The sequence below is a fragment of the Onychostoma macrolepis genome, chromosome 20 (genome assembly GCF_012432095.1).
Source record: "Onychostoma macrolepis isolate SWU-2019 chromosome 20, ASM1243209v1, whole genome shotgun sequence".
Taxonomy (NCBI): Eukaryota; Metazoa; Chordata; class Actinopteri; order Cypriniformes; family Cyprinidae; genus Onychostoma; species Onychostoma macrolepis.
The window spans coordinates 943,713-1,065,608 of record NC_081174.1 but is presented as its reverse complement, the minus strand read 5'-3'; the positions used below and the strand labels follow the sequence as shown (position 1 = coordinate 1,065,608).

At 39.0% G+C, this 121,896-nt stretch overlaps 4 protein-coding genes across 9 annotated transcripts; 1 reads left to right on the top strand and 3 right to left on the bottom strand.

Moving 5' to 3' along the window:
* Positions 1–377: 377 nt before the first annotated feature.
* Positions 378–19,861, top strand: prkg3 (protein kinase cGMP-dependent 3). 3 transcript variants are annotated; one of them, XM_058756188.1, is made up of 23 exons: positions 378–424; positions 2,581–2,707; positions 2,816–2,869; positions 3,855–3,981; positions 4,546–4,712; positions 10,148–10,261; positions 10,349–10,454; positions 10,615–10,678; positions 12,668–12,745; positions 12,919–13,007; positions 13,255–13,320; positions 13,437–13,484; positions 13,681–13,737; positions 13,906–13,947; positions 14,898–15,009; positions 15,105–15,241; positions 15,336–15,425; positions 15,734–15,875; positions 17,212–17,375; positions 18,606–18,722; positions 18,865–18,927; positions 19,109–19,184; positions 19,356–19,861. In XM_058756188.1, the coding sequence occupies exons 2-23, from the start codon at positions 2,620–2,622 to the stop codon at positions 19,440–19,442; spliced, it is 2,088 nt and encodes a 695-aa protein (XP_058612171.1). In that variant the 5' UTR covers positions 378–424; positions 2,581–2,619; the 3' UTR covers positions 19,443–19,861. The 3 variants fall into 3 exon arrangements, with proteins under 3 accessions (XP_058612171.1, XP_058612170.1, XP_058612172.1); XM_058756187.1 differs by having other exon boundaries at positions 403–424; positions 2,616–2,707; XM_058756189.1 differs by lacking the exon at positions 13,681–13,737 and having other exon boundaries at positions 403–424; positions 2,616–2,707; positions 19,356–19,860.
* A 197-nt stretch (positions 19,862–20,058) lies between these two features.
* On the bottom strand, positions 20,059–76,189 carry kcnk2b (potassium channel, subfamily K, member 2b). 3 transcript variants are annotated; one of them, XR_009267615.1, is made up of 8 exons: positions 75,956–76,189; positions 64,970–65,280; positions 60,225–60,342; positions 45,330–45,490; positions 32,674–32,896; positions 32,461–32,600; positions 30,725–31,533; positions 20,059–21,406 (listed from the first exon to the last, which is right to left on the bottom strand). XR_009267615.1 is itself a non-coding variant. In XM_058756191.1 (7 exons), coding segments are annotated over exons 1-7 (1,278 nt in total). In that variant the 5' UTR covers positions 75,957–76,189; the 3' UTR covers positions 29,112–31,209. The 3 variants fall into 3 exon arrangements, 1 of the variants encoding a protein (XP_058612174.1); XR_009267616.1 differs by lacking the exon at positions 20,059–21,406 and adding an exon at positions 24,309–25,931; XM_058756191.1 differs by lacking the exon at positions 20,059–21,406 and having other exon boundaries at positions 29,112–31,533.
* Positions 76,190–84,416: 8,227 nt separating this feature from the next.
* Positions 84,417–102,885, bottom strand: smyd2b (SET and MYND domain containing 2b). Of its 2 annotated transcripts, XM_058756870.1 has the most exons (13): positions 102,578–102,885; positions 101,645–101,708; positions 96,685–96,795; positions 96,545–96,605; positions 95,436–95,560; positions 93,874–93,941; positions 92,069–92,171; positions 89,685–89,795; positions 89,309–89,429; positions 88,741–88,915; positions 88,548–88,656; positions 86,937–87,025; positions 84,417–85,998 (listed from the first exon to the last, which is right to left on the bottom strand). In XM_058756870.1, the coding sequence occupies exons 1-12, from the start codon at positions 102,751–102,753 to the stop codon at positions 86,945–86,947; spliced, it is 1,305 nt and encodes a 434-aa protein (XP_058612853.1). In that variant the 5' UTR covers positions 102,754–102,885; the 3' UTR covers positions 84,417–85,998; positions 86,937–86,944. The 2 variants fall into 2 exon arrangements, with proteins under 2 accessions (XP_058612853.1, XP_058612852.1); XM_058756869.1 differs by lacking the exon at positions 84,417–85,998 and having other exon boundaries at positions 86,016–87,025.
* A 2,289-nt stretch (positions 102,886–105,174) lies between these two features.
* On the bottom strand, positions 105,175–111,182 carry si:dkey-121j17.6 (uncharacterized). The gene is made up of 4 exons (XM_058754818.1): positions 110,818–111,182; positions 109,924–110,089; positions 109,710–109,825; positions 105,175–106,858 (listed from the first exon to the last, which is right to left on the bottom strand). The coding sequence occupies exons 1-4, from the start codon at positions 110,989–110,991 to the stop codon at positions 106,046–106,048; spliced, it is 1,269 nt and encodes a 422-aa protein (XP_058610801.1). The 5' UTR covers positions 110,992–111,182; the 3' UTR covers positions 105,175–106,045.
* Between the last annotated feature and the right edge of the window lie 10,714 nt (positions 111,183–121,896).

Here is a 121,896-nt window from a genome sequence, read left to right as displayed (position 1 = left end):
TTAGTGTAAGCCAGCCTGCATTGCTGTGTACAAATGGGCACATTATAATAACTCTGATGGATTGGCACAGGATTGTTCAATATAGGCTACTAAAGATTTGGAATGGATAACAAATTAAGAGCTTTTCTCACTGGCCTCCATTACTGTCCTTCAAGTCCTTTGTGTATGTGCATTTTTTTCTCTTACAATGAATGGCGGGAGACACGTCTGAAGTTGATAAATAAAACATAACTGAAAGCTACAGTAAATCTGTTGATGTCTAAGCATGTAAAAACTTTCTTATGGTTCTGTTCTAGCATAACCACTTTTTCATTTTTACCTGTGATGCAGGGTGGAGCATCAGGTTAATGATTTATATCCATCAAGCTGATCTTTCTGCCAGAACACACACTGATCTGGAGGGAGTGAGAGCGTGAATGCTCAGGTAGGTTTCATTAAGAAATAAAACAGAGATTTGATTGTAGTCAGTAGAGATGACAAACTGGTATTATTTGCACGGATTAGCAGTGTGTATATGTGTAGCTGTGCTCTGTCAAGTGCCTTCCATTTATCTACTATACCTTAAAATTGACAATATTCTAGACACGTGACAGGGCAGAGAGCTTTAATCCAAAGATCATTTTATATCTCTGCACCTGTATAAACGATAGTGTTATCCATTATGTTGTGCAGCAACCCTATCTAAACCCCCCAATTTCCTTTAACAAGTAATGATGGCTGGGCACCAGCAGGATTTCAGTAGACCCTGACCGCCTCTTCAGTCATAAAGTGTACAGCATAGAGGGTAATAAGGCTAGCTAATCATTCCCTCAAAGGTTAACAATGGTTTTGAAATGCTGCTATTCAACACACTGCTTTATAAAATGGATGCCATTTGAATGGGGGTCATTCCTAGTTAGCCTGACTTTTGACTAACAGCATAATACCTGGCCCATTTTGTAGCTTATTCTGGCCAAGAACCGTCCGCGTCAACAGGAAGACACTGTCCAAAAGTGTCCATTTACAGTTTGTTTTGATGACATTGACATGATTGACTACAATAACAGACCTGCACGGGGATGAAAATGAAACTCGCAAACGGTTGTAAAACAATGTCTGGTTGTTACTGGCTGTGGAAAAATCATTGGAGAAATGATAGGAAGATGTACTTTGTAATTATAATTTCTGTCCTTCTGGTGATGGCAGATGACACATTGGCTGATGTAATGAAGGGAAATAAACACAAACATTCACTGATTTAGTTGTTATAGCACAAAATGTAAACTTATTTGAAGAAACCCCACAAGACGCTCCCCATAGGTAAAGTTTTACGGAATGCATGCAAAATGACTTTATTAAAATAATACTAATTGTATCTTTTTTTTTTTTAAGAGATGGGATTTTTAATTTTATCGATTACAAGGGCCCGACGTGGGAGGGGGGCCCCGGAACACGATTACTACCGAGGGGGAGCCTGAGTGAACATGCTGTTCAGGGGGCTGTCAGAAACTGTCCTAAAAGTCTTAGTTAGTCTAACGCAGTACACATAGCAAAGGTTGTTGTTGTTGTTGTTTTTCAGAAACAGAATAGAGAGAGGGTCGAGTGTAGATGGAAGAGATGTATCTTTAGCCATTTCTTGAATATGGCTGAAAGACTCAGCTTCTCAGATTGAGTTGGACAGGTCATTCCACCATCAAGTTAATGTGAAAGTGATTTTGTGCCTCTTTGGGATGGCACAATAATGCACGGTTCACTTGCAGAATGCAAGCTTCTGAAGGGCATATTCGTCTATAGTGAATTTAGGTAAAGAGGTGCAGAGCCAGTGGTAGTTTTGTAGGCAAACATCAATGGCTTGAATTTTATGTGACTCTACCAACTCTATTGGTAGCCAGTGCGAACTGATGAACAGAGGTGTGACGTGCTCTTTTCAGCTCATTAAAGACTACTTTTGCTGCTGCATTCTGGATTAGTTGCAGAGGTTTTTATAGAACTGGCTAGAACACCTACAGTATATGTTGTTGAAAAGGTGGATTTTATCATGTGAGAATCAATGGTATCAGATCGTTCTAAATGACTCACAAAACTGTGTGTGGCAATAATTTAACAGTATTCCTGCTTTTTAACTTTTTATTTTATTTTTTAATTTTTAATCCACTAACCTGTAAACCTTGTAAATGCAGTGATTGTATGTTTCTCAGAAGTGCTCGTTTATATCAACTCGGTACTTTGTAAACATTATTTTCAGACGGACTGTACTACAACATGAATCCTAAATGCTTCTGAATCTGGTTTCATATTGAGCATGATTACTTTGCAAAGACAAACTGATACAAATTCTATACCTTTTATATGTCAATCCCATTCATTTTAACACATCTGGATAAAAAGATTTTTTTTTCTCCAATTATAAGATCTGTGTTTTAATTTAGTCTTCCTAAAATGTTTTTGTTGTGTGTGTTTTGTCACTGTAACTGATGGTCATTCATCATTTTGAAGACTGGTTCAGTAAATCTGCATTTTTACATTTTATTTTATTTTTTAAATGTTGCAGTTATTAATTGTTGTCAGTGTGACGTGTGAGTTTTTACTGCTCTTTGTCAGTGTCATGCTGCTCTAGTAAAGGTGAATCTCACCAGGCCAATGGAAGCCCAACTCAAGAAATTACGACAAATGCTGGAGAAAGAATGCCAGCTCAACCAGGAACTCCAGAACAAGAACAAAGTGCTGGGTAAGACCAGATCTGAGCCGTGACTTCTGTCACTGTTTATCTGATGTTTTGAGTGCACATTTGTATGCGATTTTTAATGCACACTAGAATATTGTTTTCTTATTACAGAGAGACAGCTTGAACAGAAAGAGAGACTGTTGCAGGTGCTGCAAGGACAACTGGGTGAGCTTGGTAAAACAGAGCAGACTAATGAATATTATCTGCATCCTCTTTCATCTGCTTCCTTCATATGTTATTAATAACAGACTTTTGGTTGCCGAACAGTGTTCGGAAGGTTACTTTGGAAATTCAATAGGTTAAAGATTACAAATGAACCAATCTAAAATGTAATAAGTAGTGAAACAATTTCAATTACTTTATTAAAGTAATGTAAATGATTACATTTGATTACTTTTTTAAATTTCCATGGGTTTCAACTGTTAATCATTTTCAAACATGCAAAGCAGGCAGGGTTAACCTTACAGCAGTACTGAACACTGATTACCGTCACTTTCAAAATCCTTCATCACTTGAATTAAGATTATAATAACTTAACTTTAAAGCACAGCCACCACAAAATCTGACTTAGTTTGAGATAATTCTGGGGTTAAATACAGATTTAAAACCATAGCAAGATATAATTTAATAGCTATGATACTGTTTTTGAAATGAAATCTTTGCATAGCCATGACAGGAAATACTGGCATCTAACAATGGCTTGGAAAAAATGGTTAATCTAAAAAAATCTAACATACGTACACCCAAATAGGAAGTAAAGCAGTTATTGAAAAAAACATGTGTCCTATCCTGTATGTCATATTTTAGAGCAGTCAATGCAATTTATGAAAGAAATCAATTAAATCTGTATGTGGGTGTGTATGAAAAAAAATTCAGATGTTACCCCCTTTGTAATTGTTAACATTTTCATAAGTAATTGTAATTTAATTATACATTCATTTTTTCCTCAGTAACTGTAACTGATTACAATTTCATTCATTTTGTAATTAAATTACATAATTTAGTTACATGTAACTAGTTACTTCTGTGTATCATCTGCCATTCTGTATAATAAAAAAATCTCTGTAATATCCCTGATCATTTCAGTCTGGTCGTTAGTGTGTATAAAGTTGTATAAGTTTATTGACTCGCTTCTAATGTTGTCTGTCAGATTGTGCACCTCAACAAAACAGTAATGAAATGCCTGAGGTTCGACAGAGTCGGGCAGCTGTCATGGCTCCGGAGCGAATACCAGAAGTCCTGGAAATCACTGCCAACAGAGTCATTAAAACTGCCAGGTTACTGTAAACACATCCTAATCAAGAACCCTGGGAATCTAAGGCTGTGTTCAGACTGCAGCCAAATTGGATTTTTTTCTCAAATCGGCTCTTTTCATACAGACTGTCCTGCATGTAATTGTACATGATCAAATCAGATTTTTGTGTGTTTTTGTGATGTTACATGCTGTAGTCACAGCCGGCTTCAGATTTGTTTGGATACTGTATGAATACCTCTGCCATTTCCATCACTGACGTTATCGCTGTGTGTTGAAAAACACTATTTAAAATCCGATTTGAGAAACCACAGCATCCAGACTCAGACGCATTGTAAAAATCTGACTTGAATCGCATCTCAAGCCACCTCCATATGTGTTTGAGTCATATTTGAACAACAATTTTGTTTTTGTTTTTTGCTGTCCAGACTTTCAAAATCTGGATAATATCTAGATACGCAAAAAATCAGATTTTTACTGACAGTCTGAACAAGACCTAATTAAACAGCAGTCTCAAAATAACTTAATAAATGCTTTTGTTTTACAAATCCCAAAAGTTGTGCTTTGTTTACATGTGTCTGGCCATCAGTGAGAAGGCTCGGATCGTGAAGGCCATTCATAAGAATGACTTCCTCCGTCGTCTGGATGAGGAGCAGATCAGTATGATGGTCGATCTGATGAAGGTTCTGGACTGTCGGTCTGGTGAGGACATCATCCGAGAGGGCACAGAGGGAGACAGCCTGTACATTGTCGCTGGTGTGTATGTATAAGAAGAGATAACAGAGTTAACATTATAACATAATATTATATGACTTGTTTTGATGATGTTTTTGAAACAAGCCTCTTATGCTTACAAGGCTTGATTTATTTGATCAAAAATACAGCAAAAATAATATTATTGTGAAATATTATGAAGTTTTAAAATGTACTTTATTCTTGTGATGGTAAATCTGAATTCTTCAGCAGCTATTTTTCCAGTCTTCAGTGCCATATACAGTGGTGGGCAAAATAATTACAACACTAATATTTTCACCAGCTAAAAAACAAAAAAAAACGGTTCTAATCCAGAAGAACTGTGGCAATGTCTCCAAGATGCTTCAAGAAACCTACCTGCAAAGCTACAGTACTGTTAAAAGTTTTAGGCACTGGTGTAAAAATGTTGTCAAAATAATGTCATAAATAGATTTGATTTATCAATTAACTTCTGTTAACTAAATTAAGTCAACATTTGGTTTGTGTTTAAAGCAGCTTTTGCCCTCGGTGCACTTGAGCAGAATTTCTCAGGTAGCTTTGCAGGAAGGTTTCTTGAAGCATCTTGGAGACATTGCCACAGTTCTTCTGGATTTTGTCTCGTTAAATCATTTCCCCTTTCTCAAATTGAGCCGATCTCAGATGCCTGTCTGTGTGACGTAACACAGACCCAGGCCCCTCCCACGATCGTTCATTGACACTAGCGTTTTGCCTTAGACCTGCCCTGAGTGAGCTGTTATCAGTCTGCCATTGTTTCGACGCCGAAGCAGGAGTAGAGCAGGGGTGTATCTGCTAAACCCTGAACTCTGTTGATTAACCCAAACCTTGCTTACTCGAGGTATGTTGGTTCCAAAAACGCATCCAGGAGTAAGTTAAGTTCATTCAACTCAGAGTATGTTCCTGGTTAAGACTCAAGACAATCTCAACAGAGCAACGAATCGACGAGTCGCTATGGAAACGGACGCTAAGAAAAAGCGCACCATGCTGCTTCTTTCTTCATATGTTCAAAGGCCATTTGTATACTTGGTTCATATCGCCACCTAACTGGTGGTTGTGCAATCATTTTTCTTTTTTTTCTGTTTAATCTTTAATCCTTGGGAATAAGAATTATATTGTTTGTTTGATGCTAATAATATAATAAGTCATATCAGATATGTATTTTTATTATAGAAATAAATTATAGAAAATGCTGATCCATGATGTGTGAGATGATAATATAAAATGTAATAAATATATAATATAATAAATGAAACATTACATTGTCATAATATTGTTTATAATTTATACAGATAACTATTATGTATGGCAATAAAATAAATGTATGTCAGATTAGCTGATGGACACCAGCATAAAAAAATATACATTTTATATTTTAAAAAGTTGTATACATATTAGTTTTTATATATTATATAGCAAAAAACTTTAAAAAGTTTTAAAATATAAAATGTATGTTCATTTGCAACAGTTATGCTAACAACAATAAAAAGACATTTATGATATTAAAACAGCGACATCTGCTGACGCACACCGGAACATCCCAGCTGCAGATAATGAGGAAATTACGTCTCTCCCTTTGCCAAGTGCATTGATTCCAAACGACTAAATAATGCCCTGCTCACTCAAAAGTCCCCACTCCAAGGGGATAGGGATGATCACTTCCATTTGGAATTTGCCTGTGAACCGTACGGTTCGATATGCGTACCGTTACACCCCTAATATATTACATAACTATATTGTAATAATATATAATATTGTGCGCAATCTGTCACGTCCACTGGAGTCTTGTCAGTAGTCCACACAAGCGCTGATAGCTCTGAAGTGAAACAGAACCTACTCCGGAGCAGGTTATGTTTAGAGAATAAGTTGCTATGGTTACTTACATACACGGAAAGTTACCTCCGTTTTTGGAACCGAAAGCTGAGTTTATCTGCTTGCTTACCCTTAAACATACCCGGGTATGTCACATAACCTACTTTCTGGAATACCCCCCAGAATGTCTCCTAAATGATTGAGGTGTTTTGTTGTTGGATGTAATTATGAATATAGCAGTCGTCATTTACTCCCGACATCTGAGCCGCTGAAGACGCAGTGGAGTACGTTTGTTCATGAAAGGAATGCACCCCCGATCTACCTAAATATGTTTATGATCATTCATGATCCAGCCTCACCTACAGAAGAAGTGAGTGCAAGGTTCTTTTATGAATCTTTGCAAATCGCCTTTCCTAATAATGTACTAGTTAGCAAGTTCCGTGGCTAAAGTTTACAGTCTCTCAGAGAATGAATCGTCACCTCACGGAAGAGAGGGGCGGGGTGAGCAGAGCTCATTAGCATTTAAAGGAACATGGACTAAAACGGCTTGCTGAGAACAGCTGATTTTGACAGGGTAAAAAGAGTGTTGTTTTACACTACCATTGAGAAATTTTAACCAAAGTATGTTATAGACTTTTCATTAAGACCTTAAAGGATCATATCAACTTGTGGAAAATGGGCATCTGATGACCCCTTCAAAACCATTTTTAGCTGCTGAAAATACTAGTGCTCTAATAATTTTGGCCACCACTGTAATTCCTCAGAAATCACTCTAATATACTATCGTATTGTTCCGAATATGAGACTGTTTTTTTCATGGAAATAAAGCTGAAAAAATGGGGTCGTATATTCAGGGTCCAGACTTTTACATGTCAATAATACACCCGCAACAATAGGTGGCGCCAAATGTGTGTAAAATGAGCATTCCCCACAGCACCGAAGCAAGCTGGCCCTGTAAACTAATTTACAGTGCCAGGGGACTGCATAATGGTGAGTGACCGTCCTGAACAGAGCGGTTCAAAAGTCAAACAAGTGAGCCAGCAACTGAGGACTGGTTATGATGCAAACTTTAAGCTCGTGATGATAAACACAAACAACTCTCAAGCAGCCAGGAAATATGGTGTGTCAGAGTGTAACATTTAGAAGATGGCTGGATCAGATAGCCAATGTGGATCAAACACATGTTTTTTGACATGCCAACATCTGCCATCTGTCATACTTTCTGCGGACATGTGACTGCACCTGTCAAAACTCAACTGCAGGCAATGAACGTTGGCCTCGTGATCATACCAGGGGGATAACAATCAGCTACAGGTGTTGGATGTAGTGGTAAACAAGTGATTCAAAGATAATCTATGCAAGAGATACACAGAGTGGCTGCTCTCACATACTCACACCATCTGGAAAAATACAGAAGCCTGCGGTGAAGCTGCTCTGTGATCAGATCCTCCAGGCCTGGGCTGCAGTGCCCCCGGAGAGCATCATCAACCGCTTCAAAAGATGCTGCATCTCAGATGCTTTGGACGGGAGCGAGGATGACCTTCTGTGAGAGGAGCCGGTGAAGCCAGAGTATGAGAGTGAACCCAGTGAGGCAGAGGAATAGACTAGTGACTGACATGAATGACATGATGATCTGAGGAGCCAAGTGAGCTCAGTTTAAACTGTTTATTGCACTACTGTTTTTTTTTTTTTTTTTTTTCTCTTAGGCTGATTTCAAGACTACAATATGATTTAACTTGTTAATTAAATTTTGATAGGCTACACACAGTGTTTCGAAGTCCACAGGTTTCTATTCATAATATGGACTAGTTTTGAATAGCAATTGACCTTATGCACGGAGCGCTTTTTAGAACTTCCAGATAAAGATAAGCCAGCTCGTAATCTTCTGGTGAAGCTCATTTTATATGTGCTATATATAGGCAGAGACTCTCACAGAAACCTCTCGTGCCACATTCTTATCAGAATCTGAGAAAAAAATAATTGCAAGACCGCAAATAATGACAGCGGCATTAACATACAGTTTCATGTTATTAAAGAACATATAATTTTATATGCAGAGTCTTGTAATCCCAGGAAAGTACCCAGATGCGTAACTGTACATTTAAATGCTGACAAATAAACACTATCGTAACTGTTTAGGCAGTTAGGCAGAATATCTTAAACGACGTCTTAATGGTATTCTTGATAATCAATATCTTACCTTCATAGCCATGAACACATTTTTAAAATCTTATAAAATTTTAAAGCCTTTATTATTTCTCAACTCTGTGTGGTAAAATTCCCATTATTAAAGGTTCACTTTTCATTCATGAAGACAACATGAAGAAATGTGCCAATAACGTGTCTCGGCGAAAAATAAAGACTTTTTAAGAAGAAAATGAAATTACCATTATAACCAGGAGATGGCAGTATAGGATCAATCATTGGCTGCAGCTGCCTGCCTAGTTTTTTCACATCTTCTGATTTATAATAAAATAAATATTACAACAAATTTAGTACTTTATCGCACTGAAGTATAAAGTATAGCAAGTGCAGGAAGTCACAAAGTCACTTGTCATTTAAAGAAATAAATAAATAAGGCCAGAGGACAGCCTATAATGCCGAATTATTTAAATACAAAATAAATAAGTTGGTATAATGTTCAATAATGCATTCAATATTTTGAAATGATTAGATTTAATTTAATAACTACATTTAAGTTTTATCCAACACAGACTTGCTGCTGTAGTTTTGTTAGTCTGAATTTAGTCTGAATAACTTAATGCACAGCTCTATTTTGACATCGGCTCGTCAGATGATTCGTTCCGTTGCTGCTGTCAATCATAGCAGTGACTCGCCGCATGATTTAACGGATTCACTCGCGTAAATTTAACATTCGCTTTTGTCATTCCTGAAACAGTATACGTGGATATTTGGTCCTCTTAGACAAATAAAAATGTTCTCCAAATTGTTAATGGATTATGTAGAGAAACCGAGCAAAGGACGTTCCCCTTTCGGCACAGTACAGTTGACCGGAAATGACTGAGCTGGCTTATCTAAAAGCAGGAAGTAATCGTGCATATGGTCAATTGGGATGGTTTTGTTTCACAGACCTGGCAACCCTGGCTTCATGGTTTTCAATATGAGATCGACAGCCTAAATGTTATTAAATTCAGATGGACTACAGGTTATTTTTATGGTATGCCATGAAGTGTTTATTGTTAAATGTGATTGTTGGTATATACTACTTTCATAATACATAATACATAATACTTTCAATACAAAACAATAAAATTAAATTGTTAAAATTAAAAATATGCACTATGAAAATTGTTGTAAAATAAAAGCATTTTCTTTATAAAAGACCAAATTTGGTCTTCAAAAAGCCTACATATTCTGAACAATACTGTAATTTGGTGCTTAGTTATTATCAACTATTATTGGTGCTCAGTTGTTAATAATGAATGTTAAAACAGTTTAGAAAAGAAACGAAACATTCATTAATGTGAACATACAGCAGAACGTCCCCCAAAGTTAATACATACTGTAGTGAATTTCATGACATTTCAACAGTCTTCTATTTCAGCATAGCTCAATCTGAAATAAAATGTGAAATAATGAATTGATGAGTCTGAATTCCATTTTTATTCTAGAGGGGGAGCTGAAGGTTACTCAGGCTGGACGTGATCTGCGAACTGTGAGCTCCGGCGATGTGTTTGGGGAACTGGCCATTCTATACAACTGCAAACGCACAGCATCTGTTAAAGGTCACTTGTTATTTTGGAGTGATGGCTGATTTGGGTTGCCCTCTGCTGGTGTGGTAAATAAGCATTTTGATGCTCTCTTTCCCACAGCCATCACTACGGTGAAGTTATGGTGTATTGAGAGACAAACGTATCGAAGCATCATGACCAACAAATCCAAGAAGAAAAGAGAGCAAATCATGGGCTTCCTGAAAACGTAAGACATTCTGGCACCACTTTACATCAATCCTGTATTTAGCCTTATTAGTAAAATATCAGATGCTTTACATGTTGTGTGCTTTGGATTCTCACTGTTTGTAGTGTATTATTGCTGAGTGAGTTCTGTGTTTTTGTGAGTTTTTAATTGTGTCCATCAGGGCTCGCACTTTGAAAGCCCTGAAAGATGTGCAGCTGTCAAAGATCATTGATTCCATGGAGGAAGTCAGTGTGATTTTTCTCTTATAAATAGTAAATAGCTTGTTTGCTAAATGATTAAATGTCTGAGCTCAGACTCATGAATCTTGCAAATGAAGGATGTCTGAAGTATTCTTGATGAACTTAAAAATATAGAAGAGAAGAAAATATATCAGACTTTGTGTCAAATTAAGACATATGTTGATTTAGTTGTAGTCGTGTCTTTGACTTAAAAAGGCCATTTGGTTAAAATTAGCATTTGTATAATGCGATTTTGCCAACCCACAGAGATTTAGTGAATCACCTTCACACTACCCAAAGTGTCATACATCTTTCTGAGACAAATCTTTGCATCATAAAAGTATCTAATCTCAAAAGAGATCCTATAGTCACTCACTGACCAGCTATAGGAAAAGATTTCAGTCTTTTTAGGGTGCGCACGTCATCAGAGAGGAGATTTCAGTATTTATAAGGCGAGATAAATTATTTTTTAATTATTATTAAATATTACGAGGGCACATGAATTCTAAAAAAATAATGATGTGCACAGATAAATAATGAACTGCAGTATTCCATAAAAAAATAGAACTGAAAGAATTTAAACTTACATACGCTTTTATCCAAAGCAACTTACAAATGAGGACAATGGAAGCAATCAAAATCAACAAAAGAGCAATGATATGCAAGTGCTATAACAATTCTGTTATCTTAACGCAGTACACGAAGCAAGGATTTTTTTTAAATTATATAATAAATAAAAAGAAAACACATAGAATGGAAAAAGGATAGAGTAAGCTAGTGTTAGAGGCCTTCTTTGCTTTTTATTTATTATACAATTAACAAAAGAAAACAAATAGAATACAAAAAGATTAGAAAAGCTAGTGTTTGTATTTTTTTTTTAAGAATAGAATTAGAATAGAGAGCGCTAGAGTTTCACTTCAGGTAAAGCCTGCTATGCACTGTATAGTTCATTGAAACCTTGACAGATTGTACGAGACATAGACAAGGCAGAGTTTGCGATGTGTGCATCTTTGATTTCAGGCTGTACAATAAAAGGTCATCAAGACATCAAGCCACGATTCAGCGGTGACAGCCGGCCGCACACCATACACTTCATTCTGTACTCGCCTTCTCGATTTCAAGCGACAGTCCAAAACAGTGAATGTAGTCACTATACTTGAACAGCCTCTGGAGTCAGATGTGGCGTGGCGCTTCTCAATAACTGTGTAATCATTTCAGCTACAAGCAGCCCTACAGAAGACAGTAGTGTAGTTATTCAGCTCGAGTCAGTTATATAATGCTATCGATGTTGCAAAATTCATCAATTATGAAATGCAGTCAATTCAGTTGTAAAGCAGCTCTATAGAAGACAACAGTGTCATCATGCAGCTTAAGTCAGTTTTATTCTCATTCAGTGGTGTCAATGCAGTCAAATCGATAATGCAGCATTTCTGAATATTAATTGAATATGTTACTGAATATGTCTTGTGAGCCCACAATAGAAAGACATAAGGCATAAGGCAAAGACTAGGGAATGTGTGCTTTCTGTATGTTCCTCAATATCAAGCAAATTCCATATTTTGGCCTCAATATATTGTTCAGGAAGAAGCATCTGAGGGTCACAATGACTACGTTTACATGGACATCAATACTCCGATTTTAATACGATTAAGATGTAAACAGAGATTTTTGATTACCTTAATCCGGCTAAAGTCATAATCGAAGTAAACACAAATCGAATTAAGACATGTGGAGTATTCCTATTTTAGTCACATTATTGAAATGCAGTACAGACATGTACACACCTTAATCACATTATTACCGTTACTATATTATTATGAAAGGATTATTCTAAAGGCAACATGTAAACACCTTAATCATAATATTGTCTTATTCAGAATAAGGTAAATAATTAGAGTTCATAAATCTTATTTTGACACAAAGTCCAGTATATTTTCTTCTAGCAAAGCATGACATGATTATTCAAAGTCTTTTCCGTGTTTGTTCCCCTGCAAGGTGAAGTTTCAGAACAATGAAGTGATTGTCCGAGAGGGAACAGAGGGCAATACGTTTTACATCATTCTCAAAGGAGAGGTAAAAGAAACTCATTACAACTTAAATGTGTTTTTGAGCACTTTTACAAACACAAAATTTGCAAGAACCAAACTTTGCACATAAAAATCTCTGTGTTTGTATTCAATTTAAATACTAAAATACGTCTTGCTTAAAACAGCTGGTCAGGATTCTGTCTATTTTCTGTCTATTAGGTATTAGTGACGAAAAAAGTGAACGAACAGCAGAAAATCATTCGTAAGATGGGTGAGGGGGAACATTTTGGAGAACTGGCTCTAATACGGTAACCATGGTCACTGTTACTTAGTGACAAAAAAATGGGATCATTAGAAATACAATATCATGAATAAATATTTGTTAATCATTGATCAGCTGGTAATTTTAAATGATTGTTTTTAAAGATGTAATTGCTGCAGTTATCAGGTACCTTTGTAAATGATGTAAGCCATAGATAGTTATCTCAGAATTATGATATCAAAATCTGGTTTAAATGTAAAAGTCAAGTAAATCTTCTGTTGTGTTTAATGCAGAGAGATCCTCAGGACAGCCACATGCACAGCGGTGGGAGCTGTCACGTGCTTTTCCATTGATAAAGAGTGAGTTTGATGTCAGTGATGACAATATGCTTTCCTTAGTTTGTACAGATGCAATCACATGATTCCTTTGATTAAGTATATCTGATAAATAATCACTGTGCTTTATTTTCTCACAGGGTTTTTGAGGAGACCATTCCTTTTGAAAGCCTTGAGCTGCACGATGAGTGAGTTTTCCTGTTTTATTGTCTACATTTGTAAAGATTTTCAATATAATCTTCAACATGTGGAGTTAATATTTTAACTTGACCTGTAATCAAGGGGGAAAAGCCATCAGAAAATCCTTTTGCAAACACAGATCTGTGATGTTTTCAGATTTTGCTAGATTTGTAGCATAGACAAATAACAAATTATTCTATTCAGAAATCAATTCTTGCAAAAAAATGATTCACAAGCAGAGAGGATTTCTTCACTAGTCAGGTAATAAAGTGTAAACACTGACATGTTTACAGCTGGCTCATTATCTGCTGTTATTGTGCGTTCTGTTCTCTGGCTGGCTTCATGTTTTAGATTGCTGAGTGTATATTATTATTATTCTAGTGTTTTGCAACAGTGGTTCAGTTTATTTTTCAAAAACTGTTTTTGTAGTGTTGACTTACTGGAGGATGATGTAAAGCCAGAGAAAGTTGGGTAAGTAGGGTATTTTGTTATTATTTTAGAATAATATTGTTTGAAATATATATTTTCACATAGGACAGAGAACAAACTCGCAGTCATATATTAAGCTTGTTTCATATAGACTACTGTTTAAAACTTTGGGATCACTGTATCTTTTTAAAAGAAATGAATAGTTTTAAGTTCATTAACGACAGTAAAGACATTTATAATGTTATAACTCTATTTCAAATAAATGCTGATCCTCAAATTTTCTGTTCATCAAAGAATCCTTTAAAAAGACACTATATCATGGTTTCCAGACAATTATTATTATTTTTTTAACTGCGATAATAATAATATATGTTTCTTGAGCATATTTGAAAAAAGCAAAGTAAAAAAAATAAAATAAAAAAAAAAGTTTCTTGAGCATATTAGGAAAAAAATCAGCATATCAGAATGATTTCTGAAAGATCATGTGACACTGAAGACTGGAGTAAGGATGCTGAAAATTCAGCTTCACATCGGAATAAATTACATTTTCAAATAGAAAACAGTTATTTTAAACTGTAAAAATGTTTCACAGTATTACTGTTTTTTTATACTGTATTTTTTATCAAATAAATGCAGCCTTGGTGAGCATAAGAACTTTTTTTCAAAAATCTTAACTGATCACAAATGTTTGAGCGATAGTGTAGATACTGAAATTAATCTCCATATTAAATCCAAACTATTAGACATACCATAGGAAATACTTTCTCTATATGATGTACAGTATTAATGCATTTTATTTATGATTTTTATATAAATGTTCAGTGGCATCATTCTAAGCCTTTCATTAATCTGAGTTTGAATGAATCTGGGTTTTTCACATAGCTAGGTGCCTGTCTACAGCTAAATGCAGCCTTTAAATGAGTTATAATATGAATTATACATTATGTTATCATTTCTGTTGAATTATATATTTAAAGTATTGCTGTCTCCAGGCCAGAAACATCTCTAAAGCCGAAAGATCTCGTCCCTGTACTGTACCAGGAGGGAAGTTATCAAGGAGAGCCTGTCACTCTTGGAGTCGGGGGGTTTGGAAAAGTGGAGCTGGTATGAGAGGAGAGCATAGACGATGGCTTTTCTGAGTCCTTTTAAAGTCAAAACACTAATTGGGCCAGATTAATGTTCGGTTTTTTATTTACCAGGTAACTACCTTGCAGCACAGAACGTACTTTGCTATGAAGAAGATCAGCAAACAGCATGTTGTTGCAAAGAAGCAGGAAGCACACATTCTCCTAGAAAAGAAAATTCTCCAGGCAATCCAATGTGACTTCATTGTCAGGTTAGTGCAGCTACCTACCTAACCTATAATCACATCTTATTTTGCTCAAGCCGTTCACATGAAATTCCGGTTCGACTTTTCTGGTGTTGTTCAGGCTGCATGCTGCCTTCAAAGATTCTCGCTACGTCTATATGATCATGGAGTTTTGTCCTGGTGGGGAAATCTGGACCAAGCTGAAAGAGGCGTAAGACATTCACAAATGAATTAGTGTTGTTTGCTAAGGCAAGCATCCTTGCTGTGTTGTTGCATTGCATAGAAACTAGCAGGAAAACCCTAGCAACTGCATGACAATACATTAACAACCACTCAGAACATCTTATGTGTTCTTAGAAAATGCATAACACATTAGTGTCATCTTTCTTGCATACCATGGTAGACCATTAATTAGAATCCATTTCCTGTCTCTGTCAAATGTTTGACTGCAGATATGTATTTCCCTAATTAGCACTGTCTGAATGTGTGAATGTGGGCGCATGTGTCGTCATGTTGCAGAGGGCGCTTCCAGGAGAATATAGCCATGTTCATAACAGCGTGTGTGGTTGAAGCCTTTGCATACCTCCATAACAAAGGGATCCTGTATCGAGACCTGAAACCAGAAAACCTCATGCTGGACTCCAAAGGATATGTGAAATTGGTAAAACAAATGAAATTCCCTTTTCCCTGCTTCTCCTATATACATCCTATATAGTGCCTATAACACGTATACCCTCTTTTTTAATGTGATGCAGCATGCAGCTGTGATGTATTTAAACAAGGATCTGTTTTTCCACTTTCAACGAATAGAGCAATTACAGGCATTTACATTGATAAGCTGTTAATACAATTGTGATCATTTGTCACTGTGACAATTTAATACGCCCACTAAAAGATACATTTTATTAGTCCTCATGCTGCCAGGCTGTCATAGGTCCTCATTACCTTAATGAAAAACGATGAAGTATACAAGTTATATTTCGACAAGATTTGCGGTCCAGGTGGAATGGCAAAACATTACACATGGCATCTGAAGTTTAATGATTGAGTATTTTTTCTTGCCTTCCTTCTGTACATCCCAAATTTGTGGATTGTGCATGTTATATCATAGAATTTCTCCCATGTCTCTTCACGGAGAACTGTATGAATGAATGAATAATTTATTGTCATTGCTGTAGAACAACGAGATTACATTAGAGCATCAATCGACAGTGCAATTTCATAAAGTGCAAATAAGTGTGTGCTGCAGCAATGCAAAGTCCAGTTCACAGTTAATGTAACTCTTTAAAATGACTATAGGTCACATTATGCACTGCAGACCAAAGAACAGTCCAAGCAGGATATACAGAAAATAACAAGGACAAAAAAGGATTCGCTAAGACAAATTCAAAGGCATCAAATATATCTAAAAGCATATAGTCACCTATTAGTCCAATGAAGGCTGGAATACACTATGTGAATTTTGCCCAGAATTTTGCCCCGATTTATAGCCTGAAGGAGTCAACGCTAGTTGTAGATTTGAATTGACAGATTGTTTTCTGAAAATCACGTAGTGTATGATGTGCACCGACTTTGATTTGTAGAGCTCTTTATAGCTTCAGCTGATAAAAGTGGAAAAATACTGTATCAATGTGCAAAGAGCTGGCCATCCTCCAAAACTTAAGTGTCAAGACAAGATACTTAAAAAGCAACATTAATTGGTGGTGTTCAGAGAAATTCCATATTTATTCTGAAACTAAATGAAATGCCTCCAATTATTTACTAGTTGGACAGAAATTAAGTAAATGCAAGTTTTATTATCATCCTTTTTCTTTTCATATAATTTTTTTCTTTTTTGCTTTGGTACAATAGAGTTGAGAGTTAATATTCTGTTAATAGATGACAAACATTGTCACCTAGTCCAAATCAATACATTTTTGAAGCATTCATTGATGATGATTTTACAGCTATCTATACCCTTTTTCTCTCTTGCTCTTTTTTTCTTGTATTCTTTTCAGGTTGATTTTGGTTTTGCAAAAGAGCTTTCTCGGGGTGAAAAGACATATTCATTTTGCGGCACTCCTGAGTACATCCCTCCAGAGATCATTCAGAACCAGGGCCATGACTTTGCTGTTGACTTCTGGTCACTTGGTGTTCTAATCTATGAGCTACTTGTGGGCAGGTAATAAAGTTTTCTCATGTAATCCACACATGTGGCAACAGTGATTTATTTTGGTTTATTTTTATCAAGTAAGTTAAATTGACTGAAGGCTGCTGTTTTACAAACTGGAAGAACCTGTAATGTGCAGGCTGGGGGAAGGCAGGCAGAGCAGAGGATCTAATCAAGTATTTAATAAAGAAACAAAGAAAAGAAATGACAAGGAACACTGGGAGGAAAGAAACAGAAACACAGGGCATTATTACATTCAACAACTGACAAAGAACAAGTGAAACACTAGAGCTGTATATACACAGGGGGTAAAAAGCTAACACGGTTAGCTTGTACTTTTTAATTTGAAGTAAAATCATTTATTTATAGGAATGCAATGTCACATTGGTTAAGTTAATGTATTTCTTCCTGTTGCACCGTATGCATATGCTCTGTCCATAAGGCTATGGAACCAAAGTTTAGTATTATCACTTTCACATTAATGCATGAAGTTCAGTAAATTTCGAATGTAATAATTTGCAGTAGCAATTATCATTTCCAAAAGTTAGTAAATAATTTTGCATGAGAATATTCAGCGCCCTGTATTTTGCATGTGAATAGAGGAACACCCCAAAATCATATGTGACCCTGGACCACAAAACCAATCAAAATGGTCAGTTTTTTGAAAATGAGATTTATACATCATCTGAAAGCTGAATAAATAAGCTTCCATTGATGTATGGTTTGTTATGATAAGACAATATTTGGCCGAGACACAACTATTCGAGGGTACAAAAAAAAAAAAAAATCTAAATATTGAGAAAATCGCCTTTAAAGTTGTCCAAATGAAGTGCTCAGCAATGCATATGACTAATCAAAAATGAAGTTTTGATATATTTTTTATAAAATATCTTCATGGAACATCATCTTTACTTAATATCCTGATGATTTTTGGCATAAAAGAAAAATTGATAATTTTGACCCATACAATGTATTGTTGGCTATTACTACAAATATACCTGTGCTGCTTATGACTGCTTTTGTGCTCCAGGGTCACATATATTCATCAAAGGAACCTGAAATGATGCGCTGCTTTGCAGATTTCAAGCATGCAGTCCTTAGTTCAGACAGTGTTTGCACTTGTTTGCACGCATTTCATTTTTAAATCAGGGCCAATAAGCTATAAAACTTTGTGGGTGAAAATAAATAAAATACTTTTTTTGTGTGTTTAAATTTGTTCTTCTTGTTTTATTTGTCCTAAAGTCCACCATTCTCCAGTTCAGACCCACAGAAGATCTATGCCAAGATCTTGGATGGTGTGCTGAATTTCCCGTCATATATGGGGGAAGGTGCCAAATCTCTCATCAGTAAATTGTGCAGGTAATTTCTGATAATCTATTATGAAGACTTTGGCTTGTTTTTACACATTTGTTTTTTACATTTTATTTAAATGTTACCCCTTAATGTCATTTAGGTATTCACATTATTGATCTTCAGTTTGTGTTGTTTACATGACATGCAGATCACGTCCGGGCCAACGTCTGGGCAATACAAAAAATGGGATCAAAGATGTCCGAAATCACAGGTAAGCTTTATCAATGCATATTGTATATTATATAGTGTATATAGAATTTAAATGTGTGCGAGTACTGAGTTGAGTATGGTTATGGTATTGTGTATGCTTATGTGACGTGTGCTGTTTTTTTTGGTTATTAATGTTTTTGCTGTAATATGTGTATTGGCATTTTCTTTCAATTATTTCTCAGGTGGTTTAACAGCATTAACTGGCATAAATTAAGAATGGGGCAGCTGGAGGCACCAACTATTCGACTCATAAGAAAGGTCAACTTTTTTCACAACTTACAAAAGTAACACTTTAGCTTCACTCCCTTAAATATATTTTCAATGATCGGTGGAGGCTAATGGACAGATTTGAAAATCCAAACTTGAAAAGCCAGCAAGGAACAAAGTCTGTTTCATTGACTGTGTTTTTGTGGTTTCTTTGGTTTACAGGGTCCTTGCTATATAAACTTTGACCGCTTTCCCTATGATAAGACCCAAGCAGAGGAGGAATTTTCAGGCTGGGACTGTGATTTCTGAACAGTCTTGGGGTCTCTGATATCTATAAGATATCGTCACTTCCCAAGTTATTTACTCAGAAATATACTCCGTTTGATAAACTTACCTACTTACCTTACACTTAACTATCTTAAGGGAAAATAAGCTAATTTTGTGACTTTCACAGAGAGTAAGTAAAAATGACTTCAATAAAAACTCAATAATTGCCTACTTCATGCCTATTTTTATGCCTAGCATTTTAATGAGCAGAAATATTAATATATTAATGTTACATATGGCTGGATGTTCAGACTTTTATTTTGTATAGTTTTTGCTGCAACCCGATGAATGCTATGTATATTTAATTCAATTGAACTATTACTATTTGATAATGAATGTAATTGTGGTTTTGTACTATTATTGTTGAGGCATTATATTAAAGAATTATAGTTAAACATCAACTGGGAAATGTAATTAAAAGAATGTGAAATATCTTCTTAAAAGGACTGAAAAAGCACTATTTCTGCTGCAGTTATGGAACAAATTTAGTCCCGACTGATATGGTACCTTTAAAGAATAGTGTTATCTGTAAGCTTCCGAGTCAAGTCAAGTCAAGTCATCAACAGCATCTTTACAGAAAGTCACACTGTTATGTCTATAATTAACCACAGAGCAAGTTTTAGGTTCTGGGCAATATGATGATAAATGGGGACGATACAGAAGAACCTCTGGATTTTAGATCTAGCAATATTGTAAACATAGTATTGACATATATCAGTGCTGCAGTGACTCGGCCATACGCAGAACAATGCATTCAAAAACTTTCACAAAATGAAACACCATTAATTCCCATTTACTGTCAAGATTTATTGCCACAGAACAGCCATTGAAAACACATCTAATGTATGTGATTCAGTTTATTTGAAAAGGGCTGGTGCAGTTAAGAATCCATTAACAATCACACTTATTATCAGCTTTACTCCCCTTATTTTGGCTTAAAGATGCAGAGCACCAACATACAATCATTATTTTTCTTATTTCACCCCTAAAACATTTGACCTTTGCCATTAAGTGATCCTATAGTGTAGAAATACTGTGTATTATTACAAAATGCAATATAAATTCTAACTGCAGAATTTGCATGCTTACATACAGTATGGTAGATTTCCCAATGTATCTGTGCTTTTAGAGAAACTTGTTGCACATTTGGTAAATAAAAGATTCAGTCTGAAACAAACTTCATCCGAGAACAGGAAGGTAAATGCTTCTAGCTCAATTTCACGTCATTTTGTTATGGTAACACTTTGTCTAACCTCTGCTCTTCACCTTTTGATGCCTGAAAATGCTCACCATGTTCATCATCATTGTGACTGTGAGGGTTACAACCATCTCAAACTTGCAACCAATTTCATAAAAATGAGGCTCTCAAAAGCCTTCAGAAATCAGTTGTGATGCAGCTCTATGGCTATGATATACAGTAAATGATATTGTCACTCACAGAATCTGGTTCACACACAGTTAAAAAACAGCCTAAAGATCTTAATTGCTTCTTTCTTTGTGTTGTTAACTAAGCGGAGACGAAACAGAATAGCACTTAAATATCGCAATCATATTGAAATCAGTGCGTTTTGTTCAGCCAGAGCTACCCTGTACAAGAAAAAGGCATTTTAGTTGCCTTCAATTCATTTATAAGCATCAGTCCTGAATGCTTTCAGCTGTGAGTCTACTACAAGAGAAAGATCAAATCCTGCCTCCTTCAGAGTAAATCATCTGAGGACACATTTCATCAGTAAACAGTCTTGTGTGTGATTTGTCTGTCTCCCTTCATTCCCTGAAGAGTGTCAAGTGGGTACGAGAAGGACGGAATTTACAGTCATGGCTCGGCAAACGTAGTATTCCTCGCAGCAGAGTGGAGCTGTGGCTTAAAACGTGTCTCAGATCTCCATGGCAACTGCAATCTCTCCGTCTCAGCCCAGCGATCTGGATGTCAGAGGTTGCAGTGCTCACTAAGCAGAACAATACAGTTACATTAAACTGAGCTGTAATGAGGCATCAGCACAAATACCATCATTTTCAAATATTTTGGTGTACTTGGTTTGCATTGAACGATCATGAAAAACAATTTTGTTGTTTCCAGTAAGTTCAGTAACAGTAGATGTGATTGTTTCTGGGTAGTAACCGATTACATGTAATCTGTTTTACGTAATCAGATTCAAAAGGTCGGTTACACTTTATATCAAGGTGTCCTTGTTACAGTGTAATTATACATTTAAGTACTGAGTAATATTAATTAACTAAATGTACTTACTATATGTGACCCTGGACCACAAAACCAGTCATAAGGATCAATTTTTCAAAAAGCTTTCCATTGATGTATGGTTTGTTAGGAAAGGACAATATTTGGCTGAGATACAACTATTTGAAAATCTGGAATCTGAGGGTGCAAAAAAGTCTAAATATTGAGAAAATCGCCTTTAAAGTTGTCCAACTGAAGTTCTTAGCAATGCATATTACTAGTTAAAAATTAAGTTTTGATATATTTACAGTAGGAAATTTACAAAATATCTTAATGGAACATGATCTTTACTTAATGTCCTAATGATTTTTGGCATAAAAGAAAAAGCGGTAACACTTTATTTTAGGGTCTGTTAACTAGTTGCTTATTAGCATGCATATTACTAGAATATTAGCCATTTATTAGTACAAATTAAGCACACATTAATGCCTTATTCTACATGACCTTATTCTACATCCCTAATCCTACCCAATACCTAAACTTAACAACTACCGCACTAACTATTAATAAGCAGCAAATTAGGAATTTATTGAGGGAAAAGTCGTAGTTAATAGTGAATAAGTGTTCCCTATTCTAAAGTGTTACCGAAAAATCAATAATTTTGACCCATACAATGTATTTTTGGCTATTGCTACAAATATACCCCAGCAACTTAAGACTGGTTTTATGGTCCAGGGTCACATATGGTCAGTTTTAGGGTTTGTCTTAGGGCTACTTGCATGAAATTATGCATAATTTATATTATTATAATAGTAATAAAGTGTTCCCAAAAAATCTAGTACTTGTAATTAGAGTGCATTACATTTAAAATATTCATAATCAGATTAATTACTTTTAATGGATTACTTGATTACATATTCACACAAGGGCAGTAAATTATTCATCATTTATAGATTTCTTTAATGTTCCTTTCTAAAACTATCTGTTTTTATGTTTATTAATGTTTGTTCATATAATGCAGGGATTCGCAAATGTTTTTGTCAGCAAAACACCTTAAAGTAATTACTTGAAATATCGTGGAGGAAGTTAATATTTCAAATAATTTCACAACACATTTGCATGTTTACAGTTCTTTGACGCCAGTTAACTGTCAGTAAATATTTAGCGTGTTTCAATTATTTTTATTTTACATTTTTATGATTTCATTAAAGGGGTGGTTTTTTTTCTTGGCTTGATTGTGTTTATGGGGTGCAGTCTAACATGTGTTCATGCTTCGTTTTTTAAAAACGCATTATTTTTCATATAATTTACCTTTATTCCACACCGCTCTGTCCCTTCTCTGACAAACGCCTCGATTATTTCCTGTTTTTATGAAGCCCCTCCCTCAGAAATACGTGTTGGGCTCTGATTGGTTAGCTGGCTCAGTGTGTTGTGATTGGCTAAACCGCCGAGCGTGCGTCTAAATGTCCCGCCCCTCAGCTCAGCGACATGTGCTCCGGTTGTATTGTAAACAATGGCTTCGTTTATATTGCTTATCAATTTGAGCCCGATTGAGATGCAGAGGATATTAGTGAAGAGGATCGCGCAGAAACTGTGCAAGCACGGCTCTTAATGGTATGTTTGTTGTCTCATACTTTTAGATATGCTGTTATTATGCTACTGCTTATGTTAGCTTTTAATATACGGTTTTATTCTAATTAAAGCTTTAATACAGTACCGCAACCACACACACGTCCATGTATAACGCTTCTCATTGCTATGTGAAAATGTATAATTGGAACAGTTTGTTGGAGCTGATCTGACGATCTGAATGAGAGAGAGAGAGAGAGAGAGATGCAGAGCAGGGCGACGCGAGGAACAGTATTAAGAACGGCTGTTTTAGAACATTAATTTTGAAACTTGTGAATCCATTAGAATCGTTAGAAGACAGAATCGCGATTCATATATGAATAGATTTTTACGTGCACCCCTAGTTTTCTCTTCCTCTTCTCTAAAGCAGCACAGCATGGCCTCGCCCCTTCCTTACATGTTCCTGAGGGCGGGGTTTATCTGGGTCCGTGACGTATCAGACCCGGGAAGTAGTTCGTTGTAGTCCCTTACCAGCCGTTTTTGTAGGCATTCAACTTCTAGAATTTTAAAAGAGGATATCTCTGTTTGCATTGAACTTTCAGCACTGCAACTTTGCAGATATTGTTTATGCTCAAACAGCAACATTACACACTAACTAACGTTAAAAAAGTGAAATTGCAATAAACCACCCCTTTAAATATGAGCTTTTTTTATAAACTCACTATTCACCCACTGTAAAATGAAATGTTTAATGCATTTTATGATGCTGATACAAAAAAGGAATATGTTTTCAGTCACAAATTATTTTAAGGTCCAATTCTCGCTATTAACAAGCCATTAACTACAACTTTTGCCTCAAACTCCTAATTTGCTGCTTATTAATAGTTAGTAAGGAAGTTGTTAAGTTTAGGTATTGGGTAGGATTAGGGATGTAGAATATGGTCATGCAGAATATGTGCTTTATAAGTAAACAGCTAATATACCAGTAATATGCATGCTAATAAACAACTATTAGCATGTGAATTGGCCCCTATACTATACAGTGTTACCATATTTTCTTTCCCTTCGTTTATATATCTCAATATGGTATTATATTTGAGGGTAAGTTTAAAACAAGTTTGAGAAAAAAGTCATCTAAAAAAGTAGTCAGAATACATTACCAAAAATGAGTAACCTAGATGATGTTACTGACTACAGTTTTCATCATGTAATCTGAAATCAGTAACAGACTACAAAAGTAATCTACTCAGCTCTCCTGGTTACAGGTCTGATTGGTTGAGGTGGGTTAAGCAGTTTTTGTCAGGATTGCAGAAGGTGATTTTTAGTCCAGGGCTGCAGAAATATCTGACACTAAAAGTGACCAAAAGCAAAAATGACCAACCCCACACTTTTGAATGGTAGTTTATGTTGGCTAAAAGGATACACTTGAAACAAAACATTTGATTGTAAGTGACTGTTTCAAATGTGTTCTCTCATAATAATCAGTTGATTAAATACTGGATAGCCTTCTGTGAGCCTGTCAGGGTTGCCATGGGAAACAAAAATTAACTGTGAACTGAAGGCACCTGTTCCCAATTAAACACAAAACATAAGGAGCAGCGTCATCTTCATCAGCAAAAAGGTGAGTATGTTCTCCCATTGAAATCCAATTACTCTCCTCATATCCTACTTCACTGTCTGCATGGGAAAAGGTCAATGTTTGAGCTTCTCTAATCTGCACATGTTGAAGCTGCCCACTAGCCATGGATCAGCTTGAGTTGAGGGATATATATCAGCAACAATAAAAAAAATTGTATCCTACTTAATTTTCAATGCAATCAATTGCTTTGTACAGTAAAGCTGATTTTGTAAGGGCTATTTGAGAACACCAAAACGATTATCTGAATAATGTTAGAAGGTTAAAAAGAGAGAAGGTTAAATCCACATGGAACCAAACATTCATGCGAAGAGCATCTTATGCACTTAAGTCTGATGCCATGCATTATCATTTTGGGTCCAAATGATGCTTCAGATCCCATAACCAAACAATAAATGGTCCTAATATACACCCATGGTATGCTGTATTACCACAGAAAAATCACGACCCTAACCTTTGTCTCCATACCAAAATCTCAAATGGCTCAATGGTGATTAATGTTTTGTGAATTGTTAAAATGCATGTTTCCCAGGTGCCATGAATCCACAGACTGTGAATTTTTAAAAGCATAAACAGCTATTGAGAGTGCTCTCACTTGAAATGGAGTAGAGACTTAAACGAATAGCAAGGACGCAGGAAAAAGGGCCTGGAGTAGTCATGCAGCACATCAAAAATGGGAATGGTTCAACTGAAGCTGCACTGCACTGCACAAATACTTGTAGTGTTAAAAGCTTTGTTGATTATGTTTGGAGCAGTATGTTAACATGAAGAATACTTTTATAATTGCCTCCACAATGACCCCCTACACTTGAGCACCCTGTGCTCAGATTCTTTTGCTGCCTTCGAGTCCACTTCAGACCTCAAGTCACAAATCAACACATTCAGTCTCTGCTTTAGCACAAAAAGCTTTTCAGTCATTTTTGACTGATTTAATTTTTGTTTCCTCAAGTCCAGAACTTGGTTACTTTTTAGAAATACACAATCTGGAAAAAAAAAAACCTGGCCTTCATTTGATGAGTGGTCATAAAAAAGGCACACATTGGCTGTTTGCGGTCAAAGGTGATTGATCATAGGAAATCAATGGGAAGGACTGTAAGGCAGAGAAATTGTTTTTAATTATTTTGAGTGAAATCTATATATCATCAAAAATATTGAACAAACACACACACAAATGAAGTGGGTGAGACCATAAAACATTGAAAAGAGGCTTTGGCTGCATGCATTGAGTCGTCAAATTTATGTGTATAGTGGCTTTTCAAAAAAGCTTTATGAAAAGTCATACTCTTATGTCTATGACAAAAAATCCAAATGTATTTTAAGCATACAATCTAGAAATGTTGTGCAGTTGGTAGATGCATTGAACAGTTCTATGTGATTTTGAGATGAAGTCATGTTATTTATCTTTTTTCATCAGATGGAAGCAGCCTGGTCCTAAAACATGTACAATTTTGAATGGTAGTTTTAGAAGTGTAGTGTAAATTTACAGGTGCTGGTCATATAATTAGAATATCATCAAAAAGTTGATTTATTTCACTAATTCCATTCAAAAAGTGAAACTTGTATATTAATATTCATTCATTACACACAGACTGATATATTTCAAATGTTTATTTCTTTTAATTTTGATGATTATAACTGACAACTAAGGAAAATCCCAAAGACACCTGGTGCCACACTCTAATCAGCTAATAAACTCAAAACACCTGCAAAGGCCTTTAAATGGTCTCTCAGTCTAGTTCTGTAGGCTACACAATCATGGGGAAGACTGCTGACTTGACAGTTGTCCAAAAGACAACCATTGACACGTTGCTCAAGGAGGGCAAGACACAAAAGGTCATTGCAAAAGAGGCTGGCTGTTCACAGAGCTCTGTGTCCAAGCACATTAATATAGAGGTGAAGGGAAGGAAAAGATGTGGTAGAAAAAAGTGTACAAGCAATAGGGATAACCGCACCCTGGAGAGGATTGTGAAACAAAACCCATTCAAAAATGTGGGGGAGATTCACAAAGAGTGGACTGCAGCTGGAGTCAGTGCTTCAAGAACCACTACACACAGACGTATGCAAGACATGGGTTTCAGCTGTCGCATTCCTTGTGTCAAGCCACTCTTGAACAACCGACAGCGTCAGAAGCGTCTCGCCCATAGACTGTAAAAAAAAATGGACGTAGTGTTCGTGACGTCACCCGTAGGTTTCTGTAAAGCGTTTTTGAAGCCTAAAGTGGGCGGAGCCGACCGCCATCTTGAAGCGTCACCGCGTCACTCCCGGATAATCGAAAATGGGCAAAAGGCGGGATGTGGGTGAAGCTGAGCTGAAACCACGCCCCTCTATAGTGACAGCAGTGCTGCCATGCAAAGACAAAACACCATAACTTCGTTTTTGGTCGAAAATGAGTTATTGATCATTTTGGGACATTAATGACCTCCTTTATCATGTGTTTAAGTATCATGGAGAAAAGCCCCGGAGAAACCAAGGCAGAACACAGTATAACATCTGTTACCGTTCTTTGACTTTGTTTTGGAAATCTCAGATAAGTTACAGTGCTCTGCATATGTTTGCATTCCTTCGTCAATACTGTGCTAGCCTGGGGTTACACGGTATTCTGCCTTTGTTTTACTGTCCATTAAAGTCTACTGCGTTTATTGTGTACTTTTATATCTGTTGGCACTTCATTAGACAAACAAATGAGAGAGACCGCGATCTAACAAACTGCTCCATATAAGCACTGTAAGCAATAACGATTAAAACATCTAATTGCCAGATTCCCAGTGTCCTACCTACAATTATTTTCTCTGTACAAATACAAATCTTTAAAGCCAGTTTTCTAAGTTTCGCACTAGCGAGTTTCACACTCTGGAGCAGAGCTCGCGGCAGTCCACCTGTCACTCAAGTGACCACGCCCTTAATTATGCAGAACTTTAAGGCTTAATATAATTTAAACGGATGAGTTATAAAAAAATTCACCCCCCTCACAGTTGTCACGGAGGGCAAAATTAGCTATATAGATCAAAATAATTTTTTGTACCAGGCTGTAAACATGTTTTTTTCTGCTGTAAAGTTGGCCATTTTAACATGGAGAGTCAATGTGATTGACTCCCTTTTGGAGCCAGCCTCCAGCGGCCAGTCGATGAATTGCAGTTTTAGTCACTTCCGTGTTGGTTTCACTAGAGGGAGCGGGAGGTTGCCGCTTGGTCTCGCCCGGGCTAAAAGACAAAAAGGACTGATGAAAGTAAATTTTGCATTTCCTTTGGAAATCAGGGTCCCAGAGTCTGGAGGAAGAGAGGAGAGGCACACAATCCACGTTGCTTGAGGTCCAGTGTAAAGTTTCCACAGTCAGTGATGGTTTGGGGTGCCATGTCATCTGCTGGTGTTGGTCCACTGTGTTTTCTGAGGTCCAAGGTCAACGCAGCCGTATACCAGGAAGTTTTAGAGCACTTCATGCTTCCTGCTGCTGACCAACTTTATGGAGATGCAGATTTCATTTTCCAACAGGACTTGGCACCTGCACACAGTGCCAAAGCAACCAGTATCTGGTTTAAGGACCATGGTATCCCTGTTCTTAATTGGCCAGCAAACTCGCCTGACCTTAACCCCATAGAAAATCTATGGGGTATTGTGAAGAGGAAGAGAGGAAGATGCGATATGCCAGACCCAACAATGCAGAAGAGCTGAAGGCCACTATCAGAGCAACCTGGGCTCTCATAACACCTGAGCAGTGCCACAGACTGATCGACTCCATGCCACGCCGCATTGCTGCAGTAATTCAGGCAAAAGGAGCCCCAACTAAGTATTGAGTGCTGTACATGCTCATACTTTTCATGTTCATACTTTTCAGTTGGCCAAGATTTCTAAAAATCCTTTCTTTGTATTGGTCTTAAGTAATATTCTAATTTTCTGAGATACTGAATTTGGGATTTTCCTTAGTTGTCAGTTATAATCATCAAAATTAAAAGAAATAAACATTTGAAATATATCAGTCTGTGTGTAATGAATGAATATAATATACAAGTTTCACTTTTTGAATGGAATTAGTGAAATAAATCAACTGTTTGATGATATTCTAATTATATGACCAGCACCTGAATACTGTAGTGAAGTTGTACACCAGGTTTCCTCAAATCTTTCCCTGGAGGACCAATCTGCTGTAAAGTTTAGCTCCAACCCTAATCAAACACACCTGAAGAAGCTAATCAATGTCTTCAAGATCACTAGAAAGTTACAAGCAGGTGTGTTTGATTAGGGTTAGAGCTAAACTCTGCAGGAGTGGGCCAGATTTGAGGATGCCTGTTGTACACTCTCAGTCAGACAACAAAGAACAAAAGCTGTTGCTGGGGCAGTACCCCTTCAAAAGGCATACCTTTGTAAGAATTACAGAACCTCAGACACTTTGAACTTCTGAGATGGACAACACACACACAGTGTATTAACATACAGACATCTGTCTCCACATCCCACTGAGAGAAAATGCGGGAAAAGGCCTCTCTCACATATGCATCAGTTCCTTTTCATCCCCTTCCTTCCCCTCACTCATCCTTCCCTTCACTCAGAATGGTCAATAGTAGAATATAATGTTCTACATGAATGGAAGTGATATTTACAGTTATGTTTGGTATCATTTGAATTGTCTCAGGGCGTCTGGTACAATGGTCTCATTCTTACAAGAAGTAAACTAAAAGGTAATACAGATCCTAAGAGTTTAGAGATATTTTGTACACTGTAGAGGTCAGTTCCCAGTGCCTTTCATGCAAATTACCTTCTGTCCCAAAAGGTGATAACTCTACTTGATCAATGCAAATTCCAATTGTTAGTCCTTGTCTCCATTTCGGGGGATGTTTATCTTGGTCAGAGTACTTAAGGAAATCTTGCAAGAAGATCAGGGCCTTCTGTAGCTGGAATGAGCCCATAGGATGAAGTGTGTTCGCAAAATACTATTGGAGTACTAGCATGGTTCTGGCATATTTCATAGTACTAGCCATAACCTGTGGTTATTGTCTCAGCTTTAGTCAAGTTGTTATATAGTTAGACTAACTATAGGAGGCTAGATAGAAACACTACTGAAGTATCATAGTGCTAGCCATAACCTCTGATTATTGTTTGAACTTTAACTCAGTTGTTACATAGGTGACTGTAGGGGGCTAACCACTATTTAAAAATGACAAGCATGAAGCGGTCTATTAAATAGTTAGTCAGAACCTCTGACTAATGATCAGACTGGAGGGTTTGTGACCGTGGGGTACATGTACATCGGCCGGCGTGATACACCCTGAGCGACATAGATTCATAATGAACGCGTAATAAAGTAAAGAGTTAACTAGAATAATCAAATGTCAGAAGAAGAAGAATTAGAAACAGATGAACCAATTTACATTTCATCCTAAATTCGAGGTCATAATAAAATGGAGTCAGATTAGAATTTAACCTAAAACTAATATTTGCATGCTGAAAAGACAGAACATGCAAGAAACCTTCATCCACCATTGGATACCTTCTTTGGGCCAAGTGCGGGGACCTTACACCTTTGCACATTATTTACCACTAAATGGTGCATATTACCTTAAATGTACAGATTAGCACCTAAAATGTAAATCAAACAAAATGGTATTAGTACCTTTTGAAAGGGTATTATCCTAATGATCCTTTTTTTTTGTACAAATAATGGTGAAACCACCTTTTTACCACATACATTAGGTAAAAAAATAAAATAAAAATAAAAACAGCCAGCAGCCAATGTGTGACCCTTTTCAATAGGACAGTTAAAACAATCCTTAAAGAAGTCTCTGTCACTGGTAATTATGACATTGTGGTGATGTTCATGTGTGCTCATCTCATAAATATGATCATTTTGACATGACTGACAGCAGGACTGCTATCGTCACTTTCACTTACCTGTTGACTGTGACTCTTCTGGTTGTGACTTCATTATGCTGGCAGAACCAAAAGTCAGGCTTTGTAGACATAGTCTTGTAGTGTGTTAGACACAACCTCAAGAGAACTCTCCGTTAGCATTCCCATTCATTTCAACTGCAGTTGCTAGGCTGTCTATATTAGCCCATTCTTGCAGCAAAAAGACTGTCATGCCTTGTAGAGCCTTGCCACAGAAAGCTTGTGAAACATCTACAGTATATTAATCTGTAATCATATAAATTCAAATAACTTGTTATACGTGGCTAACAAAATTATTAATTAGAATACATGGCTACTTATGCAAGGCCGTCAATGGAAAACAATGATTTTTGTCCACATTAAAAGTTAGGGCATATTTCTTTTATATAAAATGTCTTTTCTTTGCCCCCTTATTTTTTCTTTTGTTGTATTCTTTTTTATGCATCTTATCTTTTCACAGTTTATCAGTGAACATCTTTAGTTCCAGTTCATTTTGTTTGTATTTTAGTGATATCCCTAAAGTCAGCATAATCCGGTATGAGACCGTTGAGGAATAAGCTTCCGTTTCGTGCAAACGTGTAGGGATACACCTCTCTCTCATCTCCAAGGTTAACTGAACGTGCACGTTTCCCTGGTGTCATCTGCTGATTGACAGGTGGGCTGAGGTTTATTTCAGCGGACAGTTTGCGCTTGATTGATGCAGCACGCTGGAATTTGTCATAAATGTCGACACTCAGTCGCCGGCGTGTCTCTTTAAACTCAGCGGAGACATTAGCAGTCCATTCAGCAGCATGAGCTCGAAATTCTCCAACCTATATGCCAAAAAGAAATAGATTGATATTACAAAATAATATTTTTGGGTTAGTGCACTAAATATTCTGTCATTATTTACTCATGCTGTTCGAAACGGTATATGCCCCCCTTGACGAAAATAATTAAGCTGGACGAGAGGAGAATGTTAAGAGTGAAAAATGACTTCATTTAAAAAATATTTTAGTTTGTTCTTTACACAAATGCTATCATATGACTTCAGAATACATAGAATATATAAATTAAGTCTATGGATTTTAATGAAACTTCTTTGACTCTGCTGTTTTTCCCTATTTAGCGCTTGACAGAAATGACCATCTGCCATCATCTGCCATTGGAGAAAAAAAAAGCAAATACAGCAAACTGGTTTGGAGCAACATTATGGTGAATTATGAAATAGGGAACCAAACTCTGATAGTTGCAAGGAGAACTGGAGATAGATGTTGGTTTTATTATTGTCTTTTTTAAAACTTCTCTTTATTTGACACACACCATTTTTGCAGTGTTTGGATCAAACAAATAAAACAAATGTTTGTGCTTTGTATTTAATAATATGAAATATCTAATATTTAATAATCATGTTTACATCAAGTATCGAGCTACTGAAATAAATGTTATCCAGATGAATCCAGCGGTTTAATCCAAGTCTTTTGAAGAGATATGATCGCATTATATGATAGCTAGTGTAGGGTTTTAGTCACATATAAACATTGATCAACATGTATACTGTATACGTATTTCATTGCATTGCATTGGGTTTGGAACAACATGAGGGTGAGTAAATTATGACAGAATTTTTATTCTGGGTGAATTAACACTGTACATAAGTTCAGTTTTAATTTCATGTTGGTTTTAAAGCCTTGCATAGATGTGTGGGTGCAGCTGTTGTTTAAAGATTGCATAATTTATTGCTTCACATGAGAACATACCTCCTCTTTTGTTTTCTTGGATATGACACGAAACCAGTCTCCAATCATACTGAGAACAGCAGCGAAGTACGCTAAACCAATCAGGATCCAGAACCACACCAGGGGCTTGTAGTAGTCCAGGTACTCCAACTCAGAACCACCTGAACAAACAAGATGCTATAATCCATTTCGCAAACCACTAAGCACACGTATGTGTGTCCCATTTTTGCTCACCACTGTTCTCTTCGTGCTGGCGTCGCTCGCCCTCGCCTGCGACAAAATCTCCGAAGCCGATGGTTGTCAAGGTAATGACGACAAAGTAGATGGACTCCAATGCAGTCCAGCCCTCAATGTGTTTGAATATGATGGCCGGCAGGGTGACGAAAAGGAGACAACCAAACAAAATGAAAAGAACGGTAGAAATCACACGGATCTTGGTTTGACTCACATTCCACTTCTGAGGAAGGAAAAAAGCATGGATGGAAAGATGGAGGCATCCACAGATGGAATGATGGATGAATAAATATATATAAATTTGCAGAATCCAGAGAATATACTTAGAGAAAACAAGTACATTTTCTGAAAATAAAATGTGAGCAGTGTTTGCCGTGATAACTCTCTGTGCAAGGATGTTGGTGTTTATGTACTGCTGCAAATCAAATGAGCCCATGCTCCATGATCCTGCTTCTGGAGGGCCAAGCCAAGTTAAGCTCTAGCCCTAAATAAACACACCTGACCCAGCTAATCAAGGATCATTAGAAAATTCCAGGCAACTGTGGAAGTTAATGCAGGAAGGTGGACCTCCAGGAGCAGAATTGACTTGACGGTAAGCCCCGTCCCCCTTTAGTTACTGTTTAGTTACTCACTCGGACAAACAAACGGAGTAGCTAACTGTCTTACAATGACAGCTGTCAGTGTGAAAGCCTTGTCCCAAGATATTTTTGATAAATTTTTGACACAAAAGGACCACCTCTTGTCAAGGAGCATTCGAGTAGGACTTGAATATATGCCATGGAGGGATAAAAGATTTTAAAATAAATATGGTGGGTAACAAGATTAATTTGGAAGCAAGTGTTTAAAGTTCACAATGCAAGCGGGAGAAGCCACATGTTATGGTTGCAGATGAAAATCTAGGATTAACACTGTTCTGGGTGATTCAATTAATTTACTTTTAATCAGTAAATGTAAAATTAATTAATTTTACATTTAATCAGTTTACTATGGAAAGGTACTGAAATGTAGACCTTCATGTGTTTTTGACCTACACTGTACATGATGTGAGAACAGTCTGCCATTTAGGTTTGTACGTTAGCATGGACTCACTAACTTTAACGTTAGCTAGTTTTAGCCAGAGATACCTTGCTGAAGCACAAGATGACAGTAACGTTCTGCTTGAGCAGATGAAAATTGTAACCTAATGAGAGAATGACAATCAGAAAATGAATGTTGAATAATAAAATAAATTCCAATTTCTATTGCCTATCCTATCATGATACCTGGAACCAGTGTTACAAGTACCCCAGGCACATCATTTTGCCATTGTTGTAGCATAAACACCATCAAACGCAATCTCTATGGTGCTGACACCTAAATATGTCCAAGTTCCAGTCCCCATGCAACTAATACTCAACTATCATTGGCTCATCTGCACTCGAGGGGAGGGCCTTACTGATAGGTCGATTAGATACCCCTGCTCTTAGACCAGAGGTGTCCAAACTTGTCCTGAAGAGTTTACCTCCAACCATAATTAAACACACCTTATACAAACTAATCAAGGTCTTCAGATGCACTATAAACTTCCAGGCAATCAAGTTGGAGCTAAACTCTGCTGAATGTTGGCCCTCCAGGAGCAGGATTGGACACACTGTGATGCTATGATAGGACAAGAGCCCCAAAAGCCTGAGTACACTGCCCCAACTAAAAAGAGCCCATCTCTATGTCTTCTACAATATTCTGGTGAAAATATATGGCAAGGATGTCAAGGGTTCTCAGTCTAAACCTTAGCAAACTACCTCACAAAAATTGAGCCCATAACCATGTCTCTATAATGCTGAGGATAATCTGTATGTGTAACTGAAATGAATGTTACTGTTTGTACAGTACAGTGTGGTCTTGTTCTGCTCATTTCGGGGATGCACTCCTATTCTTTAGTAATTAATACGCTTTACGCATAATGGAAAACACTTTTGAGAAAAATCTTTACACTCCCATGAGACAAAGACTCCAGACATCTTTTAATAAAGCAGTTTCATTTTACGTGGAGCTGGTTGTTATCATCTCTGCAATGACATTAAGCAAGACTCCCGGCACCTGTGTGCATCTCCCCAGATCACCGTTTATTCTTTCCTTCCTTCCTCTCTCTTTGGTACACCTCCTTGTACACTACCTAGCTTATGCATTCTGGGTATTGCGGTCCCTATCAGTACACCTCCCTTTTGAACTCTTTTTTTTTTTTCCTTCACAACAAATTCTTGTCAAGGTTTAGTTAAAAATATCTTAAACCATTTTTTCCCCTTTTATAGTTCTATTTAACTTCATTTCATAATACGTTAAGTCTATCAGGAGGCTTGTAAATGGGGTGGAGATGCTTTCTGTTTCTTTGCAGTACCCCTCTCTGTCTGTACCAAATGCGATGCAGCTGGAATGTGTGATGAACTGTAATTCACTGCCTGGTGCTTTCTTTTATTCTTGCAGGTATAGCTATATGTGATCCATCTTCCCTGGGTTTTGGTGTGTAGAGCATGAAGAAAAGCAATGCTCCAGAGGTCAGCACAACTTTGTTGTGGTCTTATTAATCTGTTCAAAATGTGTGTGAAACAAACTGAGGTCCTTTTTCTGAAATGACCTCCTCCGGGATGTACAAACGATTCTTTGACTGCTTTTAACCATGTATTCTGAGGATATAGTGTTTCTATGTGGAATCTCTACATATCTGGAGAAATAGTATGAGCAGGTATGCTTTCTTTTCCTACTCAAAGAGATCCATGTCCACTTTTTTGCCAAGGAAGTGCAGGAAAAGAAGTAGGTAGAGGCGGTTCACAGTGAGGGAGTCTGTGCTGATTACATTTTTACATTTGTGGCATTGTGCAACCATTTGGTGATTGTTTATTGATATACCAGGCCACCAGGATTAGAAATTAAGGGGAAATTAAGGGGAAATCCTGTTAGAAATTATTGTCGATTATTGTTCTTGATATTGTAATAATGATTAATGTTGATTAACAGAATACATATAATTTTTTGTTTTGTGTCTGCGTTTTGGGAAAACTGCTTGTCATATATTCTGGCTCTGGCTTAGACAAACATCTCGGTCCATGAAGTTAGTCTAGTCTAGCACAAATAGACACTTATCATTTACACACGTTTCATTTTAATCGCGACAGCCGCAATGGATGGTTTAATTGTGCAGGGGCATTTTTTTTTGCCACATTATCTTGAATTTGTGGTCATTTTTGTTCATTTTGGTTGCATTTTTGCCACAAGCCCCTGTTAATTTCTGACACTGCAGGCCACCATGCTGAATATGCTGAACTCTTGCTCAACACATTATTTCTTAGTGGCTATCAAGTTTTTTCTTTCTTTCTGTAGAGTCACTGGAATTACAAGTCTTTCTCATTAGCAGGAGAATATCTGGGAATGCCAGTTCTGCCCTCACCTATCAATAAGGCATTGGCTATTATACTGATACTGTTACTAAAATCATGCTTTTCTAGTCAGATGGAGTAAGTTTTTTGAAAGTTTTATGGTCACTAAGGCCCAATCCCATTTCTACCCCTTAGCCCTCCCCCTCACCTCCGTTTTGCATGTTCACGTGAAGGGGTAGGGGTGTCTCGATTCTCTTTTGGTTGGAGGGGTAGGGGTAAGGGGAAGGGCCAGATAGCCCTTCAAACAAAGATTTTTCGGGACCACACTACAAACGAAGGAGTATGAATCATCTCAGTGTAAACCGGCTGCAGCGGCAACATGGCTGCCCGAGCGAACAAAAAGACACATAAATGTAAACATCACTGGCATTAATAAAGATTTTAATGAAAAGTAATCATTTGTTTTATGTTACATTCAATCGTGAGTTCATATTTACAGTCATGTTATTCAAAGAAATGTTTGCAAAAAATCGCTAAAGTTTCCTAACGTCGTATCATTACTGACTGCATGATAGTACCACAACATATTTTCATGTCTGATCAGGGCGATAACCTCCATAGACATTGAGGGGCTAGTTCCCCCAATAATTAGAAATCGCTAAACCTTTTTCTCAAATATTGAGAGAGAGAGAGAGAGAGAGAGAGAGAGAGGAGTGTACGGGCGTCTACACGTGTGCGTTTCTTTTTACTATGAGTGAGTTTACGTTACTTCAAAAACAGCAATTTTATCCTCCACGTTGAATAGAATGCACCATAAACATGTTTGCCAACAGAATCGCAAAATAGATTTTAAGCAAATCAACGAGTGAATTACCCACTGCTTTAAAACATATCTGTTGGACATTATTCAAGTTAAAAACACAAAAGCAGGCACACAAACACATTTAGTAATGTTAAATCTTCCTGAAAATGGCCGATTAAAAGTTTATATTCTGAAATCTATTTATAGGTTTTGTTCTGTGTGCATTAAATTACATTTGGATGTAAATGGTCCTTTTCCTGACATAAATGTGAAACACTGAGCTGTGGATCACCTTTATGAGGCTGTCCAGGTCTGGTGTCGGGCATCTTCATCTGTCTTTATTTTGATTAGGTTCAGATTCCTCTGCAGTTGTTGTATGTTGTAAAAAAAAAAAAAAAAAGCTAAATATCCATTCATGTCATGCAACAGGCAAGCAGTAATAATAGACTATTATCCGCCAGAATGCAGATTCGTCACGTGACAACATCTTACGCAAATGAGATTGGGAAAGCCATTAGTAAGTTTTATTTTATTTTATTTATTAATTTATTTACAATAAATAACAGTAAAATATATTAAAATAACTACATTATGTGCATATTTACTTTTGAGTTGAAAACATTATTAATTAACAAACATTTGGTAAAATCTTTCAATCGTTTGGGGGGCAAGGCCCCTGGCCCCCCTGCAATCTCCACGCATGAGTGCAGACCTTGCAGATATGAAACGAGTCTTTCACACTCCAGCATCACTGCCACTGACTCGTTTTCAGTTGTCAGTATACATCAGACTCCAGGATATGTATGTGACAGGTTTCCATCATATCGTTTCTATGTCAAGACAGCACCTACCCCACAAGAGAACGCATCTGCAGCAACCTTTGGTGAACTCAGGTTCTCTCTAGGCCTGCGAAAGGCCTGTCTCTGAGACCCACTGACTGAATATTTGTCAAAACCCTGGCAGGCGCAGGTCATGTTCAGCTTTGTTTTGCCTGAAGACAAGAATGTCGTCGGTATGACAAATCACTCCGCTGACTCCCTCCAATAGCTGGAACATTTGTCTCTGAAATTGTTTGTGCATGTGATTTTTTTTCGTGCAGTGACAAACTGCATTTGAAGTAATTTTTTTTTCAAAATCATCTGGTGTATCAGTGAACGAACCATCCAATGATATCATTTTGTGATGGACATAGATAGAGTACCTGCCCTTGAAATGCAGCGGCCATGGATGGTTAAGTAATATGCAAATTAACACATCCTTGGCAGACAATGGATTTTCTGGTCACAGGCTGGGGAGCGAGGAAATATCTATTAGCATAGTAAGAAGCACCCACCGAGTGCACCTTTCAATAATGCATTAGGGAGTACTAATAAAAACACTAAGCTGTCACTGACAAAACATAAAGGTTTATGTGCAAGGGAATTATTTTGGATTAATCTGTTCAGAGACATGTTTGGTTGGAATCTCCAGCTGCTTCTGTTGTTTCTCACAATATTATGAGAAAGTATTTTTTTTCTTAGTATGGGTCAATATCACAGTAAAACTACATTTTTTACTGTTTACTGTCCACATGAAAGATAAATGTCAACAAACCTACTTTGACAGCAGCAGGATTTCCTTATGCAATATGCATTTTGTGATCCTGATGCTGCTAACTACTAATAGGACCCACTTATAATCATGGCAAGCCTATATGACATTACTGAATTCATAGCAGGTGAAATACGGAGTACAGAGCATTCAGATTCAAGACTACAAATGCCTGTTCCTGTCAAAACCTTGTAAAAACCATGAGATTTTTATAAATATAATTGTAAAAATGAGGCAGTATGAAATATTGAATACGAAGGACCCTCAGCATGCAGTGCCCTAAGTTAAATAAATATTTAATAGGTATTGCATTATGCTGTCAGAATGAGGGAGTTAGAGGGAGTAATTAAAAATGTGATGTCATGATTTTTATCTAAATTAAAAGAAGACGAAATGGAACATTTGTGTTAAGAACACTCTAGTTATCATGTGTGATTAATTTTAAAGAGTGTTATTTTCAATTGAAATTTTAAAAAGCAACAGCATATTAAATTGTGGGACAGGTCTTGTCACATATCTCAATTAGCGATTTATATTTTATTTATATTTCTGATGGTTCTCATTCTCTGTCTGACTTTTTATTTAAATAGTTTAATATTCAGTAGTTATTGTGTTACATATTAAGTGAAAAATCTATCAGCCATCTAGTTGAAGTGTCCACTTTGATAAATGTGACCTGTTTTAATGAAACGGCTTTCCTGAACAGACCAAATGAAAATACAATTAATTAAGTGGAACATGTTTCATCAACGATCATCAAGAGCACTTAGTGAAGACAGTGTGTTTCCATCTGTGCTGCCTTTGATTATGCTGTACAAACAGGAAGTCAACAGAGAGCAAGCATAGAAAAGCTGAAAGTGACTTTATCAGCTGGGACAGGTCTGTGGACAGAGCACGGATAAAAGACTGGGATAGTCTGCAGCATTGGGAAAGTGATGTGACACATACAGCTACTCATGCACTTTATAAATCTCCTGAAGGAATGGAGAAAGGTAGAAGACACAAGGAATATAAGGTAAGAAGCTGTCTGAACTGTCACAGAATTTCTGATTTCCATTAATAAACCCTGAGCCGGGTCTGCAGCACTCGCCTGTCTGTTTTTCAGAGTGAGACTGTGCAAGTAGCACGCTGCCCATATCATTATATTAGAAAGATGGCCACTGCGGCTCTGATTAATGGTACTATGGCTCATTCATACCTTCCGACTTCTGCCGCAATCATGTTTCGACTGATTTTTGGTTTGTCACCAATCTTCTTGTATTCTTGTACATTTTTCTTAAGTCTCACAATCAGATATTTCAATTCCTCTACGGAGCCACAATGCAGACTTTGATAGGCACAGCCCATTTTCTCACCATGTTCATGCAGTTAGGAAATCACAGATGTACTCACTATTATTACTGTGATCACAGGTGTATTCACTTTTCAGGGGTGCACAGATCTACTGTACCTACCTGCAGAGTTAAGTTCCAGTCCTGCTTCAACACAGCTGTCTGGAATTAATCATGTGCTCATGAAGATCTCAATTAGCTGGTTCATGTGTGGTTGATCAGGGTTGGAGCATAACTTTGCATAAAGGTAATCTCCAGAAATAGGATTGGGCATTACTGACTTTTGTTGCATTGAGTTTATACTTTAGGATCTGTATATACAATATCATCTTCAAAAAGTGCTTGTTTTTTGGTTCTTTACACAACCCAAGCTCATGAAAATACCTGCCTCTATATATATATATATATTTCTGCAACACCGTAATTATGTACCTTACTGCATGCTTGCAGCAGTTTCAAAGTGGAATGTCCAGAGAGTGGCGCTAAAATACACGTTCAATATGTGACGTGGCACGTTTTTATTACGTTGGTAGAGGCACGAATTGCAGCGTTTTTATTACGGTGCTTGAGGTATGTATCAGCTGCTTTTCCACTGTCGGGCCGGTGCGGGCCAGTGCTTTAAACGGGCTGGGCGGGGCTAATAGCCTCAGACCTGTAGCACCGAGCCCAAAATCATGATGCATTTCCACCATCGGGCCAGAAGCTCCGCTGTGCTTCACTAAAACCCGCCCTTTACACGTCTCTCTGGAACAACGTCACGCAACCCCATCATTTCATCAACAAAGAGAAGTTATCAGAAAACTAATCAGAAATAAGTCACTGGAACTAGCGCGATAACAAACGAACATGATACATTTTGTTAGATTTAAATCCAAAAGCATCGATGTTTTACAATAGCCTATTAAGTGATACATCGATCATAATGAATTAATTTATCAGGATTGAAAATTAGTCACACAGAAATAAAGCAATGTGAACCACTATTTCACAAAAGAAAGAGGACAAATAGGCCTACGTACCCTACTTATTCAGTAGAGTCTGTTTCTGTTTATTTGTAGTCACAGTATACATCACGTTAAGAATGATAATTTCTATATTTTTCCATCAAAAATACGACCTGAGTAGCAGAGGGAGCTCCCGCACAAAAACACTATATATTTTTATGACACACACGGAGCTAAAGTCTCAAGACGAGACTTATGACAGATAAAATATGCTACTAAATAAATACACGATTGTTATAGAGAATGAGAAGCTGACGTCTGATTTCTTCAAGCGGTCGTATTTACCATGTTTAGTATGGTAATGTTAATGGCTAGCGTGCATAGTCTTTTGCATGGCTTATAAATATTTCTGCCTTGTATGGTGATTATTATCCACATCGGATCAAGTTATTTCAAACACTCGCTGCTGTCTGAAAGTGAGTTTTGAGCTAAAATTATTTTAAAAGTCTTTAATGCCGGTGTTATAGCTGTTAACTTTATGAAATGATCTGCAGCGCTGACGCTCTCAAGACGCGGAGAAACTCCGCCTTTGTTCATAACCACTCCTCTAGCCCCAGTTGGCCCGCTTTGGCCCAAGGTTTTGGCCATGGGCCCTGAGGAAGCACCGACGAGGCACGATCAAGCCCCGGAAGTGACAGTGGAAACGCGACTGGCCCTGGCACGCACTAGCACGCCCGCTTTTGGCCCGACAGTGGAAACACGGCTATTGAGGCTGTTCATAATTAAAATATCCGGGGAGTGTTGCTAAAGGTTAATGCTCTGTTGTGTTGACAATCATGCGCGTCAGACTTCCTGTGTGGGAACGCTGTGCGCCTCTGGCTGCCGCTCCATGCTGGGTTGTGTGTTTGTTTGTGATCGTCTGTGTTCGCTACTATACCACTATTACTACTACCACTACTTTTCCGCAAAACTGTATATTGGATTTACTCTCCCTGTTTGGCTGATGGACTTTGGCAAACTGGATTCACTTTACTGTTCAGCTGGAGTACTTTGTTGTTGCCGTTGGGAACTCCTGGTTGTCAGCCTGCTGTGAGCCCTCTCACCCCTAGATTCTACATCTATCGGACTGACTGTGAGGTGAGTTAACAATCTTCTTACTAGTCTTTCTACTGGCTTACTGTCTGGTTGGGTAGCTTTCCTCTCTGTAAGCTTTTATTGATGTTGGGATGGTTGCGGTTCTGGCTAACGCGGAGCTGCTGACTTCTGGTTTTCTTATGGCTATCACCAACAAGTCATAGGCTTTAGTACTTGCGCTGTCTCTGGTTCTCTTTACTACTATCGGACTACCTTCCAACACGGAATTTGGATACCTGCCTAGTGAACTCAGGGCGCTCGACGTGCACCCATGCCTTGACTCTGTGCTCATTGCTGCTCGCTCTGGATTATCCGACATCCGTGTTACATACATCGCTCGGATTTTTACTATTCAGCAGCCAAAACCTTCGGTTATTCCGTGCATCTGGACTAGTAACAGAACTTTGGTGAATTCAAAACGTCTATCAAGAGACTGTCATCCATTGCGAGCGCTTGTCTATGTAAAAAAGTCAGCCTCAACTTGCAACTCTACTCGCCTCTGTTGAACTGTCGCTCCATCTCAGATAAGGGCCCCAATCTAAACGAATGAATTACAGATACCGACTTGGACATGTTATTTCTTACTGAGACTTGGCAAACACCTAATGATTTCATCAAACTAAATCTGCTTACACCGAATGGTTATCAATACTTGTCTAAGCCGCCTCTATCTGGTAAAGGAGGTGGCCTTGCGGTCATTTGTCGTAACTCCATAACACTCACTCAGATGGAATTTTGAATGCATGGCTTTGAAGGTCGGCTCAAACTGTCCCCTCACAATTATTCTGACCTATAGACCACCTAAACAGCAAAATGACTTTTTCTCAGAACTCAGCGAACTACTAAAACTTGTTTGTGCATTATCGGCCCAGGTCATCTTACTTGGTGACTTTAACATCCATCCATATTGATACACCCTGTTTTATTAGTACTCAGTTAAAGACTGTTCTGGACTGTTTCGATCTTCATCAGAATGTCAACTTCCTTACTCACATTCATGGTCATACGCTCGACTTAGTCTGTACATTAGGTTTAAATAATATCAGTGGACTGGCTACTCCAATTTCTGATCATAAGCTTATTATTTTTGACTTCACAATAACTTATCCAACTAAACGTATTGAAAACAAAACCATTTTTTATCGTAAGTTCAGTGCTATCAATGTTGATTCACTTACTGCCTCTATTGCTTCATCTGTTATTTCTGATGTACTCAATTTTACTTGTCCATCCAAGATATATGATTTGTACCACTCTGCTATTGCTAATGTTTTGGACGAGCATGCTCCAATCAGGACTAGGTCTGTTCCCATGTCCCGCTCCGCTCCATGGTACAACAATGAGCTACGTGCTATGAAAGCCAAAGGCAGACAACTTGAACGCCTTTTTAGGAAAACAGGTCTAACTGTACACTTTCAGGCATTTTCAGATCATGTTAAGCACTACAAAACTGCCTTGAATGCAGCTCACTCTTCCTACATTTCCAAAACTACTAACATATCAAACAATAAGCCTAAATCACTTTTAGCATGGTGAACCGGCTAGTGTACAAGTCTCCTATACATAATGCCTCTCTACAAGAATCTGATGACTTATGTTGTTATTTTTACGCTACTTCCAGGGTAAGCTGGATGCTTTATGTGGTAGATTTGGTACAGAATTGACCACACCTACTTGTGAGCTAGCTCGGCCTATTCAATTGCTTGATAGCTTTTCCTTGACAAACCCCACCTTAATTAATGAAATAATACTGAAATCGAACTCTTCTTAGTGCCGTGTTGACCCTGCACCTACATTCCTTTGAAACACTGTACCTCTGCTATTTCTGGTTATATTTCACATCTTGTAAACATGCCTCTTATTTCTGTTACTGTTCCAGTTTCACTCAAAACTGCTGCTATCACTACTATTCTTAAAAAGCCAACTCTGGACCCAGCTGACTACGCTAATTATCGTCCAATCTCCAACCTACCATTTGTTTCTAAAATCATGGAAATATATTTGATGGACAGACAATAGTACATCACTATGCATAGCTACAAATCTCCCACTGTCCCTCTTAAACAGGGTGTGCCACAGGGCTCAGTTCTAGGGCCATTATTATTTATCATTTATATTATGCTCCTTGGACAAATTATTCACCGCCATGGTTTTCAGTATCACTGCTATGCCGATGATATTCAGATATATACTTCTTGCCGACCTGACTCTATTCATAAGACTGCTACTCTATTGACTTGTCAACTAGTTAAAAACCTGGCTTAACTCCAACTCTCTCAGCTTGAATTTGACAAAAACAGAAGTTTTACTTGTCGGTTCCCCAACTGTAACAAAAAACATAACTAACCCCCCTAAAACTGACCTTCAAACTGACCATCAATTTTTCCACCTGCCACCGTCAAAAACTTAGGTATCATTCTTGACTCTTCACTAAATATAGATGCTTATATTAGCAAACTCTCCAAAGCTGCATTTTTTCAACTTCAACGTATTGCCAAACTCTGTTCCTTCATGAGCCCAAAAGACGCTGAATCACTAGTACATGCATTTATCACATCTCGCCTTGACTACTGTAACGCTCTTTTTTCTGAATTACCAGCACGCTCCATCTCCCGTTTGCAATATTTTCAAAACTCTGCTGCAAGAATGTTAACGTACACCAAACGCTCTGCTCAAATCACTCCTATACTTTTTAACCTCCACTGGCTACCCGTGTCCTCTCATATCATTTATAAAATTCTTCCGCTTACCTTTAAGTCACTTTACGGTCTTGCACCTACTTATCTCTCTGACCTACTTTCTCCATATACTGCTTCTCAACCCAACCCTAAACCTACCAAATAGTGAAATGCAAAAATGCTTAAAAAAAAAAAAAAAACGCATTTGTTGGTGCAGCCGTGCTACTCTAAGTTCCTTATATGGATTTGAGCTGTTTTGTCGAACCGTAGTTTCACGGAGTTCGTACCGGACCTCTTAATCACTCAAGTGCAAGTGAGCAAGCAAACCTACTAAATTAGAAAACTCATGTATATGAAGCTCTATATGTGATGGCAATATTCAAAAGTATCAGTTTTCAAATAGCGCCAGATTTTAAAATTGTTTTGAAGTCATAACCTAATATTCTGCAAGTAATAGTGCAAAAATTAGCCTTTATTAATCAAAACTCTGTACCTGTAAATCATACTTTGTGTAAAAAAGGAATAAAAGTTGTGAGAGTTTTACTGGCTCTACTGTTAATTTCAACTGGAAACTACAGTGATTTGTACACATAGGTATGTTTTTTTGGTTCTGCAGAAATGTATATACAGGCACATATTTCCAATAAACCTAGTTTGTGTTTATAACAAGAGGAAATAATTTACTTGTCAACTTCACAATTAGGAATCATTTGTACTTACTTCTGATGTCAATTATATAATGTCTGATGTAAATTACATAAATGTAAAATGGTTTTGTACTGACTGAACTAATATTTAATATCAATGTAAAAACTGCTTTAACTCACATCAATCATCCCCTCCACTTTAGCAATTGCCTTTCCGAAGATTGTTCCAAGCTGATCTCCCACTCCTGCCAGCAAGAACCCAAACAGAGGAATTCCCAACAGGGCATAGATAATACAGAAGATGCGTCCACCCTCTGTGTGAGGTGAGATATTCCCAAATCCTGGAGTGAATAAAGGAAAATAATAATAAGCACTCAAAAAGTATTTGAGAAATGACTTTTTTCAAAATTGTACAAATTGTTGTTACCTCTTGAGTGCTTGTATTTAGTTTAAAACACACACACACACACACACACACACACACACACACACACACATACATACTCAAGCTGTTTACTACAATAATGTAACTTGATAAGACAAGGCGAGATGTGATGATTAAAAATTAAATTATGCAATTAAAGAAGTGATGAAACAAGAATCTCCAATACCTGAATGCTTGTTTTATACACAGCAATGGATTTAAGATAATAAATGGGTAAGATTTTAAACTGTCTTTTTCTCAAATATCATTTTATGTCCATCTTTATTAATGTGGCGAAAAGCTGTGTAATTAATGATGCGACTGTACATTACACCTTAAATATCTGTCTTGTCTGAACTTCAACTAAACTCAAAGCAGTTTTCACTTTAACTTTTTCTTTTCAGAAGCTTTGCATTCAAAGAATGAATGAAATATTCAACTCAAATCAATATTTTGTGTCTAATTATTTACTTACATGCATGGCAAGTAGCCATGTAATAAGCATGATAAAGTCTAGGGTCTAGGGCATAGGTCACTAACAGGTGGACACGGTCCGGGTCCGGACCCAGAAGCCGTCCCATCTGGACCCGGACCTACATATCTAGCTTCTATTTCAACTGGCGCAGCTTTTGTAGTCTTTACGGTAGCGGACTCCGGTCCGAATCAGTGAAAGCTTTTGACATAATGAAATAAACACCAAACGATAATTTCTAGTACATCAAATTTATATCTAGCAGATCAAGGTCAGCTCTAGAGCCGTTTGGGTGCGGTCATGCGTGCAGTGATGAGAGCAGAGAGCTGCCCGCTGCGCGCAGACAGATGAAACTTTCAGTGGGTGAAAAGCAATGGCATTTTCAAAAATTAGGAAAGTTGACGGGTCCTTAAAAATCTTAAATGTTACAAGAAAGTCTTAATTATGATTTCAGGAGGTGTTAAATGTGGGGACTGAAAGACAAGAATTGCGCTATTCTTTGAATAAATATGAGCGCTGCACGTTTCAAAGTCATCTGCTTCGCTGCTTTGTGGAGTCTGTCTCTTGGGCTTTGTGTACTGCCATTCCCAAAGCGCCACCTGCTGGAAGAGAATGATTTTCCATTTTCAATCAGCCCGTACAGTCTGCTGTTGTCAAAGGCCAATGTGAAAATCAATCCATGTTTTTAAGCAAACACGCAGAGTTGTAAATGTGAACTGGTGGATCAACAAGAAGATGTGTTATAAAATGTAAACAATTAAGGCAGTAAAATATATTTATATGTTATTTAATTAATATAATACTTGATTGTTTTTGTGAAAACCTGCATCTGAACAGTAAATCGTGCTGTTTACAGTCATTTAATTTTTTATTTATTTTTATTTTTTTGTGCAGGTCTTAAAAAAAAAAGGTCTTTAAAAGTCTTGAATTTAAGCTTAAATATCCTGCAGATACCCTGGCCTGGCAAAAACCATCGATTGTTTTTTATATATAATTGGTCGGACCTCGGCTGGTGGGGAGGGTTCATTACTGGACCTCGAGCCGTTTTAGTTGAAGACCCCTGGTCTAGGGTCTATAAGGTCTATTTTGCAATAACAACCCACTGGAAGTACACTATCCCTTACTTAAATGTCAGTCATGTGTGAAAAATGCCATTTTACTTGTGATTGATTACAGCAGCATGAACACACCAACTATGCATGCAGTCAGAGTATCTGCGTCTCAGAAGTACATTGTGTTTTTCTGAAGGATTACAGACAACAGATTGTCATTCACAAAATTCCAAAAGATTTTGAAACAACATCAAAGGATATTTAGAGATGACTGGCAAGTACTGGACGATTATGATGATACTTCATCCAATATATTATAAAGTGCCTATATATTAAATGCCTATATTTTAATTGAAGAGAATATCATTATAGCAATAGGTTATAATTAATACAGTACACCCCTCACATTTTTGTAAATACTTTATTATATCTTTTCATGTGACAACACTGAAGAAATGACACTTTGCTGCAATGTAAAGTAGTGAGTGTACAGCTTGTATAACAGTGTAAATTTGCTGTCCCCTCAAAATAACTCAACACACAGCCATTAATGTCTAAACCGCTGTCCACAAAAGTGAGTACACCCCTAAGTGAAAATGTCCAAATTGGGCCCAATTAGCCATTTTCTCTCCCCAGTGTCATGGGACTCGTTAGTGTTACAAGGTCTCAGGTGTGAATGGGGAGCAGGTGTGTTAAATTTGGTGTTATCTCTCTCACTCTCTCATACTGGTCACTGGAAGTTCAACATGGCACCGCATGGCAAAGAACTCTCTGAGAATCTGAAAAAAAAGAATTGTTGCTCTACATAAAGATGGCGTAGGCTATATGAAGATTGTCAAGACCCTGAAACTGAGCTGCAGCATGGTGGCCAAGACCATAGAGCGGTTTAACCCTCTAAGCGCCAAAGTCGCAAAATTGCGACAAGACGTCATACTTCATTAAACAGACTGTAGTTCCAAATATGGTGTAGTATCTCATTTGTATTCCCTACCACTAAATGGCAGACATGTAGTACTTCGATTCTAGACCAAAATTGTTCGAGGAAATAGCAGAGCAAGTGAGCTAACGTGTCATTGATGCGGAAGCAGTTCAGTTCATAGCGTCTGAGTAAATTGTGAGATTTGTGAGAGAAAATCGCCAAATGGCTAATAAAAAGTTGTACTGTGAGGACGTGTTGCAAATGTTATTCGCCTATTCTGACTCTGAAGGGGAATATTTGCCTTTGGAAATGACGATACAGGGGAGCTACAGTTCATTTAGGGAACCATGAATGCCAACATGTACTGTGACATACTGAAGCAGAGCATGATCCCCTCCCTTTTATTCCAACATGATAACGACCCCAAACACACCTCCAAGAGGACCACTGCCTTGCTAAAGACGCTGAGGGTAAAGGTGATGGACTGGCCAAGCATGTCTCCAGACCTAAACCCTATTGAGCATCTGTGGAGCATCCTCAAATGGAAGGTGGAGGAGCGCAAGGTCTCTAACATCCACCAGCTCCATGATGTCGTCATGGAGGAGTGGAAAAGGACTCCAGTGGCAACCTGTGAAGCTCTGGTGAACTCCATGCCCAAGAGGGTTAAGGCAGTGCTGGAAAATAATGGTGGCCACACAAAATATTGACACTTTGGGCCCAATTTGGACATTTTCACTTAGGGGTGTACTCACTTTTGTGGCCAGCGGTTTAGACATTAATGGCTGTGTGTTGAGTTATTTTGAGGGGACAGCAAATTTACACTGTTATACAAGCTGTACACTCACTACTTTACATTGTGGCAAAGTGTCATTTCTTCAGTGTTGTCATATGAAAAGATATAATAAAATATTTACAAAAATGTGAGGGGTGTACTCACTTCTGTGAGATACTGTATATTCAAATTATTGAATAATAACTCATTTAATTAGAATATTTATTAAATTAAATAATAAAACACCAACAACAATGTGCTGTCAGGGTTATGTTCTGTTTTGGTTGAGTTTTCTGTGTTCTGTCCTGTTTTTTTTCTTCCCGAGTTCCCTTTAGTCTCTTTAGTTCCTAATTAGTTCACACATGTTCTGTTTCAGTTAATCATACTCTGTGTATTTAAGATAGTTTTCTCAGTTCAGTGTTTGAATCAGTGTTTGTATGTGGATGTGGTTAGGTTTTTCCTACGATCTCCTGAGTGTTCTTTGTGGATTTATTTAAGACTGTGTTTGTTATTTTACTACATCGCTGTGTCCTTTACTACAGCCACCATACTTGGCAACAGAATATTTACAAGAACTCAAATATGATTTGATGATAGGAAAAACAAATTAGGTAGAAAAAGTGGATGTGGGCTCTCAAGAGCATGAGCTGAGGAGTCTTCCTATGACACTTGGCTCAATCAAGCCCACCGTTCACGGCTCAATCAAGCCCACCGTTCACGGCTCAATCAAGCCCACCGTTCACGGCTCAATCAAGCCCACCGTTCACGGCTCAATCAAGCCCACCGTTCACGGCTCAATCAAGCCCACCGTTCACGGCTCAATCAAGCCCACCGTTCACGGCTCAATCAAGCCCACCGTTCACGGCTCAATCAAGCCCACCGTTCACGGCTCAATCAAGCCCACCGTTCACGGCTCAATCAAGCCCACCGTTCACGGCTCAATCAAGCCCACCGTTCACGGCTCAATCAAGCCCACCGTTCACGGCTCAATCAAGCCCACCGTTCACGGCTCAATCAAGCCCACCGTTCACGGCTCAATCAAGCCCACCGTTCACGGCTCAATCAAGCCCACCGTTCACGGCTCAATCAAGCCCACCGTTCACGGCTCAATCAAGCCCACCGTTCACGGCTCAATCAAGCCCACCGTTCACGGCTCAATCAAGCCCACCGTTCACGGCTCAATCAAGCCCACCGTTCACGGCTCAATCAAGCCCACCGTTCACGGCTCAATCAAGCCCACCGTTCACGGCTCAATCAAGCCCACCGTTCACGGCTCAATCAAGCCCACCGTTCACGGCTCAATCAAGCCCACCGTTCACGGCTCAATCAAGCCCACCGTTCACGGCTCAATCAAGCCCACCGTTCACGGCTCAATCAAGCCCACCGTTCACGGCTCAATCAAGCCCACCGTTCACGGCTCAATCAAGCCCACCGTTCACGGCTCAATCAAGCCCACCGTTCACGGCTCAATCAAGCCCACCGTTCACGGCTCAATCAAGCCCACCGTTCACGGCTCAATCAAGCCCACCGTTCACGGCTCAATCAAGCCCACCGTTCACGGCTCAATCAAGCCCACCGTTCACGGCTCAATCAAGCCCACCGTTCACGGCTCAATCAAGCCCACCGTTCACGGCTCAATCAAGCCCACCGTTCACGGCTCAATCAAGCCCACCGTTCACGGCTCAATCAAGCCCACCGTTCACGGCTCAATCAAGCCCACCGTTCACGGCTCAATCAAGCCCACCGTTCACGGCTCAATCAAGCCCACCGTTCACGGCTCAATCAAGCCCACCGTTCACGGCTCAATCAAGCCCACCGTTCACGGCTCAATCAAGCCCACCGTTCACGGCTCAATCAAGCCCACCGTTCACGGCTCAATCAAGCCCACCGTTCACGGCTCAATCAAGCCCACCGTTCACGGCTCAATCAAGCCCACCGTTCACGGCTCAATCAAGCCCACCGTTCACGGCTCAATCAAGCCCACCGTTCACGGCTCAATCAAGCCCACCGTTCACGGCTCAATCAAGCCCACCGTTCACGGCTCAATCAAGCCCACCGTTCACGGCTCAATCAAGCCCACCGTTCACGGCTCAATCAAGCCCACCGTTCACGGCTCAATCAAGCCCACCGTTCACGGCTCAATCAAGCCCACCGTTCACGGCTCAATCAAGCCCACCGTTCACGGCTCAATCAAGCCCACCGTTCACGGCTCAATCAAGCCCACCGTTCACGGCTCAATCAAGCCCACCGTTCACGGCTCAATCAAGCCCACCGTTCACGGCTCAATCAAGCCCACCGTTCACGGCTCAATCAAGCCCACCGTTCACGGCTCAATCAAGCCCACCGTTCACGGCTCAATCAAGCCCACCGTTCACGGCTCAATCAAGCCCACCGTTCACGGCTCAATCAAGCCCACCGTTCACGGCTCAATCAAGCCCACCGTTCACGGCTCAATCAAGCCCACCGTTCACGGCTCAATCAAGCCCACCGTTCACGGCTCAATCAAGCCCACCGTTCACGGCTCAATCAAGCCCACCGTTCACGGCTCAATCAAGCCCACCGTTCACGGCTCAATCAAGCCCACCGTTCACGGCTCAATCAAGCCCACCGTTCACGGCTCAATCAAGCCCACCGTTCACGGCTCAATCAAGCCCACCGTTCACGGCTCAATCAAGCCCACCGTTCACGGCTCAATCAAGCCCACCGTTCACGGCTCAATCAAGCCCACCGTTCACGGCTCAATCAAGCCCACCGTTCACGGCTCAATCAAGCCCACCGTTCACGGCTCAATCAAGCCCACCGTTCACGGCTCAATCAAGCCCACCGTTCACGGCTCAATCAAGCCCACCGTTCACGGCTCAATCAAGCCCACCGTTCACGGCTCAATCAAGCCCACCGTTCACGGCTCAATCAAGCCCACCGTTCACGGCTCAATCAAGCCCACCGTTCACGGCTCAATCAAGCCCACCGTTCACGGCTCAATCAAGCCCACCGTTCACGGCTCAATCAAGCCCACCGTTCACGGCTCAATCAAGCCCACCGTTCACGGCTCAATCAAGCCCACCGTTCACGGCTCAATCAAGCCCACCGTTCACGGCTCAATCAAGCCCACCGTTCACGGCTCAATCAAGCCCACCGTTCACGGCTCAATCAAGCCCACCGTTCACGGCTCAATCAAGCCCACCGTTCACGGCTCAATCAAGCCCACCGTTCACGGCTCAATCAAGCCCACCGTTCACGGCTCAATCAAGCCCACCGTTCACGGCTCAATCAAGCCCACCGTTCACGGCTCAATCAAGCCCACCGTTCACGGCTCAATCAAGCCCACCGTTCACGGCTCAATCAAGCCCACCGTTCACGGCTCAATCAAGCCCACCGTTCACGGCTCAATCAAGCCCACCGTTCACGGCTCAATCAAGCCCACCGTTCACGGCTCAATCAAGCCCACCGTTCACGGCTCAATCAAGCCCACCGTTCACGGCTCAATCAAGCCCACCGTTCACGGCTCAATCAAGCCCACCGTTCACGGCTCAATCAAGCCCACCGTTCACGGCTCAATCAAGCCCACCGTTCACGGCTCAATCAAGCCCACCGTTCACGGCTCAATCAAGCCCACCGTTCACGGCTCAATCAAGCCCACCGTTCACGGCTCAATCAAGCCCACCGTTCACGGCTCAATCAAGCCCACCGTTCACGGCTCAATCAAGCCCACCGTTCACGGCTCAATCAAGCCCACCGTTCACGGCTCAATCAAGCCCACCGTTCACGGCTCAATCAAGCCCACCGTTCACGGCTCAATCAAGCCCACCGTTCACGGCTCAATCAAGCCCACCGTTCACGGCTCAATCAAGGCCGCCGCTCGCGGTTCACTCAAGCCCACCGTTCACGGCTCAATCAAGCCCACCGTTCACGGCTCAATCAAGCCCACCGTTCACGGCTCAATCAAGCCCACCGTTCACGGCTCAATCAAGCCCACCGTTCACGGCTCAATCAAGCCCACCGTCCATGGGAAATCCAGGCCGCCGCCCACGGCTCACTCAAACCTGCTGCCGTTCGCGAACAACGCAAGCCCACCGCCATTCGTGGCTCACCCAAGACCGCCGCCTGTGGCTCACCCAAGACCGCCGCCTGTGGCTCACCCAAGCCCGCCGGCGTCAGCAGCTCTCTCAAGGCCACCGTTCGTGGGGAATTGCAGCCTGCTGTCCGCTGGGAAATCATGGCCACCATCTGCGGCTCACCCAAGCCCGCCGGCGTCAGCAGCTCTCTCAAGGCCACCGTTCGTGGGAATTGCAGCCTGCTGTCCGCTGGGAAATCATGGCCACCATCTGCGGCTCACCCAAGCCCGCCATCCGCGAGGAGATCCAGGCCGCTGTTCGAGGCCAACGCAAGGCCTCTGCCATTCGCGGCTCACTCAAGGCCGCCGCTCGCGGTTCACTCAAGCCCACCGTCCATGGGAAATCCAGGCCGCCGCCCACGGCTCACTCAAACCTGCTGCCGTTCGCGAACAACGCAAGCCCACCGCCATTCGTGGCTCACCCAAGCCCGCCGGCGTCAGCAGCTCTCTCAAGGCCACCGTTCGTGGGGAATTGCAGCCTGCTGTCCGCGGGGAAATCATGGCCACCATCTGCGGCTCACCCAAGCCCGCCATCCGCGAGGAGATCCAGGCCGCTGTTCGAGGCCAACGCAAGGCCTCTGCCATTCGCGGCTCACTCAAGGCCGCCGCTCGCGGTTCACTCAAGCCCACCGTTCACGGCTCAATCAAGCCCACCGTCCATGGGAAATCCAGGCCGCCGTCCACGGCTCACTCAAACCTGCTGCCGTTCGCGAACAACGCAAGCCCACCGCCATTCGTGGCTCACCCAAGACCGCCGTCTGTGGCTCACCCAAGCCCGCCATCCGCGAGGAGATCCAGGCCGCTGTTCGAGGCCAACGCAAGGCCTCTGCCATTCGCGGCTCACTCAAGCCTGCCGTGACGGGCGCACATGTGTCCCTGGGATTACTGGTGGCATATGAGGGTATGAGTTAGAGCCCAGCTCCAGAGCTCGCTCCTCAACAGCGTCCTCCAGTGCCTGCTCTTCCAGGGCCCGTTCCAGTGCCTGTGCCTCCAGAGCACCCTCAAGTACCCACCATGGTCGCCCGAGCTCCCTGCGTCGCTATGGAGGCCTCCCGTGTCTCCATCCTGGACCAGCCTCTAGGGCGCCCACCGGTGGATATGTTATGGCGTGGGACACGCCTATCGGGAGGGGGGGATAATGTCAGGGTTCTGGACTCTTTTTCTGTTTTTCCCCTGTCCCCTGAGTTTCCTTATTTGGTTATTTTCCTGTTCTTGTTAAGTTTTAGTTCTCTTTGATTACGTTCTACGTGTTTAAGTCCTGAGTTCTCCCTCAGTCTTGGTCCGTTCACTCGTCCATTTACGTTGTTTCCATTTAATTCATTAAAATGAAGAAAAAGTACTTACCCCAAGTCTCCTACTTCCTTCACCCCCCACACAACCCGTGACAGATGAATGGACCACTTTGCAGAAGGATGGCTGCAGCTGAGGACGCGCTGTGGGGTTTGCGGCAGGCTGGTCGGAGGTTGGAACGGTATGTGGAGGATTTCATCAAGCAATTGATCTTGTCCTTTTTCATCCTGCTCCCGCTGGTAGGCACCGCATCTCTCCAGCTCACTCCACGCCGAGAACCTCCACATACCACCCCAACGGCTCGGACCTCCTGCCCAAATCCAAACACCCCCTTCTCCTCAGAAGCTTCGCCAGCGTCCTCAGCCCCGAGTTGCCATCCGCTGCTCATTCAAGCCTGCCGTTTATGGGGAAATCCAGGCCGCCATTTGCGGCAAAGTCAAGGCCGCCGTTCGCGGTTCACTCAAGCCCCCGTTCACGGCTCAATCAAGCCCACCGTTCACGGCTCAATCAAGCCCACCGTTCACGGCTCAATCAAGCCCACCGTTCACGGCTCAATCAAGCCCACCGTTCACGGCTCAATCAAGCCCACCGTTCACGGCTCAATCAAGCCCACCGTTCACGGCTCAATCAAGCCCACCGTCCATGGGAAATCCAGGCCGCCGCCCACGGCTCACTCAAACCTGCTGCCGTTCGCGAACAACGCAAGCCCACCGCCATTCGTGGCTCACCCAAGACCGTCGTCTGTGGCTCACCCAAGCCCGCCGGCGTCAGCAGCTCTCTCAAGGCCACCGTTCGTGGGGAATTGCAGCCTGCTGTCCGCTGGGAAATCATGGCCACCATCTGCGGCTCACCCAAGCCCGCCGGCGTCAGCAGCTCTCTCAAGGCCACCGTTCGTGGGAATTGCAGCCTGCTGTCCGCTGGGAAATCATGGCCACCATCTGCGGCTCACCCAAGCCCGCCATCCGCGAGGAGATCCAGGCCGCTGTTCGAGGCCAACGCAAGGCCTCTGCCATTCGCGGCTCACTCAAGGCCGCCGCTCGCGGTTCACTCAAGCCCACCGTCCATGGGAAATCCAGGCCGCCGCCCACGGCTCACTCAAACCTGCTGCCGTTCGCGAACAACGCAAGCCCACCGCCATTCGTGGCTCACCCAAGCCCGCCGGCGTCAGCAGCTCTCTCAAGGCCACCGTTCGTGGGGAATTGCAGCCTGCTGTCCGCTGGGAAATCATGGCCACCATCTGCGGCTCACCCAAGCCCGCCATCCGCGAGGAGATCCAGGCCGCTGTTCGAGGCCAACGCAAGGCCTCTGCCATTCGCGGCTCACTCAAGGCCGCCGCCCGCGGTTCACTCAAGCCCACCGTTCACGGCTCAATCAAGCCCACCGTCCATGGGAAATCCAGGCCGCCGTCCACGGCTCACTCAAACCTGCTGCCGTTCGCGAACAACGCAAGCCCTCCGCCATTCGTGGCTCACCCAAGACCGCCGCCTGTGGCTCACCCAAGCCCGCCGGCGTCAGCAGCTCTCTCAAGGCCACCGTTCGTGGGGAATTGCAGCCTGCTGTCCGCTGGGAAATCATGGCCACCATCTGCGGCTCACCCAAGCCCGCCGGCGTCAGCGGCTCTCTCAAGGCCACCGTTCGTGGGGAATTGCAGCCTGCTGTCCGCTGGGAAATCATGGCCACCATCTGCGGCTCACCCAAGCCCGCCATCCGCGAGGAGATCCAGGCCGCTGTTCGAGGCCAACGCAAGGCCTCTGCCATTCGCGGCTCACTCAAGGCCGCCGTTCGCGGTTCACTCAAGCCCCCCGTTCACGGCTCAATCAAGCCCACCGTCCATGGGGAAATCCAGGCCGCCGTCCACGGCTCACTCAAACCTGCTGCCGTTCGCGAACAACGCAAGCCCTCCGTCATTCGTGGCTCACCCAAGACCGTCGTCTGTGGCTCACCCAAGCCCGCCGGCGTCAGCAGCTCTCTCAAGGCCACCGTTCGTGGGGAATTGCAGCCCGCTGTCCGCGGGGAAATCATGGCCACCATCTGCGGCTCACCCAAGCCCGCCATCCGCGAGGAGATCCAGGCCGCTGTTCGAGGCCAACGCAAGGCCTCTGCCGTTCGCGGCTCACTCAAGCCTGCCGTGACGGGCGCACATGTGTCCCTGGGATTACTGGTGGCATATGAGGGTATGAGTTAGAGCCCAGCTCCAGAGCTCGCTCCTCAACAGCGTCCTCCAGTGCCTGTTCTTCCAGGGCCCGTTCCAGTGCCTGTGCCTCCAGAGCACCCTCAAGTACCCACAATGGTCGCCCGAGCTCCCTGTGTCGCTATGGAGGCCTCCCGTGTCTCCATCCTGGACCAACCTCTAGGGCGCCCACTGGTGGATATGTTATGGCGTGGGATGCGCCTATCGGGAGGGGGGATAATGTCAGGGTTCTGGACTCTTTGTTCTTTGTTTTTCCCCTGTCCTTCCTGAGTTTCCTTATTTGGTTATTTTCCTGTTCTTGTTAAGTTGATTGATTATTCCAAGCACCTGTTTTAGTTCTCCTTGATTACGTTCTATGTGTTTATAAGTCCTGAGTTCTCCCTGAGTCTTGGTCCGTTATGTTGTGTTTCCATTTGATTTATTAAAACGAAGAAAAAGTACTTACCCCAAGTCACCTGCATCCTTCCCGCCACACAACCTGTGACACCCACTTTGTGATTTTAATCCCATACAAATTTGCCAAATCTGTGTTTTTCTCACACAACCTCTGTAAAAATTCCAGAGCCAAATTATCAGGAACAACATACAAAACTAGCAAAGTTTAATCGCAACATATAATAATTGCAGTTAATAGTGTTCACCGTCTGTTTGATTACATGCAATTTGTAACTAACTGAATGATGTTTACTGTACATTTATGTCATAGTCACCACAAATAACCTACTCCTAAATGTAATGTAGAAACTTACAATTTTCTGTAAAGCTGCTTTGCAACGATCTGTGTCGTGAAAAGCGCTATTCAAATAAACTTGAATTGAATTGAATTGAATTACCTACTGTTTTTCGGCAAAAACTCAATGGTCCTCAACTCAATGGTCAATGGTCCTCTGAGAAATCTAATCCCGTCCGAATGCAAATGTCTGTGATTGCTGATATTGTATAATCCCAGTGCTTCTCCTCATGTGTTTTTTGGCCTACCTGAGCTACCATTTGCGCAACAGTCTTCCGCATGCTGCACCTTTCACTATGGATGGTATCCGATGAAAAAAATTAATTAGAAAATTAATAAGGAGATAAAAATCATGGAAAATGCTAAGATTGGCCGTTTTAACATCAGCATCAATTAAGATACTTGTCTAGATTTTACTACTCACCTACATGGGTTTATTTTTATCAGCCACTTCTATAAATTCATGTGAAGTCTATTTAAATTATGTTTTACTAAATTATACAAATACATATTTCATTAGACATATACGCCGTATGTGACGCATGCAACCATCCACCCACACACCTCTGTAATAAAAACGGAGATGTTAGTCCCATCCAAATTTGTACAAGAAATTGCAGAAGTCGGGTGATAAGAATTGAAACTAACCGAAATGAGCTAAAGAAGGTCATCATATAACATTAGGCACAAAAACACACAAATCTCATCACTAAAAGCACTTGAAGAAGAAGAGAGAGGTGCAGCAAGGACTAAAGGGGTCCAGAGGATAACAGCATTCTTTTCCAAGAAAGGTGAGTGCTTTAAGCTACACTGCAAAACCCAACAAGTTAGGGTAACTCAAACCGTTTGAGTAAACCGATTCCTCTTGGCTTAAACTATGTAAGTTTTAAAACTTGCAGTTAAGTAATTAATTGATTAATTAAGTGCTAATTGAGCATTAGTGGTGAACACCTGCTGTTAACAAACAGAATCACTGAAGAAAAGAGAAACACAAGAACTACTACAACTGACTTCAGCCATAGCCTTAGATGAAATCAACTGAAATAAAATACATTAAATCTCTCAAAATCTGATTAAACAACCCCACAAACAGCATCACCAGCTCCACTTATTAATAACCAGACTGACTTTATTTCTGTCAGACATCTACAGATCTTATTGAGAATTAACTAAGGTTTAGATGTTGTTTTATTGTTTCATTTGAAGTAACCATGTTAGAGATCAGTGTCTGCTTTAGTTGGGCTCTTGACCCTTGACTTCTATGTTAGTTGTTTTTTTGTTTGTTTTCTCTTTTGTTCTGGTTGTTGTAACCATGTGTTCCTCGGACATATTTGTTACAACTCAAAAGCCCAGAGGAAATGATTGGTAGTTGGTTGTTATATATTTATAATGACAATCTGTAAGTGAGCTGATCTCATTGAGAGTGAACGTAGACTCATTGTGTGTCTAGTCTCTGATTAATGGATGCTGTATTGATTATAGTAAAAGTGGTTCTGTGACAGTCAGTTAATAGAAAGGACTTTGTGGAGTTTGTCCACATAAGGTTTTAATCTATGGCAGAAGTTAGACTCACACAGACATCAAGAATCAGCTTGTGAACCTCAAAAATGGTGACTATTAAAAAAACAAAAAAACAAATCATGCAGCAATGCATGCTGGGAGCCATGGATGAGTTTTGTACTATACTAGTACCCAGCATGCATTGCAGCATGAATTTTTATTTATTTATTTTTTTTAAATGGTCACCATTGTTGAGGTTCATAAGCTAATTCTTAATGTCTGTGTGAGTCTGATTGCTACAATAGATTAAAACTTTTTGTGGACAAACTGTTTGGAAAGTCCTTTCTATTAACTGACTGTCACAGAACCAGTGGCTCTTAGAACCACTTTTACTATAATCAATACAAGATTCATTTAATCAGAGACTAGACACACAATTAGTCTACGTTCACTCTCAATGAGATCAGTTCACTTACAGATGATTGTCGTAATAAATATATAACAACCAACTACTGATCATTTCCTCTGGGCTTTTGAGTTGTAACAAATATGTTTGAAAAACACATGGTTACAACAGCCAGAGAAAAAGAGAGAGAAAAAAAACTACTAACACAGAAGTCAAGGGTCAAGAGCCCAACTAAAGCAGACACTGATCTCTAACATGGTTACTTCAATTGAAACAATAAATCAACATCTAAACCTTAGTTAATTCTCAATAAGATCTTCTGTAGATGTCTGACAGAAATAAAGTCAGTCTGGTTATTAATAAGTGGAGCTGGTGATGCTGTTTGTGGGGTTGTTTAATCAGATCTTGAGATTTAATGTATTTTATTTCAGTTGATTTCATCTAAGCATGTGTCTAAAGTCAGTTGTTCTTGTGTTTCTCTTTTCTTCAGTGATTCTGTTTGTTAACAGCAGGTGATCATCACTAATGCTCAATCAGCACTTAATTAATCACTTCATTACTTAACTGCAATGTATATCTTATTTTAGTGAACTCAACTTTACTAGAACGGTTTGAGTTACCGTGACTTGTTGGGCATATATCTTATTTAGTGAACTCAACTGAAATAAGTTCAGAGTACTCATAACTATTAGTTTTTAAAAACTTAAATGTTTTCTCAAACGGTTTGAGTTAACCTAACTTGTCAGGTTTTCAAGGCAATCGGTTTACTCAAACGGTTTGAGTTAACCTAACTGTTGGGTTTTACAGTGTATATAAAGTGTATGTTTAATTGCCTTGCATGCGCTAAGCCATCTGTTAGCTGCTCTACCGCTGTGGGCAATAAACATTCAATTTCTCTGACAAAAATTTATTATTTTTAACTGTTAATGCTTTTGAGCAGACTCAGCTCCATCTGTCAGCTTGCATCAACTGCTTGACTTCATTACAGTGTTCTTAAAAAAATCCACAAACTGACTTCAGATTGAAGCCTGGTTGAAGATTGGTTTACTCTGGCAGTTTTAACATACATGTTGAGTACAATCACTGTTCTTATGAGCCTTAAACAGAAACAATGCATAAAGTCAAAAAAAGATGCCAAGTAGTAGATAGTGTGATAGCTCACTAAGTATTCAACTGCATGTATGTTTGTGTGTGTCCTTTACTACCTATGGTTGTAATAACTGTTCCAGCGAAGAAGAAGGAGTTGCTGAGATCCCATAAACTGCTCTGATTAGATGAGTTTCCTGAAGGGTTCACTCCTGCTCGTAACGCTGACACCACTTGCTGTGATAAGAGAAAAAGGTTTCTATTAGTACACATATTCCAAAAATATTCATATGTTCACACACATTTCAAAGTTATACTGTTTCTGCCTCAGTGTATGACATATTAAAATATTTAATGATTAACAGCCTAGCAGCATCAATTGAAATTACAAAAATAATGACCGTTTCTAAGCAGATTTCAGAAAAACCTCCCTATCCGTCATTGGTTGGCCAGACAGGTAGTCCCACCCCTTATTTCATGCAACTGACTGAGCAGGAAATTTCACATTTCACATTTTCAAGAAGTTAACTGCAGTACTGTATTTCAACAAATATTTAATGTATATATATATATATATATATATATATATATGAAAATATTATATAAAATAATTCTTTGGTGAATGTGTATTCATTTTGTGATAAAATTACTTGAGGAACACATGTCTGGAGCTTCAGCATGTCCACACATTTAAAATGCAAACTCACATTTTTTTCTAAATAAAATGGTTGTGACCCATAATAAGCTATCTGCATAAAATATCAAAATATTCCACTAATATGCACACTGAAGTTCTGCCATGTGTGAGACATGCAATTTACCCCATCAATATTCAGGTGTCTCTATTCTATACAGATCTTAGATACAGATCTCTATTCTTACACCTATCTCCTGTAATCAGCCTGCATCAATCACTCCACCAGCACCATGGAAAGTAAATCCTCTTGCAGTCTATGCTAAAGTCTATGTGTAAGTCTATGTGTAAAAAAAACAACAACTAAGTATACTTTTGTGATTGGGCCGTTAGGTACAGTACACTGCTGGATGATGGAGATGATCAAGGCCATGGAGAGCTCCATTGTAACACATGTGATCTATTATCTGAAAGGCAAAGAGCCTCAGCTGCGCTGTTTCAAGTAGCAATCAGCAGCACAGTTAAGCAAGGACTGAAATGTCTGTGAGGTGTGTGTGTGTGTGTGTGTGTGACTAGAACAAGAATAGATCTGTGAGCTTTCTTAGACTCGAAGGGAAAGAAGACTTAAACCCAAGCGCTGTATAAAGGAAACACCTAAAGACATAAATGACTTAGCTTATCTCCTTTCCTTGCACACTGATGTCTGAAGTCAAGTCAAGTCGAGTCACCTTTATTTATATAGCACTTTTAACAATACAGATTGTGTCAAAGCAACTTTCCAAAATCAAAATAGGAAAATAGTGTCAATAATGTAAAATGACAAGATTAAACACTCAATTTTCAGTTAAAGGCATTTCATTATTGAATTCAATGATGTCATTGTCCAGCTCAGTTTAGTTTAAATAGTATCTGTGCAATCATGTAGATGATATCGCTCGAAAATAAGTGCCCCCAACTAAGTAAGCCAGAGACGACAGCGGCAAGGAACCAAAACTCCATCGGTGACAGAATGGAGAAAAAAACCTTGGGAGAAACCAGGCTCAGTTGGGGGGCCAGTTCTCCTCTGACCAGAGTCCAGTGAAGTCCAGTGAAAACAAAGCTCCAAACAAAGCCACAGTAGAATTACCTGTTGCATCTGTCTGAGCAACAATTGACTAAACATTTTTTATTTTAAGCACAAAAATATGAATATTATACTAAACACCCACAGACTGGTTTAAGCAAGTACAATCACCACTGAAATGGTATTGCTGCTTCCTCTAAAATACTGTACTCCGAATCGACCCACAAGAACCGCGCCATGCAAATTACATTCAGCACAGACAAAAGAGGGAAAGGCCACAATGTCACATAAAGTGTCACTCTGATGAAGATAATGTGGGCAAAGGTTAAAAATGAAGACGAGGGACCTGTTCTTAGGAGCAACTGTGGAAGCAACCACACATTTCCACTTTACATTTCCAGTAATTGCTGTCCCTGAATGTGATTGTTGTAGGCATGTTATGATATGAAATATTTCATAACATGATATTTTTATTTTGGTATATGGTGTCTTTTCTGATCTTTACAAAAAGAAATTGAAAAACAGGTTGCAAATTTCAGTGTTGTCCTCTTAATAAAGGTTTAATAACTGTTTTTCAGTGGCACTAAATACACTCTCTGAAGGAACACCTCTTTTAGGAATGCAGAGAAACCTCTGAGCCATAGCAGCAAGATGAGGTAGTTCTTCAGGGTGCTGCTGCCTTCATCCTTCTCTTTTCTCTGGTGCCTTGTGGAGGTGATTTTCTTGAGCAGGGTGGCCAAGTTTTGTCACTGCCTTTCAGAGGATGGATAGTGCTGATTTGCTCGGCATGGACAGCTCTCTCCTTCAGTCTTGCCATCTATGTCAATTTTGAGGCTTCCCCAATTCATCAGTTGACCGTGGCCTCAAAGTCATCAGAAAAGCACTGTCTTCATTTTTCATGTCAACAATGTCTAAGAGCATGGTACCTAGCACCGGCATCATGCTGACAGTCTTACTCTGCTCTCTGAAGCCAAAGCATCTGTAAAAAATTATTTCAGGGATATTTTTGGTGATTTTGTTAATGTTCCTCCTGCAACATGTTTTCAAAAAATGACTGAAGTTTCCAATCTTTGAGGTAGTGAATTATGAAGCTTATGCACGGACCAATGCCTTCACTGCTGGTCCATAGGTCAGTGGTTGCTGCATACCATTTTCCTTAAGCCACACGCTTTTAGACTTTTAGATTGTTATGTTTGGTATCTCTGTCTTTGACCACTTCTGTGTGGAAAATTTGTAAAGTGGAACTGTAGTTTCCATCAGTTTTTGAAATTCTGGTTTTGCTACTGTGTGAATGGGTATCATGTCCTTAGCAATGCAATTTACTATGGCCTGACTGATTTCTTCGGCTCAGTTAGATTAGGGTTCATATGCAGCCTGATGCTGCAATGCTTCTTTGATCATTGGCTGATCACTGACTTCAGTGGCCGCTCTGTAAAACAGGAAAAAATAAAAATAAACACAAAAATCCATGCCTCTGAAAATGTAAGCAAAAGAACAGAAGATGCTTTTCAGACAATTAGAATTCATTGCTGCTGTACAATAATCAACACAATAAATACACAGCCAAATACACATTAGATATATGTCTTGATATTTAAGGTGTCATTACTGACATTACTTAATTACAGATTATTACCCAAATAATTGTTTTTATCAGTACAACAGCAGTATTGTATTGCATTTTTTCCTGGATAGTATAGATATAATATAGCATTACCTACATATTTAAAAACATGTACAATTGTGTTGTGTTCCATCTTGAACTTGATATTGATATCATTACTCTGCTACACTGCCATTATTAATTACACAACTTAGTATTAGCTGATTAACAGTATTTTTAATACAAAATGCAAACTTTAGCTTAGCACTACTGTACATGCAAATCAAGCTGCAGATTCCATGCACATTCCACTTTATTTTAGCGTCTTAGTTGTCTTTCAGTGAATTGTTTCTAAGAGCCACGTCTATTTGGTATTCAAAAATGTGAAGAAAAAAAAAAAAGAAGTACAGCATCATAACTTACCTTTATCTTCCTGATTTGTACTGGATGATTGTTGTGAAGACCGTCATTTGGATGAGACGTTAAACCGAGGTCCTGAGTCTCTGTGGTCACTAAAAAATCCCATGGCACTTCTCGTAAAGAGTAGGGGTATAACCTGGCCAAATTCCCTCCACTGGCCCATGTCAATCATGGTCTCCTAATAATCTCCATGCTTTGAATTGGATCTGTCTCTCTCCTTTCCACCTGTAGCTGGTGTGTGGTGAGCGCACTGGTGCTGGTGTACTGTAGCTGGATGCTACACACTGGTGGTGGTTGAGGAGAGACCCCCTCTTATGATTGTAAAGCGTATTTTATTTAATTTCAAGTTTAGCAAAAAAGTCTGAAGTTATCCTTTGTTTCGGTGCCACTTTCTATCCATTTACATACCATTTACATTTAGTCTTTTAGCAGACGCTTTTATCCAAAGCAACTTACAAATGAGGACAATAGAAGTAATCAAAACCAACAAAAGAGCAACAGCACGCAAGTGCTATGTCTTTCCACGTGTCTTACACAAATCTCCAACTCTACCATTTTAGAAGAGGGAAAAAAGCTTCAGCTGTGTTCCTGCTTCCACCATACTTCTCCATGTGTGCATATGTGCCTCGTTTACAAAGCAGACACACACGGTGTTGTTAACCATTTTAAAAATTCTCCTCCCATCAAAATACCAGCTCTTATTTTAATCAACAAAGCTTCATTCACACGCTTGTAGCATTGACAGTTTCCTTGATTGTAATGGAAGCAATTTAGTATGATTGACTGTGAGACTGGTTTGACAGAAGGCAAAATTTTAATGTTTGGGTCTATAACAGAAGGCAAATCTTCTCCAGTGAAAAAGTGTTTTCTTTCTTTCTTTCGTTTCCCGTAAACCTTTGGTTTACAATGCTTTTGGGAAACGCATCCCAGGATCAGACAGGCCAATAAATATTATTTTCATCAATAAAAATAAATCAAATGTTCTTATTTTAAAGATGAAAATAATAAGTAAAATGAGCCCAGCATCAAGTCAGAATAACCTGACATTCCGGACAGATAAATAAGAAACCTAAAATGTGTAACCCAAGTAGCCCAACATGTGTTTTGTCCAATATTTGGTTTGTGTGCATGTAAGCTGTTTCACCTTCACTAAGTTTTCCAGGTCTGATGAGTTGACACATGGATGCTGCTCAAGGAATTCCAGTTTTTCTACCAGGATGGCCAGTTTCTGGGATGTCTCATGAGGCTGTTCCAGCTCTTTAAACACAGTTGCTCCGATAATCAAGTACAGCACCACCAGCAGGAAGACGCTCAGCACTGTTTTCCAGCGCATAACAGTCACACGAGGCTCAAAGTCATCTGGAGACTTCAGCAGTACAGGCTGAGCTGAGAACGACAGGCGTGGTTTGGAGTTGTGAGTGGCTGTTTTAGGATCAAGGAGGTCAGGAGCAGCCACTAACACACAGAAGAAAGAAAGAAAGAAAGAAAGAAAGCATAATATATGATTATACACTCATTCACATCAGTAGTCCAGCAGTAATTGTAAACTGATTGCACAGAATAAAACTGTAATGTCAAACTGAATGAATGCTCTAACTGCATTGCTTATATTTGACTGTGTTAAACAAATGTAATTAATCGTAACCTTTACTTTATGCGTTTATAAAATACTTGTACCCAAAGCTGTTAGTTTTATGTACCATTCATAGTACAGTTCATGCATTTTCATAAATCAAACCTATGACCTTGGCAGTCATACTTCTACTACAGAAACACTTGTTTGAGTTGCAGAAACTACTTTTCCATATGAAAAAAAAAGATAATAATAATAAAATAACTAAAAAAAAAAAAAAAAAAGTCTGTTAACCCTAAAAAGGGCAAAACCATAAAGAGACATCAGAAAATTAATTTATTGCTATATTCCTCCTTCTTTCCTTCACATAAGTGCACATTTCCCAATCTCTAAACCTCTGATTTAGTTATCTTTCTATACATTCAAGATTTGTTCAGTAAATCGCACATACAAATGCAACCCCTGTGATCTAAAATCCTATGCCTTTTTTAAATTTTTTTATTTTTATTTTTTACAAAGAAACATTCCCTTTAAACAGGTAGGCTCTTACTGTCAGATTTGAGGTAAGGGATGAGGTGAGGACTAATGCACGGAGCACAGAGCCTTTTTATTACATTTCAAAAAAGAAATAAAAACTACCCCGAAGAAATGGGGCAGGACACCGAACACAAGGGTATTAAAGACAACAAATTATCACAGGACTGAAAACACAAGTAAAGGATAAATAGGAAAGCAAACAGTGAAGATAGCAAAGGAGGACAGGTGGACAAATTATTCAATGATCAGGTAACAAGTGTTCAACAATAGAGAGAAGAACACATTGCATATAGAAACGAACACAAAAGCCATCTGTTCACACAAAACATAACGCAAGAACACATGGTCAATGAGACCACTCACAAGCCGTATGCTAAACCAAACACGACAAAAGGAAAAAAAAGGCATGAGACAAGACCGCATGGTGAGAGAATGAACACTCAACACGTGTGCTGACAACAAAGACAAAACATAGAGCATGAATGTCTGAACCCTGACACTGAACCGAAACCGAACTGACAGAAGTGCTATAATCTGAACATCACACTCCAAACCAGGGGTGTAAATTGCGGGGAGAATGGGGGCCTTCTGAGGGTTGTCCCCCTAAAATATAATCACAAACCACTCTGAGTATTGTAAATAATATGAAGGAAATATACTTAAAATAGTTGTGTAAAACAATATAAATGCAAAAAAGCGTTTTAAGTTTAGAAACGTTTTGAGTCCCCCCTCCCTTGCCTCACAGTGATTTGGTCCACTGCCTGCTTTCCCCCTTTACCTCACCGATACAAACACGAGTCCGGTGGAGAGAACAGAGTGCTTCAGTAGTTATGTGTAAGTAGGCTGTCAAGGCTATTTTATTCACTTTAAACATCGGATGAAGTGATTCTTTCTCTTTAATAAAGATGATGCTGGATCATAAATAAATTAGTCATGACAAAAAATGATGATATCCGACGAATTTTTCTATGAGTGATTATAAGGCTACCTTGCTTAGCTTGTTTAATACCGTAGCTTGTTGGACAGTAAGTCACCCACTACAAAATAACACAGCGATAAACCTGAGTGTGAACTGATATTAGGCTAATATTTTAGACCTACAAATGTGTTGGGTAGTAGTGGCTTGCTGCGATTGAATATCTAAATAAGAGACATCCTCAGTCGCAAACAAAACCTAAAATACTATGTGGAGGATGCAAAATAATTTAATAATTACAACCCGAATTCCAGAAATGTTGAGACGTTTTTTAAATTTGAATAAAATCAAAATAATTTCAAATCACATGAGCCAATATTTTATTCACAATAGAACATAGATAACATAACAAATGTTTAAACTGAGAAATTTTAAAATTTTATGCACAAAATGAGCTCATTTCAAATTTGATGCCTGCTACAGGTCTCAAAATAGTTGGGACGGGGGCATGTTTACCAAAGTTTAGCATCTCCTCTTCTTTTCAAAACAGTTTGAAGATGTCTGGGCATCGAGTTTATGAGTTTCTGGAGTTTTGGTGTTGGAAGTTGGTCCCATTCTTCCCTGATATAGGTTTCCAGCTGCTGAAGAGTTTGTGGTTATCTTTGACATATTTTTTGTTTAATGATGCACCAAATCTTCTCTATAGGTGAAAGATCTGGACTGCAGGCAGGCCAATTCAGCACCCGGACTCTTCTACTACGAAGCCATGCTGTTGTAATAGCTGCAGTATGTGGTTTTGCATTGTCCTGCTGAAATACACAAGGCCTTCCAAAATATGCAAGCTGCCCATACCGTATGCACTTATGCACCCCCATACCATCAGAGATGGTGGCTTTTGAACTGAACGCTGATGACACGCTGGAAGGTCTCCCTCCTCTTTAGCCCGGAGGACACGGCGTCAAATTTGGACTCGTCTGACCATAGAACACTTTTCCACAATGAAACAGTCCATTTTAAATGAGCCTTGGCCCACAGGACACGACAGCGCTTCTGGACCATGTTCACATATGGCTTCCTTTTTGCATGATAGAGTTTCAGTTGGCATCTGCAGATGGCACGGCGGTTTGTGTTTATCAACAGTGGTTTCTGGAAGTATTCCTGGGCCCATTTAGTAATGTCAATGACAGAATCATGCCGATGAGTGATGCAGTGTCGTCTGAGGGCCCGAAGACCACGGGCATCCAACAAAGGTCTTCGACCTTGTCACTTACGCAGAGAGATTTCTCCAGTTTCTCTGAATCTTTTGATGATGTTATGTACTGTAGATGATGAGATTTGCAAAGCCTTTGCAATTTGACGTTGAGGAACATTATTTTTAAAGTATTCCACAATCTTTTTACGCACTCTTTCACAGATTGGAGAGCCTCTGCCCATCTTTACTTCTGAGAGACTCTGCCTCTCTAAGACATCCCTTTTATAGCTAATCATGTTACAGACCTGATGTCAATTAACTTAATTAGTTGCTAGATGTTCTCCCAGCTAAATCTTTTCAAAATTTCTTGCTTTTCCAGCACTTTGTTGCTCCCGTGCCAAATTTTTTGAGACCTGTAGCAGGCATCAAATTTGAAATGAGCTCAATTAGTGGATAAAAGTGTAAAATTTCTCCGTTTAAGCATTTGTTATGTTCTCTATGTTCTATTGTGAATAAAATATTGGCTCATGTGATTTGAAAGTCTTTTAGTTTTCGTTTTATTCAAATTTAAAAACGTCCCAACATTTCCTTAATTTGGGTTGTATAATATGATCGCATGGTGAACCTATGAACCGAACTAATATTTAAACACGGTCTCCATGCTGTGTATACATATCTATCTTTACAAGTACAATTTTGGCTGTATTATTTGTGTCCCCTTCAAAAATTGCTCGAGAAATTTTGTTTATTGTCCCCCCCTACTGTTAGATGAAATTTACGCCCTTATAAACATACAACACATCATGCCAACGAAAGAATGCTTGGCCTGTGCGAACTCGAAACCACACACTCACACAAAGACAAGACGATAGGAGTGTCAGGGCTCTGTTACCAAACAAAAAATAAACCAGACCGAAAGTGACAGAACCTTGACCTTTACATATTAACAACTTTAGGTCAGTCAGATTAATTATATGAGAGTCAGTAAAATAATTACATTTTACATGTTATCATTAAACTGAATTTTGTTCCAATTATTGCTTCAAAATTATCAGTGTACATTTCCAACTCTAGAGTTCTCAATTGAACAATGGACACAAAATAGTGATACAAAAGTTAAATCTAATAAAAATGTCTAAAGGATGAGTTTGTTGGTATCTTTTTTTTTTATCTGTTACATGCATGGGTGCATTGTGTCTCTCTCTTCTTTCCTAAATCCTACACTGTGGTGTCTGAATGGTGTTGTCCTAGTACTACTAGTGTTCGTCAAAGTTTTGTAATTTGCGAATCTAGTAGTGATTTCCGGAGTTCAAGTGCTTCAATGGTATATTTGGCCATGCCCATTTTCTAAATGACACTCTTATAGCTAACCAAATTGTAAAGTTCAACATCTTTTGATAATTATTGACCTAGAGAGTCCAGAGAATTGTACTGAAGTGTTTTTTGAGGTTAAGCAAAAGTAGTTTCTTTAAATAATCTTGAATAATTCAAACAATTTGATTGACAGCAGTGGTTCTTGAGGCAAAGTTGTTCAGAATTAACAGAGATTTAGGCCAATTTCTTTCAAATTTCTCACAGACCTTTAGAGCCGTGGGTCAAAAAGGCCGACTCAATTTAGTTCTGATTGGCCTCCGTTAATCTAGTCTAATAGGTGCTCAAATTTCATTGGCCGATGGCAGCCATGTTTTTTAAGGTACACAAATAGACAGCTATGGCACTTAATTTTGGACAGACACTGCATGAGAATTTTCAAGTTAATCAGACGGAAGCGTAGCTATAGCCATTTTTACATTTTTGTCCTAGTACCATGCACTGGGCAAATTCCAAATTTTTTTGTCACGTGACCTCAGATTGAGGTCTTACATATGTGTATCGAGTTTGGTGTAAACATCTCATTCCTTTCAAGAGTTATAGTTATAGCCATTTTAGAAAAAGTGGCCCCATTTCTTTTGAACGTTTTGGTGTCACTTTGCGACGGTGAGTTGAAAACACAACTTTGTCTGATTATTATTGATATTCACTTTCCAGAGAATTGTTCTGCACTGGTTTGGTTCTGATTGGGCAAAAAACCTACACCTACTTCGCAAAAGTAGGTTTTAAAAAAAATTCAAAATAGCCAACAATATTGCCAGGGTGGCGATCAAATCTGTTGTGTGTTTTGTTCGTCTTGAGTCAAGGATTCTGTAAAGAGTGGTTTAGGAGTTATCGGCAAGCCTTGGTGACGTTGCAGACGGGGCGGGAACTACCATCCCTCATAGTTTCAGGTCTCTACACCTCATGGTTTGGTCTGCCTGATCAATTTTAGGTCAGAAGATCTTTGAAATCTTAAAAATTACAATAGGGTTTCAGCACTATGCACTTGAACCCCTAATAATAATAATAATAATAATAATAAATCCACATTTCTCTGTTTGGCTTGAGCGTCATTCATTTAAAAAAAAAAATAAATAAATAAAAGTAATGATTTGAAAGTCTCTGAAAGTAATGATTTTTCTCAATTTTCTTGCAGACACTCATTTGGTCTGGCAATTATAATTACCAACACCTCTGTCATTACAGTGCTTTACAGACAGCAGTATGTATTTCTTTCTCTCCAGAATCACGCCAGTGTTACTGTGTGTGAGTTGTGTTTTTTTTTTTTTTTTTACAAATTTACTACACCGAACAAAATTATAAACGCAACACTTTTGTTTTTGCCCCCATTTTTCATGAGCTGAACTCAAAGATCTAAGACTTTTTCTATGTACACAAAAGGCCTATTTCTCTCAAATAAATATCTTCTCCTTTGCCGAGATACTCCACCCACCTCACAGTTGTGACATATCAAGATGCTGATTAGACAGCATGATTATTGCACAAGTGTGCCTAAGGCTGGCCACAATAAAAGGCCACTCTAAAATGTGCAGTTTTACTGTATTGGCGGGGTCTGGGGGGGTCCGAAAACCAGTCAGTATCTGGTATGACCAGCATTTGCCTCACGCGGTGCAGCACATCTCCTTCGCATAGAGTTGATCAGGTTGTTGATTGTGGCCTGTTGAATGTTGGTCCACTCCTCTTCAATGGCTGTGCGAAGTTGCTGGATATTGGCAGGAACTGGAACACGCTGTCGTATACACCGATCCAGAGCATCCCAAAGATGCTCAATGGGTGACATGTCCGGTGAGTATGCTGGCCATGCAAGAACTGGGATGTTTTCAGCTTCCAGGAATTGTGTACAGATCCTTGCAACATGAGGTGATGGTCGTGGATGAATAGCACAACAATGGGCCTCAGGATCTCGTCACGGTATCTCTGTGCATTCAAAATGCCATCAATAAAATGCACCTGTGTTCGTTGTCCATAACATACGCCTGCCCATACCATAACCCCACCGCCACCATGAGCCACTCGATCCACGATGTTGACATCAGCAAACTGCTCACCCACACGACGCCATACACGCTGTCTGCCATCTGCCCTGTACAGTGAAAACTGGGATTCATCCGTGAAGAGAACACCTCTCCAAAGTGCCAGACGCCATCGAATGTGAGCATTTGCCCACTCAAGTCGGTTACGATGACGAACTGCAGTCAGGTCGAGACCCTGTGAGGACGATGAGTATGCAGATGAGCTTCCCTTAGACGGTTTCTGACACTTTGTGCAGAAATTCTTTGGTTATGCAAACGATTGTTGCAGCATCTGTCCGGGTATCTGGTCTCAGACGATCTTGGAGGTGAAGATGCTGGATGTGGAGGTCCTGGGCTGGTGTGGTTACACGTGGTCTGCGGTTGTGAGGCCAGTTGGATGTACAGCCAAATTCTTTGAAACGCCTTTGAAGATGGCTTATAGTAGAGAAATAAACATTCAATTCATGGGCAACAACTCAGGTGGACATTCCTGCAGTCAGCATGCCAATTGCACGCTCCCTCAAAACTTGCGACATCTGTAGCAATGATAAAACTGCACATTTTAGAGTGGCCTTTTATTGTGGCCAGCCTAAGGCACACCTGTGCAATAATCATGCTGTCTAATCAGCATCTTGATATGCCACACCTGTGAGGTGGATGGATTATCTCAGCAAAGGAGAAGTGCTCACTAACACAGATTTATGAACAATATTTGAGAGAAATAGGCTTTTGTGTACAAAAAAAAAGTTTTAGATCTTTGAGTTCAGCTCATGAAAAATGGGGGCAAAAACAAAAGTGTTGCATTTATAATTTTGTTCAGTACAACCATTCTTAAAGATAAATATACTGTATGTTAAGATACATTTCTGCTGTTCTAGAAAAGCCCTGAAACCACTCAGAGACAAGTCCTCCTTCATTAGTGTGGCTAGCAAAACTTGAAATTTATATGTGGGCCTAGTTCAATCCATTTCATGAGCCAGTCCAAAGAACTCATGTGCTTCAGGTTGAGGATGCTTGTACAGGACATTTGCTTTAAAGCAATGGCTTTCAATCCTGCTCTGCACATTTGTCTCCCTTCTGACTCAAATTAAGATAATCAGCTCATTAGTAGAGAACTCTAAACTGAACTTAGTGTGTCTGATAAGACCGATCTACAAAATGTGCAGAGCAGTGGGTCCCCTGGACCACAATTGGAAAACCACTGCTTTAAACAGTGCATACAGTGCTGGTGAGTTGTGACGCAGCCACAGGCCTGGTGAAAAGATCATCAGCTGGGTTCTGATCTGTAAACGAAGAAGTCATTTGGTGTATGCAACGGCCACGAAAAAAAAAAAAAAAGGTTTGAAGGCTTCTTTGTGTGGGCAGGCTCTCACCTTTGAGACTCAAGTCCTTGAGGGTGAGAAAGCTTGCATCCCATGCTGTTTGAGGCAATTTTATGCAGTTTAAGATTTGACTCTAAAAGTGATGCTTTTAAGAGTGTACGGGTCGAAGCCTCAGAATCTGTGGGAAAATATGTAAGATTGTATTGTCCATGTAAAAAGTGCCTCTTTTGCTCACTTTTCTCTGCAGCTTGTTGAAGACCATAAACATACTAGTTAAAATTTTACTTATCACGTTCCACTGAAGAAAGAAATGACCACTCACTAAGCATAAGTGTCACAATGAGTCACATGTGCTTCAGGCGATGAGTCACAATCGCCATTGGTAAAATGGTGATATTGCCAGTTGACAATATCAAATAATGCAAATACAGTTACATGGCCACTAAAAATATTTATGACCAGAATTTTCTCAAATCACCAACCATTGACTTGTGTAGCAAAAGGTTAGTTTGGACTCCGCAATGAGGTCAACATAAAGGTGAGTAAATAATGACAGAATTTCCATTTTTGTGTAAACTATCCCTTTAAACGTATTATTCTGTAGACAGTTTATCTTACACTCTTAAGCTTGTGAAAGCATAAAATCTTTTGTGGCTTGTGAAGCAAATGCAGAAGTGTTAGGGATAGGTTTGTGGGTTAAATCTAAAGCTCTGGTATGAAACTCTAGATGGTGCAGTCCGATTGGTCTAACTCAATCTGACAATTCAATGACATCATCACAATGACCTCATCACATGGTGCAGCTGATTGGTTCTTTTGTATCAGCAACCAATGAGCTTGCTGCTTAACATTCAAATACTTGGCTAGTCCTTGCAGCATGCTTCAGAAACTCTCCACCTTCCCCAGCTCCACCTGTATAGATCTGTTATGAGGTGATCATCTATGCTATATGGGGGATATTCATATGTTATATGTGCAGCAGCAGTATTTCTTACATGCTCACAGCAGCATGTTGTGGATATACTGGCAGTAGCAAGTCTCGGTACTTGGTCTGCCGCAGCAGCAGCGTAGCAGATCTATTCCGCCAAGACCAAACAAATTAATATTGTTATCTACATTACCATGCTAATCCCTCCCAGAGTTGTCATGACAGAAATGTTACTATTGGTAGGTCATCCTGAGCAGGTAGGTAGGTAGTTTCAAATCTCTTCACCCACCAAAAATGTATTTTTAAATTTTAACTATTCATATTATCTAGTGATTTCAAAGCAATGTATATCAGTCTTCTCTAGTAGACTGAGAAGAAGAGAAACTATAGACCTTAGTCAAAGTAGCGCAATATTTTATTTTTGACAGGACTGAAATTAAGCTGTAATGAATGGATTGTACTGTTATCTAACAACATGCCAGTTCTTCAGCTGATTAATAGTCTTTAAAAGACTTTCTTTCAGTAGACAGAAACTTGGTAAAACTATTGTAAAAGTTGTGAGATTTGAAAAAATACTTGTGATCTAGGACATTTATACAGCGCATATCACTGTAAAGTCTGTAAGTCTGTCTATCACAGCCTTGTTGTTATCCATGTAAAATTCAGTATGGTGTCTACCCTGATTAAGGAGTTCAACACTGATGGACAGCTAAGGCCATCAAGCAGCATTCACTGCGAGAAAGATGCACATGACATAGGCTGAGAACCATAAAGAACCACTAATTAAACAGAAATACTGAAAAGAACTAAAGTGCGCACAATTTCATACATGCAGTCATTTAGTAAATTAGGGCTAAAATACACAAAATACATGCACAAATGATTAAATCACTGATTGTTGATTCAAAAGATGCAGGATATAAGGGTGCTGCACCATATGCCATGCAAAAAAACAAGTGCATTTTAATTTTTAAGTAAGGCATTTAAATGTAACAATAACATCTTAAATGTACCATTTTAAACCACCTTTAATAAATTTTACGCAGTGAGTTATAAACCTATATTTTAATAAACAGTTTTAAATTGTATGTTTTCATTCTTAAAATGAAATTCACGTATTCTCCCTTGGCTAACACACACATTCATGGAGGATGTTGATGCACAAGGTCACGTGGTTCACTCAAACACACAATCTGACCATGTAGTACAACAGAGTTCAGATTTTAGTAATTGTAAAAGTGATGCTCCGGGTTCAATACAAGTTAAGATTAACTGATAGCATGTGTGGCATAATGTTGAGATTACCAGAAAAATAAGCAAAAATATGGGATACAGTGCAGCACTTACAATTATGATGTAATTTGTAAATGTTGAAATATTCACTGTTTTAATACAACAGCCACAATACTACAATGGATTGTAACATGACTAATCTAGTACTAACTTATTCCATTTTTCCAGTTTCAATGCCTTGACAAAGATATGCCTTAATCCCTTTTACTGTAAAAATTATGATAAAAAACAACTTTATACCTTAAATAATACACAGGTTTTAAAATTAATGTAAGTGCTTTTACGGATGTATAAGCTTTACATTTTATTTGTAAATTCTCTTAAAAAAGGAGGGATGAGGTAAAGTTTTGGTAATCAACATTAACAAATGTTTTCGATGGTACAAGTTTAATGCCTAATTTGTACTGAAACCTTAACAATCCTTTAATGTTCTTAATAACTGCAATTCATATTGTAAATAAGGTGTAAGATAGCCTATCATATATGAATGTAAATGAGCTGCACCATTTTTTTTTTTTTTTGAAAAAAGTTGTCTATTAAAAGAGACATTTGATCAAAACATCTGATCTGTATTCAGTCATTTCCTAGTCATATAAACACTATAAACAGTTCTCCAAATTAACATAAGAAATATTCAGGTGATGTGAAATTATATGATACTAGCATGTATTACGCAGTTCGTTGTACGCAACACATTGATAATTTATGAACCATTTCTGTAGGCTGCAGGTTTTCTCTCTCTCTCTCTCTCTCTTCACCCATGTCACTGCTCTGCCTTTTGATCTAGAGAAATTATTCACGGATACGTCGATCATTTAATATTCATTTAGGATGTCGTTTATTCCTGTCTTTACTTCAAAGACGACTATATCAAATCTAAACCTCATGCGCATCCTCTCCTCCTCTCTCTCTTATACACACACGCATAATAAAACACATCCGATGTATTTAAAGCCGGTTGTGTTCCTGTTTATGTAACTTACTTCTTCAGTCCTCTCCTCATCGACGCTCGCGTTACCGTGTGGTTGCAGAGGTTCGGTTCAATTTCCCCAACTCCATATCTTCTGACCAGTGATAGGGCTGTTTTCTGCTGTTAACCTGCCAGAACCTCTCAGAAAATGCACAGCTTGTTGAATGAGTGAAAGCAGAGGGAACTGAATCGCGCCTCCTCTAGATCACAGACTCAGTGACGCAAGACGCGCGAGAGTGATCGGGATCTGAATGGTAACTAAAGGTAGTAGGTTTGAACCAGGTTGATTTCCATCACAATTGTGCCTCTGACTCTCAAACTCAGCCCTGCAAACACACGAAGTATCAGATAAATAATTTACTCGAAATCTTGGTAATTTTTAATGACTTTACTAATTGTGGAGATGATGGGAAACGAGAATGAGAATGAGCTTTATTGCCAGGTATGTTTACACATACGAGGAATTTGTTATAGTGACAGAAGCTCCACAGTGCAACAGAATGACAGCGACAGGACACAGATAATAAAAAGAATAATATACAAATATACAAAATAGACAATGTACAAAATAGCAAAAACACTATATATAATATAGACAATTATGTACAGGTATGATATGTGCAAATTTGAAATGCAAATAAGTATGTGTGTTAAGTAAATAATGTATAATAGTGTTGAGTGTTCCACGTTTATTGTCAAGTGTTCATGAGATGGATTGCCTGAGGGAAGAAACTGTTCCTGTGCCTGGCCGTTCTGGTGCTCAGAGCTCTGTAGCGTCGACCAGAAGGCAACAGCTCAAAGAGGGAGTGTGCTGGATGTGAGGGGTCCAGAGTGATTTTACCAGCCCTTTTGCTCACTCTGGATGAGTACAGTTCTTGGAGAGTGGGGACGGTTGTACCAATGATTCGCTCAGCAGTCTGGAGTCTGTAGTCCCTCTGTAGTCTTCTGAGGTCAGATTTGGTAGCTGAGCTGAACCAGACAGTTATTGAAGTGCAGAGGACAGATTCAATGATGGCGGAGTAGAATTGTTTCAGCAGCTCCTGTGGCAGGTTGAACTTCCTCAGCTCCCGAAGGAAGTACAACCTCTGCTAGGCCTTTTTCACAATGGACTCAATGTGATTGTCCCACTTCAGGTCCTGAGAAATTGTGGTGCCCAGGAATCTGAATGACTCCACTGCAGTCACAGTGCTGTTCATGATGGTGAGTTGGGGGAGAGCAGGGGGGTTTCTCCTGAAGTCCACGATCATCTCCACAGTTTTGAGCGTGTTCAGCTCCAGGTTGTTAAGACTTTTTTAGGTTTTTAAGGCAATCGGTTTACTCAAACGGTTTGAGTTACCCTAACTGTTGGGTTTTACAGTGTACTATTATTATTATTTTTACTGAATAATCATTTTTTCACACTAACTCCATTACTTATGCCTAGAGTCAAATCATCATCATGCTGGGTATTTGGAACAACAGCACTTCTGCTGATGTGACACTGGTAAAATAACACTGGTGTCAGGTAAGTAGAGTTGCCATAGCAACCAGGAACACATCCTTTAGCAACTGAAGGTGACAGAATCGAACATTTCTGACAGTTACAGAGCCTTCTGTAATGTTTTTTGTTTGCTTGTTTTTGTTTTTCTTAACACTTTGGTGACCAGTTCTTACTATTAACTAGTTGCTTATAAGCATGAATATTACTAGCATATTGGCTTTTTATTAGTACTTATAAAGCACATATTAATGCCTTATTTTGCATGACCATATTTTAGATCCCTTAATCTGACCCCCATACCTAAACAACTACCTTACTAAATACAAAGTTCTGGCATGAAACTCTAGATGGCGCAGTCCGATAGATCAAACTCAATATGACATAATGACATCTTTATCACATGGCTCAGCTGATTCCCAGCAGGCACAAAACAGGCACACAACATCATAAGACATTGATATTTGGTTACATTTCGGTTGCGACGTCGGTTGACCAAAATTCAATGTAAATTCAACATCTAATGTCAATGTTAAATTGATGTCCAATACTGACATCAGCTGACGTTGGGATTTTATTGTTTTTAGGTTGTGCAACCAAAATCCAACGTTAAGTCAACGTCAAATTGACGTCATATATTGACGTCAAGCCGATTTTAATTTTCAACCAAAATGCAACATCTGTCCGACGTCATGTCCAACGTCAACCTGATGTTACATAGACGTCTGGTGCCTGCTGGGTTGGTTCTTTCCTGCATCGGTAGCCAATGAGCTCGCTGCTCAACATTCAAATATTTGGCAGTGTTTGCTGTAGCAGTAGCAGCGCACTACAGAAATGTCTGAAATCAACATCTAAGATAAGCGAGTGCTCTTTTAATCCATATCACTGTGTGTATTGCATGGTCTGCCTAATAGAATTTAAAAATGAGCAACCATAAACAAGGTTAAAATAAGTGTAATGTTAGCAGTTTGCATCGTATGCAGGAGTGAAATATTAGGCATATTAGCAGCAGCATTTATGCATCTGTGTTTATACAGCTGGAGCAAACGCAGTCTAGAGAATGTAAGCGCTCTAAGGACACGCCGATAGTAACAGACATGAAAACAGGCTAAATTAAATAAGCATTCTCTTGCATGCATATCAATTTTTTAGCAGTTATATCCTTATACTCAGCAACATGTACACATTGGCTTGTATTGTTAATTTGTCTCCTGCTTTGTGGAGGATTATTCATATGTTATATGTACAGCAGCAATATTCCTTACATGCTCACAGCAGCATGTTGTGGATGTATTGGCAGTAGCAAAAGTCTCTGTACTTGCTCTGCCGCAGCAGCAATAGCAGCAGCAGCGTAGCAGATCTATTCCGCCAAGACCAAATACATTAACATTGTCATCTATATTAGCTTGCAAATCACTCTGAGAATTGTCATGACAGAAATACAAAGTTCTGGCATGAAACTCTAGATGGCACAGTCCAAAAGATCTAACTCAGTATGACGTCATTATCACATGACATGGCACAGCTGATTGGTTCTCTCCTTTATTGGTAGCCAATGAGCTCACTACTCAACATTCAAATACTTGGCAGGGTTTGCTGTAGCAGTAACAGTAACAAATCTAGCAAGTCAGTATCAACTCACTCTGCTGCAGCAGTAGCAGCAAATTAGGAGATTATTAAGGCAAAAGTTGTAGAACAGTTAGTTAATAGTGAGAATTGGGCTTTAAAATAAAGTGTGACCACCTTCCTCTGTACCCCACAGTTTTAGTTTTGTCGTTTGTCATTGTGAGGACCAGAAATGTGCCAATGCAGTCAAGGACACCATTATAAGGCTGACAACATTGGCCAGACATTTGGCTTACATAAAAATCTACCGTTTGGAGCATTATTAAGAACAGAGCATAGGTGAGCTTAGCAATCACACCACTAATTTCCACAGAAGAAAGAAAGGCTAGGTCACAGAATGTCAAAATATACTTTGTAGCTAGCTTACTTTTCTCTGTTATTAAAAGGTTAGTTCACCCAAAATGAAAATTCTGTCATTAATTACCCTTGTGTCGTTCAAAACCCATAAGCCATTTGCTCATCTTGAACACAAATTAAGATATTTTTGATAAAATTGAGAGCTTTCTAAACCTACAGACTGCAAGGGAAGTACCACGTTCAAGGCACAGAACCGTAGCAAGGACATCACTAAAACAGTCCATGTGACATCAGTTTTTAAACCACAAGAAAAAGAAACGAAAAAGAACTCAATTTGTTACTCATGCATTGTTCTCACACACAGCCAGAGCACAGCTCAGAAATACCGAGTTGATTCCTCTTTCACGTCTCAATGCATTTAAGGTACATATGCTACAAATATAATTGTCAAAAAAACCTTCACGGCATTCTCATTCTCTGTGCTTCAATTTTTTTTCTTGCTTATTCATCCGAAAAATCATCCGATCTGTGATTTAAAAACCATACGATCCGTTGAACCACTACCCCCGCCAGTCCACGATAATATTTTCGGTAACACTTTATTTTAGGGTCTCTTAACTAGTTGCTAATTAGCATGCATATTAATAGAATATTAGCCATTTATTAGTAGTAATTAAGCACATATTAATGCCTTATGCTACATCCCTAATCCTACCCAATACCTAAACTTAACAACTACCTTATTAACTATTAATAAGCAGCAAATTAGTTTATTGAGGGACAAGTCATAGTTAATAGTTAATTAATAGTTCCCTATTCTAAAGTGTTACCATATTTTCAAAACGTAACCCGTCCATGGTGTAAAAAAAGGTTGGAGACCCCTGCTCTAAGTGATCCTTTCTAAGGGTCACTTCACCAGAGGTGGAGCAACAGCTTAGCAATTGAGGCTTTGGAGCATATCAACATTTTGGAATTGAAGGCTGTCTACCCAGTGCTAGAACAGTTCTTACTTTCCTTGTGCTTGTTTGATCCAACAACACATTAACTGTTTATTTGAAATAATCAGGGCAGGACCGGAGGCTTGTACCATGATGGTGGCTGAACAAACTCAGGGTTACAGGATTAGTTTTGAATTGACAAAACTAAACCAATCCAATCCGCCTTTGTTGGTACCATGACACTGATCATCAATTTTGATGACAGCTGGGGATGACTATAAGGTGGACCTGTGGAAGTTCTGAACACTATCTTTGCCATTCTTGTGCAAGATCTGTAGGCAGCTCCTCATCCCAGCTGAGGTCTCATATCCACATCTCTTGAAAAAGGCATTTCACTTGCACAGTGAAAGGAGTCGAATATGCAAGCAGAGAGTTTTAGAATAATCCTTTTGGTGTTCTCCCTTTTTGCTACAGCATCCAGCAATGCAGTCAGATCAAAGACAAAATCATCTATTTTAGATCTCCAGACAAAGCCTAGTACTTTCATGACAGAGCTGGGTGTCTCTGTCTCTGGCGCAAGCTCATTTAGCATTGTCTTCCATTTCTCCTTCAATGCTGGACAGTTAGTCATCCATTTGCAGAAGTTTTGAGTCAGAGGAATCGCACCACATCTCTGCAAGAGAAATTTGCAAGAAAGCCTTTTTGATATCTGCTGTAAATTCAATTGCATGCAGTCTGAATTTTATTAAAATGCTGAGAAGATATTGATTCAGATTAGGACCGGTAAGTAGACACTCATTAAGTGATGGAGAGCCAGTGTCATATGATGAGGCATCAAATACTACTCTGAGTATTGATGTTGCCTTGTCTGAACGGAGAACAGCATGATGAGGCATGTAGTACTTCATAGCTGCCAGAGATGACTCCTCCTCCACCATGTCTTCGATGATGCCCTGCTCAAGGTAATCGTTCACAACTTCATTATATCGGTGACACAGCACTACATCTAATTGCAACATTCTCTTAAGGCCCTCAAATCTTTTATTTGCAATTCTGTAGTTATCTGGGAGTTCTGGTTTGTCAGGTCACCACACCAGCTCAACTTCGTCTTTGTACCGAGATGTCTTCTCAACCTTGTGAAGAGCCTCCTCTTCCTCAAGACCGTCTGTCTGCTTCATGGCGATACCGAGAGACACTATTTTCCAGAAGGCTTTCAGATGCTCTGAAACCAATGTGTCTTCAGTAACTTGCACTTGCATGCAGGCTGCATCAGCAACACTGGACATTTTGACTGGGCCTTGCACTGACCATCCAAAGATGCTCTCAATGGCTACAAGTGTGACTGTTATTCTTTGTACTTGGCCCGACACTATACACCAGTAATAATCTGCAACAATAAGCATCGACAACTCTGTATCACAAGTGCCATTTTCAGGGTAATCTGCTAACTGCAAGCCTTGTTGTTTTAGGTCTACTATGATGTGCTCACCTGGGAGCTTCATCACAACGGATGCACCCTAAAGCCTGATTTATACTTCTGCACCGAATCTACGCCATAGGTTATGCATAGTACGTGCAGGCTATGGCGTAGCCTGACGTGCACCTCTCCAAAAATGTCACAGCGTGTCAATTCTACGCAGACCGCAAGTGCTGTGATTGGTCTGCTAGTACCCCTCCCTCCGTATATATTTGAGTTTTGTGTGTGTTTTTTTGCACTGTAATTGTTTTATTTTAAATAAGGTGTAACAATAAAAGATAAGCAAAGAACAAGTGTCTTATCATTTATTATAAAACATAGCAGTATACATTACTTTGTTGTCCGCGATAAACAATGTTGTTCTGCCGTGGTACAAGTCCTTGTGGAGATATACCATCTTCTCCTGTTCCGTTGTCATCTCTTTTTTTGTAGTTTTAAATAAATGATCTGTTCTTTGACATTTATTTGCCACCGTCACGGCTGATGCTTCCCCGACAAGCTGCTTCTTCTTCGGCTTTTGCCGTGGTACTGTGGGTTACACAAGCAACATGTCCGTGGACACTGCAGTACTGCATGTCGACACGGTCAACGACGCAGAAGTATAAATGAAAACCGACGCACAGCCTACGGCGTATGTCAGACGCAGAAGTATAAATCAGGCTTTAGGGTGTCTCGAGTGCTTCTATTTAAATTTTCTGCCCCTTCTTCCAGATATTCTGCAGCGTTACCTTCACTGTGTTGCCCTTTACTGTTGCTGGTGCTGCAGAGCCGAAGGTACGTAGAGTGACTGTTTCTTGCTTGATCATAGGTAACTTTAAAGCTCTAACTGTGTTCACTGATGAAGCTTCTCTGGCTGCCTCCATCCAGTAAGCAGCGAATGCTTCTGCATCCACCAAGTGCTTCTGCCTACGCTCTAACAGTCCGCATCAGCATAGTATTGTTCTGTTTAGCGGGCTGTATCTTTACTGAATGTGAAGCGAAGAAGAAACCACATTAAACTTGTCATCTCCATCAGAAGTATGCTTCTCTCCTTTTTCACCAATAGAACTGTGTCGGCTTCCACATACATTACAGCACATTTTAGTCTTGCGATATTCTTTGGCCCAAGGCACACAAAGCATCGTCCCATCTTCATCAGTTTGTCTTTTCATGCAGCAATATCGGTTTCTAGACACAGTTCTGTTTTGTGTGCTGCAGCTGTTGACTTTGTGCTTTCTGTGCTTCATTTTTAAATTGTGTCTTGTCTTTTAATGATTTCTGGTAGCTTTGGCTGTCTCTGGAATGACCTGGCTTAATGAGATGCAAGGTTATTTCTCTGTTCAGAATCTCTTTCTGCAGGAATTCCGTAACTTCTGAGACTTTCCATTTATCACTGGTTCGTCTCTGTCGACTGTGCTGGAGAGCAATGTCATCTGCAATCATTTGTAACAGAACTGGGCACAACAAGCTGCTATATGCCTCCGATACGACACCCAGCAATTCTAAGCTGCAGATATGTACTGCACATTCACCATAAAGTTGTCTCAGATCAGATGTTATTAGATTTCTTTACTGGGCAGAGATTTAGCACATATTTGTGTTAATAAGCAGGTATTTTCTTCTGAACCGATTCTGCAGCAGATCGATTGTGTGATCACAATTACTGTCTCTTAACATCAGTCCCACTACTGCCTTTGAAGCAACACCAGTTAGATACGTCTTTAAGTAATTAAACTTCTCTATTTTGCTCAGCACATCATTCCAAAAATCTTCTAGATAATCAACTTGGGCAACTTAACTAGTGAGGGGGCTGTGCTGCTTCTTCGTATCACTCAGTGCGCATGCGTTTTCACGGTGATGATTCACCCTTTATACTCCTCAAGAATTTAATTCTCCAAGTCATCTGTGTTTTTCCCTTCTTCTGCTCCGATATCCAACTCCAGCAGCGTTTCCTCTTTTGCAGATAACAGTTCATGTAATCGATCAATGGCCAGATCTTCTTTGTCTACCTCTGATTCAATATCATGCAAAAGTCGCGTTGTGGAACCATGTACAGCTCAAGTCGTCCCACCATTTCGGTAGTTTCGGTACTTTCTAGTTTCCCAGGTTTCGGTATCAGATGCTTCTCGTATCTTCCACTTAGCAGGCAATAATGACCACTGACTTGTATTAAAAACAAAAACACTTCCTTGGGAAGTGGCACGTCTGGTCAACTTACATACATAAAAATGTTTTACTGTGTAGTGGCCTTTAATTTGGAGCAAGAGAAACTGGGGCAGTGACTTTATTGTGTCATAGATGTGTCACTTTGCTCAAAGCTAACTGGTCAAATTGCCATGTTTCGTGTGAGCATATGGTCCTATTTTGTTTGTTTCTATGTGCCTTGTGATTCACTTTCTAGCGTTTATTGGTTCATTTGCATCACCTGTCCTCCCTTGTTACCTGCTTTGTTTGCACTCCTATATATTTTCCCTGTGTGTTTTGTCCTGTGCTGATCCGTCATTGAAATTCATGTCTGATTCATAAGAACACTTAAAAAAATGCTAATTCATCTGTTTATTACTTTGGAAATATCATATTCACAAACAGATAAAAGCAAATAGTAAAGCGAACATCTACCGATATAAAACAGACTTGATTTATTATATATTTAATATTTTCAAACAACGTGTTTGTAATCAAAAAATAAATTAATACATAGACTATTTATAGAGAATATAGTTCCGGTCCTCAAATTTGATTGGTTAAGTAAATTTCCTATAGTCGTTTCACTGTTTGTTAGCCTGACTACGTCAGACTTCATACTTCCGCTCAATTTCATTAAGCTTCTGTACTCAGTCTGATATAGCAGACCATCTCCGGCTCCGCAGCAGCCGGGTCAATCAACGAACAGAGGGCGGGCTGAGCGCCGTGACGTAGACGCTAAGCGCCGAATTTAAGATTGTAGTTTAGGTTTAGTTTAGGGAAATCTAACACGACAGCGGACATGGAGACACGGGATGCTATTCGCTCTGTTGTGGAGAATATTCCTGGCATTTGCCAACTGAAGCCCGAACAAGAAGAGTGATTGGTTCATATTTTGAATGGAGGTGATGTTGTGGCCCTACTCCCGACAGGTTTTGGGAAAAGTTTAATTTATCAACTGTTACCGATGGTCAGCGAGAAACTGGGGAGGACAAAGTTCGGCAAGGCGATAATTGTGGATGCGTAGATTTACTTCACATATTCTGCAAAAGTCGTTCACAGCCATCTTCACTCCGGTATTTTGCTCGATGGATTTGTTTTCGCCGCACACCTGTGTTTATAGCGGAAGTTCGAGGCGGCTGAGCCGGCGATTAACATACGTCATAACCAACCGTTCTGTGATTGGCTTACGGGTACACCAATGATTTTAAACTTCAGACAAGCGCCCGCCCACAAGAAAGTAAACGCTTGTCAATTAATGCCTTCCAGACTCTGTCTACGGAGCAAAGCAAAGTAGCAGAGTTTGGTATTACCAGGCTAACTGTTTGTATCAGTCTGTCTCTCTCCTGGTTTTCCAGATTATGTGTGTGGTGCTGAGTTGAAGCATAGCTGTTTAAGATCTCTCTTTTCTTTAGCTTCCTGCTAGGGTTGCCACCTTTAGCAAGGCAAAATAAGGGACACCCATTCATTTATTTTATTCGTTTGCTTAAATTAGGACTACATTATTATGTAATTATTTGTCCCATTTTTATCTACATAAGGTAGCATTTTGTAAACGTTTTAAAATGCCAAATTGTATGTGACATATATGATTATTTATTATGTATATATTTATGATTGCTAAATGATACATTAATAAATAGGGTCTAAAATTAATTCTAACCTATTAATTCATCTGTCTAATCATGTCTAAATATAATAATTGTGTCTACCAATCTCTGATAATGTATGGAATATTGTATTAACAGACTACCCAAATTAAAAAAAAACAATAGGCCTATATGATGTGTCTGTCACTTTAATGGTATGATTCACCCCAAAATTAAAATACTTGGGACCATGTGATATTTCAGTTTTTCTTTTTTAATAAATCTGCAAAAATGTCAACAATTCTGTGTTTTTCTGTCAATATGGGGTGCTGTGTGTACATTAATGAGGAAATGGCTGCAATATAACAAAGAGTGAAAAATTTAAGGGGGTCTGAATACTTTCCGTACCCACTGTATATCTATGTTCCAGAACCGTTGACGCGTCACACGCCGGATGTTGTGGATGAGCTCAGGAGTGTTGGACATTGCCTGTGTCAGAGGTAAAAAATAATATAAATACTGTTCAGTTTCTCGCACAAACCGATCGTTTCGTGTCTTAGGACATCAATGTATCGTCATGAGCTGCAAGGTTTAATTTGAATTTGTCTGTGCATGTTTTTTTTCTCTCAAAGTTTCTGTGCCCATTGACTGGCATTATATGACTGAAAGACTGCAACGGTTTGAGTTAAAAATATTTGTTTGTGTTCTACTGAAGAAACAAAGTCACCTACATCTTGAATGCCCTGGGGGTAAGCAGATAAACATCAAATTTTCATTTTTGGGTGAACTATCCCTTTAACGGAGCGCGTTCTGGAGACTCCGTCGGGAAGGAAACAAAGACGCCAAAATGCAATCACGCGCAAATGAGCTTCTCTAATAATACTTCTTATGAGATTGATTTCATTATAATTGCTATTAGTATTATAAATAAAATATTATGAAAATATTATAAATTAGTGCAAAATACTTATTTATTCAAATGTGTTGGCCTTTGTAAAATTATTGATTTGTTTATTGAAAAGTATTGATTTGATACGGGACACATAATTTTACCTTTAAATACAGGACGATTCCGTATTTTAAGGGATGGGTGGCAACCCTACTTCCTGCTAGGATTCCACTTGTTCCTGTTCCTCCATTCATATCTCTGTGATTTCTGATGTGTGTATCGATGACTGCTCTGTTGTACTATGGTATCTTTGCTCTGTTTGTCTGTTTATCTGCTGTTACTGTTGCCCAGCTGCTTAAATGATATAAATTACTTATTTTGTTTTCCCTTTTTGCACACTTGTTACACTTGCACTTCTTTCTGAGTTATATCTTGTACAGAAATACTTTATCAGCCTTAAGCATATTACTGAAGAAAGTCTCTCCATTTGTTTACTTTAATAAAGTGAAATTCAAGTACAATCTTAAACAGTACATACTATTTACATTATTCCCCTCTTATTTCTTGTTTGAGCTCTGTTACATATGTATGGTCCTTTCCATGAACAACTTCCATGATGGCCAATGCCTGTAACACAAACCAAATGATCAATCACTTTTGGCATTTAGCAAAACAAACAAACAAATAATACTTTTGTCTGTAGTCCTAAAACCTGGGAGAGAATGAGCAATTTTAAGCTGTGTATTTAAAAATGTAAGTTAAGGTCTTAAAAAGGTCTAACACAAAGATGAGTGAGTTTACCAAACTGTTTCAAAATAGTGGTCATTGACAGAAAGAGAGTTAATCCGACAATGAACCACTAAACCATGCAACTCTGAATGTGAACTCTTGAGTCAGTGCTTGAATAAAATTAGGTATATAAAATCATTGGCACTGAATTGATCGACACTGGTAAAACATCTATTTTAATAGAATTAAATATTTGAAATTTTACTTGTTCTTATGCTCTGAGAATGCTTTGAGCATCAAGATGTGATGATATCTACCAGCAGAACCATGCTAACTTACCAAACTCACTAAAACATACTGTAGAATAAACAGATGTGTCAAAATCCTTCATGCAGAATTTAGCTTCAATTCTAATTAAGCACCTGAACTAGCTAATATTGGGCTTTGTTCCACTTCAAAATTGTATGCCCTTTTCTTGCTAACTTGTAGACTTAGATGTATGTCATTGTTTCTGTGTACCACTACTGATGGAACCAATGCAATGGTTTGAAATGAAACAATCAGAGCTGAATTATTATTTATAACTTTATTTCAGGATTTTTTTTTTTGTGCACCATTCCATATGCCTATATGGGTATAGTTGGTCTGCTGGAGAAAACTAAATACATAAATGAAACTGATATCAATACAATAAGATAAGATGAATATGGAATGCTAGGTGTGTATAGTTGGAGCAAATGAAAACACTCTGCTACGGAAACAACATAGTTCGGTCAAAGTCTTATTTAAAATGATAAATTAATTGTAGATAAGTTTAAGTAAGTTTATTGTCATAGACGCTATAAGATATAAACTGTAAAGAATATTTTAGTATGAACAAACTATCTGAAACAAAAATAATATTAACATAATATAAATCATAATTAAAAATACTTCTTATATATCAAATTACATTTTGAGTTTTGATTCTCAAAATATCAAGAATCAAAGAATTGATCATTTTTGGAATTAACTCGTCGCTGTAATAGTGTCTGACCATTACAGTCAAACTTGGGGTGCATTTTGGAAAACTTTATGTCAATTGAGATTTATAGTTTTTGTTGTTATATTTTTTTAAAAGCTATAGTATAAACCATTTACTCTAACATTTCCCCTCGCGTCATTGTAAACCCATATAACACTGTGTTGACACTGGGCACAACCACTGACACATCATTTTGCACCACAACAGTTTAAGACTTTCTACACTTTCTCCCATGGAACACAAAAAGACTTTCACATAATGAGTGGGAACTGGGGATGTCATGCTCCAAAAAGTTTAAAACAGGACCAAAAAAGTATGATTTGTGTGCGAGATTCCACAAGAGAAAGTTATACAGGTTTGGAATGACATAAGGGCCAGTCTTGGAGGAGTTTGTACCTTTTGAAGGGCACTTATGCCAGTGGACTTCCTGCCCAGAGCCATGTAGAGTCTGCCCATCTTCAGATACATGGATGCAATATTTAAAGAGAATGCTGGGTAAAGGACACTACAGATAAAAAGCAGACATTAATATGTTGGGATATGCACAATTTATGTATTATAATATATACATGAATGTGTGTGTTCTTACGTGTATGGCTTCATGATTTTTTCTCCATATCTAACTGCTCCATCATAATTCTCCATGAAAAGACAGATGCCCATGGCCTGGTACATCATATGAAGGATGTAGATGTTAGCGTCATCAAACACAGTGCTCATCTTGTCAATGCTGAGCTCACACATCTCTAGAAGCTCAGCGGGACGTGAACGAGTCAAGATTCAATAAACCTTTGACTTAAGCTTCAGATTATTTAATGACCTTTGATTAAACATCAGTGGTGAACTAAGGTGTTCTGGGTGGTAGATAGGATGTTGCAAAGCTGATCTAAGTGGCTATATTCATTTAATATTTCAGGCTCTAGTTATGGTTTTGGACAAATGAAAGCAACACTTCTTCACTTTTTCAAAAAGCCACATAATTTGTGACACTGAGGTTTTAAAAAAACAATTGAAAACATTACAAAAAAAAAAAAAAACTAGAATTATACACTGAATAATAATAATTTGGATATGTGACTGACAGATTTAAGAATGAAGCAATTATGCAATCAATTTCACATGACAAGAAGTCAAAAGGGTAAAAAAAAAAAGGATATTTCTCTCAATTTTGGCCCTGCGGAAGTCTTCCATGGCATTCCGAGAGTAACGCACCATATCCCTGACCTCCTTTTGACTGATCTCATCACTCAGTTTCCGCACCTTCAATTTCTGCATATCCTACAAAACCACAAGAGCAAAATTATATGATCTACATATTATATTATAATAATATATTATAAAACAAAACAATATGTAATTTACTACAATCTCTCTCTTGTACATGTGATGAATACACATTTTTACCTTAAGCTAGATGAGGAATCTTCGGTCAGACATTTGAATTAGATTGTGTATTGTGTAGGTTGCTGTGTAATTGGGTCAAAGACAAATTTTCCAAAATGCAACAAAGCATATTCCATCCAATCCACATACCATAGATTTGGTTGTGCACTCTTTGCAGTCACAGCTGAAGTAGTAGATGTCTCTGAGTCTCTCAATCCTGTCCTCTGTAGGGTACAGCAGGTCTATGTAGCTGGTGTATATCTACACACAGAGCAAGTATAGAGAAAGCTGTCAGAAACTAAATGGCAACAATAAGGATAACTGCAGAGTATGAGACATCGGGTTCATGACAGCTTCAGTTTTACGGCTTTGGGCATGTTGGGTAATCCAAAAGCATGAAAAAGTCAGTACTACTAAGTTTAATACACTTATTCAACCTAAAAATAGTGTTTTCTTTCTCTCTTTTTTTTTCATAAACTTAAAAAGTTGACTTTTTGTCAAAAAAAAACATTCTGCAAACTTATTAATTTGAGCAAAGTCAGTCTCATTTAGGAACTGCCCTTCCATATAGTAAAACAATTGCTAATAAAATGTGAATAAAATGTAAACATTTGTTTATTTTGGAGCAATGAAGAGAAATGGTTGTTTAGTGATATTTAAAAGAACTTAAATGTGCCGTAATGTATAACTGTATATGGGTAGTTGACAAATAAAAATTGGACTGTGTCCTATGGTGTGACATAGCAAAAATTTAGAAAAACTTAACATACTATGTTATATCTTCATTCTTAGAGTTACAAATAGCATAAGAGTTTATCTTCAATGTGTGTGTGTGTGTGTGTGTATATATATATATATATTTATATATATATATATATATAATAAATTTTCAGTGACACTCAATTATGATTCATAAAAAAATCATACTAATATATATATATATATACACACACACACACACACACACACACACATTGAAGATAAACTCTTATGCTATTTGTAACTCTAAGAATGAAGATATAACATAGTATGTTAAGTTTCTTTCTAAATTTTTGCTATATATATATATATATATATATAAAATAAATTTTCAGTGACACTCAATTATGATTCATAAAAAAATCATACTAATATATATATATATATATATATATATTAATTTAGATGACTGTGCACTATTTAGGTCCAGTTAAAGTTTCCCTTGAGTGGTGAACCCTGGATGACCCTATGTTCCTTTCTCACTAGAGAAGGAGAAAGCTTCCCAATGCTAACAACCAAGTATGGCTCAGCTGTTAAAAATATAACTCTTTTGAGACTGAAAGAAAAGGCTACTGTATGTACAGCTGAGGTGACCTCTTCCCACTGTAATGGTATGTTTCCTAAAGGAGATGGAGAAGTGAGACCACGTTTCCCCCTTGTTGTTGAAAAGATACATGGAGGTGAAGTGCACTTGTTAGTTGACACCCCAGGTTTGTCAGCATTTGTGCCACCATAGATTTATAAAGCAATTCAGCTAGTTGTGGCATTTATAGGGACCCCTAGTGTCAGAACTTCAAAATGCGTCAAAAGTGACCGACAGAACGGGAACATCATGGTTACTATTGTAACACTTCTTCCCTGGTGGAGGGAACGGAGGCATGTGTCCCTCATGCCACGACACTGAACTGATGGAGTTGAGATGCCTTTCTTGGCTCCTCAGCACACACCTGAGTGAATCATACGGGCACTTATGTGGCCACACGTGTAAATTTCACTTGCCAACTTCACTGGCCTTTTTGAATATGTCAGAGGTATTTAGGCTCCCAAGAGTGACCCCTAGTTTCAGAACTTTGACACAACACCCCCGTTTCGTCCATCAGAGAACGAAGGTTACAATAGTAACCAAGACATTATTTAGATCATTGTTTTATGAGTGACAAAGTGTGTTTGTTGGCTGACAACCATTGCTTGTGTTATGATTTGAAGAATGACTTGATTTGACACATGTATGAAATGTTTTGGAAGTTTTAGTGCATTTTGGATGTGAAATTTACTGCTGAGCCTAGCTGAAAGTTGTTTAGGAAATCTGTGTGAAGTGTTTTGAAAAAGTAATTTTGGTATTGAGAAATGGATCCTACAGATGGTAATATTTTGGGGGTCTCAGACACAGGTTGATTTTTGTTTGACAAACATTTTTGTTTGGTTTAAGCTCACTTGTGAATTTGCATCATTTTGTGCAGATGCTGTAGTCAGCATCTACAATTGATGCATTTAGGTAAGTTAATTAAGCAGGCAGTCTAGGATTATTGATTGATCATTTTAAAGAATCACATTGCTAGATTTTTCCTTAAAAACTGTTGTCAGTGCATTGTTAATATTTTGGTGTTATATATTTTTTGTCAGTACGTTTTAATTGAAATAGTTTAATTTTCACTATGATGAGCTTTGTTATCATTGACAAAATAATAATAATACAAAAAATCTGTTAATGAACATTCTGTCAGTAATTTTACTGATTACATTTAACACTTATAAGAGGACAGTGGCATACTGACCTCTTGCCCTGGACTGATTTCCTGCACAGCCCGTACGTCAGCGTTGATTCCTCTGTATGTGACTATGACGTTGGGATAGCAGCTGTGGTTCAAGAGGGCAATGCTGAGAGAGCAACAGAAACACAACAGGGAATGTGTGAGGTGAAAAGTGTTAGAAAGAACCTCAGAGAGTTTAGAGAGCTAGTAAAGGATGAAAATAGAGAATGGAATTATGAGACTATAAATGAGAAAAATGTCCCCACTCAGACCTTCTGGGAAATGTTTCTCTAAGTACACAAATGCTGGGTAAGGAAGCTGGGTTTATTTGAGCCAATTTAGGTTGATAATTTGTTAATTCCCTCAAATAAGTGCTTGTCATCTGTTATTTTTGCATCTACTACAGTTTGTTGTTTTTCCATCTTACCAGTTTCTTTCCATGAGAGTGTTACCACCTTATTGACAGAGTAATTATCACAAAAAATTTAAGTCACATGTGTGAGTATGCAAGGTAATGAAAATGTACATGTAAAACACTGGCGCACACAAAAACCAAAGGACATGTGCTTGTAGCATGCTGTTTTGAAGTATTAGCTTTTTGATGTCAGTTTGGTTGCTTGGATTATTCCTTAAATAAACCCCTGCAAATGGATTCCCAACATACTTGTGTCTTACAGACAAATAGACACTTCTATTCCATTTATATTGTGTTTGAGTAAACATTTTATGAATTAACTCACTTCTGAGAATGCAATTACTTGTGCAAAATTTATAATTTGTTTGATTTTTCACTCCAAATCAAATTCCCATGCAACTTGAAAAATGGCAAATTTTTGGCCATTGATCACTTTTTTTGGCCATTGATCACATGATCACTTCCTTTGAAATTCCAACTCCATTTCTCATTTTGCTCAACTGAAAACCATCATTTCTCTTTTTTTTTTGCCTACGGTTTGTCATGGCTATTTGCTTGGCCAATGTCTTGCTTTCCTTCCTTTTCTTTTGCTGTGTTAGGCTCTACGACCTACAAAGTCTAGCTCTTAACAATGCCCTAATATAAACATTAATACACTTTCTGAATTACTTGATGTTTTATTTTCCTTGTCCAGTGTTCATTCTGTTAACAAAACTAATGATAAAAATGTTTGTTGACACTTGACAGCCTTTTTGTTTTGTCAACAAAATTAAGATTATATAGTTAATTCAACTACAATTATAATGTACTAATTTATGCTGTAGATGCTTCAAGGCTCATGCAATACTGCATTTAAATGCAATACTGCACAGATATACAATCATTTTCAAGATGAACTCATCTCTAAAACAAAATCAAATTCATAAATGAGTATCTGTGAGTATCTGTGTTTTAAATAATCAATCCATCAACAATATCACTGATAATAACATCAATAATTAATCATTTATTTAATGACTAATATGGAGTGCTTTTTAAATATAAATTTACAACATGCTGAATTATGATCAGTAGGTGGCTGTTTTAAGCATAGTATTTACTTTATCACATATCATTACTGGCTAAAATTATATGACATTAGTATCAGTTGCTGACAGAATATCTAGCCAAGACCATTTTTGGACACAATCCATGCAAAGTATATGACAGTCACCAATGTAAATAGCAGGACATTGTTTTATGAGCATTCAGGACTGCTCACAAACAGGCAGCCAACCATGTCCAAGAGAGGCTGGAAATAGACTTGGACTGTCTAATGTTTTAAATGAAAACACTTAACACACAAAGACAGCATGACGTCTTGTGAGAGGAGCAAGTTGTTGTAGAGATTGTGCATGTGTTTGTTTGTGCTTACTCAGGAAAAACAGCTAAACCCAAGTTCGAGAGTTCCTCATCCTCCACAGTAAAGCCGTTACAGTGAATCTGTGTGAGGTAGACACAACACATCATGTATCAATGCTCCAAACAATTGTTTACTTTAATTGGACCATTAAGTGATTAACTGACCCTTTGGTTACTGTTGCTTGCGTAGACATATTTTGCAGAATGCTCCAAGGAATTAATTTAGTCTGATATTCACTACAGTATGCCCATGAAGTGCCAACAACAGAATAGATTATTGGCACTTCATGGGGGAATAGGTGGAATGAGGAGTAATATTCCAAAAAGCATTTGCATGATTTATTGTTTTGGGCCCCATCTCATATCTGTACAGGAGTGAGCATGTACAGACTTATCCTCCTGGATATATTTCATCTACTCCAAACATAAAGAAGGACCATTTAGGCGTACACATCATTATTTAATCAAATTGTGTTGTACCATTTAAATGAACTGTTATTAAAATATTATTAAAAATCAGAATGGTTGTTGGATCCAGTAGTATGAATGCAAACTCATTAGGGCTAAAAAAAATAAACAAACAAAAAAAGTTAAAAGATCCAATAGGGAAGTACTCACCCTGGAGTTATTAAAAAAACTCTGTAATCAATAAATATCTATACACAATATCATTATATACAATAATAAACTAAATTATATCCCATGTCTTCCCTAAATCAGAGGTTTTTAAACTTTTAAAAGCTGCTTTTGACCAATATTTATTGTGAAAGGTGATATGAAAATACATTTTAATTATTAATTATTTTAAATTAGTGATAATATTTTCCAAATATAACTTTTTTTATTATTATTAATTATTTTAGTACAATGATACAACGGCGTTTTAGTGCCACGTTAAAAAATAAAAAAAATCTAAAATTATGAGATTAAAGTCGTAATACAGTAATTTTGACTTTATTCTCGAAATATTACGAGTTTAATCTCGTAATCTTAGATTTTTTTCTTTTTCTTTCAAGTTTCATTTCATTGTCAGCTTTATGATATCACACTATTTTTTCTCACACATTTTAAAGGAATATTTCCCCAACAATGAAAATTCACTTTACACCAACTGAGCTAGACAATGACATCTCTGAATTCAATAATGAAATGCCTTTAACTGAAAATTGAAAATTGAGTGTTTAATCTTATCATTATACATTACTGACACTCTATCCTCCAATTTGATACTGTTAAGTGCTTTGACACAATCTGTATTGTAAAAAGCGCTATATAAATAAAGGTGACTTGACTTGACTTGACCAACAGCTCCTGATAATATACTGATTGTTTATGAAGTGAAAAGACCGGTCTGTGCCAAACTTTGAAACTTATTTACAATATCGTTACATATAATCCACAGCTTTCTGCAAATGTCCTGCTTTCTGTTGCATGTTGGTTTATGCTCAGCAGCAAAATCACACGTCAACTGACGCCATTTGTATGTACTAAAGCACTAAAGGACTGATCAGTAGCACACTAAGGAAGGGCATAGCAAAGGGTCAGCTGTCAAAACGTCTTTTACAGTGTGTTTACCTGTGAGAAAAGTGTGAGCAGGGCCTGATGATCAGGGAAGTCCAGGTGTTTGGAGTAGAAGTGATGGAGACCAGCTATATGTGCTTCAGTCATCTCTCTTTTTTCATTATCCATATCCTCCGTGTCTGTGAGAAAATGAAGACATAATAACATTATCTAACAGCTGTACATGCTTAAAGCTGACATAAAAATGACATCTGCTGCTGTGATGTATTTCCAAGTGATAAGGATATTCAAAGAAGAGAAAAATAAATGTAACCACTGGGAGTTAGATTAGATGGTAAAAAAAAAAAAAAGCACAAAGGCAAAAGGCAACTGACAATAATTGATCCAAAAATAAAATTCAACCAATTTTTTGATTATTGTAAAAACCTATTAAAATACGAATCATGATGAATAGGAGAAAATGGACAAATTGAAAATAAATAAATACTGTGTAATACAGAGGAAACAGGCTCAAATTTAAAGCAAAATGATAAAACCAAAAAACTCTGAGCACTAAAATTGAAAGATAATCAAATCATTAGACTTTCTACTTAGAGGAACTATGACCTGATAGGATATAAAATGAAATGAAAGTAAATTTAACACTATATTTTAATTATACATATTATTCTACAGGTGTTAATCAAGGACTGCCAAAAAAGAGAAAAAGAAAAAATGGGTCTTTGGAGGGCCGTGGGCTCTGGGTTCGTGGCAGCTCTGGGCACTCATCGAATGCAAACTGCTTTGAAACCACAAGCTTGTAAAAAGTGCAACAGTGCCACATTTTTTACTTTGAACTTGTTAAATAATAATAATGAAATAATAGCCTTTTGAAGTTTAATAATTACATTAGGCCATCAACACCCCATATCGTGATTCGCGTTTACCATCTCCAAATTTAAGACCTCAACTAAAGAGTGGTAGTTAAGACTTGTGTTGTACCATTTAAAATACTTTTTACGAGCTTAAATTTGATCAAAACAAAAATAATAAAATAAAAGCACTGCACATAGCATCACAAAAGGGCATTTCTAGATAACAAGACTTGATATGTGAAAGCCCATTTGACAAAATAAATTAAAAATACAAAAACACAGATGCGTTAAATGATTTCTGGTACTTACGGGCTTCCATATCCCTCAGTAAGAGCAGTTTTTCTGATGGGCTTCTCTCTCTCTGGTGTCTCTGCATCAGTAAATATGCGTCAAACACTCATTCATTCTGTATCTACAAAGAGAGTAATAAAATGGTGCTTGTATCTGACCAGCCTGGCGATGATTCGGGCCACCAATCGCACCGTCTCTGAGGGGCACCAGTTCTCTCCAAACACACACATGGCATGACACTCCAGCTTGTGCATGGGCCAGTTCTTTTTCTGTCAATTACACACAAAAATGACACCTGAAACACTCATGAATGCATATACACAGCACACAGCATGAATGTCTAACTCTGCAGGACAGCGGACCTCCAGAACTGGAGTTGCCCATCCCTGGTCTATACTACAATGCGTTATATTCCATGAAATCTAAAGTTATCTAAAAATCAGTAATCATACTTTCCTAAAATAATGGATGTCTTTTAATGATTATCATATTCTGCAGTCTCTCAAGACATAAAATAAGCATCTTATCTCTGTCGCATTATTACCTTAATCGAGATTAATCTAATTAATTGCAAATTACATTTGGCTGTGAAAATACCCCCAAAAGATTATTTAAAGCTATTTTTGTGTTAAATGAGAAAGTATTAAGTAGACATTACAAATAGTAGCTTCGTAATAAATATTTTATTTGACTCAACATAAAATTTATTACACATAAACGTTTAGGCTACAAAGGCCTAACATAAACTATGGAACTTAAAAGAAGGTAATTTGAGAAACATTTTTTTTCCTTCAGTGGAAGTCATTGGTGACCAAAACAGCTTTGTTACCAACTGTCTTCAAAATACCTTCTTTTATGTTCCACAAAAGAAAGTTTGAGTAAATTATGACATAATTAAATTTTTTTTGGGGTGAGCTATCCCTTTAAAGTTTAAAATTGTGTTTCAAATATAACACAATATTAATTTCTTATTTACTGAACTGTTGTATAAAAATCACATTTGCACTTGTTATATTCGGGACAAACAGCAGTCTTGTGATATTGCTCTTGCTGCTTGTAATATCGCTTATCATATGATATAAATATGAGACAAAACCTCATACAGGAGCATTATGTGACCCAATATCTTGAATTTTAGGGTATAACTGCATTTATGGAGTTGTTGCCCTGCATCATATTTGTCATCAGTCAACTATATGAAATGTAAGATGATGTACAGGTCTGGGGGCGGGACCAGTGCATTAACTTTTAATATTTTAATCACTTTATTTTTCATAACTACTTAAGTTAAAGTGTTAAACTGACATATACAGCTATGATATATTATAATAAATAGTATATAAAAGTCATGTTATAAGCAAACCGGTTAACTTTTAAGTTTGTTTGGGCTGAGTTTGTTTGAAGTACTCACACTGTGGGAGAAAATTACTCAGTCCACTGGAATTGTCTGGAACGAGCCAAGTGTAACAACATTATGGTGAAAACTATTTAAAGCTTTAACAAGTTTTAATAAACAGGACTGCAAAGAAACAATCAGAATTATGAGCAGTTTCCCAAAAGTCTGAAGCTGGAGCAATCCTAGATTGCTAAAGTACATCATAAGGACCAAACCTATGCCACCTGCAGGGCAGCCAGAAACAACATCTGTTAGGATTCTTACACCTCACACTTAATGCACGCTGTATGTACAGCATGAACTGAATATCAGGATACTATTTAGTTTTATTTAATTAAATGTATTTAATTAAAAATTATTCAATTAATACATAAAGAAATACAGTAGTATGAGTAATAGGGCTGGGCAATACATCATACAGTGGGGCAAAAAAGTATTTAGTCAGCCACCAATTGTGCAAGTTCTCCCACTTAAAAAGATGAGAGAGGCCTGTAATTTTCATCATAGGTATACCTCAACTATGAGAGACAGAATGAGAAAAAAAATCCAGAAAATCACATTGTAGGATTTTTAAAGAATTAATTGGCAAATTATGGTGGAAAATAAGTATTTGGTCAATAACAAAATTTCATCTCAATTCTTTGTTATATACCCTTTGTTGGAAATGACAGAGGTCAAACGTTTTCTGTAAGTCTTCACAAGGTGTTCACACACTGTTGCTGGTATTTTGGCCCATTCCTCCATGCAGATCTCCTCTAGAGCAGTAATGTTTTGGGGCTGTCGCTGGGCAACACTCCCTCCAAAGATTTTCGATGGGGTTGAGATCTGGAGACTGGCTAGGCCACTCCAGGACCTTGAAATGCTTCTTACGAAGCCACTCCTTCGTTGCCCGGGCGGTGTGTTTGGGATCATTGTCATGCTGAAAGACCCAGCCACGTTTCATCTTCAATGCCCTTGCTGATGGAAGGAGGTTTTCACTCAAAATCTCACGATACATGGCCCCATTCATTCTTTCGTTTACACGGATCAGTCGTCCTGGTCCCTTTGCAGAAAAACAGCCCCAAAGCATGATGTTTCCACCCCCATGCTTCACAGTAGGTATGGTGTTCTTTGGATGCAACTCAGCATTCTTTCTCCTCCAAACACAACAAGTTGAGTTTTTACCAAAAAGTTCTATTTTGGTTTCATCTGATTCTCCCAATCCTCTTCTGGATCATCCAAATGCTCTCTAGCAAACTTCAGACGGGCCGGACATGTACTGGCTTAAGCAGGGGGACACGTCTGGCACTGCAGGATTTGAGTCCCTGGCGGCGCAGTGTGTTACTGATGGTAGCCTTTGTTACTTTGGTCCCAGCTCTCTGCAGGTCATTCACTAGGTCCCCCCGTGTGGTTCTGGGATTTTTGCTCACAGTTCTTGTGATCATTTTGACCCCACGGGGTGAGATCTTGCGTGGAGCCCCAGATCGAGGGAGATTATCAGTGGTCTTGTATGTCTTCCATTTTCTAATAATTGCTCCCACAGTTGATTTCTTCACACCAAGCTGCTTACCTATTGCAGATTCAGTCTTCCCAGCCTGGTGCAGGTCTACAATTTTGTTTCTGGTGTCCTTTGACAGCTCTTTGGTCTTGGCCATGGTGGAGTTTGGAGTTGGACTGTTTGAGGTTGTGGACAGGTGTCTTTTATACTGATAACGAGTTCAAACAGATGCCATTAATACAGGTAACGAGTGGAGGACAGAGGAGCCTCTTAAAGAAGAAGTTACAGGTCTGTGAGAGCCAGAAATCTTGCTTGTTTGTAGGTGACCAAATACTTATTTTACCGAGGAATTTACCAATTAATTCTTTAAAAATCCTACAATGTGATTTCTGGATTTTTATTTTCTCATTTTGTCTCTCATAGTTGAGGTATACCTATGATGAAAATTACAGATCTCTCTCATCTTTTTAAGTGGGAGAACTTGCACAATTGGTGGCTGACTGAATACTTTTTTGCCCCACTGTATATTAGCGATATAATCCCAATAATTTTGCTGACAATAGAAAATTAGGGAATATTGTGTATATTGCAATAATGTTAATTTTTGCTTATATATAATGAGTAAGACAGTTTCACTCCCCCTTTTTCACCTCACGACTATGACTATGAGTTATAATTATATTGTGCTTGTGCTTATGTAGTCAACACTCTGTTAAAGGTTTCTATAGAGCACAACAGTCAGCGCAAAATATTCTTTTTTATTTCATTATGTTTTATTTAATTTATCTTTCATTTACTCTATAGGGAAATTGATTTGTAACAATGACTGATAAACCTTTAAGGACAGACCTATTGTGAGCTACGAGATCATTAATTGATTGTCTATGTTTTTGTTGAACCTATTCCTTTGCAATAATTCAACTTATTTTTTTAAGTAATCAAGTTTAATAGCAGAATAAGTGGTAAAAAACTACATTACCCATGATGCTGTAAAGAAAATTTAACCAATCAGAGAGTCACGGCCAGCAGAGCCTGCCAAAGCCTATATTTGTATAGATATGCATGTTTTGCAATGAACGTCATCACATCTGTCTGGTTAGCATAAGTGATTGTGAATCAGTTTCACCTGCTTTGGTGCAAATGAAAGTGACAACAAGTGCACTGGTGAGGAGACACTACTAGCTACACACTGAGTTTCTGGATTAACAACCCCAAATGCAGGGTTGAATCAAAAATGTGATGTTTAACAGTGATATCTATGGCAATGGACGGGACAAAAAAAATAGCAATAAAATCAAAATCAAAATAGCTGGAAGCGGATGATTTCAGAAGCCAGACACATTAAACTTACAAATGGCTGCGCCCACTCTTACGAGACAAATAAGATGGATATGAGATCTGTGCATTAAGTCTTGGAGTGTAAATTTCCTGCCCCTTATTCTTAGTAATGTGTTTCTTTGTTCTTCTTTTTCTTCTTCTTCTTCAAAAATCATTTAAAAAATGACATTTAATTATCATTTTAAATTTTTACAATTCCAAATTGTATTTTTACACATTTTATTTTAAAAATAAATAAATCAATCAATAGCAAAAGCAAAAAATATTGTCAAAATTCTGGAAAATATTGAGATGTTTAGCTATGTCACCCAGCCCTGATGAATAATATGGATAACACTAATTCAATTGATTTGTGCGAACAACCAGATAGTTTTGGTACAAAGTTTTGTTGTAGACGACTGTACATCTACAATTTAGAGGGAGTTGAGATGGTATATTTAAATCCTAATGTGCTTTGCAGATAGAGCCTCATAAAAAATAGGGGGAAAATATATCAATGACTTGGTGCCATGCATGTGGAGAGTCACTGATGTTTCTGAACTTCATGAATCGATAGCCACTTACAAGGGCAATTCACAAGAATAGCGAGGTGTAAATTCGAATTCTGAGAAAAAAAAAAAATTTAATCATGAGCTATACACTCAGAACTGCAAGATGTAAACTTAGAACTGTGAGAAATAACCCCTTTTTGAGAAAATAAGTCTGAATCGTAAGATTAAATGTCACAATTACTTTTTTATTTTTTATCCCGTGGCAAAAACAAGCTTCCAAAGCTGTCAGATACCCTTTTACTTCATCTATGTATTTCTTCCAGTGTTCTTATTAGTCCTTTTGCTTGCAATTTGTTTCTTTGTTCTTTATATCACTAGTATATGATTTTGTGTGTGTGTGTGTGTGTGTGTTTTACCTGACAGTTCACATTGCAGTAGAATGCTTTTTTGCACTTTCCACATTTTGCAAGACCCTTTTTCCTGTACATGATGGAGAAAACACACACACACACACACACACACACACACACACACAACCACCAATGTTCATTAAAACTCTTAATGATAAAAAAATAAATGTGTATGTGTGTGCAATATTTTCATGTGACAGTAAGCATGTTTCATTTGTAAATTACTACAAGTGTTCATTGGCATGCATTAAATCACTACATTTTCAAAGTGACTTGTGGTTCATTCACAACTGAGACTAGAACAGAATGTGATAAAACAGCTATTCGATTCTAAAGCAGCACTCTCTTCCAGGGCCAGAGCAAATGTCCTGAGTTTGGGCAGCTGCTTCTGAACATTCTGCTGTATTTTTAGATGTGCCCTTTTGGAGCTTATCTGCTGGTCATGACAGAAAAGAGAGATAAATCTAAAAGTAGAGAAGGGCTTATTTATATTGTCTTTTCTGTTTATTTATTTATTTTTCAAAAAACGTTAGACCATGCCTTAGACATCTTTCACACTAAAATCAAAAAGAAAATATAACCGATAAATTTAGTCTTAAATTCAAACAACACTGTAAATGTCAAAGCTTGTTTGCACCTCTCTACACATGCGGTTATTCAGCTTTACCAGAACGCTCAAATAAAACAATAACATTTTCTAATTAAATGAACTAACCCTTTAAGCTGTAGAAATGCTTAAAGGGTTAGTTCAAGTAGTCTAACAAATGAGAACGTACACTTTTTTTTTGGCGATACATTAAGATAATAATTTGTTACTCTATAACACAGTAGTCTATCAAATAAATCATCAAAAATAAAGTGCGCACACGTCCAAATAAATGAATAAATAAGATTCAATGAAACCAATAAAAATAAAAATAAAAAAGGAAAGTAAAGCACCTTGCAAAGCACTGTTCACAAATGAATCCTCTCTCGTTGACAGACAGTACGTATGAATAAGCGGGACACGAGAACAGCAATTCACCGACTCCATACGCTCTGCTCACCCGCAGTCCCCTGCCCTTCCCTGGGCTGTCAAACTGCTCAATGCCCGCGATGCCCTCCGACTCCATCATGGCACACTAACCTAGCTCTTAACGTTAGTCCGCACCGGTGTCCCGGGTTCTGAGGTTTCTGAGATTTTTCATATAAATGGGCGGAGCATACGTGAATATTTATGAGTTTCTCCAACATGCGCCCGAGTTTCACAATTTATTTCGGGAAGGTAACGATTAATGAATATAGTTAATAGATTTCGTCATGTAGGCCTATGCGAACGTATGCCTAAATTACAAATCGTAATAGTTGTATAATTTGTAATGTTGTTAAAGTACGCATGCAACCGAAGGAATATCTTGCAAGTCAAGCACAAATGGTTTTTCGTGGATCAAGTGACACGCTTGGCTTGTTTTTGAGTCTGCCCTTTTTTAGAATTTCTCTCCACTGTTTTTTTCTTGCACGAATCCACCTATAAATATAGCATGCCACACGTAACTCTGCATGAAGCTACAACTAGATGGTAGTAACATTTCAGAGATTGTCGGTCATCATCTCACACGTTGTGGGCATAGACTATTAAAAAAGCTTGTGGGTCTGCCTTCAAATAGATCAAGTTGTAGTATGCACGTGGTTCATGTAGCCTATTGCAACGGTAAGTTATGTAATGTAACTAAATATTCAATACCTCCGCACTTTATTTCGGGCCTCTAGGAATTAATTAAAGAGTTGTGTTCGCCTGTGGTTTTAATGAAATCCTATGAGAGGTTTTAGGTTTAGAATTAGCACTATGCACTTTTTATTTTATTTTATTCATTCTGCAGGCTTTTCAACTCAGTGAATACAATGTTAATATTACAATGCCATTTAAGAATCAATACCAAGTTTAAGCAGCAAAATTAGTTACAAAACCCATTGGTTTTGGTTATTTTGCAATAATCTGTCATAGGCAAAACACTTTGTCTTCAAGTTCATTCATTTACAAAAAAAAAAAAAATAATGTTTTTGACTTGAGCTTCTTATAACCGTCACTTTCTCTCAGTCCCAAAGCTTTTATTAGGCATTAAACATTAAAAAAAAAAAATAATAATAATATTTATTTATTTTTCAGATTGGGTAGAGCTTGGTATCTGTTCCACTAAAGGAATATAAAAAATACAATAACAGATGTAATGAAAGCATGTCCAAAACAAAGTTCATCCAATACTTAAGCCTTATAATGAAAAAATAAAATAAAATAAAATTTGTAATTCTGGCAAACAATGAACAACCCTCCAAATATTACTTCTGTTTTAAAAACAGACATCCAAAAGAAATCAGCAGCCCATGGTGTTAATGGCTTCTGGAAGGTAATGGGTCATGTAAATTTTAGCCCAGTGATAGCAAATATCTGAGAGAAGCCCAAATGTCAGAGAGAGATGTTACATATCTCAACCTTTTTGCAACTTCGAGTCCTGTATTGTGAAATGTTTTTGACTGGAACTGACAACAACTTAAAGCCAATGAAAAGTCATAGACCGCAACAGAACATTAGCAAGCATGGCTTCGGTTTTGAAAAAGGCTTACCTGATTTGCTTGGACATAAGAAACAAGAAAAGAAAATTCAGTGTAACTTTGGCAGGAGTATCAATGCCTATTTAAGGTTTCCTCGGAGCTGTACTGGGTCGAGAAAGAGAAGAGTTGGAGGGAAATTGCCAATTCTCTAAAACAGTATGTGAGAAAATTAGGTTGTTTAAATTCATTAGTTTGTTGAAATGATTAAAATCAGAATAAATATATTGATTATATTACAAACAACAGAAAAAGAGAATAAGTGAAAAAGATACTAAAGTATATGTCTGTATATCATGAATATATATATACAATAATAAAAAAAAAACTACAAAGCAAGCAAATGCATCATCATTTGTTTTGCATTGCACAATTTGATGTGTATGCATAATATAATGTTTCTTAATTGGCATCGATGGTTCCATGAAGAACCTTTAACAATGATGGATTTTTCCATTGTGCAAAAAGTTTCTTCCTGGAGAAAGCCTCTTTAGATTATTAAATGTGAAGGCTTTAAGGCTTCATCTACAGTACAAGTGCATGGCACTATGATATGCATATTGCACCTGTAATAGAGGGGTGCACCCCTAAAATTATTGGAGTGTCAAAGTATTAAAACAAATGTTTGTGATGTTCACTGACACTATTTCTTTTTTCAGTGTGCAGGATGACAGAAGATGAGGATGATCTTGAATCACTGGAAGAGTCAGACACCACTTTTCAGACCTGGAACAACGGAAACATCACAGATTTTGCTCCCTCATTTAATGATTACATGGCCTATCAACAGCCACACTGAAAAAAAATGACTCAAATTTATTTTCTTTTTTTTTTAAAAGGTGAGTGGTTGCAAACAATTTATTTTGATTGCAACCACTTACCTTAAAAGAAATAATAATAAATTCAGTGAATTTAGTGGAGTCAAGCGCAAAGGTAAGTATATGACGTAGAGCTGCTAGTTTATTTGGAAGCAGTAAAAGTTGAGGCAGATCCAAAACATGATGCATTTAGTACTTTTGAAAACCAGGCAGAATTAAGGCTACTACAAGCCAATATAACAAGACATGCTCTCCATGATGCTGAAAGAAACAGATCCTCCGCCACACAAGCACTGTACATGTTCGACCTCATCGATATAACTTTGCTAGCAGTACCGTCGCACCCACACCACACAGCACCTCAGGATTCTCCAAACACTGCCACCCTTAGATGTTAATGACAGCCCATGAAAGCTGTACTCTTCATTTACTTCATAAAGGTACTTTTATACATAGATGTGGATTATTGTTAGTAAAACGATTACACTTGTTTTGATTGTGTAAACGAGGTTGATTTTATTTCACTGTTGTACAAAGCATAAACAGTGCTGACCTTACAGTGTTAAAAAAAAAAAAAAGGAAAAAACTTTTCAGAATCTGTTCACTAATGCACTTTATGAATAACTTTATACAGTTATTTTATGTACTCTATCAATTATTGTACATTTGTTTTTTGAAACAAAGGTTATAAAAACAGCCTCTGTTGTTATATACAACAAACAAAGATGTCGAATATATATATATGAAACTTGTATGCATAATATGTACAAGACATTCTGTACCAAAAGTACCATAACAGAACCACATCTTTTTTTTAGTAAATGCACAAAAAAAAAAAAAAGGATAAAAATGTCCTTAAAAGGCAATGCAGTCTCCCTTACACACAAACTATTTTTCTGTAAAGCTGCTTTGAAACAATGTGTATTGTGAGGAGTGCTATAAAATACATTTGACATCCGAGTGTTCTCCACTACATAAATACTAGTCCAACATTCCTACAGTACTAAATGTGTTCCTCTTGCGAAGGAATGCAACCTGCCGGTGAGACAAAATAGTCACACAGAAGGTTTCGTTGCATTTCTGCTGTAACTAATGCACTGTGTTCCTCTCTTTGCTCGAGCGGCTGGAGAGTTCCATGCCCTCGACTCCTCCAGGTTCCCTCAACTGTGCTGTGGTCCCCATTCTTCAAATCTGCAAAGGCTGGAGGTGTATATGCCTCAGACCTGCGCTCGCAGAGGAAGTTATGGATACATAGAGAGGCCATAGTGATCTTCTCCACTTTGTCTGGCTCCAAGAATATGGTGCTCCTGAAAACCCTTAACCTGTTTGCTAGAATGCTGAATGCATTTTCTGCAACTCCACGTGCCCTTGAAAGACGATAGTTCAGTACCCCCTGACTGTGGTCCATCTGTTTATTTGGATATGGCTTCATGAGACCAGGCCTTAAAGGATACGCCTCATCACCCACAAACATGTACGGCATCGTTATGTCACTGTTGGGTAATGGTTCAGGTGGAGGAAAATTCAGCAGACCCTGATCCATCGCTTTACACAAGTCGGAGTGACTGAATAGTCCAGCGTCAGAGACCTTATCTTGGGTTTCCAAACTGGCATAGATGAACTTGTAATTTGCATCCACAGCAGCCATTATTGTCACATATAATCTGCCCTTGTTATTATGGTCAAGGCAGCCACTTTTTACTGGAGACTGTATATAAATCGGTTTTCCACCAAGCGCACCTAGGCAATGTGGAAATTGCCATTTCGATTCAAAGTCCTGGGCTATCGCCCGCCATTCTGTCTCTGTTGATGGTGTCTAACAACAGAACAGAAAAACAGTTAAGACAAAGATTTGTACACTGAGTCTTATATATATCTCACATGTGATAAATTAAATAAAACTGCAGTACTGTGAAAATGAATTCATGACTTGACATTTATGGCTTGACTTGTATTACAAAATAATTACATAAACATAAATGAAAGCAGTACCCTGTCACAATGACAATATTGTGAGATGAAGTTTCAGATATATTGCTTAACAGAGCATTTCATCTTTGTCTCTAGTATTGGAAATCAACAGTGAAAGACACATTCAGATGCTTGACTGAAATACGGTGACCAGGAAGGAACATGTTCAGTTCACCTGTTTTTGTTGTGGCCACAACAAATTAACTTGTCGTAACATGACAATTTTTGTCAAGGTAACGACATCCATAACATTTTATTTTGAATAAAGGTTGACAAAGCCAGTTAAGACGTGGCAATATTATACTATGCACAATGCATAGATACCTCTTGCCTGTGACAGAATTATGAAGTTTGAATTTTGTTATTAATATGCTAAACAATGCATATACAAATTATTTTTATTCATCCCATCCCAAAGTATTTTAAATCCTTTTCTTTTTGTGGTTTAATATTACTGTATATTTATAGTTATGTCTTTATTTTATTTTCCCCTTAAGTTCATGCTTCTCTTCACCCAGTTAATGTTCTGCATTAGCTATTTTAATACACAAGTATATATGTATTATAAATACTGTAAATGTCTGACCATCTTGCCAAAAAGCATTATAACTTTATAAGTTAATCAATTACATTAATAAACTTCACTTTACAGTTATTTAACATTATTTTAGGCTATAATATTTTATTTCAAACTAATCATTAATAGACTATTTTAGTAAGGATAATTATAAAGATAAAACTAGTGGTTCTCATTGGGACATTATTAGTGTTTGTGAACGAATAGATGAACAAATTGTTTCATTCATGCCCACGGTTTCATTTTGTGAAAGAGTCACTGTTTTTAAGGAATCATTTGAGCCAAATGCTTTAATGAGTCACTAATATCACATAAAACAGATGCTCATTTATCCACCTTATTCTTCAACACAGAAAAACCATTCAGAGCCCTGAATGGTTTAGCTCCTCAGTACTTGAGCGAGCTCTTATTGCATTATAGTCCTCCACGTCCGCTGTGTTCTCAAAACTCCGGCCGTTTGATAATACCTAGAATATCAAAATCGACTGCAGGAGATCCTTTTCCTATTTAGCACCCAAACTCTGGAACAATCTACCCAAAACTGTTCGGGAGGCAGACACACTCTGAGTTTAAATCTAGATTAAAAACCCATCTCTTTAACCTGGCTTACACAAAACACACTAACACATTTCTATTATTCAAATCCATTAAAGGATTGTTAGGCTGCATTATGGCGCATTTCCACTGCGTGGTACAACTCGGCACAGGCTCGGTTTGTGTTTCCACTGCAGTTTAGTACCGCTTTAGAGTGGGTGGGATTATTCACATGTCGTTATAGTTGCGCCGCCTCTACTGCCGTGAGTCCTGAAAAACTTTTTCATTCCGCGTCGCTCCAAGCTCTCGCTGGATCCACTCCTCAGCTATCAACAAGTGGAGCGTCTCTACTTCCTCAACAGACAACGAAACAGACATTTTTTTGGTTGTTAAAAAAGATGCGCTCATTCAAAACAGTTACGTTCGATCCTTCGCTGGCTGCTGATTTAAATCTAGCGGGTCTGTTGTGTCTCGTGTTGCAAGTTCAATGACGCAGGCAGTGACGATTTTCTCCAGCCAATCAGTGATCAGCAGAGTTTACACATCACGTTTTGGTAGCGGTACGGTTCGCTTATTCAACTAAAAAAAGGGGGTACTTAAAAAAAAGTACCAGATACCAAGTACTGTACCTAGTGGAAAACCCCCCAAAAGTGAACCGTATCGTGCCGTACCATGCAGTGGAAAAGCGCCATTAATTAGGTCAACCAGAACCGGGAACACTTCCCATAACACCCGATGTACTTGTTACATCGTAAGAAGAATGGCATCTACACTAATATTAGTCTGTTTCTTTCCGAGATCACCGTAGCCACCCGATCCAGTCCGTATCCAGATCAGATGGTGGATCAGCACCTAGAGATGACCTCTACAGACCTGAACGTCAGCGGAGACCAGGACAACTAGATGAGCCCCAGAGACTGATCCCTAGTGAAGACCCTGTCTCCTAGATGGCCATTGGGACAAGACCACTGTAACCAGATGAGTCCTCTGCACAATCTGACTTTGCTGCAGTTGGAACAAACTGCTGGTTCGTCTGGTCAGAGGAGAACTGGCCCCCCCGACTGAGCCTGGTTTCCTTGCCGCTGTCGCCTCTGGAAATGAAGTGTCCTCAACTAAGCAAGCCAGTGATATCATCGACTTGATTGCACAGATACTATTTAAACTGAACTGAGCTGGACATCACTGAATTCAATAATGAAATGCCTTCAACTGAAAATTGAGTGTTTAATCTCGTCATTTTACATTATTGACACTATTTTCCTATTTTGATACTGTAAAGTTGCTTTGACACAATCTGTATTGTTACTATATAAATACTATATAAATAGTATAATACTATATAAATAAAGGTGACTTGACTTGGCATTGCATGGTCACGATACATTAACAGGTCCCAACAAGTTCATATGTCGATGTCACAACAAAACTAAATTAACCCAAAACGTCCCTTTCCCCGGTCACTGTATTAAAATTATTTTGTGGTTTATTACTGTAGCAGATGTTTATGGTGGAACTCATTTCACTGAAAAGTACCAAGTAATAAATGTGCACTGTACTTGAGTAAATGGTGGTAATCAGAGCTTACCTTCAGGAAGTCTTTTTTCATAAGCTGGTACAGAGCGCCACAGGTCTCCATAACTATCTGTGAAATAGTGCTGGCCCCAATCCTGTACTGTGCACTGAGGGAACTGAATGTTTTCCCTGCATAAGAAATAAATTACAAAATGCACACTAACAGACCCTTAAAATGGATAATAGTTAAAGCAGTAGCTATGCTGATATCGCCCTGGCAGACCCACCTGTTGCCAAAAACCGCAAGGTCACAGATAGGCGATCTCTTGGGGATATCGCTCGTCTCATTTTCGTGTGCTGCTTGGTAATGAGGGGCCCGACCATTTGCAGCAGAAACTCAAACTCCTCTGCGGTCATCCGCAGCAGCTCCCCGAACCCATTCTCATCAGTCGTCTTTCAGAGATGCAAACAGGTGGTGGTGGTGGGGAGAGAGATCAGGGGCATAGAATTTATTTTCAAATATTTGCGTTACATGCTCATTTATAGTTACTTTAAGATATTTTTTAAAATATTTTGTATTACCTTATATGCCCAAAACTGTAATTTTTCACAAAACAAAGTAATATCTTGTTGCAACATTTTACAAAAATCAAGATTGAATGTATTTAGTCAAAATCCCATATTATAAAAGATGAAGTGCTATGCAGGCTATTTAAGACAGTATTGGCTAGACGGCAATGCATACCTAAAATATTAGCCCTCGCTCTCTTCACCGTTCCCACATCTCAGAAACCCTAATACATAAAATCTACCTTTTCTTAACTTAATTTAAAAAGTTGTGACCAGTCTTGAAGAATTATTATTTTTTTTAGATGACTAACGTTTTAAGACTAGTCAACCAGCCCCAGTTCTTTATTTAACGTTACCCTCTTTCACGTTGGAACTAAGCAAATCTCATAAGTGACCAATTTTGATTTAAAAAAAGTGAGCTCTCACTGAAAGGTGAGTTTGCATCTATGATCTATTGTATGGCAAGCACAAACACAGTTTCTACCTAAATATATTTACACACACTTAGCCTTTTCAATTACTCGAAACAAAAACAAAGCAGACGAGCTCTGACTAGCCGCAGCAGGCGGCAGCTAACGTTACTTGCGTCCACAGCAAAATGATTTATTTACCTCCAACTCCCTCTGCAGAACAGACGACCCGGGCTGCTCGCGACGTCCCGGACATTCTCTCTTCCATATTCGTTTAATTTTCTTTTTCTGTTTCTGTTTCTGTTTTTCGCTGCAAATCAGCGCACAGACAACTCGAAAAGCAAGCTGCTTGCTCACAACCGCGTCAGGGTTCATTGTTTTTGAGAACTACTCTGGCAGCTGGCATCCATAACGTTACGTTACTTGTTCTTCTTCTTCTTCTTCTTTTATTGGCGGTTGGCAAACCAGCTTAAGGTGCATTTCCGCCACCTACTGGGATGGAGTGTGAGGCCTTCTTCTTCTTCTTTTAGGATTTAATGGCGGTTGGCAAACCAACTTAAAAGGTGCATTCCCGCCACTTACTGTAATGGAGTGTGAAGCGTACAATGAATAGGAAGTTTAGAAACAAGAGCTACCTATAAAAAAATAAATAATAATAATAATAAAAAAATACAAAAATTATCCCAAGAAATAAACCGGTATCCTAAATCCTATTAATCAACCCTGTTTCCTTTGAATAAACAACTAATTCACTATATATTCTAGATTGTTTATATCCATCACCTAACAAAACCTGGATTGACATATAATTTATTTCCAAATATCTTAAAGCTTGACTTAGTTGGAGACGTTCTCTTTCATAAGCCTCACATTTGATCAGTACATATTCTACATTTTCTGTTAACCCATTTGTCACAATTTCCATTCTCATGTTTTCCTATTCTATGTAAGCACTGATTTAATAAACAATGTCCAATACGCATTCTTGCTATTGCAGCTTTTTCTTGTATGCAGTATAAATGTCTACCTTTTGTTCCTTCTTTCCATTCATTCTGCCATGTTTCCTGTACTTCTTTCGCTATTATCGCTTTTATTTCTGTTTTACTCAGTGTCACTTCAGTGTCTATTTGTGAATGATTTAATGCTTGTTTAGCCAGATGATCAGCCTCCTCATTTCCTTTCACACCCATATGTGATGGTACCCACACAATTTACCTGTAGTCCATACTGTGTTATTCTAAAAAGACTCTGCATTACTTCATTTATCATGTCTTGCTAATGATTTTCCACTTGACAAACTGTTTAGTGCTGAAAGAGAATCTGTGCACATTACTGCCTTTGTTGGTTGTATTTCTTCTATCCACTGAAGTGCCAATAAGATTGCTATTAGTTCTGCAGTAAATACAGAAATATGATCTGAAGTTCTTTTTGCCATATTAATTTTGAATATGGGAATACTGCTACAGCTGTTTTCCCAGAGTCTAGATCCTTTGAACCATCGGTGTATATTTGTACTACGCTATAATATGTAAGATCTATATATTTCTGTACAACTAAACTTTCTAATACACTTGTTTCATTATCATGTTTTTCTTTATGCAATTGGATATCAATCAAAGGCATTGGGAAAAGCCAGAGTGTGAGGCTTCGATGAACGAAAATATTATATACTATTTACAAAAAAACAAAAAAAACAAACAAAAAAACAAACAAACAAACATACTAAATTCTTCTAATCAAATCAGTATCTCTCAAATATTTTAGAAGAAAATCATAAACCTTTCTGTTTCTGTGCATTCTGAAATATATTCTTAACTGAAATGTCACTGATTTCCATATCTCTTAGTTTTTCAACAAACTGCTTTCTTTGACTATTGCATGCCTCACAATGTAAGAGCACATGTTCAACTGTTTCTATTATTCTACAGTAATTGCAGCAATCTGACTCACTTTTTCCTATTATATGCAATGAACAATTAAGGTTAGAGTGTCCTATATGGATCCTGGTTATAACCACTTTATGCTGAATATAACCACTTTATGTTGAATGCTAAATAGGTGTCTCCCTTTTGACTCTTTATTCCATATATTTTGCCACATTCTTCCAACTGCTGTTTTAATAATACCTTTTACTTCTGTTTATTTAAAGGAATTTCTATATCAATCTCTTCTTTTTTCCCTTTTCTTTTTGTGTATAGCTTATAGAAATATATATTTTTTTATTATGAATTTAAATTGTGCATGAATATTCCCAAACACTATGACAGTGCGATCTCTGTGTGAGATATGTGATTGTTGTCATATTTTCTATAAAAATCTAAAATACATGTTTGAATTAAAATAAAAATGGATGATAAATACGCCTTTCGTATGGAATTAAATAGCAAGCACTTTGAATGTCTTGTTCATCATTTTTATATTCATATAAAAGCAACAGAACTGAAATTATATCATATTTTTCAGCAGCACAGCATATGAGTGAGAATAACGCGATATCTGCCTTTGATCTCGTAGGTATCTGTTCCACTTCGAGAGGTCAGAACTGTCTGTCTTGACTGTGCTTATTTCCACCCAAGTGCCATCATTCCACGCTACATGTGGGCCAGATCATCATTCCACGTGCCAGATGTGGGCCGGATCTGGGCTGACAATCAGGGACGATTCTAGGATTTTTTTAATGGGGTGGCACAGGGGGGACCAAGAACCGCCGGTCCCCCCTGTGCCCCAACACAAGTGGGATGACATAAAAATGGCACTGTATAAGTGCTTGGACAACTCATCTCACTTTTTATAAATAAAAAGAACTGAACAGACTTGTTCTCAACTTTTATTGTCCAAACAAGTCTCTCTTTCTCTGTCTGTCTGTCTGTCTGTGTGTGTGTGTCTTGTCTGTCTGTCTAGTGAACTTTTTGTAAAAATTGTTCATGCTCTGACTTTCACCTGTTGCTGCAGATAGATGGCTGCTGGTGTAGTCCTCTCTAACCCTCTCTGGCTAGCTCTGACCTGTGCTGCCAGGTTCAGGGCTACTAATTTGCTGGCCAACTTGGCCCTGCCTGGTGGATTGGCTCTGACATGCACTGCGCTGTACTGCATCTACCTGTCTTTGACATGGTTTCTTCTTTAAGAAACCTTGAATGTATTGCTGCTGTTGTCCCCTTTAAATTTTTTTTTTTTTACACAAAATTCTGTCTAAAAATAATAATAAAAAACAGCAACTCTATATTACAAACAGTAGGCTATATTTAATAGCCATATTCTCATCTGATTAAAGACAAAATCATTTAAATGTGAAACAATTTAAATACATTTAAAGACATTGCAAACAAAAAAAAAAAAACAAAAAAAAAAAAAAATATATATATATATATATATATATATATATATATATATATATATATATATATATATATACACAGGTGCATCTCAAATTAGAATGTCGTGGAAAAGTTAATTTATTTCAGTAATTCAACTCAAATTGTGAAACTTGTGTATTAAATAAATTCACTGCACACAGACTGAAGTAGTTTAAGTCTTTGGTTCTTTTAATTGTGATGATTTTGGCTCACATTTAACAAAAACCCACCAATTCACTATCTCAACAAATTAGAATATGGTGACATGCCAATCAGCTAATCAACTCAAAACACCTGCAAAGGTTTCCTGAGCCTTCAAAATGGTCTCTCAGTTTGGTTCACTTGGCTACACAATCATGGGGAAGACTGCTGATCTGACAGTTGTCCAGAAGACAATCATTGACACCCTTCACAAGGAGGGTAAGCCACAAACATTCATTGCAAAAGAAGCTGGCTGTTCACAGAGTGCTGTATCCAAGCATGTTAACAGAAAGTTGAGTGGAAGGAAAAGATGCAAAACCAAACCGAGAGAACCGCAGCTTTATGAGGATTGTCAAGCAAAATCAATTCAAGAATTTGGGTGAACTTCACAAGGAATGGACTGAGGCTGGGGTCAAGGCATCAAGAGCCACCACACACAGACGTGTCAAGGAATTTGGCTACAGTTGTCGTATTCCTCTTGTTATGCCACTCCTGAACTACAGACAGCGTCAGAGGCGTCTTACCTGGGCTAAGGAGAAGAAGAACTGGACTGTTGCCCAGTGGTCCAAAGTCCTCTTTTCAGATGAGAACAAGTTTTGTATTTCATTTGGAAACCAAGGTCCTAGAGTCTGGAGGAAGGGTGGAGAAGCTCATAGCACAAGTTGCTTGAAGTCCAGTGTTAAGAGAAGAAAGAGAAGACCCAAGATGGCGGCGCGATCAGACGCGGCGGCTGCTCCAGGTCCCAAAGACGGTGCTTTTTTGTCTTTTAATGTCGTCTGTTCGTCTCCAAATAGTGTAAATTTACCGCTAGTTCATAAGGAAATCACTCCTAAACTCAAATATGTTCGCCAAAGACTTTTGGATATCGGCAACGCATACAAAGACCAACTCTCGCCGGCGGCTACTGAGAAGCTACGAGGCCTCTGTTTACTGCTGAAGCCGGACCTCGAGACCGCGGCCTCGCCTACTGACGCTACCCGCACAAGGCGGCGCAAGCGTGTGAGAGAGGACGGAAGTGCGGTAAGCGCGGAGGTATCTGAGCTAGGCTGAGGAAAACCCCACAAGACCGGCTCTTCCAACACTCATGCTCTCAAACGTTCGCTCTCTGGAAAACAAACTGGACTTAATTCAACTCAGTCGATCTACACAGCATGAGACAAGGGATTGTTGTGTGTTTGTTTTCACTGAAACATGGCTGAACGACAACATCCCGGACTCCGCCATTCAGCTGCACGGACTAACTTGCTACCGCGGACAGAGATTCATCACTGTCTGGTAAGACTCGCGCGGTGGCTTGTGTGTGTACGTCAACAAAGAATGGTGTAACAATGCTGGGGTAGTGACAAAACACTGTTCATCGCTGGTGGAGTTTATGTTTGTGAAGTGTCGACCGTTCTATCTGCCGCGGGAGTTCACGGCCATTGTTATTGTCGCGGTATACATCCCACCGTGCGCAAAGAAAGGACGCGCTTCATGAGCTGTACAGCGCCATCAGCGAACAACAAACAAATAACCCCGACGGCTTTTCATCATAGCCGGTGACTTCAACCACGCAAACCTAAAGACAGTTTTGCCAAAGTTCTACCAACATGTGAACTTTGCAACAAGGAAATAACACACTGGACTTTGTTTACACAACAGTTAAGAGCGCATACAAAGCTGAACCCCGCCCCCACCTCGGGTACTCAGACCACATCTCTGTTATGCTAATCCCAGCATACAGACCACTTCTGAAACTGGCCAAACCGGTTCACAAACAGATCAAGGTATGGCCAGACAATGCCACCTCAGCACTGCAGGACTGCTTCCAGGACACAGACTGGAACATGTTTAAAGAGGCGGCCACCTACAACAACCACACAGACCTGCAGGAGTACACTGAAACTGTGACTGCTTACATCCAAAAGTGCACTGATGATGTGACAGTCACCAAGACCATCACCACACGCGCCAACCAGAAGCCATGGATGACAGCAGAGGTTCGTGGGCTGCTAAAGACCAGAGATGAAGCATTCAGATCAGGAGATAAAGCAGCCCTCAAAACAGCAAGAGCCAATCTGTCCCGCAGCATCAAAAATGCAAAACGGTCATATGCTCAAAAAATCAACAATCACTTCACAGACAGCAGTGACACACGGAGCCTGTGGCAAGCTATTCAGACTATCACAGACTACAAGCCCCCGCCACAGGCCTGTGATGACGACACATCCCTCCCAGATACACTCAACCACTTTTACTCACGGTTTGAAATGCTGAATGACACACCTGCACAAAACTGCCCACACCTCCCAACGACCAGGCGCTCTGTCTGTCTCCAGCCGACGTAAGGAAGTCCCTATCTAGGATCAACCCACGCAAGGCTGTGGGTCCCGACAACATACCTGGCCGTGTACTGAAAGACTGCGCTGCACAGCTGACAGATGTTCTAACAGATATCTTCAACACCTCGCTGAGCCAGGCAGTCGTCCCCACATGTCTCAAATCCACAACAATCATACCGGTACCAAAGAAATCACCTGTGTCCTGTCTAAATGACTACCGTCCCATAGCACTGACTCAATCATAATGAAGTGCTTTGAGAGGTTAGTCATGCACAACATCAAAACCAGCCTCCCAACACACTCGATCCGCTCCAGTTTGCATACCGTCCGAACCGCTCACGGACGATGCAATTTCCTCCACTCTCCACCTGGCTCTTACCCACCTAGAAAATAAAGACTCCTACGTTAGAATGCTGTTCATTGACTTCAGCTCAGCATTCAACACAATAATCCCACAACAGCTCATAAATAAACTCAACCTGCTGGGCCTTAACAATTCCCTCTGCAATTGGATCCTGGACTTTCTAACCGGAAGACCTCAGTCAGTCCGTGTCGGCCACAACACCTCGAGCACTACCACACTGAACACAGGTGCCCCACAAGGCTGTGTGCTCAGCCCGCTGCTCTTCACGCTGCTGACCCACGACTGCACTGCCAAGTCCAGCTCCAACCACATCATCAAGTTCGCTGATGACACAACAGTGGTAGGCCTCATCAGCAACAACGATGAAACGCACTACAGAGAGGAAGTGGCACAGCTGGCTGAATGGTGTGGCACTAACAACCTGTCCCTCAATGTGAGTAAGACAAAGGAGGTTGTGATGGACTTCAGGAGAAACTCCGGTGATCACCCCCCACTGACCATCGACAGCTCGCCTGTGGAGAGAGTCAGCAGCACTGGGGGTGCACATCACAGAGGATCTCACCTGGTCCACCAACACCATGTCACTCTCCAAGAAGGCACAACAGCGCCTACACTTCCTCCGCCGGCTGAAAAGAGCAAGTCTCCTCCACCCATCCTCACCACTTTCTACAGGGGCACCATTGAGAGTGTGCTGACCAGCTGCATCACTGTCTGGTACGGAACTGTACTGCAGCAGACCGCAAGACCCTACAACGGACAGTGAACACCGCTGCAAGGATCATCGGTGCCCCTCTCCTCCATCCTGGATATTTTCCTCACACGATGCTCCAGCAAAGCCAATAGTATCGTGAAGGACTCCACACACCCTCCCACAGTCTCTTCCAGCTCCTACCATCAGGAAGACGGTACCGGAGCATCAGAGCCCGCTCTGCCAGACTGCTCAACAGCTTTTTCCCCAGGCTGTGAGAGCCCTGAACTCAAATCACCCCGCCCCCTCTGAACCCCCATACAAACCCCTACCTCCTGTAACATGTAACATGCAATTGAAGTGTGCTACACACAGGTGAGTGGGCCTGTACAAACCACCTGTAGTAGCACACTCTCCTCCTCTATGCGCACTAGTCACTTTTCACACACACTGCTGTGTGTACACAAATCCCACAAAAGAACTCCGTAATATATGTATGTTTACATGCTCATGCACTACAAATCATCCTGCACTGTTCCCCAGCCAGCTGCTTGAACTCAATGTTTCTCCTTGCACATGTACAGTACTTATCTGAAGCATTTGTATAGTTTGTATAGTTTGTATTTTTTAGTTTGTATAGGTACTTTTTTATAGATAGTATATTTATATTTATAGTCAAAATCTATCAGTAGGATAGTTGTGTATAGGTTTATATTGTCTTACTCCATTGTTGTATGCCTGTATTTATGTAGCACCGTGGTCCTGTGAGGCACGACATTTCGTTCCACTGTATGCCCCCGCATGTAGCGGAATGACAATAAAGCTCAACTTGACTTGACTTGACTTGACTTAAGTTTCCACAGTCTGTGATGATTTGGGCTGCAATTTCATCTGCTGGTGTTGGTCCATTGTGTTTTTTGAAAACCAAAGTCACTGCACCCGTTTACCAAGAAATTTTGGAGCACTTTATGCTTCCTTCTGCTGACCAGCTTTTTAAAGATGCTGATTTCATTTTCCAGCAGGATTTGGCACCTGCCCACACTGCCAAAAGCACCAAAAGTTGGTTAAATGACCATGGTGTTGGTGTGCTTGACTGGCCAGCAAACTCACCAGACCTGAACCCCATAGAGAATCTATGGGGTATTGTCAAGAGGAAAATGAGAAACAAGAGACCAAAAAATGCAGATGAGCTGAAGGCCACTGTCAAAGAAACCTGGGCTTCCATACTACCTCAGCAGTGCCACAAACTGATCACCTCCATGCCACACCGAATTGAGGCAGTAATTAAAGCAAAAGGAGCCCCTACCAAGTATTGAGTACATATACAGTAAATTAACATACTTTCCAGAAGGCCAACAATTCACTAAAAATGTTGAAGTATTCTAATTTGTTGAGATAGTGAATTGGTGGGTTTTTGTTAAATGTGAGCCTAAATCATCACAATTAAAAGAATCAAAGACTTAAACTACTTCAGTCTGTGTGCATTGAATTTATTTAATACAGGAGTTTCACAATTTGAGTTGAATTACTGAAATAAATGAACTTTTCCACAGCATTCTAATTTATTGAGATGCACCTATATATATATATATATATATATATGTGTGTGTGTGTGTGTGTGTGTGTGTAAGACTACCATGCAAAAACGTTTGTTTATTCAACACAAACAGGTGTTTTTACTATTCTGCATCTTAAAATTCCAAGTGTCAGAACGCTAATATTATTAAACCCCCACATTTTAGCATTTACCACGTTACTGCAGACTATTTGGGAAAGTGATTTTGCTTTTAATCTTTGAAACAACAGGAAGAAATGTAACATAACGATTTCTATTTTAAGCACAAGGGGGAAGCATATTTTGAGGGGGGCCGGTGCCATCCCGTGCCACCCTCTAGACACGCCCCTGCTGACAATATGTTGCTATATGGGGAGCAAAGATGGGCAGAGATTTTCTGGGGCCCTTCATGATCACCAAAAAAAAAAAAAAAAGGCAAAAGAGTAGATTTAATTCATGATGATGGTGTGCTGTTTACAAAAATTAGTCTGGATCACTTGGTGCCAGTCCTAAATTCCTCACAGGTGCACCTCTGGTACCAAGCACAGCTTCTTCAGTCCTATGCTCTCAACACAAATAGTCTAAAGCACAGCACCCCCAAACCCAAGCACAAGGCCACACAAGCCAAAGAATAGCACCTCTTTTATGCACAGTTTCTTCGGTCCCCAAACAAATAGTCCAAAACACAGAACTTCAAATTCCAAGTACAAAGCCCCCCAGTCCCTGTCACGGGTTGTTGGAGTCAGGGAAGCGAGGAGACGAGGAATATTTAAACAACATAGACTTTACTGAAACACAAACGTAGGGGTCACAGGAACACCGGATTTGAAGTATAACAGCTGACGTGGAGACAGGGAAACACAGGGCTTATAAACAGAAGGAAATCAAACCAGGAGAACAGAAACAGGTGGGGAACAATCAAACACGGATCGGGACTAATCAGCTAATAATGACAGGAACAGGAACAAACCAAATATGGGAACGAGAGGAGGGGAAACACAAGACACAGGAAGACAGGACTGACAGTCCCAAGCACAATATCAATAGTCCTTAAGCACAGCACCTCCGATCCCAAACACAGGTCTCAAGTACAACAACAATTTCACAACTGGAGCTTCTCCAGTCGAAAGCACAGCACATACAGTCCCAAGCATAACACCAAGCATTTAAGTGATTTACAATATCAATTCACTTAAATGTAGATGCCAAGGTCCGTAAATCTACCATTGGAGAAAGCATAAACAGCCAATCACGTGTTCCTTGATAACTAATCATACAGCCCTTATGTCATTTAATTTCAGTAAGAGTTATCCTAATTCTACCTGTAGTAATGTAAACTTAAGTGTAAACTCTAAAAATAGATCATCAGATGCTAAATTAAATTTTACATGTTGTTTGAACATAAATGTGTGTTGTGTGTGTACACATCCACTCTATAATGATAATGATTATTTGGTCTCTCTCTCTCAGACACACACACACACACACACACACACACACACACACACAAATCATGCTCGATGACAGTTTGCATCAGTTTGATCATCTGTCCTTGGTAATGCGGTTTGAACATAGTGTCTATGAAGCCAATCACGTGACACATTTTCCCCGTGGGGCAGCCGCACCTCAGCTGATCATCCGCACCGGCGCCAGAACTCCGGTCGCGCTCCATCAGCTTTTGCGCAGCGTCAGACATCCTTTTCAGAATTCAATTCTCTCCAGGAGATGAACTTTGTCCCCTAATCGATATAGAATGTTGTCGCCGTTTCCTAGAATCTGGACCGACTGTTTTTTTTTTTTTTGTTATCAACATTTTTTTGGACCAACTGTTTTAATCCACGACGGTCCAGGCCGTCCAATTTCAGGTTTATGGTTCAGATCCATCGAAGCCTTATTAATTGAAAAATTGCAGAGTGTGCGCCAGGCTCAGACAAATTGGATTGTTGGAGCTGATTCTGTTGGTCCATATACTGTAAATAATGTTTTGATCAACAAGATGTTGCAGTAGCTCCGTTGACCATGCTGTCAAGATCTAGGAAAGCCTGTGATAACTGCAGAGTTTATGAGGACAGCCGCTCTCTTTGCTCACAGGGGATGTAGCGTAGCTGTAGTCACAAGGAAGTAGTGGCGGATCTTCTGTACATTCGAGCGAAATAAATTGTTGTGGGGAAAGGTCCTGTTTCTACGTTTCGGATGTTGGTTGGTTGGTTGTTGAGATGGGGGGGCGGGGGGGGGGGGGTGTTGCCCTCAAGGGGCCTGGTTAGGGATTTGCTTTGACCGGCGAAGCCTCGCAATATTTTGATTGATGTAAGATATTTTGATTAAAGATTATGAGATAACTCGGTCATTTATTAGGATTTTTGTTAAGACGCTGGCAATTTGCTTCAAGTAACGGTATTGTATTGTGGCTTGGGAAAACTTAATCCAATAGCCAATTATTAAACAATTAAACATACAGAAAGGAACACAGATGGGTAAGTAAACGCTGAAAAAGAAACATTACAATATCATAGTTCAGTTTTTGGTTATACCGAATACACAATTACACTGAATACACAGACTGATTATTCGGATTAAAAGAAATTGAACTTGACTGAAACAGCTCGTCTATCTTTGAAAAAATGGTGTTTAACACAGGTACGTCGCTTTTCCTGAAATATAGACTCTTTTTGCAGCATTTGACAGGGTTGACCTCAGGAAGAGGCCAGTCTTGATCATACTCATCAGAGTCAGACTCATCGCTGCTTTGAGACAAAAAGTTTGTTTCAGAGTCTTCCTGACGTTTATTTACCAGCATA

Bases quoted from the DNA above. Each gene is read 5' to 3' on its own strand.
- prkg3 (XM_058756187.1), top strand. The intron at 10,679-12,667 runs GTCAGTGTGATT...TTCCCCTGCAAG, and splicing joins TCATTGATTCCATGGAGGAA to GTGAAGTTTCAGAACAATGA. The intron at 15,876-17,211 runs GTAAAACAAATG...TATTCTTTTCAG, and splicing joins CCAAAGGATATGTGAAATTG to GTTGATTTTGGTTTTGCAAA.
- kcnk2b (XM_058756191.1), bottom strand. The intron at 60,343-64,969 runs GTGAAACAGCTT...CTCTTATCACAG, and splicing joins ACCTGGAAAACTTAGTGAAG to CAAGTGGTGTCAGCGTTACG. The intron at 32,897-45,329 runs GTGAGTTAAAGC...TTCCTTCCTCAG, and splicing joins AAGTGGAGGGGATGATTGAT to AAGTGGAATGTGAGTCAAAC.
- smyd2b (XM_058756870.1), bottom strand. From the start codon at position 102,753: ATGATGGAGTCGGAGGGCATCGCGGGCATTGAGCAGTTTGACAGCCCA. The intron at 95,561-96,544 runs GTAAGTACCAGA...ATTTTCTCACAG, and splicing joins ACTGAGGGATATGGAAGCCC to ACACGGAGGATATGGATAAT. The intron at 89,796-92,068 runs GTCAGTATGCCA...CTCTGTGTGTAG, and splicing joins AAATCAGTCCAGGGCAAGAG to ATATACACCAGCTACATAGA.
- si:dkey-121j17.6 (XM_058754818.1), bottom strand. From the start codon at position 110,991: ATGAACCCTGACGCGGTTGTGAGCAAGCAGCTTGCTTTTCGAGTTGTC. The intron at 109,826-109,923 runs GTGGGTCTGCCA...TTTCTTATGCAG, and splicing joins CTTGCGGTTTTTGGCAACAG to GGAAAACATTCAGTTCCCTC. The intron at 106,859-109,709 runs GTAAGCTCTGAT...TTCTGTTGTTAG, and splicing joins TGAAAAAAGACTTCCTGAAG to ACACCATCAACAGAGACAGA.